This window comes from Perna viridis, chromosome 10, assembly GCF_037379345.1.
Source record: "Perna viridis isolate PV_CMFRI_1.1 ecotype Kerala chromosome 10, ASM3737934v1, whole genome shotgun sequence".
In the NCBI taxonomy this organism is placed as follows: domain Eukaryota; kingdom Metazoa; phylum Mollusca; class Bivalvia; order Mytilida; family Mytilidae; genus Perna; species Perna viridis.
This window is the reverse complement of record NC_142454.1, coordinates 289,469-433,647: the sequence shown is the minus strand read 5'-3', so window position 1 is coordinate 433,647 and position 144,179 is coordinate 289,469. Positions and strand designations below refer to the sequence as shown.

The following is a 144,179-nucleotide window of genomic DNA, read 5'->3' as shown; positions in this document are numbered from 1 at the left end:
GCTTTGTAACCTATTTCGGCCAGTCTACACAGCTGATATGAGTCTATCCCACAATGTGTAAAAGTTCAAGTGCTAAGATTAAAATCATTTCAAGTGTTGTTATGCTAAATACTATTGATAAAAGTTTAATTTTTGTACATAAGAGCAAATTTCATGAAAGTTTTACTGCCATTGTAAACCTTACACCTTATTCATAAATACAAAATTTTGTTAACTTGGAGTTAATACATGTAATAATCTACTTTCAGAATACAATGGTCAAAGGTCAACCACCAACCCCATGACCAAGGTGACCCAAAAATTACTCATAGAAAAAAGTTTCCAACAGAACATTAATAAGTTTTCAGCAATTAGAAATTAAATATAACTACAATATACAAATGTGAAATTTGTTTTGACTGTCAAACACAGTGCTATTCATTAAGCTGTGTCTTCAGGCCTTATTCATTAATGATGTAATGTTTCTAGCATACAACAAAGTTTCTAAACTAAATGATGGGTGTAAATGTATTACACAGATCTCATGCAACTCACCCTCTAAAATAACGATATAAGAAACTAGGAAAAACAGAAATAATTGATGAAATCCTACAACCTATAACTACAATTAAATGTTTTTCCTATATTAACAGTATTAATATAGGACCAATTATTATGTCTGGAAGTATTAAAATTCTATAAGTTTGAGCTCCAATGACCAGCTGCACTGCATGTATGTTTAAATCTCATTTCTTACAAAACCTTGCCAAATTAAGATTATGAAGCTTATAATATAGAACACAGTAAAGGCTTTACCAAAATCAATTCATTCATTTATCAACAGAACAATTAGGTTATGGATATAATCTTAGTTCTTGATTTTATTTTGCTCATTGAATTCTGCATTATGACCTACATACCTTGAGTCACTGGAGCCCAGTATATGCTGAACTTGCATCATGGAGTCCACTGCATTTTGGTCCACCTGGGTCATGGTATTAGTGGCAGCTTGACCTTCCACCCTTGTATTCTGATCACTCGGCTGTAAGCAGAAAGATTTACTAGATGATCTTGAAAGCCTGAATCATTCCCTAGTAACATCAGATATACTTTAATATGCAGATCAAAAGCAGCAATTCTTTAATGGAAATATTGTTCAATTTTTGCCTTAAAAAGATTGAATTGAAAGTTCTACTTATCTATATTGTTCAATACAGAAGCGAAAAAAATAAAATATTTATTTTGCCTTTATTTGGCAGGAAACTTACAGGAAGTTGTTACGCAAGTTAAACCCATAACCTTTCTGCAGGTAATCATTTCATCAATCAAAGATCCCAAAACCTTTCTGCAGGTAATCATTTCATCAAAGATCTTCTCCTTATATTACAGTCACTATATTATTGTCACTTTTGCCTTTGAAAACAAGAAGTTGTCATACTACTTCAACCCAAAAGAGACTTTTGTACAGCTCTTTGAAAAGGTCACTTTTTCTTTCTGAATCTCTTATTGTTTTTGAGATAAGTTAATAAATGTACCCCATATACAAAAATATCATTGCCAGACAGTCACATGTTTTATCCATGATCAGCGTAACTGAAATTTTTTTTCAATAAATTCCTCAAGACTACATGTGACTGTATTTATTTCACTCAGTGATGTCTGAGACAAAGATTTTAAAAGAAAAAAGAATACAATGACAATAGAGACACAGCAATGGCAGCAGCCTCTATGAACCCTTGAGTAGTTTAAGGTCCCTGACATGTGTAGCAATGATGGGTTTTCTTACCTTATCTGTTTTCCATTTCTCCCTAGCTGTGACAGGAGCAGTTTTAGGCCTACTACCAGCATGTGTAGCTCCAACAGGTCGTCTGCCTCTTGCCATTCTCTTTACAAATGTATGCTCTCCAAACTGCTTATTCTTCCATCTAAATAGAAAGATCAATTTATGTTAAAACTTATTATAAAAGCTCAGATCACAAAAACAGAAAACAAAATTTACCAATAATTATACTAGCAACCAAAACAATATCACATATTTCTGCATTTTAATCATAATTCATTTAGTTTGTGCATTTCGGTCTCAGTATTGTATTAATAATCCCATAGACTTCTATAGTGAAGTGCATACTTTCAGGATTTAAAAAAAAATATGCAAATTGATTCAATAAAACTTTCACCAATGTAGCCTTTCTAAAGACATGTGAAAAAATAATTTCCCACAAAAAAAAACAACCTTTTCAGTGAAACATTTTTATGTTATAATGTTAGATTTTCTTAACCAAAAGTTTGTCATATTATAGTGTTATGTTTGCTCTATTTTATAAGTCATTGTCCTTATTTTTTGACAGAACATTAGTTTTAAAGAGGCAAAAAGAAAATGCACAATATTTTATACCCTCCATGCTTTGACGTACACCCACTCAGGGATATGCAATGTGATACTGGTACCTTTAAGGCTCTTACAGTAAAATGTATATTTTTCAAAAGTCAGATTTGTTCAAGTCTGACTTGTGCTAGTTTCAAACAGTATCTGTCATCCTTATAAAACACAAATATAAATTAAGAAGTGGACAAGGCATATCGTAACTGTGCTTTGAGAAGTATAGAGAATCTTACTGGTGTAACAAAATCAGTCAGAATAGAATCAGGAGAAATACATGTAGACGGTGAATTGATGTGAAGAAGTATGAATTCTTAAAATGTGACTGAAAGCCCTTCAGAAGGCAAAAATGAAGCTCTCATAAGCCATGGTGGATATTATACCTCTATATGTAAGCACTTTGTTAAAATAAGAAATAACATTAATTCAACATAGATAAGCACAATTAAGCAGAATAAAACAAGGTTTAATTTCTGTGTTATATTATTAACCAGACCATGGTGAGTTAAAATACTTTATCTTACCTGTAGGTGTAGTAGCTAACTACACAAATTATCGAAAACATACTTAAAAAAATAAGTACAGTGAGTACAATGAATTATAAATCAAACACAAAAAAAAAAACATGTACAATTCTCTAATATAGCACATGTATGTTTAATTAATTTTCTCAAGATGGTCAGCTATACCAGAAACTATTTACTTCGATCGGACAGAATCTGGAGCAATTTTTCCTCTCCAATCAATTGCCTGAGCCATTCTACTACTGGGCATGGACCGGGCAGACCTGGGGTTAACCGACTCCTCTCCTATTAAAATATCTTGTGAAATGTAAGGATTTGACAGGGATCTAGATAGGTTGCCATGGTTACCACTGTAAATATAAACATGTTATGCTATAATGTATAATTCATAAACCTGAAAAGGAAGGTAAACTGAAATGATTAATCTCCTGAACAGTAAAGAGTTACAGTATTTTGGTGTGTATAATGTGCCTATTTTTACAAAGAAATAATTTCCAGAGCATGGGGGTGTGTATTATGCATCAATATATAAGATTTGGCCAAGAAATAACAGATTTTTATAAGAGAAAGGAGACTGTGTAAATTTAAACAAACAAACAGGTCAAATGTTACTGAAAGAAAGTTTATTAATCATCAATTACATCTTTAAGTATTGAATTTTAAATGATATTGTCTTCAAATCAAGTTTTAGCGTCTTAATAACAAGTTTCAGACATAGGCTGTAAAATATTTCTTTCTTGTATAACACAGTTAGAAATTAAAATGAAACAACTAAAAACCAAAAAGTAACAAAGTCCTTTTTTTGTCAAACCCTCCTTATTGAAGGCTTTTGCAGCTGAAAATGTGTCAATTTTATCATGCTTTGAAATTAAAATAATTCAATTTATGTAGCTACCGATCTTTACATGATGTTTAAGTGTGAATAGAAGTTTTTTCCTTCACATTTATGTAGGAAATACTTGACCAAGGTAAATAAATTAACCAATCAAGTGCAAAATATCGATCTTTTGCCATACAAAATTCTACTGCAATCTATGTAAAGAAAAAAAAACCTTTTTCACACGTTTTGACCTTCAAAATTGCACTGCACAGAAATACATAAATGCGCATTATACACAATAAAATACGGTATCTCCACCTTTTTAATGCCAGTCATCCTAACAATATTTAAAGAATTACATGTATTTGCTATCAAGCCAAACATTTTGGATTTCATTTTATTTCAACCACAAAGCTGTACAGTAAATCTTTCTCAACATTACAAATATTTATTTCACCCAATTTTTCTGAAATATTAATCTTGATAAAAACCATGTGACTGAAAACATAATGATCAGCTATGCATTTACTCTCAGTGACTTCATAAAGATAACATGGAAAATAAACTGCAGACTACAAAATGTCCCCAGGTTGTGTTGATTTATATATCTAACTCAGTTTAGTAAGCCAGGCATAAAATTAATGACAGGAAGGTTAAATCAGAAGTTAGAAGTCTACAGTATTGGAGAAGTGAATGCAAGGCTATATTCTGTGCTTAGAAATAGAATTTGCATCCTTTTCAATATTATCAATGAAAAGCTATAAGCTCAAGATAAATCTGTAAACAGGAAAAGCTGAATTAAAGGCATACACTGGGGTATTCGTTCTCATTACTGGGCTCTGGCTTCTGACTCCAGTGGCAGTCGCTGGTCTGGATAATGGCTTCATAGAAACACCATGACTTGCTGGCTGACGAAATCCTGCTATAGGCTGAGGAGCAAGCTGAAATAAATAACTTTGATGTAATACACAGAATCTTACTATAGGCTAGAAAGTATACGAATAACTGTGATGCAATAACTCTGAAAAAGGCTGCAGCTATGAAGCATTCAACGTTTCATATTGAGTTACATGTATAACATTGAATTTTCATATGGTGAACATTTGTTTCTTAGGTATTTACAGTTTAACTTTCTAATTTTGAAAATTGGAATGACATGTAGTCAGATAATGGCTTCCATATTATCTTGCCTTTCCTAAATACATTTTAAATCATCTTATTTAATAGCTTACCCTTTCTTTGAAGTAGAGCATATCTCCTGAAACAGCATCAATCATGTTGACAACAGCATCTAATTTGACATCTGAACTCATGTTATCTTTTTCTTCTGACTTCTCATCACTACAAATTACAAATGTGTACATATGTGTACATAAAGCCACTTCAAAGAAATACATATAACTAAGATACAGGCGTGAAGCACCTGGTACAGCAGGTACAGCCAGTGCTGTTCCAATAATATTCCTGTCAATTTTGATTAATTATGGGTATTTTACAACTGCCCTCAAAACCCCCTGGCAAAGTGTCATTCTCAACATATCAATCCAGATTTGGATGTTACACCTCTGAGATATAGAATTAAAAAAGGAATGCTGTGACCACACACAATATGCACTTGATTGTAAGTAACCAATAATTGTAGATGAATACACTTCCATAACATTAAAGGTTTTCTGTTTTCACTTGAATCAAGTAACTACATAGGACATAGAACTATATCTTACTTTTCTAACAAGTTCTTTCCTAATGGTTGTATCTTAGCAGATTTACTGGTACTCTCTGACCTTGCTGAAGTAGGTGGAGCCTGTTTGGGAGGGTTTGGCTTGGCAACCACAGGATGATGATATTTAGGGGGTTTAGGGGGATAATATTCATCCGCCATCTGATAGAACTCCTCCAATGGACGATTTAAAAGCCTGTTTTCTGTGTCAACTTGGATAGGTGACTGCATTACTGTAAACAATTGTACATTGTATCATTATTTAATAGGGTTTAGTTTTAGTAGGGTTGGCTATGTACATAAAGTTCGTACTTTGATCTGGAAAAAATCAATATTAGATTCAGTGATCATTAGGCTTGAAAATTTGAAAATAAAACTGGAAAATTACAGTGATATAAACAAAGAATAAATTTGTTATAAATTAGAGGTGAAGCAAAGTTATATAAGGAGAAGGGAGAAATAAGTACACTGAGTTAAAGATTCATCTGACTATAGAACTAAACTACTTTATAAACTACCATACCACAGGAATCGTCATAGCCTTTTTTTAAGTACACTACATGTATATTTTTCTATCAATATCGTGATAAAATTCTTAAATTTTCAGTTGAACAAAACAATCTAGGAATAGTTAAAATTATTTCATTCAATCAAGTTTTAAATAATTGCAGGAGTTATCTCCCTTAAGATATTGGCTACCATATTAATATTGAAATAGTACAATAACTATTTGTATTTGTGCTATACAATATATATAGTGATGCTATCTACATGCTGAATGAGTTCAGCCACTAGCCTTAATCCTATACGTGTATATTCAGTAAAAACTGATATGAGTTAGATCAAATTCAGCTGAAATATACTTAGACGTGCAGGAAAAACGCTGAAATCTGTTCTCTGGTCCAATGTCTAGAAATGTTTCCATGCAGACTTTATATGTATCCATCAAACTGTGTCACAGACATCGTTATAAATTTTAAAGAAGGGAAATAATTCTGGGACTGTTTTTTAAAAACTTCTCTTGACGCTTATAACTGTACAGTTTTTAATATTGCTTAATATTTTAAACTGAAAAAATTGATCCAAAAAATCTTGTTGCCACAAAATGTCATAAGTCAAGAAGTATTCTGAACTGAGGTCTGATAAAGAAGAATAAAAAATTTTACAGTTTAAATACAAAGTGATGGAAATTGTCAAATGAGAAAGATTAGAACAAGTACTGAACAGGTGGTGCTGTAGTGAACTCATGAAAAAAACATGAAGAAAATGTTTCTTTGGAAGAAAAAAGTTCCCAATACCACAATCAATATCCATGTCCATCTGACAGGGAAGTGCAACTTGAAAGCCTGTGAAAGCTGTGTGCATATCCAGCTAGCATGTCTAATTTGGTGCACCAAAAAATTCCTCAACCTATGTAAAAACCATGTAAACACATCTATATCCAAAATATTTGTGTACTATATATATATATATCGTGAATATGAAAAATATTGTTGTTGAATACCCATAGGATGTGACTCTGTAGCAAAATAGGCGAGAATGCCTGATGTGTCCTTCTCAGGCGCTTCTCCACTGCCATGTGACGAGTACCTCACGTCTAACGCTGTTCCGCTGCGACCAACAAAATTGAGTTTCCCTTTGTTGACAAATAAAGCATGCATTATTAGAGTGAAGAAGTGTTAAAGGGAAACAAATCAGGTCTAACATAAAGATACTGACTTAAATGAACAATTCAAATAAAGATTCTACAGCTGAGGAAAACAGAGCTACGGTAATATAGTAACTAGTATAATTCAATAGTACTAGTTCTAAACAGTTTCTACTTGCAAAAGGTCTGTAACTTAAATCTTAGTGTTGATATAAATGTAGAATATGATACTGGAACTCAGTGTTATCATAATTAATTCATTGTTCCTCAGACATTTTTAAATTTTAAATTTAAAAAAAATTTAAATTTTAAGTCAAAGCCTAAAAAAAATTTGGTACTTGAATGAACAAAAATATGAGAACTATTTTGAAAAACTTTATATCTTTATGTCTAGTTTCTAAGGTTGTTTCGATTAGCATGTACATTTGTTTGCACATTAATTTGACACAATTCCTTGAACGCTAAAATAAATTTACAGGTAAACTGTCAGTAGATCTAAGGGATGAAATACATTATCAGGTCTTCTTCAAAATTTTTAATTACTGGACCTCGTTATTGAGCTTTAACACACTTTTAAGAGTTTGTTACAGTGACTAAATTAACTAATTATGGCAATCCATAAAACTGTTTATTACTGCAACCTAGTTGATAGTAATATAGTGTGGTAATGTGTTATAATATTTTAGTGAGTCGTGGTAGTGTGCTGTGTCTAATCTAACAATGTTACAATTTGCAGATTAGATAACATATATTATGTTTGCATTTGAAAAAGACATAGAAAAATAACTTATAAGCTTAACTTCTGACTTTGTTTAATAGTTGATTTCATCTTTTAATTTTGATTTGTAAAACTTTTTTTAATGAATAGAAGATCTGGCAGAAATTGATGTCTGGATTATTTTTAATCATGACTTTTAAGGTTGTGTCTGAAGAACAATTCATGTTTACTTTTTTTAAAACATATGACAATAAATGTAGAAGTAAATTTAATTTGTTCAATCCAAACAAAAACAAAACAGTAATTATCACTTAAGATCTAAACCTTATCTGTGTGTTATTGTTACAGACCTTCTAGATATATAATTCATAAGCAAGAAATGTCACACTGTTACAATGTATACATCCCCGTATTATAATTGTAGTTTATATCTTGAACACATTTCGTAGTAATAATTAAACTGACTTGATTTTTCAGAAGCATATCACACAAATTGTTTACCTCCAGCTTTTCAAATCACTCTCCAGATTTTTCTTTATTAATTTTCTGCACTAACATTTCTCTTTTTTTTAAATCAGACTTGACAAAAAGCATCTTTTTTCACTTAAAGCAACAACTTTTTGTTGCCAAAATGCCACAATCAATAAAGCTCTGTATAATTTACTGTTTTTTTTTCTCTAACAATTATTTCCACTTGACAGAGTTATCTCCCATTACCTAGTATATCTTGACCATAGGAGAAATCTTTGTTAAAGTTTTTCCACTGGTTAAGACTTTCTGCCCTGGTGTTAGATAAAGGCCTTCCAGCAACAGGTGTTGTCATGTGACTCCTCATTTGTGCACCTATAAATCATGTGATATGAGAAACCATCACCATGTGATAATCATGTGATTATAAGTAGATAAGTGATGATGTTTATTGACATTGTCTAATGTTAATTTCTTTAATTATAGTAACGAAATTGTAAATGCTTTGTAAAAATATGTTTGTTTCATTAAAAAAAAAAAAAAAGGTTCTATTAGCAAGCTGTAGTCTTCAATAAAGTGAACTTTGAAAACCCTTCAATGAAATATAAATTTTAACCAAAAAAAAAATTGACATTTGCACAACTGCATGGTGAATTTGACCACTGACCAACAATTGCCAATCCCTATATAAATACCAAAACCATACAATGAGCATTAATAATATTCTACATACTAGGATATCTACTGGGTCTGAGTGGAGTATACACATCCTGTCTGGAGTTAAGGTACTCCTCCTCTGCTCGGCGGGCTTCAGCTGCAGCCAGAGTGGCATGAGGGTTGACCAAACTGGCAATTGGGTGGATCATCTTCTTTGGTAAGGCAATGGAGATATTAGAGGACTGAAATATAACAGATATTGTTTTTCAGCTAAAATACTTTTTGGAAATAATGGCTGTCTTGAAAATTGTAACAGCGCTGAAATGAGCTTAAAAAGCTTTCCAGATTGAACAAAGAATGCACAAAAACATTTAAGCCAGGCGATTTTACAGAATTCATTAGAATGTTCAAGAATTCAGAAGTCTCTTTTTGCTCTTCAACTTGACTTAAAAAAGTTTACCTGGTCAGATAAAACTTGTTCCCTATGGAGGCTGGCAGAGGGGGTCCTCCCTCTAGACAACTTTCTCCTTGATTCTGGCATGTCTGAATCTTCACCTCCAATTGTTACTGCTACCTCAAAATCAGGATCATCTTCATCCTCAGCATCATCAACTTTATGACTGTAATCTATCAAACTGTCAATATAATCAGGACTAACAGCACTGCCATCTATGTCCTCTCTTGGTGATCCAGGAGGTGTACCTCCACTGTCTTCAAGGGAACCAGGTTTCTTTATCTGTAAAAAGGGGGAAAACAGGACTTATCCTTAAAAACTTACAATCAGTTTATGACTTTTTTCATTTATCTTGCTTCATCATGCTCCCACAAATCAAATGAAATGTGTGAATTTTACCAAAAGGAAACACCATGGACAGATACAAGATCCATTAAGAACAAACATACAATAAAATGGTTGTATTATATCAATTGCTTTACTTTCTTATAGGTATATAGAAATTAATGTGGTAAATGATTACCTAGCAACATTCAAATAAAAAAATAACATGAATTCTGTATTGAATTGAATCATCTGGCTTAATTTCATTATTGCTCTATAATAAACAATAAGATAAACTTACTAGATGTTGACTCCAACATACATGTATAATTATCCTTAAATTACATTGGTAAACAGGAGAATATCATGGAGAATTGTCCATAACATTCCAATATATCCCACTTCATTATAACAAAAAATTGTTCATATTTACATTACAACTGGTTCTATTTAAACTCAATGCTTAGTAAACATCCTAAGTAAACTGAAATCCTTGTATAGTACTTTAGTGTAGATGTCCAACTTGTAATAAATTGCCTGGTGCAAGTCCAAATTAGGAATAAATTATCCCCATAACATTCAGGAATGAAATCATAGACGTTACAATCTAATAAATTGAAGATTACGATAAAATGAAAAAGAAATAACTGTTATCTTAGTCTGTACAGGTAAATTAAGGTAATTCATCAGTAAAAACAATAAAACACCTGGACAAGATAATCAGGTGCTAAAGTCTTATCTTTTCATAGGTAATAATTAGATTTTACCTGAAAGTTTTCATATTGCCTTAAAAACTCTCTTCATGAAACTTTTTTCAATTTAGTTGAGCACACTTAATGATTTAGTATGAACAAAATAAAATACCTTTGCAATTGTTTAATTTTATTCAAACAAAAGAATAAAATGACAAAAGTACATGTATCAATTACAATGAGTGATCAATAGATACCACCGATTTCTATAATTACCCTGGTCACAGTTCATTGATTATTAGTAATTAAATATCAGGTCATTCTCAATAAGATTACAATACAAACATAAACATTGATAACTAGTTTGAAAGTTTTTTGGTGTGACAGGAAAATATTCAGTTGTTTTATTATGCTGTATCTCTGTTACCAAATAAATGACATTGAGATGGAAGCTGTAGTCTAAATAAAGGAAACCATGAACATTTTGGAGGATAAAAATTATAGAGAAAATTTAAGCTGAAATACCCTTATGCCCCAAAACCAAATGCTTACACAAAGACATAACAATGCTATAACCTGGACACAACTCACAATTTTGACCTTAAGGTCAAAGTTCAAGGTAAAAAGTCATCAGCCATCTTGAAATGATGTACCCTCTTGTCTGATATCAAATCCTACACCAAAAAACAACATAATTAATACCTAGACATGAATCTGTATTGCTAAATTATTAATTTGACCTTGAGGTCAAAGTTCATCAACCATATTACATGACATATTGTCTTGAGCTGATCTACCTTCATGTCAAATATTAAAAGCCTGCACAAAAAGACAACAGACTTACAGCCAGGACACAAATCTGTATTGCAAAATCATTAATCTGACCTTGAGATCAAAGTTCAAGGTAAAAGTTCATCTAACATACTACAGGACACACCATCTAGAGCTAATCAACTCTCATGTCAAATATTGAAAGCCTACACCAAAAGACAACAAAATAACAGCAGGAAAACGATTTGTTATGGAAGAAAGGAAAAACTGACAGAGTGATTAATATAGGGTGATATGGAAGAAGGAAAGGACTGACAGAGTGATAAGTATAGGGCGATATGGAAGGAGGGAAGGACTGACAGAGTGATTACTATGGGGCCATATGGAAGGAGGGAAGGACTGACAGAATGATTACTACAGGGCATTATGGAAGAAGGGAAGGACTGACAGAGTGATTACTATGGGGCCATATGGAAGGAGGGAAGGACTGACAGAGTGATTACTACAGGGCATTATGGAAGAAGAGAAGGACTGACAGAGTGATTACTATAGAGCCATATGGAAGGAGGGAAGGACTGACAGAGTGATTACTATAGGGAGATATGGAAGGAGAGAAGGACTGACAGTGATAAGTATAGGGCGATATAGAAGGAGAGAAGGACTGACAGAGTGGTTACTATGGGGCCATGTGGAAGGACTGACAAAGTGATTACTATAGGGCATTATGGAAGGAGGGAAGGACTGACAGAGTGATTACTATGGAGCCATATGGAATGAGGGAAGGACTGACAGAGCGATTACTATAGAGCCATATGGAAGGAGGGAAGGACTGACAAAAAGATTACTACATGTATAGGACGATTTGTAAGAAGGGAAGGACTGACAGAGTGATTACTATGGGGCCATAAGGAAGGAGGGAAGGACTGACAGAGTGATTACTTCAGGGCATTATGGAAGAAGGGAAGGACTGACAGAGTGATTACTATAGAGCCATATGGAAGGAGGGAAGGACTGACAGAGTGATTACTATAGGGCATTATGGAAGGAGGGAAGGACTGACAGAGTGATTACTATAGAGCCATATGGAAGGAGGGAAGGACTGACAGAGTGATTACTATAGGGCATTATGGAAGGAGGGAAGGACTGACAGAGTGATTACTATAGAGCCATATGGAATGAGGGAAGGACTGACAGAGCGATTACTATAGAGCCATATGGAAGGAGGGAAGGACTGACAAAAAGATTACTATAGGACGATTTGTAAGAAGGGAAGGACTGACAGAGTGATTACTATGGGGCCATATGGAAGGAGGGAAGGACTGACAGCGTGATTACTACAGGGCATTATGGAAGGAGAGAAGGACTGACAGAGCGATTACTATAGAGCCATATGGAAGGAGGGAAGGACTGACAGTGATAAGTATAGGGCGATATAGAAGGAGAGAAGGACTGACAGTGTGGTTACTATGGGGCCATGTGGAAGGAGGGAAGGACTGACAAAGTGATTACTATAGGGCATTATGGAAGGAGGGAAGGACTGACAGAGTGATTACTATAGAGCCATATGGAAGGAGGGAAGGATTGACAAAAAGATTACTATAGGGCGATTTGTAAGGAGGGAAGCACTGACAGAGTGATTACTTCAGGGCATTATGGAAGAAGGGAAGGACTGACAGAGTGATTACTATAGAGCCATATGGAAGGAGGGAAGGACTGACAGAGTGATTACTATAGGGCATTATGGAAGGAGGGAAGGACTGACAGAGTGATTACTATAGAGCCATATGGAAGGAGGGAAGGACTGACAGAGTGATTACTATAGGGCATTATGGAAGGAGGGAAGGACTGACAGAGTGATTACTATAGAGCCATATGGAATGAGGGAAGGACTGACAGAGCGATTACTATAGAGCCATATGGAAGGAGGGAAGGACTGACAAAAAGATTACTATAGGACGATTTGTAAGAAGGGAAGGACTGACAGAGTGATTACTATGGGGCCATATGGAAGGAGGGAAGGACTGACAGCGTGATTACTACAGGGCATTATGGAAGGAGAGAAGGACTGACAGAGCGATTACTATAGAGCCATATGGAAGGAGGGAAGGACTGACAGTGATAAGTATAGGGCGATATAGAAGGAGAGAAGGACTGACAGTGTGGTTACTATGGGGCCATGTGGAAGGAGGGAAGGACTGACAAAGTGATTACTATAGGGCATTATGGAAGGAGGGAAGGACTGACAGAGTGATTACTATAGAGCCATATGGAAGGAGGGAAGGATTGACAAAAAGATTACTATAGGGCGATTTGTAAGGAGGGAAGCACTGACAGAGTAATTACTATAGGGCAATATAGAAGGAGAGAAGAACTGACAGTGATTCAGTATAGGGAGATATGGAAGGAGAGAAGGACTGACAGTGATAAGTATAGGGCGATATGGATGGAGAGAAGGACTGACAGAGTGATTACTATGAGGCCATATGGAAGGAGGGAAGGACTGACAGAGTGATTACTATTGGGCATTATAGAAGGAGAGAAGGACTGACAGAGTGGTTACCATAGAGCCATATGGAAGGAGGGAAGGACTGACAAAAAGATTACTATAGGGCGATATGTAAGGAGGGAAGGACTGACAGAGTAATTAGTATAAGGAGGTATGGAAAGAGAAAAGGACTGACAGAGTGGTTACTATACAGCCATATCGAAGGAGGGAAGGACTGACTGAGTGATTAGTATTTGGAGATGTGGAAAGAGAAAAGAACTGAAAAAGTGATTACTATAGGGCCATATGGAAGGAGGGAAGGACTGACAGAGTGATTACTATAGGGCCATATGGAAGGAGTGAAGGACTGACAGTGATAAGTATAGGACGATATAGAAGGAGAGAAGGACTGACAGAGTGATTACTATAGAGCCATATGGAAGGAGGGAAGGACTGACAGAGTGATTACTATAGGGCATTATGGAAGGAGTGAAGGACTGACAGAGTGATTACTATAGGGCCATATGGAAGGAGTGAAGGACTGACAGAGTGATTACTATAGGGCCATATGGAAGGAGGGAAGGATTGACAGTGATTACTATAGGGCATTATGGAAGGAGGGAAGGACTGACAGAGTGATTACTATAGGGCATTATAGAAGAAGGGAAGGACTGACAGAGTGATTACCATAGAGCCATATGGAAGGAGGGAAGGACTGACAAATTGATTACTATAGGGCAATATGTAAGGAGGGAAGGACTGACAGAGTAATTAGTATAAGGAGGTATGGAAAGAGAAAAGGACCGACAGAGTGATTACTATAGGGCATTATGGAAGGAGGGAAGGACTGACAGAGTGATAACTATAGGGTGTCCGACAAATAGTGGCAGCGCCCTAATAAACTATTTGGGAACTCTATGTTTTAGAACATATAACTAACAAGTATTAATTTTCAATAAAAACTTGCCTGACTTAGCATTTAATAAGTATGTTAGCTCACATATATAATGTGTAGGTCAAGATAATTAGAAGTTTGCTAATTTGGTAGAATTGAAATTTAGGTTGCACAGAATCTTTTGGAAATAATTTTTATATGTAACTAGATATTGGTTGAGATGGCAAACATCTCTGTGGGCAAAGTTCAGATTAATCAGCTATAGTATGAGACATTTCACGTGGAGGTGTTTAATTCACATCAAAATATCAAAAGCCTATCACATAAGACAAAAAAGTTACAGCCAAGACAAGAAATTACCATGTAAAAATCAGTAATTCAACCTCAAGGTCAAAGGACATCATAAATGGTAGGAGACAATATGTATTGAGATAATCTATCCATATGCCAAATATCAAAAGACTACCTCATGAGACAAAAAAGTTACAGACCAAACAAGAAATTGCCATGAAAAATCAATAATTTAACCTCAAGATCAAAGTTCAAGGCCGAATGTCATCATCAATTATGCATGACAATTCATCTGGAGGTGATCTATCCACTTCCACAATATCAAAATCCCATTTCATAAGAGAAAAAAAAAGTTACCGGCCGGAAAATAAATTACCATCAGAAAATCAATAATTGAATCTCAAGGTCACAGGTCATCATCCAAGATATAATCTATCCACAGGCAAAATATCAAAAGCCTATCTCATAAGACAAAAAAAAATACAGGCCGGACAAGAAATTACCATTTATCAGTAATTTAACCTAAAGGCTGAAGGTCATCATCGATGGCATGCGACACTTTGTCTTGATGTGATCTAGCCTCATGCCAAATATCAAAAGCCCATCTCAAAAGACAAGAGTTACAGTTGGGACAAGATTTCGTAATGGATGGATGGACAAAACAATTACATAGGGTGACTGCCACTTTTTGTGGCAGGGCCCTAATAATTCTGTAAAATAATTGTTATACAAGTATGTTTGATACTATTTTGAGAGGAAATATTCAAAGTAAGGTTGATGTGGTTGTTAATTACTTCTTCATGTAAACAATTTGCCTAGTCCTAAGCTGGACACTGTGATTGAAGTTTTATTTGTATGTAATTTGACCTATTTTAGATGGGATGTTGACAGACTCATCAATTTAAATATGGTGGTAATACACCTAATACCTAAAAAACCAAGTAGGACATAAAAAGTGACCTAACACCAATATGATAGCAAAAAAAATATCCGTCACTCAAGCATGAAAAATGATCTTGCACGTTTTCTTTTCCTGTTACCAGCACACCCGTTATGAGCAATCTGAACACTTTATTGGAAGCCAACTTAATCAGGCTGGCCTGTTGGAACTGAATTATTTGACAGGCGAAAGCGAGATGGTGCCCATGGTTTTTATATACTTTTCACTTGTAAGCCAGTGGTGCCGATAAACCCTTAGCCCAGTAACATGATCGGGTGATACAAAAAGAGTTCGCCTACATATTACTCATGCATGTGTCATCATAGGATTCGTGAACTTTGAACTGGTTTTCCATACTTTGATGAGATCAGTACCAGTTTGATTACTGGTTTACAAATTCTTACACGTCCCTTGCTTTAAATTATTTTTTCCAAGGAACAGATCAAAACCGGAAAGTGTCTTAACCCTTAGATAACCCTTCTAAAGGGCAACATCTCTTATAAGGAGTCATATGGCAGCCTTGCCGTAACATGAGATCATGTCATCAATTGAAAGTCCCTAACTAATCATAATTTTGTCCACTACATCATATGTATATGTTTCAGGTATCAGTCATCCTTCATTAAAGATATTAAAGATAGGAAGATGTTGATTCATTTATGACTAATACTCATGCTCATACTTCCTTTCCCTCATTATACAGTAAAAGTACTTTAATTCATGGATACTAATTTTTGCGGATCAGGGAAGAATTCATGGATTTTAAGATTTCAGTATACACATCAATGGAAATCTACTATTTGTTTAGAACTAAATTTTGTGGTTTTCTATACTCACGAAACCATGGAAATTGGTACCCCACAAAAAATAGTACTTTCACAGCATTTGAATTAATTTCTTTGGAGTTTGCATTATCTACCGGAAACCTCTTTTCAAAGCATGCACAACAAAAAGTTTATTTTGAAACATTCATAGATACAATGTCAACTATAAAGTTTGGCGTTTAAGATATATGTGATGCTAGAGCTGTTCCTGTATACCTAACCTTTACCACATAATACCCTGTTCCTGTAAACCGAACACCAACCAAATGATGCCCCGCTCCAGTATGCCTGACCCTAACCAAATGATACCCTGTTCCTGTATGCCCAACTCTTCCCAAATAATGCCCTGTCCCAGTATGCCGGACCCTTACCAAATGATGCCCTGTTCCTGTATGCCCAACCCTTCCCAAATGATGCCCTGTCCCAGTATGCCTGACCCTTACCAAATGTTGCCCTGTTCCTGTATACCCAACCCTTCTCAAATGATGCCCTGTCCCAGTATGCCTGACCCTTACCAAATGATGCCCTGTTCCTGTATGCCCAACCCTCACCAAATGATGCCCTGTTCCTGAGTGCCCAACCCTTACCAAATGATGCCCTGTTCCAGCATTCCTGACCCTTACCAATTGATGCCCTGTTCCTGTATGCCCAACCCTTACCAAATGGTGCCCTGTTCTGTAAACCGAACACAAACCAAATGATGCTCTTTTCCTGTATACCTAACACCAACCACTTAATGCCCTGTTCCTGTAAGTCTCACCCTAACCCAATACCCTGTTCCAGTGTACCCATGTATGCCTTACCCAAACCAAATGGTGCCCTGTTTCTGTATACCTTTCCCCAATCAAATAATGCCCAAATCCTGTATACCTTACCATAACCAAATATTGCATTGCTTCAAGTGAACTGAAGTGAAAATCATTCATGACAAAAAATCAAAGACATTTCAAAATCTTATTTCATTTCCCTTTTTCTTACCTCGACATGCTGGTGTCCAGTTACATGAGAGCCAGTATGGAAATCACTCATCCTTGAAGGAGGTCCTGGAAGATCATTCAAGAAATTTTGTAGTGAGGCCATCTTGTTGTTGCCTTCAGAGTAATAATTAGTTGACAAATAATCATTTACATAATCCTGGTTTGAGGGCAAGAGGTCAAGGTCAAATGCTGTTTTGAATGGAGATTCTGTACGTGCTGATGGAGTTTCACAGAAAATTCTATTTTTAGAACCATCAGCAGAGGCCAGACGAACTGTTGGTTGTTCTGGTTGAGTTTGCTGTTTAATGGTTGGATTATTACTTGAATTTTTGATCCGCTTGGCTGATGCTGTCTTTGAATGGGAAGTTGCTGGTGTGGAGGTTTTAGTTGATGCTGAATCCTTTTTTTGGCGACCAAATCTCTGTTGAAAAAAAAAATGGAAAGCTAAAATAAATTTTCCCAAAAAGCAAAAGATTTTTTTGGTTATTTCTGTAAATTGTAATAAATACAAATGTGAATATGATGACTACAATATGATTTAAATTTCATTTTATTCTGATTGATTACCTTTGTGAGATATTTCAGTGTTGTATAATGGTACTATATATCTTTCATTGTACTTCACAGATGATATAAGTAATATATAACAATTACCTTGACTTTAACATAAATGTCACACAAACTAGAATAAACTGTTATCACATAGATATGTCTAGCCTATCCATGGACACTGTTAATAAAAAAATTAGTGACATTGTTACTAATCTGAAGACAATTAATCATATCCATACGTCCACTTGATACCATCAAAGTGGACAGATTCCTCAGGTATAGCTTTTTGTTTGCATCTATGAAACTGTCACAAAGTGATGTTTCAGTAACGCATAATTTCGAAGTCAATAGACTGTGACTGTGGGGGCACATGCATCAAAGAGATATGAAACTTTGATGTAATGATACTAATGCAACTACATACCAAATACAATTAACCTAGTACAAGTGATTCATGTTTAAATAACCTTATTAAAATACAGAACAATAAAATCTGTATTAGAAATTTCAATATCAACTGATAGTGACTGTGGGGGGATATGCACAAAACAAATACACAATTATGATATAGTGATGCTAAAGCAACTGTATACCAAACATGATTGACCTTGCACAAGGGTTTCATATTAAACTGACCTAATCAGAAAACTTAACATAAAATAAGGTTTGAAATTTTCAAGTCAATAGACCATGACTGCAGCTGCAAATACACAATATGGATATGGAATTGTGATACAGTGATGCTAATGCAACTGCATATCAAATATGATTGACCTAGTACAAATTATTCATGTTCAACTGACCATATCAGAAAACTTCTGTACAAAATATTATGAAATGCTGGTCTTAAAATCCATCTTTTTGTAAAATCTACCAAATAATCACAAAACAAAAGGGTGTCTACAAATAACAATAACAACACTGTCATACCATTATACAAGTGCATACTTTTTCATTCATATAAAAATTAAATATTTCAAGAAACATCATCTATATTGATCAGTATCTTGAAAAATAAGATTTTTTTTATTTGCATGATTAGTATTTTTGTATTTTGCTCCCATCTTAACCAAACAAAATGACTGATTAATAAATTATGGTTCAATGCCTTATGGCAGATATTTCATGAGTTTCAGAAATAAAATGATTGACCAATCGAATAGACTCTGTTTTGTACTAGTCCAATATGCTGACCCTGATCTCACAGAAGCAACAGCCTACAGGTAAGCATGCCTCCCCACACGGACACTTTATTCAGATACAGAACCAACTAGTTATCCCTCTATCCCTTTATATACTGCATGCTTGGAGAAGCAGCCACATGCACACAAAGCAAGCAAGTTATACTGAGACCCAACAAAACAAAAGAAAAAAAAGAGAAGAACAAATAAAAAACAAAACATTACTTTGAACATTCTGCAGTACCTCACAAGAACTGGTGGACTACTATTACTTTCACACATGTGTTATTCAATGTTTGCATTTAAAGTTTACCGAGTTTAAAGGTACCTAAGATTTATCAATAATATTGGAAAATTAAGGTTTGGGATGTCATTTTGATTAATTCAACTGAATGTTATCAATTTTATTTTTTTCATAAATTCTCTCATATTGATTCCAACCACATTTACAGATTTAATCTTTATCCTTCTGTCAACAAAGTTTTTTTATTGTAGACATTCATGTTTAGTATGGTCAAGGGGAGATAATAGAACTACTCTGCACATAAGTTATGTTGAGACATGACTTTGACAACTATTAATTCCTGGACACACCAACCCAACATGAAGCATGGTCTGATATTTATCAATGTATATTGATAATAAAAGTACTTCAAGGTTATGTTTAAGCACAAAAAAATTCTATGTACATGTATTCATTTTTTCATCATTCCTTTCCATTTAAGTTAAAAATATACCCTAGCTGGTGTTCAATAGATTTGATCCTAGTAAATCTATGAAAAAACTTTCATTCAACATTCAACAGTATTTTATTTATTGCCTTTAAAAATTATCTCTAGATGTTTTGACAGATTGTTGACTATTTATTTGAAACAAATAAAAAAACTTTCAAGAAATCAGAATAACAACTAAACAATTCAACATTAAGTTCTAAAAATCACTAGAATTCCAGGATATTGGAGTATCAGAACTAATAATATGTCTGTTAGAAGTGTACCATTGAATGTGATAATGCTACACAAATACTTACTTGTCTGGTGTGGAGTATATACCTTTTATAAGTGTACCAGTCATTGTGGCATTGGTATACTACTACTTACTTGTCTGGTGTGGAGAATATGTCTGTGAGAAGTGTACCAGTGAATGTGGTATTGACATACTACTACTTACTGATCTGGTGTGGAGAATATGTCTGTTAGAAGTGTACCAGTGAATGTGGCATTGATATACTACTACTTGCTGGTCTGGTGTGGAAAATATACCTGTTAGAAGTGTACCAGTCATTGTGGCATTGGTATACTACTACTTACTGGTCTGGTGTGGAGAATATGTCTGTTAGAAGTGTACCAGTGAATGTGGCATTGCTACACTACTACTTACTGGTCTGGTGTGGAGGATATGTCTGTTAGAAGTGTACCAGTGAATGTGGCATTGCTACACTACTACTTACTGGTCTGGTGTGGAGAATATGTCTGTTAGAAGTGTACCAGTGAATGTGGCATTCATATACTACTACTTACTGGTCTGGTGTGGAGAATATGTCTGTTAGAAGTGTACCAGTCATTGTGGCATTCATATACTACTACTTACTGGTCTGGTGTGGAGAATATGTCTATTAGAAGTGTACCAGTGAATGTGGCATTGCTATACTACTACTTACTGGTCTAGTGTGGAGAATATGTCTGTTAGAAGTGTACCAGTCATTGTGGCAATGGTATACTACTACTTACTGGTGAGGTGTGGAGAATATACCTTTTAGAAAAATACCAGTGAATGTGGAAATGCAATGCTACTACTTACTGGTCTAGTGTGGAGAATGTGTCTGTTAGAAGTGTACCAGTGATGAACCTTAATCAAGGAATCTTTCTGTTTCACTGATGATGTACTGAAACGCAAATTCAACACTCAAATCCTACATTATTTAGACAATGTAAATGTTTATTATTAGAAAATAGGGTTTGCTTTTGTTTAGAATTTCTGTCAAGTACGAGAGAATAGCATTGTCCCAGCAGATCATTACTATGTCTCCCTGTAGCATTGAGACAGAGGACAATAAAACATATTATTATATAGAAAGCAGTGATTTACCTAATGTTTCCAGTGTAAAAATTTTTAATAATTCACAGATGAAATAAATTTGGTACTTTTTCCCGCAAAAACGTCACAACACAAAAAACATTACGCTGTTAACGAAATTTAAATTCATTTTGAAAATAGCAACAAATAATGGAGAAAATCTATATAATAAATAGGATAATGAACTGGTTATCGTGAATAACTAAAATATCATCACAAGAACACATTATGATGCATGGAACAAGTTCCACAAACTCGTTTAATCTAGGCGTCCTTTGGCACCCGTGATCATATTTTGGTTATTCACTCATTCCAATTAATTATCCTATTAGTCTTTAATATATCAGTGAAAAAATATAAATTCTAAGGTTGATTCTTTAAAACATTTTGCTCTGATCGATTCCATAAAACATTATATATACACCGAACAAGGAGATAACTTACTGTTTAACTTCACACATCATTTTGATCAGTATATGGAAGAATCTGGTATCCTGTTCAGCTTGTACCCTGTAAAACAGATGTATCATACACATGGATTTGTTCATCACTGTCATGTTAAGAATTCAGCATACCAATTTTAATGATTAAAACACAGAAAACCCACAAGAAAATAATATGAAATATTGAATTTCTTTTGTCTGTTGAATTACAGCATGTACATTGAAATGTAATCTTTCACATGACTGAGTCAACATGCAGGTTTCAAAGTTCTTAGATCTACACAACACATGTCTTCATACCTTTCACAACATTAATTATTACATTATCTGAACCACTAGTAAGAAATGGTCACCTCTCCCCCTTTTAAGACATAATACATTTATAAATTACTGTAAAGCTAAATTTTATGAAAATGAAACCAAAATCAGATTAATATATATATATCCGTGATCTCTACTTACATGATATCTTTAGCCATTCCAGTGAGATGAGCCAATCTCAAATCTCGATGATGACTCTCTATAGCAGAATACATATCCTTAAATTCTCTTATCTGCATCAACTGAAAAACAAGAATATTTCTAATGGCTAAAAATAGACTTCCCTGGAAAGGTTAACTAATAATGGATGGTGCAGATAAGTATAGTATATTCCTCATAAACAGCTGATTAGTTCATTTCTACAGTGAAATAGCTTAACTTCTGCCAAGAATTATTATTTTTATGTCTGTAGATAAATAGTTATACTGTTTCTCTAAACATAATTTGAGCCACTCATTTTTGGACAATATTTATAGTATCAGTTCTTCAAGATTATGTCAAATTACAGTTTTCTGAATTGAAGTCTGAAAAAAGAAAAAGTAGGACAGTCCTTAAAATCTTATCTGGAAAAAAAAGTGATAGATGAAAGACCATCTGATATGAGGATTAACCCATCATCATAATTTCTAATGCATTAAAGTTTGTTTAGACTTAGTATGTTCTCATACATATACAATCAAAGTATGTGGTTTTATATAAAAACATGTCTGCAGATTGACAGATGGAATTGAAAATAAACCCACAGATCAGTATCTATACTTTCCTTTAAAGCTATTTTGTGTTGCGCTTAAAAAAATGCATGCACACAATATAATGGCATACTAAGGTCATGCAGTGTACAGAGGATTTATTGACTTTTCATATTTTAGTTGTTTGCCACTAACACCCAAAAGATATATTGTGGCATTGGTCTGTGTTGACAGAGAAAGTCAATAACATACTATTGACAGATAACAAATGGTCGACTGAGCTGTATGGTTATTGATAATTCTAACACTCATATTGAGAGAGTACTACAATGAAAAGTTCATAGTTAAGTTTAACCCAATTCTACTCAAATGTCTATTGTTCCAAAAATAGATTATAATCTAGAGGAGCTAGCTTTTCATTTTGTATTAAATCCATTAAAAATTTACCAATAACGTGCTTAACCTAGGTACTTATTTAATCATTTATAATATGCTGAATAGTTCCCTTTTCAATAGAGATTTTCTAGAATTGAATGGATCCTTTTTTCATCAGAACTACATAGAATCATGAAAACTTCCTCTAATAATCAGCTTGACTCCTAACTTTCTTTACAATTTGATTAGGTTTTTCAATAGAAAGAACAATGCCCAAATTCTCAGATACGTCCTTTTTATTTCAAACTTTTAAGCATGAATATAATGTTTTTAACTGCACACACATGTATCTGTGATGCCGACAGTACTAACAGGCACAAGATGTCAATATAACAAGAATAGGTATGGGGTATATGTCAAGGCGACAATAACCCCACTGGGATGAAAATTTCAACCCAAGGCCACCGGTTGGTCTTCAATGAACAACAAGGAAATCTTCATACCACAGGACAGGCTGCAGCTAGCCCAAAAATGTCATTATACACTAGTACAATGAAAGAGTTGCCCCTATATACTCAAGTAACATAAAAATAAACTAAAGGTGAAAATGAAACAAGACATATAGAGGCCAGAAATTCCTGACTTGAGACATGCACAAAAAATGTGGTGGGGTTAAAGTACTTTGGCCTGATTACAACCCTCCCCCTTCAAAATCTGGCTACTGTGGATAAATATTACACTATTGTACACACCTAAAAATCAGTTCAAAAAGGTCTGTGTCCCTAGTTACAACAGAAATAAAGAAACTGAATATAAATTACACAAATGTACAAACTAAGGACTACTTGCAGTTAACTGACATGCCAGGTCCAGACCAGTTTAAACCAACAAAAAGCTATGTCCCTATCATATGTTAAGTCAATCCCAATTCTTCCCATGGGGGGTTGAGAATCACAGTACATCATAAGGACACAATCCATGTCATGCCAATAACTGCTTTAAAATATAGTGTTTTAATTTAAATTAAAGACCCTATGAGGGAATAATATGATTCCAAAGGATCGAGAGACAGTTCCCCTTCCTGGTACAGTTCTCCCAATCTCCTTGTTGTACTTATGATTCCAAAGGATCAAGAGACAGTTCCCCTTCCCAGTACAGTTCTCCCAATCTCCTTGCTGTAGTTATGATTCCAAATGATTGAGAGACAGTTTCCCTTACAGGTACAGTTCTCCCAGATTAGGTAAGAGTTTGAGTAAATACTCTTTTTTAAGAAGGTTACAATAAGATCTACTAAATCTATATTACAATGGACCATGGCATATTCTAGTACTGGCTCACATTAGTATCCTTAAAGGCATTCAATCCAAACTGAATGAAGATTCTTTAAATACTATATTTTGATATGCCTGATTGCAGATTTCAATTTAAAACCTATGTTTGTTAATAAAATTATACTGGGTTTTATTATATAAACGTTTACATAACCAGTATTGTATTGAGGAGGGTTAGAATGGCTCCAATAATTTCATTACTTACATTTTATTTACATTAAATCTACCTATTCATGTCTGATTTTAATGTAAAATCTGAATTGAGGTTTTCATAACTAAAAACATGCATTTACAAGTAATATAAATATCTGAAGAGGAAAGTGTTAAAAAATTTAATTAGTTAGCAACCTATTTTCTTTATTTCTACTCATAAACCATTAATCTGTACACACACTGAGGTTTCTGTATTTATTTTTGTGTCCCTGCTTCTAACACGAATATAGTGAAGATTAAATCACTATAAACATGACAAATAAACAAAAAAACACCCTTATACAGTAACTACCTGATAGCAAAATGTCTTTTCAATCTCAATTTTATTTTTATAATTCATTTAATAGAAAGATAAGCTCATAAGAAAAATTCTTGAGATTAAAACATGAAAAGCGAAGTAGGAGGACTATTTTATAATTGTGTCTATGGTATCTTACCCTTGATTTCTTCAGGTCTTTCAGTCCATTCTCCAGAGCCCCAAGTTGGGACTGTATAATCAATGTGCCCATGATTCCTTACTTTGTATCTATGTAACCTGAAAAATAAAACTGAATTGTAGTATAAAGTAAATATGTTCACTTCTGATCTAAAGTTTGATGTTCTCAATAGACAATACTGACTCTATAACTTCCCTGGTGGTCGAATGTTGGACACAAACATAGGCTTAGTTTTTTTTTCAATATTTACTGTTTTTCTTTGTTCTAAAAGTATAAAAACTGGAAGCTATTATGCCAATTAAAGCTTAGCAACATATAATAAAAGTACATTGTATATACATGTATGTATAACATGGCAGCAAGTAGGGCAGATACATCACTAATGTATAAATAGAAAAACATTTCCTTACATGTAGTTTTAAGTTTATATGACTATTAAAATTGTCTTAAACAAATACATAAAGATTATATAATGGTGTTTTAATGTTATTACTGTTTATCATATAAAAACATGCATAAAAACAATTTAAACAAAACACTTCAACTTTCTTGTACAAGGATTTGGGAAAAGCATAAAAATTCCATTTAAGTACATGTATATGAATTTCAGTACAGGTATAACTACTGTGACTTATTCAGTTCTGGTAAAACTACTAAGATCAAAATTCCATTATAAGCAATGGAGCAGTCCTGGTTGTGATTCACACCTGGCTAAAATCTGATACAAAAATAGAAATTTTAGTATGCAAAACTTCTGATCTTGAACTTGATTACTTAATTAACATAATATAAACTCTGTAAAATAAATCATACTTGATAAGACAAAATGTATCATTATCGTCTTGTTTCAAATCATATCACAATTCATTTGAATCGTGTATATGTTATAAAATATCTGTGAGGGAGGGGACTTAGATATAGTCAAAATTTTTCTGCACCCCTACTCTTTTTTAATTGAATACTGATTTTACAATATGAGTATTTATACATTTTTATATCAGTGCATGTAGTATAAGTTGTAAAGAAATTAAATTTCAGATTTTGCACTTTCAGTATGAATAGAAATATCATTATTTTATTCATAATTGATAAAATAATTTCTCATGAGAGGCTTTAGTCCGGGGGGGTTTTGTCTGGGGGGGGGGGGCTTTTGTCTGAGGGTTTTTTTGTCCAAGGGCTTTTGTCCTGATCCCATACTGATGTTTGCTACATTGGGAGGTAACAGAACAATCTGAAAATGCCACACCTACCTAGTTCTATATGGATTTATTTTCCTGAATGCTGATATATTCAATACAAAAATATACTTCATTGAAGGTTTGATCATTTTACATGATAATTCTTTGTTGACAATTTAAACCATGCACATGTGAAATCCTTAGTGAAGAGAGTTTGGGTGGAACTTAATACTTCCAAAATGTAGCAGTAGCAGACAGGTAACCTTAATTTGCCAAAAAATTATGAAAACTTCTAGTAGATAAAATTTCTTTGTCTTTAACTAGCGGCTCTAAAGAACCTGAATTGTTCACCTGATTCAATAAGTAAAATTGTATTTTTGTAAAAACGACCATGTTTTTTGTTGGATAAAAATACCTTAAGCTCATAACTAAGGAACAATCATATCAATTTTCATTAAATTCTGTCCAGTAGTTTATGAGAAGAACATTTATCAAAGCTCATAACATTAAGAATAGCAAAAGGATATCAAAGAAAGACAATAACTCCAACACAGCTAAACATATTTACATGAAATTTGACAACAGATAGATTTCATTATGCTGAACACTTTTACTCTGTCAGAATATGGCTAAACCTAAAGTGTTTGGTTATATATGCGAAAAACTTCTGTCTGACCCCTACATGTACATGTATGTTCTATTTTTTGCTGTGGTGTCCAAGTTCTTGACAGATCACAAATCCCTGTATCAGTTCTATGCAGTACACCCTGAGGAACATTCATATCAAGTTGATTGGTTCTAATTGGTCTTGTAGTGTCTGAGGAGAAGATTTTTTTTTAAAAATAATATTAGAAATAGCAAAACATCGTAAAAGGGCAATAACTCTACATGTAACATGGTTAAACAAGTTTACATGAAAATTTGACCACTAACAGATCTTATAATGCTTAAGGTTTATTCCCTGTCAGAATTTTGCTAGACCTAATGGTTTGGAGATAATGATATATGTTGACAGATAAAAAATTCCCACATCAGTTCTATGAAGAATACCCTAAAGAAAATTCATACCAAGTTTGGTACTCATTGGTCAAGCAGTTTCAGAGAAGGTCAGCTTTGAAAGTAAAAGCATTAAAAAACAGCGTAAAAACATAAAAAAAGGCAATAACTCCAACATAGCTTAACAGATTTACACAAAAATTTGGCCACAAATAGATCTCATTATGTAAAAACTTTGACCCCATGTCAGAATTTTGCTAAACCTAACCATTTTGGAGATACATGTACATGTACATGTATATGCAAAAAACACCTGTCTGACCCTTATGTTCTATTTTTAGTAATGCTGTCCATGTTTTTAGACAGATCACAAATTCCCACATCAATTATATGCAGGTTACTCTAAGGAACATTCAACCAAGTTTGGTTCTAATTGGTCAAGCAGAGTTTTGAAAATTGTTAACGATAACCACGAACGCCAAGTGATGGCAATAGCTCACATGGCCCTATCATTCTGTTCAAAAGTTGCAAGCTCTGCCCAAACTCTTTTCACACAAGATTTCTGATATACAGTTCAAAATATATATTTTTTGTATGGTTGCAGGGTCAGAAATATGAGTTATGGAAGTGATATGACCTCCTTGTAGCTCTGTCTGGACAGGTCACAGGAGCTACAGAAGGTGAGTTCGCCAATCTCATTAGTGATGTCATATTCACTAATCTGCATATCATTAAGTGTCAAATTGGTTGGCAAATAAACAACTAAATAAGCAATTAACAATTTCATGATTAGAATCCCAATTTTCAAAACTTTATAGCTTTGTTATTTTACATCCAATTTTGGTTCTGTGAAATGTTTCATTTACATAAAAGAATTCATATTTTATATGTGAATTTATAACTGTTTTGCTAGAAGAATAAATTTGAAACGATATTTATATGTAAACCTCTATTTTCATATAAAATTGGTTTTATAATTTTATGCTCATATAGTCTTATTACTGAATATTTATTTAAAATTCCATGGATAAAGAGTTTTATTGGCAGTTTAGGGAACATAAAGAATTTTTCAATTATCTTAAAAAACGACAAAGTTATGATGATTTAAAGTTGATGCCCCATGCCACTCAATGGATTTTTTGCCAACTAAAACCAAATCACAGGTAAGTGATGGCATCACGAAGAACTCTCCTATATGATTGCTATCTAAAGAACGGTTAAATTAGACGGAATCTATAACGCTTTCGAGACGTTTCAGCCATAAACCAGTTCGGCCTTGGTTGTTTTGGCCATACTAAATATATTCAATATACCAGGTAACCATAGTCATGACAATGTCAGGTAATTAACTAGACCTAATTAACTTAATACCTTCACCAAAGAGACTTGTACCGTGAATGATTGTCATTTTTCCGTATATCATTTTAGTGCATTCCAATAATCACATCAATATAAGCGTGTGCTTAGCTTGTGTTAAGAAGACCATGATAACCAACATTCTGTTTTAAAAACCGACCAATTACTACTTCAAAGCAGGTAATTTGTGTTCATCAATGGCAATTTAAAACAGTTTATATTAATTTAACAAATAAATTAATTGCAGTTTATCTGCCAATTAAGGTTATGCGTATCGCCTTCCAATATTAATTGAATTTGATTAATAACAAATAAAACCTAATTTATTTTAATATTTTCATTTCTTTAAATAAAAATGTAGTTATAAATATCAGTTGAGACATATTATATCTTTGAAAAAAACAAGTTGTTATCAAATTAAATAAAGAAGAAAAACTATGGTCGAAATGACTTTTATTATATGGCCGAACTGGTACATGGCCAAAACAACCAATGCCGAACTTGCTCCATGCCGAAACGTCTTGTTTCCTCTATAACTCTCTCTTCTCCCCCCTAAAAAAACCAATATAGCATGAACGTACTTAATGACAAGAGTAATAGAAACTCCAATTTTCCGACATTTTATTTTGAAATAGCATGTACTGATGTAGAGGTTATACAGCTCTATAAGTTGAAATGCTTTGACAGGTAGCACTGACTTACCCAAGGAAATGCTGGAACATGTGCCCCCTTTTTTTTACATACAAAGCTTACATCGAATTGTCACAACAGAAATAAAGGTTCTAGGCATTTCCGTGTGCACTATAACTTTAAAACTTCATTAAGACTTGTTCTTGTTCCATCAAAGCACGTATTCCATCTTCAAAATCATCTTATCTTCCACATGTACATTCAAGCGTAACTTGACAACAGGAAAGCTTCGTCACGTGGTTTCATCGGAAGTCAATAAAATTGGATTAGATCCCCTTTCCCGCAAATGGTGGTGTAGTTGAAAAAGAAATTAATATGACAACCTAAATTGGAAATTAGGAATTAAAGAAACAAATACAAAAACAAAAACAAAAAGGCAAAACCAAACAAAAACAACAAGACAAAACCGGTCCGCCTTTTTTACTCAAATACACTCAAATATACTCAAATACACTCAACTCAATATGGAAAGGCCTTGAAACGCTTTTAAAACGGCAGTTAAAATAGATGCTCTGGACAAATTAATCATAAATATCACAATTTAGGCTTTGATCTCGCAAAATTGTAACAAATGAACAAAGATAATGACGGAGATGACACGAATTTCCGTACCGTATTTCAATTAAAGATTAAGATTGTTTCGGTGTAATGTTAAGTCCCTGTTTCGGTTTACAAGTGGTGTTAACCATAAATAGTCAGAGCAGTTATCTCTAATGATAAAATGAAAATTCATTCCAATTGATTAATGACCTGTGTTTGGATCTCCTTTCTGACCTTTATTGCTTGCATTAAAATAAACTTATATGTTGTTTTCTTCATACATGTAAGACGAAGTTATTTGTAGAACAAGTGAAACAGGACACGAGTCCGTTTATATGGAAGCGTATATTAGTCACGAGTTGCCGAGTTGTTGTGTTATCAAGTAAACATGAACAAGTAGGAAAGATGCATTAAATTTCAACTTGTCGACATAAATTTGTTCACTTTGTTTACTTATTTTCTTTACTTTCCTATTTGTAAAATGTGAACATGACAACATTTTTGAACTAGTCTACATGTCGCAAGTATACTTGTGCTGTTGCATTTGTACAAACAACGAAGAAGTAAACTTAATGATGTTTACTTGTTCAGTTATTAAGTGGACATTTCGCCTTTTTTTAAGTTGACTTGTTGGGTGAAACAGGCCAAATCAACTTGTATAAAGTGCTCTTGTTCAGTTGAAATGAGAAGCGTATGGAACAAGTCGACTTGCATTTGTTGACTTGTCTGGTTAATTTCTTTTCTTTCCGACCTTTTCAAGTGCATTAGTCTTTATATCAAAATTATGATCGTGAGAAATTTGAAAATTAAATACTCATTCCCACGCTAGAATTTTTTGGAGAATGATGGAGGAAAAAGTGGAGCTGGATTTAACTATCGATGTAAGAAATTTTACTAATTATTTAACCATTATAAAAAAGAGAATATATGTGATAAGTATCAAGGAGGCCATAATCAATCTAAGTAAAAAACGGAGAAAACTGATGAATCGAGAGTTCTCCTTTAGGCCTTCAACTAAGGTGGAACTCTACTCCTCATGACGAGCTCTAAAAAGGAAATTAAAAAAAAAACGTGTATATTTAAAACTAAATACTATAATTACTAGTATATCTTGTCTCAATGTTATTACTAGGAACATTATTCCAGGTTATTACAATTACATACAAAATACAAATAAATACACACGTTTAAAGACAAACAAGCGACCGTGACTCCTCACTTGGGACAGGCACATGAGACATGCGGTGAGGTTAAACATGATTTCCTAGATCCAAACCCTCCCCCACATCGTGGCCAAAGGCAAAATCAAAGCAAACAAATGTGGGAAAATACACACTGAAAATATTGCATCGAAAAAGCGAATCGAGAAAGGCATTTTTCTCTGCAGGAGGTAAACGATCTTTATTGTAAAACCATCAATAAACAGACGAAAAACTGCAAAATGCCTCATGAAAAATGACCAAATAAGAAAAACAATCGTCAGTACTTTTTATGATGTCACAGGCGCGCGCTTCAATAGCACGTGACGCTAAACGTTGAATCAGGACCGATGGCGATAAAGATGGAGACGGACAACAGGGTGAAGCATTTAATATGAAATAGGCATTGCCCCCCCCCCAAAAAAAAAAAAAAAAAAAAAAACGAGCACAGCTCAGTTGTAACGTCACTGAAAAAAAGTTCTGAGGTCATTTGTCGGACTGCCCTTACTGAAAAAAAATCAGCCTCCTCTGAATGTTTGCTGCACATCTGCATAAATATATTTTCTGCCAATAACTTGGGATAATACAAAAATTCAAAAATTGTGTAAATGATACGTAAAAGACTCTGGATTTTGAAGGCAAATCAGCTAAATTATGAATTGCAAAATCGGATGAACAATGAAGTCCTAGGCTATACTAGGGGTGAAACCTAAATATTAAGATATCCCAGATCCGGCATTTTTCAAGAATAATAGGAAATAGGACACTATACTACATATTTAGGGTTTAGTTTGTGACCCTATATCTGGTACTTTAGGGATACAGTCGACATAGCCCCTAGATAGGTGCGCTTTTTCACTTTAATCTAGGGCCACAGCGGCGGGTTCAAAGGGGGGCAAAGAGGGCATATGCCCCCCCCTTTTGAATGAAAAAATTAATATTTAAAGCACAAAAACGTCATTTTTTGGCATCAAATAGTCCTAATTTTTTTCAGGCTCACTCCGCTCAGCAATATACAGTATATTTTCCTTCATTACACACCCTCTTTCGAAAATCCTAGAACCGCCCCTGGGCCATACATAGATTTACATACAGTGACTATGGTCATGTTGAAGACTGTATGGGAATCTCGGTTTGTGACATAATTGTTGGGGGTTTGGTGTCTGATTGACATTTACTCCATATTTCCTCATTTTTGCTATCACCTATCAAGATCACAAAAATAAAAACAGCAATTGTTATGAAATTTTCAGTGAATAAAAAAGTATCATGTATGTTTCTTCTGAGCAAATGTATTTTTCACGACCAAGTTAGATTTTTTTTTCATGAGAAACAAAAACTTTTGTAAGTAGAAACCAAAAAATAGCTACTAAAAATGGCAAAAATGCATTGATTTTTTTCTCTAAATGAAAAATAAGTTTACAGAAATTATTATTTATTTCAAAGTCTGTTTTAATAAAAAAAAAAAAAATTGATAATTTGCCTTATTCTTCAGAATTACTTATATTGTAATTTTGTTACAAAATATTGTAATTTTTTTTTCAAAAATTTGCATCAAAAGCCATTAATAAACTGTTGCAGATTTTATTTTTCCCCTTATTTTCCTTCATTAAAGCTTAGCAACATATAATAAAAGTACATTGTATATACATGTATGTATAACATGGCAGCAAGTAGGGCAGATACATCACTAATGTATAAATAGAAAAACATTTCCTTACATGTAGTTTTAAGTTTATATGACTATTAAAATTGTCTTAAACAAATACATAAAGATTATATAATGGTGTTTTAATGTTATTACTGTTTATCATATAAAAACATGCATAAAAACAATTTAAACAAAACACTTCAACTTTCTTGTACAAGGATTTGGGAAAAGCATAAAAATTCCATTTAAGTACATGTATATGAATTTCAGTACAGGTATAACTACTGTGACTTATTCAGTTCTGGTAAAACTACTAAGATCAAAATTCCATTATAAGCAATGGAGCAGTCCTGGTTGTGATTCACACCTGGCTAAAATCTGATACAAAAATAGAAATTTTAGTATGCAAAACTTCTGATCTTGAACTTGATTACTTAATTAACATAATATAAACTCTGTAAAATAAATCATACTTGATAAGACAAAATGTATCATTATCGTCTTGTTTCAAATCATATCACAATTCATTTGAATCGTGTATATGTTATAAAATATCTGTGAGGGAGGGGACTTAGATATAGTCAAAATTTTTCTGCACCCCTACTCTTTTTTAATTGAATACTGATTTTACAATATGAGTATTTATACATTTTTATATCAGTGCATGTAGTATAAGTTGTAAAGAAATTAAATTTCAGATTTTGCACTTTCAGTATGAATAGAAATATCATTATTTTATTCATAATTGATAAAATAATTTCTCATGAGAGGCTTTAGTCCGGGGGGGGGGGGGGGGTTTGTCGGGGGGGGGGGCTTTTGTCTGAGGGTTTTTTTGTCCAAGGGCTTTTGTCCTGATCCCATACTGATGTTTGCTACATTGGGAGGTAACAGAACAATCTGAAAATGCCACACCTACCTAGTTCTATATGGATTTATTTTCCTGAATGCTGATATATTCAATACAAAAATATACTTCATTGAAGGTTTGATCATTTTACATGATAATTCTTTGTTGACAATTTAAACCATGCACATGTGAAATCCTTAGTGAAGAGAGTTTGGGTGGAACTTAATACTTCCAAAATGTAGCAGTAGCAGACAGGTAACCTTAATTTGCCAAAAAATTATGAAAACTTCTAGTAGATAAAATTTCTTTGTCTTTAACTAGCGGCTCTAAAGAACCTGAATTGTTCACCTGATTCAATAAGTAAAATTGTATTTTTGTAAAAACGACCATGTTTTTTGTTGGATAAAAATACCTTAAGCTCATAACTAAGGAACAATCATATCAATTTTCATTAAATTCTGTCCAGTAGTTTATGAGAAGAACATTTATCAAAGCTCATAACATTAAGAATAGCAAAAGGATATCAAAGAAAGACAATAACTCCAACACAGCTAAACATATTTACATGAAATTTGACAACAGATAGATTTCATTATGCTGAACACTTTTACTCTGTCAGAATATGGCTAAACCTAAAGTGTTTGGTTATATATGCGAAAAACTTCTGTCTGACCCCTACATGTACATGTATGTTCTATTTTTTGCTGTGGTGTCCAAGTTCTTGACAGATCACAAATCCCTGTATCAGTTCTATGCAGTACACCCTGAGGAACATTCATATCAAGTTGATTGGTTCTAATTGGTCTTGTAGTGTCTGAGGAGAAGATTTTTTTTTAAAAATAATATTAGAAATAGCAAAACATCGTAAAAGGGCAATAACTCTACATGTAACATGGTTAAACAAGTTTACATGAAAATTTGACCACTAACAGATCTTATAATGCTTAAGGTTTATTCCCTGTCAGAATTTTGCTAGACCTAATGGTTTGGAGATAATGATATATGTTGACAGATAAAAAATTCCCACATCAGTTCTATGAAGAATACCCTAAAGAAAATTCATACCAAGTTTGGTACTCATTGGTCAAGCAGTTTCAGAGAAGGTCAGCTTTGAAAGTAAAAGCATTAAAAAACAGCGTAAAAACATAAAAAAAGGCAATAACTCCAACATAGCTTAACAGATTTACACAAAAATTTGGCCACAAATAGATCTCATTATGTAAAAACTTTGACCCCATGTCAGAATTTTGCTAAACCTAACCATTTTGGAGATACATGTACATGTACATGTATATGCAAAAAACACCTGTCTGACCCTTATGTTCTATTTTTAGTAATGCTGTCCATGTTTTTAGACAGATCACAAATTCCCACATCAATTATATGCAGGTTACTCTAAGGAACATTCAACCAAGTTTGGTTCTAATTGGTCAAGCAGAGTTTTGAAAATTGTTAACGATAACCACGAACGCCAAGTGATGGCAATAGCTCACATGGCCCTATCATTCTGTTCAAAAGTTGCAAGCTCTGCCCAAACTCTTTTCACACAAGATTTCTGATATACAGTTCAAAATATATATTTTTTGTATGGTTGCAGGGTCAGAAATATGAGTTATGGAAGTGATATGACCTCCTTGTAGCTCTGTCTGGACAGGTCACAGGAGCTACAGAAGGTGAGTTCGCCAATCTCATTAGTGATGTCATATTCACTAATCTGCATATCATTAAGTGTCAAATTGGTTGGCAAATAAACAACTAAATAAGCAATTAACAATTTCATGATTAGAATCCCAATTTTCAAAACTTTATAGCTTTGTTATTTTACATCCAATTTTGGTTCTGTGAAATGTTTCATTTACATAAAAGAATTCATATTTTATATGTGAATTTATAACTGTTTTGCTAGAAGAATAAATTTGAAACGATATTTATATGTAAACCTCTATTTTCATATAAAATTGGTTTTATAATTTTATGCTCATATAGTCTTATTACTGAATATTTATTTAAAATTCCATGGATAAAGAGTTTTATTGGCAGTTTAGGGAACATAAAGAATTTTTCAATTATCTTAAAAAACGACAAAGTTATGATGATTTAAAGTTGATGCCCCATGCCACTCAATGGATTTTTTGCCAACTAAAACCAAATCACAGGTAAGTGATGGCATCACGAAGAACTCTCCTATATGATTGCTATCTAAAGAACGGTTAAATTAGACGGAATCTATAACGCTTTCGAGACGTTTCAGCCATAAACCAGTTCGGCCTTGGTTGTTTTGGCCATACTAAATATATTCAATATACCAGGTAACCATAGTCATGACAATGTCAGGTAATTAACTAGACCTAATTAACTTAATACCTTCACCAAAGAGACTTGTACCGTGAATGATTGTCATTTTTCCGTATATCATTTTAGTGCATTCCAATAATCACATCAATATAAGCGTGTGCTTAGCTTGTGTTAAGAAGACCATGATAACCAACATTCTGTTTTAAAAACCGACCAATTACTACTTCAAAGCAGGTAATTTGTGTTCATCAATGGCAATTTAAAACAGTTTATATTAATTTAACAAATAAATTAATTGCAGTTTATCTGCCAATTAAGGTTATGCGTATCGCCTTCCAATATTAATTGAATTTGATTAATAACAAATAAAACCTAATTTATTTTAATATTTTCATTTCTTTAAATAAAAATGTAGTTATAAATATCAGTTGAGACATATTATATCTTTGAAAAAAACAAGTTGTTATCAAATTAAATAAAGAAGAAAAACTATGGTCGAAATGACTTTTATTATATGGCCGAACTGGTACATGGCCAAAACAACCAATGCCGAACTTGCTCCATGCCGAAACGTCTTGTTTCCTCTATAACTCTCTCTTCTCCCCCCTAAAAAAACCAATATAGCATGAACGTACTTAATGACAAGAGTAATAGAAACTCCAATTTTCCGACATTTTATTTTGAAATAGCATGTACTGATGTAGAGGTTATACAGCTCTATAAGTTGAAATGCTTTGACAGGTAGCACTGACTTACCCAAGGAAATGCTGGAACATGTGCCCCCTTTTTTTTACATACAAAGCTTACATCGAATTGTCACAACAGAAATAAAGGTTCTAGGCATTTCCGTGTGCACTATAACTTTAAAACTTCATTAAGACTTGTTCTTGTTCCATCAAAGCACGTATTCCATCTTCAAAATCATCTTATCTTCCACATGTACATTCAAGCGTAACTTGACAACAGGAAAGCTTCGTCACGTGGTTTCATCGGAAGTCAATAAAATTGGATTAGATCCCCTTTCCCGCAAATGGTGGTGTAGTTGAAAAAGAAATTAATATGACAACCTAAATTGGAAATTAGGAATTAAAGAAACAAATACAAAAACAAAAACAAAAAGGCAAAACCAAACAAAAACAACAAGACAAAACCGGTCCGCCTTTTTTACTCAAATACACTCAAATATACTCAAATACACTCAACTCAATATGGAAAGGCCTTGAAACGCTTTTAAAACGGCAGTTAAAATAGATGCTCTGGACAAATTAATCATAAATATCACAATTTAGGCTTTGATCTCGCAAAATTGTAACAAATGAACAAAGATAATGACGGAGATGACACGAATTTCCGTACCGTATTTCAATTAAAGATTAAGATTGTTTCGGTGTAATGTTAAGTCCCTGTTTCGGTTTACAAGTGGTGTTAACTGTAAAATGAATGCCAGTTATTTTTATTGTTTTTGTTTTTGTTTAAAGAAAAGGGTAGTAAAAACCATAAATAGTCAGAGCAGTTATCTCTAATGATAAAATGAAAATTCATTCCAATTGATTAATGACCTGTGTTTGGATCTCCTTTCTGACCTTTATTGCTTGCATTAAAATAAACTTATATGTTGTTTTCTTCATACATGTAAGACGAAGTTATTTGTAGAACAAGTGAAACAGGACACGAGTCCGTTTATATGGAAGCGTATATTAGTCACGAGTTGCCGAGTTGTTGTGTTATCAAGTAAACATGAACAAGTAGGAAAGATGCATTAAATTTCAACTTGTCGACATAAATTTGTTCACTTTGTTTACTTATTTTCTTTACTTTCCTATTTGTAAAATGTGAACATGACAACATTTTTGAACTAGTCTACATGTCGCAAGTATACTTGTGCTGTTGCATTTGTACAAACAACGAAGAAGTAAACTTAATGATGTTTACTTGTTCAGTTATTAAGTGGACATTTCGCCTTTTTTTAAGTTGACTTGTTGGGTGAAACAGGCCAAATCAACTTGTATAAAGTGCTCTTGTTCAGTTGAAATGAGAAGCGTATGGAACAAGTCGACTTGCATTTGTTGACTTGTCTGGTTAATTTCTTTTCTTTCCGACCTTTTCAAGTGCATTAGTCTTTATATCAAAATTATGATCGTGAGAAATTTGAAAATTAAATACTCATTCCCACGCTAGAATTTTTTGGAGAATGATGGAGGAAAAAATGGAGCTGGATTTAACTATCGATGTAAGAAATTTTACTAATTATTTAACCATTATAAAAAAGAGAATATATGTGGTAAGTATCAAGGAGGCCATAATCAATCTAAGTAAAAAACGGAGAAAACTGATGAATCGAGAGTTCTCCTTTAGGCCTTCAACTAAGGTGGAACTCTACTCCTCATGACGAGCTCTAAAAAGGAAATTAAAAAAAAACGTGTATACTTAAAACTAAATACTATAATTACTAGTATATCTTGTCTCAATGTTATTACTAGGAACAGTATTCCAGGTTATTACAATTACATACAAAATACAAATAAATACACACGTTTAAAGACAAACAAGCGACCGTGACTCCTCACTTGGGACAGGCACATGAGACATGCGGTGAGGTTAAACATGATTTCCTAGATCCAAACCCTCCCCCACATCGTGGCCAAAGGCAAAATCAAAGCAAACAAATGTGGGAAAATACACACTGAAAATATTGCATCGAAAAAGCGAATCGAGAAAGGCATTTTTCTCTGCAGGAGGTAAACGATCTTTATTGTAAAACCATCAATAAACAGACGAAAAACTGCAAAATGCCTCATGAAAAATGACCAAATAAGAAAAACAATCGTCAGTACTTTTTATGATGTCACAGGCGCGCGCTTCAATAGCACGTGACGCTAAACGTTGAATCAGGACCGATGGCGATAAAGATGGAGACGGACAACAGGGTGAAGCATTTAATATGAAATAGGCATTGCCCCCCCCCCAAAAAAAAAAAAAAAAAAAAAACGAGCACAGCTCAGTTGTAACGTCACTGAAAAAAAGTTCTGAGGTCATTTGTCGGACTGCCCTTACTGAAAAAAAATCAGCCTCCTCTGAATGTTTGCTGCACATCTGCATAAATATATTTTCTGCCAATAACTTGGGATAATACAAAAATTCAAAAATTGTGTAAATGATACGTAAAAGACTCTGGATTTTGAAGGCAAATCAGCTAAATTATGAATTGCAAAATCGGATGAACAATGAAGTCCTAGGCTATACTAGGGGTGAAACCTAAATATTAAGATATCCCAGATCCGGCATTTTTCAAGAATAATAGGAAATAGGACACTATACTACATATTTAGGGTTTAGTTTGTGACCCTATATCTGGTACTTTAGGGATACAGTCGACATAGCCCCTAGATAGGTGCGCTTTTTCACTTTAATCTAGGGCCACAGCGGCGGGTTCAAAGGGGGGCAAAGAGGGCATATGCCCCCCCTTTTGAATGAAAAAATTAATATTTAAAGCACAAAAACGTCATTTTTTGGCATCAAATAGTCCTAATTTTTTTCAGGCTCACTCCGCTCAGCAATATACAGTATATTTTCCTTCATTACACACCCTCTTTCGAAAATCCTAGAACCGCCCCTGGGCCATACATAGATTTACATACAGTGACTATGGTCATGTTGAAGACTGTATGGGAATCTCGGTTTGTGACATAATTGTTGGGGGTTTGGTGTCTGATTGACATTTACTCCATATTTCCTCATTTTTGCTATCACCTATCAAGATCACAAAAATAAAAACAGCAATTGTTATGAAATTTTCAGTGAATAAAAAAGTATCATGTATGTTTCTTCTGAGCAAATGTATTTTTCACGACCAAGTTAGATTTTTTTTTCATGAGAAACAAAAACTTTTGTAAGTAGAAACCAAAAAATAGCTACTAAAAATGGCAAAAATGCATTGATTTTTTTCTCTAAATGAAAAATAAGTTTACAGAAATTATTATTTATTTCAAAGTCTGTTTTAATAAAAAAAAAATTGATAATTTGCCTTATTCTTCAGAATTACTTATATTGTAATTTTGTTACAAAATATTGTAATTTTTTTTTCAAAAATTTGCATCAAAAGCCATTAATAAACTGTTGCAGATTTTATTTTTCCCCTTATTTTCCTTCATGGTAGATTTGTAAACTTGAATGTGAAAATATAGAGTTAGACCTAGAGCAAAAGTTTCACATGCACTAATGATAGCTTATTTAGAGCTATTGTAAAAGTCAAAGGTCAAAATTGTCAGATTTCCGGTTGAAAATAAGTTACACTTTTTGATTACTGAAATTCAGTTTCAAGTATTCAAATAGGTGAGCAATTCAGCTCCTTGCAGCCTCTTAGTTACATTGTTTTTTAATCTCTTTTATAGGATGAAAAGAAGCCCATAAAAATTTGTCATCAGAAAAGGGAAATTAGAAAGGGGCTGGTCGTTAAGAATTTTGAAGAGCTGATAAACATGTGCAAGTTGATATACTAAGTAGTTGTGTTTTATTATTTTTGTTTGGTTAAGAATTATCTGTGGTTTGCTAATTTCATATGTGGCAAAACTTGTAAAGCCATTTGCCCTTGAATGGAAGAAAAAATTCAAGATGTTCTATTGAGATTTGTAACATTACAAATCTATAGTTGTGCACTCACCATGATTCGATGATGTGGGTTTTACAGACTTGCCTACCCATATGATTTTGGCATAAGGCTCACGAGTTGTAAGGCTATCTTATTCCCTTACGATAGTTGTAAAATTCCTTACAAATCAGCAGATTTGTGGATTTTTAAAATATTTTTGGTTCTTGTCTGTAATTTCATGGGGGCTCTATATATTATAGGTGGTTTTGGCATTTCTGGTATTAAAAAAATATGAAGTAAAAACGAACTTTCCATGTATTCTTGTATGTCAAAATTTTGATAATAAAACCAAAGTCGATATAGAATGTTAACATTATGTGGTTATATCATTTGCCTTTCACAATGAACATTTGTGGTTTCTGTGCTTAAAATTGCATTTGTGACAAATCAAAGGGCATTACTTTTTTTTTTTAATCTCAACTTACTATTTTTTTATAGGTACCTTACTATCTCCTTAACAAAAAGGGGAAGGCTTCCTCTATCTGTGGACACATAGGTTTTCTTCTACAGAAAACCACTTGAAATTTGGTCATAAATCTGCAAAATTCACTGGGAATGAGATGTCAGACTGAGGTGTACATACAATATTTTGGAAAACTTATGATTGTTATGAAAACAAGTTACACATTTTAGTTACTTTATGAAGTACATGTCAACATCTGATCGCACAATTAATTTTTTTCTCTCAGTATATTGCCAAATGTAGGCATTAAAGCCCCTACTCCTTTAGTGCAAAAGTTTTGGATAAGGATATATGCTGATGTGATCCTGGTATATACGTTTATTATGAATACTAGCTGACCTTTTGGTTTTTTCTTTTTCATATGTTCACAGGTTGTGACAAATTTGGATACCAAAGGGTCCTGTGTATCGTATTGGAAGAAGACGGAACAGAAATAGAGGAAGACTACTTCCGAACACTCTCTGATAACTGCAAGCTAATGGCTTTGCAAGTTGGGGAGAGGTGGACTAGTGCTTCTGATGCCAGTAGTGGCACTAACAGTGGTGAAGGTAAGTTAAAAGCTGTTAGTTAAACTAGAAATTTTGTCTGTAAGCCATGGATGTCCCTCCCGTAATTCATTAATGAAAGTAAGAAAATTATCTTTTCGGGAGCTCAGTCAGGTCGAAATTATAAGATTTCTGATTTAAGAATTATCTCTCTTCGAATAATGATCGAAATTCACTTTGAACCATTCAAACAGATGAGTGAAAAAAAGGAAATAATGTGTTACTGACTGTCAAGTTCCTGACTTTGTACAGGCTCTTTGGCTCCTTGGAGCCTCTAGTTTTAGGAGCAGTTATACTATTTTGAACTATCATTCATTTCATACTTTATTTAGTATTTTAGACTTTTTCTTGCCATACATTTTAGGGGATGACCATTCGATTCTGAGGGCGCTGGCAGTTTATGATGGGTCAGACTATTTATTTTTAACTTTTTGCAGGCCAGAAATATTTCATTCATCAAACTTCCGGACATATTATTTACCTTATGCTATAGCAATGTTGAATCTGGAGGGACGCTAAATTATTTATTTATTTTCTTGGGGGATCAGGCCAGATTATTTAAAAAAAACTGCCAGGATCCCCCCTCCCTCAGAATCAAATGGTCGTCCCCTTAGTGTCTAAATTCCTAAGACGATATATTCATGTTGATTACTAATTTGTCCCAAAAGCAACAAAAATTCTGCTATATGTTTAGTATATTTTAGGAAGCAGAGTTTACATGTTCTTAGATATTTTTTTTCTTGACAGGTATACCATCTCGTGTAATGGCAATGATTGAAAAATATAAGGGCAAAAAAAATGGTGGTGAAGAGGTAAGAGAAATAAGAACATGCAAATGAAATTCAAACAATTGTAATACAGTGTATTTTTCTTTACTTGCATAGTTTTCATACTTGCGATTTAAAGCTCTTTGATTTTGTGGCAGTCTCTCAGAATTGAACCCCTAAAAATGATCCCCGCAGGTTAACAAGCAGTACATTTATTGATACAGAACATTTGGCTCAAATGTTGTGTATTGCATGCCTAATATGAATGTACCTTATCTGTCATTGATCACATCTGGACAAATCAATCAGAGACTGTCCACCTTGAGTATCCATTATGGTTGTATAGTTGCATGAATTACTCCACATAGACATAGAACTTTTATTTATATTACAAACAACATAAATTCTTTCACTGCAAGGCTGAAGATTTTAGTGATTCATGTTTATTGCTGTTGATGTTTTAAATAAGCCCAAAGACACAATTTCTTTACATATTGTCACTGAATTAAGGTAGATAAAAATCTTCTTGATTTGACACTAAAAAATGGCAAAACTTCTTGAATTTGAATGCATTTTTGATTGCTTTGACCTTGAATTCATTTCCATTGTTCAAAGACTGCTAATTTTACCTCTAGTTTTTGTGAGTAGTTCAGTTTCTCTCAGAAAGTGAAAAAATCACGATGTACATGTATGGTTAATTGACCCCTTAGGATGTGCCCAGTCTGACAAGTCACTAAACCTTGACCTTGTTTTCATGGATGACTTGGATATTTTTGCTACCAGTTTTTGTCTCACCTGCGAAACAAAAGCGAGACATACACCTGTACCTGTAGGTATTGTTTTACCAGTGGCGCCGATGGCACTGTTAATGTTGCCATTAAGTTTTATGCTCAAGTCCATATCTCGTGAAGTATAAGTGATAGGCTTTCAATATTTGGTACATGACTTTCCCAGGGTCTTTTCCATGATCTGGTTGGAATTACAAATATTGGTGTGTTACTGGTCCCCTTCCAATGATGAGCAAACCCTGCCAGGGTTTTGGTACAAAACAGTTGAACCTGCACCCCTATTCTTTTTATGCCTCCATGAATTTAGTCAGGGCATATTAATTTAACCCTCTCCGTTCGTTCGTTTTGCCGTCCATTCATCCGAATACATATGCATACATGGTTGTCTGCTGAACTCCTGACATACAGCTTTAGTTTAGAGATACAACTGTAATATTTTGTAGGATGGTTATTATACCCTCGCAAACGATGTTTAGTGGGTATATAGGTTTCATCATGTCTATCCATAATAGATTGTCCACAACTCCTCCTAAACGACATGCAGGATTTTGATAAAACTTGGTGGATTGTTAGAATACATAAATGGAGATGTGCATGTGGTCAGGAATTTCATTTTGGACAATTTATATGGATGTTTGGACTTGATTGTTTTTTACAAATATATGGGTCATTGAGTTGTCCGCAACTCCTCCTAAACGATCTGAGGGGTTTTGATAAAACTTTGTCAATTGTTAGATTACATAAAGGAGATGTGCATATGGTGAAGAATTTAATTTTCAACAATTTATATCTACGATATGGTGTTTGGACTTAGTTGTTTTTTCACCAATATCATGAATATATGGGTCAATGCGTAGTCCGCAACTCCAATTAAATAATTTGAAGGATTTTGATAAAACTTCATAGATTGTTAAATTACATAATGGAGATGCGCATGTGGTGAGGAATTTTATTACTGACAATTTATGTGGAAGATATGGATGTTTGAACTTAGTCATTTTTTGGCAATATATGGGGTCATTGGCATTGTCCGCAACTTCTTCTAAACCACTCGCAGGATTTTGATAAAATTGAATGGGTTGCTAGATTACATAATGGAGATGTGACTGTGATGAGAAATTTCTTTTTGGACAATTTAGATTACATATTGCATATTGGCAGGAGTTTAATTTCACACAATTTCTATACAATATATTAACTTTTCAACATTTTTTGGAAATTGTCCATAATTGCTATTAATAAGATCAACAGTCTAATTTAAAACTCCTTGTGGTAGCAGTTATTAGGAATCATTTTCTCCTTTGTCATCATGTTGGGCATATATTCAGGCAGAACACCAGTTTCTAGTACACATTATGGAGGTGTGCCTTGGATTAAGATTTTTCTCCAAAATTCTCAAAATTACAGGTAGTTGGACATACAAGTTGCATTAAGGGAACATGGTTCGTCTGTTGAACTCCTCATACAGCTTTAGAAATACTGCTTTAATATTTTGTATGGTGCTTAGGTATGACTAGCACCTTGGTTGAAAAAAATAATTTGATGACCAGTTTTGGCAATCAAATAAAAAGAAATATTCCGACAATTTTCTTGCATTGTTTGTAGCGGAAAAAAATTATCTGGCTCAAGGTAAAATCCCAGCCCCCCACACCCGCACCCCCCACCCAGAATATCAAATGGTCTGTGCCTTATATACATTGTTGAGGTGTGCATGTGTAACAAAAAATAAGTTCCCTCATGATATATGTTCCTCCAGAACTTATGTCACAGTAAATTTGTTCTTTTGAAACATTTTACATGGGAAAAAGGTTCTAGGAACTAATTACACTGGTAAATTAGTTCCACTTGCATAAAATTAGTTCCACGCTAGTGGAACAAATTTTACAATGAAATTAGTTTCTGGAACTTTTTTAATCATGTAAAATGTTTAAAATGGAACAAATTTACTGTGACATAAGTTCTGGAGGAACATGCATGTATTTCTGATTTCTGAATATTCTTACAAGACAAGGCAATCCACTTTTCAATGAAAAAATTAGCATATTCCACGAATTTTATATCAGTTTGAAAGTGTACTTTTAAATTCACATCATATATGTGTTTAAATAATGTATAAATATTTAGATTAGCAGTTGATATCTTTAGAGACATAAAAAACAAGATCATGAAATAGTTTAAATTTTTAATATACAACTCATTTTTTTCTTTTGTAACAACAGGTCTCTGCATCATTTGCCCACTAATTTTGTCCTTTTCAATATAAAGAGTAATCAAGGGAACCAAGATTATAGCGGTAATCAAAAGAATGTAATCCAGGGACAAAGACCAGACATGGAAAACAGACATTCACAACAAAGAACATAAAGTAACTAAAATCATACATACAAAGTAACAAAAGTAAATGAGCAACTCGGACTCCACTAAAAACTGGGAGCATGGACCAGGTGCACCAGTAGGGTAAGCATCCTCTGCTTTTCTAGAAACACCCGCCGAATTGCTCATAGAAAGTCAAGTCCGGTGTAGACAAACGAGGAAAGGAAAACTATGACCCGTTGAATACATCAGTTTTCATGGTGCTGATGGATACACCATAACGATCCACGAGTTCATGATGACGACCATAAAACTTCTGTAGTGATGACTTCAATCTTGTAGCAACATTACCCTGTTCCAGAAGCCTATTTGTTAGAGTTCTAGCGCGATACAAAAAGTCTGCGTAGTTTCGGCAAGCTCTGGCCTAACGCACGAGTTGTGATATGAACACTCCATACGCAGGAGACGGTACATTGGTAGAATGGTCCTCTTACAAATTTATATATCCTGGGCCCTGATTGGCATCCAATATAGCTGCTGTTACTAAAAATAGAAAAAGGGGGGTGGTAATAAAAAAAATCCTCTCCTCTGAAATCGTCTGAATATAGCTGAAATACTGCTGCTCAGACGTTAAACCCCAACAAAGAAACTGAAATCGCAGAGCCAATTTCAAACAAACTTTGGTAGATTATGATCCTCTTTCAGAATTGTATCCGATGACCCTGGCTGCTAACCAAGATGGCTGCCACAGCCGAACAACTCTGTGGGAAATCATTTAAAAATCTTATTGTCTGGAACCTCTTGCTCAGTTGCAACCAAAGTTTGATAGAATGGTCCTTGGGTGATCCTCTTTCAGAATTATATCAATTAACCCAGCTCGCAAACCAAGATGGCTGCCACTACGGAACTTAGTTTAACATAGGACCCTTTGGAAATTTATATAAAAAGCTTCGTGTCTAGAACCACTTTCTCAGTTGTAACCAAATATTAAGGGAATTTTCACTGGTTGGGTCTCTTCCAGAATGGTAACTGATAAGATGGTGGCCAAAGCCATACTTAGTTTTACATAGGATTGTAATCAAACCAAACTTTTGTTGAATGATCACTTGGTCCCTGCAAAAATGTGCCAGATGGCCCTGCCTTAAAGCCTAGAAAGTTGCCATTGCCAAACTTAGTTTAACACCATACACTTTTGGAAATTTATTCCAAAATATTGCTTATTCAATGCAAAACTTTGATCGATTGTTGAAATGCCAGCTTTGTTTTGGGAACTGTTAACTGTTAACCAGATGAAAATTACGGGCTCCACAGGGAGCCTACAGTTTAATACTTGAAGACTATCTGGAATGGGAAGTAGGCATTGTTAAAAAGATTTCTTCCTGGTTATGCTAAGCTATATTTAGACTATATAGCCAAGTACCGGTCCTTATATGTATTTAACATTACATGACATTCTCGGATTGTTAGAATTTGTGTTAAATTATCTGTTAGGTTGAAATTGAGACTTGCAAGTTTTCCAGGCGTGTTTCATACAGACATTACCGATTAATCGATATTCATTTATTCCAATACGATTAGTTAATCATTCTTTTTTTTAAAATCTCAAGTATCTGTTATTTCATTATTTTTGCTGCTTTTATTTATATATAGAAATGGACAAGGCTTTGAAAAATCTTCTTAAATAAAGATATTAGAAGTGTTACCATAAATTCTATATCTTAACTGGTATTGAGTCTAATGTTTCATGTTTACTGAATTTAAATATTGTAATTTCATCATTTCAGGAACCTTCTATTGAAAGTCAATCAAGTTCTGATAGTAAACAAAGTGATTTTTTACCCAAATTATCATCACCTGCTCCAAGAGCTGCTACACAGACTGATACTCCAAAATACAGGCCAGAATCTAAACAATGGATCAATCTAGGGACACCAACAACATTCATCAATACTGATTCCTTGCATCAGCTTATAGTACAGACCCCTCTTGTAATGTAAGCAGTCTATAGGCAAAGTGAGGACTCATAATAGAAATCTAGATGGACTTATAAGGCCTGCAAGATCAGAATTTTGTCTTTCCATAAAATAAAGTTACCTCGCAATAACATGAGTTGTCTTTTCTAATAGAAGGTTTCTTGAAATTAGCGGTAGGTAAAAAAAAAATCACTTAAATTTCATTTTTAGCTCACCTGACAGAAAGTCTAGGGTCAAGATCGGAAGTTGGGTATATCATGGCTATTATCAATTATGGAGAGTAAAAAGAACCATTAAGGTTGTGATAGTGGGTAAAAAAAAATTGTGAGTGAAAATTCTTCCACACCTTCCATGGGATTGAAATAAAACTTGTCACACTTAATTATCATGATGTGAAGATGTGCATCTTATTTTTGTATTTTTTTCAACAATCCACAAATTTGTCCAAGAGTTATGGTCCTTTATGACTTAGAAAATTCAGTTTAATATAGGGTATATGGTTTGCAAGTGCAAATTCTTCCACATCTTACATTCACAATTTATTCTCACAGTTACGGCCCTTAATGACTTAGAAAACTAAGTTCAGTATACAGTATATAGAGTATATGGCTTTCGAGCTTGAATTCTTCGACACCATACATTAGATTAAGATAAAACTTGACACATTTAATTATCATGACGATGAAGTTGTGCATATCATTCATTTTTTGTGCATGAATAGAACTATCAAGCAGTAAAAAAAGGGGGGGAGACATATGTTTAAGTTTACTAAAAAAAAACAACCAACCCCTAGTTTTTCATTGAACTAATTTTCAAAAGCATTCATGACAGTATTTAGATGTGCATATCACTGGGATACTTATTTGAGGGTGTGACCCAATCTGACTGCAAGCTTCAAGTTTTCTCTGGCTAATAATCATGCTCACAGTTGATATCCCTATAATTTAGTATTGTCCTCTGTAAAGTTATCAACTAGACAAGTGCATTCATGGTAAACAATTTTCGTGTGATTTAACTTTTTGTAAGCTCACCTATACTGATAAATTATATTTCAGGTACACCATCCCAGCACACCTGGAACCTTTTTAAACAGCCCTTGTACAAGTGGAATAAACAATCCAATCTCAACTGGTATGAACAACCCTGGAACAAGTGGAACACGCAACCTCATCATAACTGATATGAACAACCCTGAAATTAGTGGAACAAGCAACCTTATCACAACTGGTCTGAACAACACTGGAACAAGTGGAACAAGCAACCTGATCACAACTGGTATGAACAACCCTGGAACAAGTGGAATAAACAACCCAATCTCAACTGGTATGAACAATAGTGGAACAAACAACCTCATCATAACTGATATGAACAACCCTGAAATCAGTGGAACAAGCAACCTTATCACAACTGGTATGAACAACCCTGAAATCAATGGAACAAGCAACCTTATCACAACTGGTATGACAACCCTGGAACAAGTGGAATGACCAACCAGAACTCAAGTGGTAATAATCTATGTTCAGTCTGTTATGACAGGGAAATCAATGCTCTACTGGAATTTACATTTAAAGAATTCTGTGTATTAATGTACTTTTACTTTTAGCTCACTTGTTTAATTGACATTGAGTTAATGGTCAGTAACCACTGATTATGCATGTGTAGTTTTGGATTTTAGCTATGTTTTATTTCATAAGTGATCAGTGGAGGTCATTAATTTTGATGGCTTGGAAAATGTTACTATTGATTTTATTATATTTTATGCAATAATCTTTTTAAGACAGTTTATTGTTTTATCACTTTGTCCATTGTGTAGTAACTTAAGAAAGTCTTATTCAATTTGTATTCAAGTTTACATAGTTGTTGCTTTGAATTTTTGTTGCCCCCAAGTGATCAAAAAAGTTTTTGTCTACATAATATTATGCCATATCCTTTATTTTAAATAAAGGAGTGGTGTTCACATGTTGTCTCATCCAATTGCTGAAAATTTCAAACAGTTAAATTTTTTTTGATAGTCTTTTTATGTAGGGGTTGTTTGAACTTGCATGACATTTATTACTTCTTTTTAGGGTATCTTTTGCATTTGCCAGCGGAAGTGTTAGTGCATATAATGAAACATATTCCAGTGGATGAATTATTGACTGTTTTCTCAAGCGTTCACTCGTCCTTCTGTAAGATAATCCTGTGCTTATATAGGGTGGTGGAATTTGAAGACTGCTATGACATTGATGAAACCGTTCTTAAACTTATCTTGACAAGTGTGAGATGGATCAAATGTATGCAGTTGTTTTTTCAGAATGTCATTATTCCAATAAATAAGTTTAATTGGATGATCTCAAGATTATCAGATGCAACAATATTGAATACCTTACATTTGGCAGAAACTCCTTTAAGTGATTTATCATTTTTATCAAAAATGTCAAATAAAAGTAAAAACACATTAGATTTGTCAAGTACTGGTATTGACAATAACCAGATTCAAAACATCAAATTCTTAGAAAATCTCAAGTACTTGCATATATCATTTACTCTTGTATCACCAAATGTCATTGTTCAAGTTATACAAACGAGAGTTTTTATGCCCGTAAGATTTTATTTAAATTGAAGCACATCAAGGTAATGATGATATATTGTGCAAACTTAAGATATGTGCACGCCTCTATTGAACCTTCTGATAAATATATTGTAGAGAAATATATGGACACTCAGTGGCAAAAGGTCAAGTTTACAATTTTCTAAACACTGTAATGGCAAGGGCTGTTTTAGCAAAACATACATTGCAAAGGTACTTGAAAATTTAGGTAACCAACCAAAAAGGCAAATCTAGATTCTTAATAGCAAATTAAAGTTCCTCCCCCCTGTCCCATATATGTTTTGCTGAAACAACCATAAGACTTTGTATTCGTTTAATAAAGATATTATTTTCAATTTGAAATAGCTTATGTCTTGCCCTACAGTTTATGATTAGGACAATTTGTTCTGATAGGGCACAGTAATCATATGGAATTTTAGCTTATTCACAAGGAAGTTAAATTCCCTTATTCCTTTTGGGCTTGATAGTTTTCCAAAATAAATGGTTTCCAAACAGCTCAGAGTTCAAATAAATTTGGGTAAGTAGTTATATGTCTGATGGATAGAAGCTGATTTGTGTAAGGCCATCCTTTCAAAGGTCAAGGTCACATGACATATAGTAACAATCTGGTACCATAACATTATCTCAAATGATCTAAATGTTGGGGAACTATTGCTATCACATTGCATCCATTGTCTGCCTGTATGTAATTTTTTGCTCCGTTCACGAATGTGGAGGGGTATATAGTGTTACCCTTTTCTGTCCGTATGTACATCTGAACTATCAAGTTAAGTTTTGCATTGGAGTCTATTTCTTTGGAAATATGCATAGTGTATCAATGAAACTTCATCAGCAGATATGTCATGGATAGTACTAAGCAGTCATACAATAATTGGGTCATTATGACCTACATTTTATGTTGGAAGGACTGTGGCTAAGTTTTGCGTTAAACTTCATTTCTTTAGAACTAAGCATAGAAACTTTATCAGTAGATGTGTCTTGGATAGTACTGAGCAGTCATAAAATAATTAGGTCATCATGACCTACATTTTACACTTTAACCACTCTGCTTAAGTTTCGGGTTTATGTGTATTTTATGGCGGGGCATCCGTGTCTTACAGACACAATTTCTAATTTTAGCTCACCTGGACCAAAGATCCATGTGAGCTATTGTCATCACTTGGCGTCCGTTCGTAAACTTTTTAAATAATCTTCTCAAAAAGTACAAGGCCAATCATTACCAAACTTTACCACAATCATCCTTTTCAAAATTGTGTCGATTATTTTTGCCAATGAAAAAACATGGCCGCCAGGGCTAAAATACAAAATTGACTTGTATCTCAAAAACCATTAAAGATAGAGAAAATCTGACAAGGACAATGATCAGGATGATGAGATCTACCTTTGGTCTATTATGATCAAAGCCGTCAGACGATGTCTTATAGGAGTTATTGCCCTTAATAGATGATTTTTCACAAATTTTTGGGGTTTTTTGCTATTATTTAAGAAACTATAATAGAAAGAAAGAAACTTTAAATTGCTAAAATGTTCACCAATATTAGATCTACAAAAAAGTCAATATGGCCAAAATCGTCTGATGATGTCATATAGGAGTTATTGCCCTTTATTGACAAGTTTTCACAATTTTTTCCATTTGTTTGGCTATTATTTCAAAAACTATAATATTTAGAAAGAAACTTTAAATTGCAAAATGTTTAACAATATTAGATCTAAAAAAAGATAATAAGACCGAAATGGTCCAATGATGTCTAGGAGTTGTTGTCCTTTAATAACCATTTTTCACAAATTTTACTGTTTTTTTTTTTTGGCAACTGTTGCAGATAGAAAGAAACTCTTCTTTTCAGAAACCACCAGGCCAATTGAATTGATTTGTTGCATGCGTGTTCACTGGAAGGTCCTCTACAAAAGTATGTTTTTTTTATGTCGATCGGAAATTGAAGATGGCCGCCATCAATGGATATAGTTTTAACATAGGTCCCTATGAAAAAATGTTTAAGGTCTTCTGGGCAGAAACCACGCGGCAAATTCAAGTTGGCCACTATCAGTAGACATAGTTCTAACTAGGACCCTATGGGGAAAATATTGAGATTTTTGTTCCTCAGAAACTAGGTGTGTTAGTAAGCCAATTTGATACTTAGGTAGTCATGATGACTTTCAAAGTGAACCAATCTGCTTCCAAGATGGCCATCATTAGTTTTCAATTCATCATGCAGAGATATCTAAATAGGCCTGTTTATGTCAGGTGATCGATACATGCTCACCTGAGCCTCTAGTGTAATTTTGCATTCATACATCATCGTCATTTATGTCTCCTGCGAAACGTGACTGCGGACATAGAAATAACGGGCGTCCGTCCATGTTCCAATCAATCCCACACTCTCATTTCTACAATTCTCAACAGATTCCTATGAAATTTATACCAAAGGTTACTACCACTAAAACCTTGTACAATTTCGAAAATCAGCGATATTTAATAATTTGTGTGGGAGTCGTGACCCTTTGACCATCAAAACTAGGTCAGTTGGGGGACACTGAAAACCATTTTTTTTTTATCTGTATAGATAATAAGTAGAGGCTCAGGTGAGCCTGTACCGCTCACCTGACTTAAATAAGCCCTTTTAGAAATGTCTGCATAATGAATTATCCACTGATTATGGCCATCTTGGGTGCAGGTCAGGTCACAGCGCTCTAAAAGTCATCATGACCGTCCATGATTTAAATTGGTTAACTGGTTTCAGAGGAGAAAATTTTATTAAGCTCCGGTCGTATTGTCTCGAATAATAGTTCGACAGGTCCAAAATCTTATGCCAGTGTCGCTAAACGCTCTTTGCAGTACTGAAACGCAAACTATGTATACCTGGCCTTTGGATGCAGATAAACTATCTAGGTTTTCTGTTCTAGTTGTCCCTTCCGGAAAACTGATTACAAACCGTAAGCAAAATTCTTCACAATCTTCTAAAAGATTAGTCTTCCAAAAAAAAAACCCAAAGTGATAAAAACAATAAAGAGCTACGGTGGGCGCAACATGATACAACCGTAGTGGTCGAACAAGTGAAGGTTGAGAAAGCATGGACACAATGATATTCTGGATACAATAATGTGTTGGACATAGTAACATGCCTGACACAGTGATGTACTGGTCACTTTAAAGTACTTGATTAAATAACCACTTACGAAATATCCTTTAATACACAATTTTAGTCTTTATGTTCTGAATCCACAAGAAATAGCACAAACCTGATGGTAATAATTAAAATGGAAATTTCAAAAGGAATCCATAGAAACAAACCCCATCAAAATCGGACCAGAAACAAAAAAGTTAGATTTTTGGGCGTTGACCCCACTTTGGCGCCTTATAGCTCAAAAATGGTAAATAATACAAAAAAACTGCTGCAATCAAACAGATGCAGAATTTCATAAGGAACAATCTGGAAAAAAACCAACAAAATCGGATGAAAAATTTAACAAATATGAGTAATTAAAGATTGACCATTTTGGCCCCTTATAGCTCGGATCGAAACCATAAAACCTATTTCAAATCCGATTAAAATTGGATGTAGGGAATTTGATAAGGAATCCATAGAAACAAACCCCGTCAAAATCGGACCAGAAACAAAATAGTAACATTTTTTGGGCGTGGCCCTACTTTGACCTCTTATACAGATAGTTCGAAAACGGTAAAAGGTGTGTAAAATCTGTTGTTATTCAGATGCAGAGTTTTATACGAAACATTTTGGGAAAAAAATCCTATCAAAATTGGAACAAATAATATATTCTCTACATCAAATTTAATGGAAAACACTAATTTGGCTCCTTTTTCAGAAACGGAAAAGGCCAGAAACTCCAAAAACAATCCCAAGCTGTATTTCATGATTCTCAACCTTATGTTAACCATGTGTCTACAGATGGACGACGACAAAGACGACTACGGACATTGTGATACCATTATACGACCGCAAATTTTTGCGGTCGTAAAAAAAATAGTACCAACACATCTGGCGGCGAGGATGCAATAAGCTGTCCCGCGTGGGAGCTCCTAATAAAAGCTCGACTGTTACCCCTCAGAACAACAAGCAGGAAGTGGGAAACAGGGACCCTAGTGGATCAGAGTCGAAGTCGGTAGTGAAACCACCGAGCACCACCCGACCTACCAATGGGGTCGACAGAGGACCCAGTCCAACAAAAACAGTGAGATGGAATTAGTTAGTCCATTACATTTTCGTCGTCCAAAATCACAATCACCGGTTACTGGACCAAGAAGTGCTAAAAAGCTCATTCCTTTACCTTCTACATGAAAACGCACGCTATGAACAAAATTATACAATGGAATTGCTGAGATTTTAACATTAATTTTCTAGAGATAACTCTTTTAATTCAATCATTCCTTCCTATCGCATTTTTTCTTCAAGAAACTCATTTGAGGGAGTCCGACAACATGTCACTAAAAGGTTACAATATTTACAGTACATATGCTAAAGAAGACGAGCGGACTGCCGGTGGAGCCACCATTCTGGTAAAAGACGACGTGCTTCACAGTGCTGTCGACCTGGACACCAATCTGCAGGAAGTTGCCGTTCTTCTATCACTTGATCAAACAATAACACTATGATCAATTTACATTCCTCCAAACACATCGATTCAGACCTCAGATTTGAAAAAAAAATTACAGACCAGTTACGAACACCCTTTATGTTATTGGGAGATTTCAACGCTCATAATCCAATGTGGGGCAGTAAATCTCTCCATGACAAAGGTAAAAAACATAGAAGACTTTTTTTCTTCAATTCAAGAGCGACTTCCTTGTTGGAAATTAGAAAAGCTGACTCGCCTTCTTTTCAATCTCCTTGCACAGAAGAACTGTCACCCTTAAGGTTTTCTGCACAAGAAAATCCATTTACATTTTAATGAATATCTCATAGACATAGCTGTAAGAGCCATTCCTAAAACTTCGGCAAACCCAAGGCGTCCAAATAAACCAAAGTATACTGATGACTGTGATAAGGCTATTGCCGCTCGGAACAAGGCACACCGGCGCTTTGATAAACATCCTACCTCTGAACACTTTTTCGAGGTTTTCGAGCCAAAGCGCGCAGGACATGCAAACAGGCAACACGCACTTCTTTGAAAAGATTTGTGTCAAACATCAAATCCCCCACTCCAATGAACAAGGTTTGGAATTTCATTCAAAAATAAAAGGCAGAAACACCAAAACTTCCGTAAAACATCTTAAACACGGCAATACAACCAAAAATAAAAGGCCAAAACTTCCGTAAAACATCTTAAACACGGCAATACAACCCTTTCATTAGAAGATGAAATCGCTAACAAATTAGCAGAAACATTCGCTAAGCATTCATCTTCTAACAATTATACTAAGGAATTCCATCGACCAAAAATTTAAAAAGAAAACCGAAAAAAAAACTAACATGAACATGAAGTAAAATGAAATATTTTTTCATTCCTGGATTTTTTTTTTATTAAATAGTCACCTCTGTCCTGACTTTATTTATCACTGGATTAGGTCCAGGGTTTTGGAAATTTATATATATACATGAAAATTGCTAGAAGCATTTTTTGAGTTGACGGACAACATTACCATAATACGTCCTGTCTAAAAGATGGGTGTATACAAATGCACTAAGGGGTCCAACTGCAATTTCTGTCAAATAACTAAAAAATAGGGAATACCAATGTCGTGTAAATATTGTGAATTTTGATACGCTGTACACGTGTTTCAAGGAGTATCCAAACATTAAAGAAAAATATTCATATTCAAACATACTGAAATAAGTAGCTAAATACAGCGGAAAAAAATATATCTGCCATGTATAAACAAAAAATGAAGCCTACTCCATAATTTCGAGGGTTTAGAATTTAAATAAATATTGCAAAGGGGTAGGTGTCATAAGCACTGATTTAAGGCCCGTATTTCAGCTAAAAATATTAAATTGTAAATGCAATGTGTTTTATAGTTATAAATTATCAAAAAAGATCTGTATAAAAGAGATTTATCAGTAACTTGAGGTTAATGTAATGCAGGCGTTCCTTCCAGTCTTCTTTGTGGTCTTATTCGGTGAGTATTCCAAATATCCATAAACGTCTGTAATTGAGATTGTATGAGGGGAAGAAAACAAAAACGGACACTTTCTATATGGAGTGGGTTGCTAGGAGAAAAAGCCACCAGCATCACGCATATCCTTCAATGTATTTTTCCAGAAATTGGTAACACTTTCTGAAAGATTTCTCCACAATCGTTCAATTCTTTGGTTTGCAGTAGATCTTCCAAATAAAAAGCTTCGAAATCCAGACATGTCATCGTGATGATTAAATCTCAACGCTATCTGTAGATCTCTAATCAAAGAGTAATCAAGGGAACCAAGGTTATAGCGGTAATCAAAAGAATGTAATCCAGGGACAAAGACCAGACATGGAAAACAGACATACACAACAAAGAACGTAAAGTAACTAAAATCATACATACAAAGTAACAAAAGTAAATGAGCAACTCGGATTCCACTAAAAACTGGGAGCATGGACCAGGTGCACCGGTAGGGTAAGCGTCCTCTGCTTTTTTAGAAACACCCGCCGAGTTGCTCATAAAAAGTCAAGTCCGGGGTAGACAAACGAGGAAAGGAAAACTATGACGCGTTGAATAAATCAGTTTTCATGGTGCTGATGGATACACCATAACGATCCACGAGTTCATGATGACGACCATAAAACTTCTGTAGTGATGACTTCAATCTTGTAGCAACATAACCCTGTTCCAGAAGCCTATTTGTTAGAGTACAAAAAGTCTGCGTAGTTTCGGCAAGCTCTGGCATAACGAATGAGTTGTGATATGAACACTCCATACACAGGAGCCGATGGGATGTTGCCACGGATGAAAGAAAAGTTGACAATTCTGAATGAAAAGTCATCACGTTTGTCGTAAAGTTTGGTCAATAGTTTTCCTTTACCATCGATTTCTAAGTGTAGGTCTAGATATGGGGCTGACTTCACAGTGTCTGTAGTATCCTTTATCTCAAATTCTTTTGGGTAGATGCGATGTATCAAATCCCCGAAATTAGGATTGTTTAAAGATAACGCGTCATCTATATAGCGGAAACTGAGATTGAAGGATCTAGCTAAACAATATTCTTTCTTTATGATCAGATCAGCTATAAAGTCAGCCTCATAAGAGTGAAGGAATAGGTCACCTAGTAAAGGGGTACAATTTGTTCCCATTGGAATGCCGACCGTTTGTTGAAAAACACGTCCACCACACTGGACAAATATGTTGTCGATTAAAAATTCCAGCATTTTGTAAACATCTTCCTCTGTATATTTGGAAGATGATTTGGAATTATTTCTTACAAAGTATGAGGAATCTCTACCAAGAACTATATATTTGTATCTAGGTGTACCATCTTTTTGGAAAAAACAACGATGTATAATGTTTTTAAGTCAGGATTTTAACTGAGTATGGGGAATAGAAGTACACAGTGTTGAAAAATCATAGGTTTTAATGCTATTATATTCAGATAATAGTCTTGAACTGATTGTCTCCAAAAGATCTTTCGAATTTTTCAGGATCCACATTGAATTAATACCACTACGGGAGTAACAAGTGTTGTGGTAGGACTGTAGACCCTCTTTGACAGTTGTGAGTATAGAAGTTAAAAGTTTTGAAAGAGGTTTGGTGGTACATTTTGCAGATCCAGCTATGAAACGTTGTTTGTATGGATTCTTGTGAAGTTTAGGAATCCAGTACATAGACGGTAAATCACAATCATCGTCCTTGGTAGACAGACCAAAAGAGGATAGTACAGATTTATAGTTTTCCACAATCTCTTCTTTGGAAAGAGTGGTAGCAGTGTAGGTCTTATCACTGCTATTATTTTCTACGTCTACTTCTGATAATAAGCACTGGATATAAAACGTTTTGCAGACAAAAACAATACATTCTCGGTACCATGATCGGAACGTATTGCACGCGGCAAACACCTCCTTTCTTTGATAAAATCTAAAAAATACTTTGCAATATACCTTGGATTGTTATTAGAAGGGCCAGCGTGTAGCCATAATATTTTGCGGGAAAATCCATCAATAGCACAATGAACTGCAATTCCAAACGGTTTTAATTTGTCATAACCATCTATGTGTACAAGAAATTTTGGTCCTCTGTTGAAGTAAGTCCTCCTGTGTAATAGATGTCTTGTTCTTAAATCAACACCTTCTCCATCTATCATTCGCGGTTTCCTGACTGACAGAGAGGTGGTGGCGTGTATTCAAAGGTCTCCATAAAAACCTATATCCAAGATTTATATGACCTTCTCTCCGGACTTCATATATTTTCTGAGCGACTAATACGAGATCGCTGCGGTTTTGTCGTCGTCTCAATCCGTTTCGTCGTTTAATTCTCTCAACCGTTGAAGCGCTTGCTGATATACCATGACGGATCATTAAGAAACCACAGATTTCCGAGGTCGTGAACAAATTGCTAGAATAGTAACTAACTAGTTCTTCATGAAGCATGATAGCATATGAGTTTCTGGATCACTGTTCTAAAATAAAGGTTGTTTAATCAAATGCAACACTACGTGTCTACGAAGTTCAAGATAAGTAGAATTAGTTTTGAAGAGTTGTTGCCCAAAAAATGTACCAACTTTTCGGTTCATGGCTAACGTTGAAACTATAGCAGACAGCTGATTAATGTAAATTATGAACATGAAAAGCATGACGAGCTCCACTAACAAATTAAGGTAGAAATATATTTGAACTAATATTAACCTTTAAAACTTCAGTATTTTTTCGTTATTGGTTTTTATCTTGAAAACAGCTGATCAATGTTAACTATAAGACAGATGAGCATAAAGCGCTCAACCAAGATTGAAAGATAACAATCTAATATTTTTGAACGAGTTGTGGTCCTGGAAATGTTCTGAATTTCCCGGGCTTTTTTTGATTTTATCTTGGAAATAAAAAAGAAAGCTGATTAATGAAATGAACTCTACTTTCCTACTAAGTTAAAGAAAAAAAATTTTCTGTAGGAGTTATGACCCCTGAAATATTGTTTGGTATACATACTTCATTTTCTCTTTAATTAAGGGCATGGTTTCCCAGGCCGTGATTTTGTTACTTTTTAAGTTTCCCTTCCTTGAAATTAGAAAAGTTTATCAGTACTTTTTGGCTTAATTGGGAAAAACTACATAAACGTTCAGTTTTCCTTTATAAACAAAGGCCCCCCTATACGATTTAGGTAAAACGTTGTGCCGATAATTTTAGGTAATTCTGAATGATTTTGAAATAATTTTGCTACCTAGGAAAAATGCATGTATTCAGGGGTAAACAGTAGGTAACAAAATCACTGCCAGGTGTGCGATCCCGGCTTTCAAACACAACATGGAAAAGATAAGTCAAATATTTAATAGTCATCAACCTGTTTCATTTTTTGACTGAACGTTAACAGACAACAACTGCAACCATATGATCACTATTTATTTATAAATTAAAACTCCAGAAGGACCAACCAATTATTTTACACATTACATTGGAGATATTTTTGTCATACTAATCATATTTGGGGAAATTAAAAGTAAATTTCTTAATACTCTGTATAGCTAGCTATCCAGATCGCAAACCAAATTTGCTAAAATCAACAAAAACTGCGATTTCAGGAGTATTTTTTCAAGATGGGTTACCAAGGTTTTTTTTTGGTTTTTTTTAATCACACTTGTATCATATATGGTCATGTTTGATGTAACATGCATGACAAAAACAAAAAACTGCAGCAAATGATAAAAAAAAGTTGTAACTATGAGAAAGATCGTTAATTGTTTTTCCGGTATAATCGATCCCATTGAGCTAAAGAGCCTAAACAGTCAGCGTAAACCAAAGTGGGTCAGACCACTATTTATAGTTCATTTAATATTGCGAATTATTTGAGTCCGACGCACGAAATCTTGATTGCGCCACATGAAATATGGTATGGCAGGAGTCAAAACCCGGAGGTCGAAATAAAAATGAATGAAGAAAAACATAAGTATTCATAATGAACGGGGTACAATCTATGATAAATTAAGCATAGATACATTAAAAGAAATCCATCCCCTTAGACTGCCATGCTTCTAGCTGAAATAATCACGTGGTGTGTGTAGGAACATTTTCCGAGCGATATCAACTTGAAAAAGTTGGAGAGAAAAGAAATTAACCAAACAAGTCAACAAATGCAAGTCGACTTGTTCCATACGCTTCTCATTTCAACTGAAGAAGAGCACTTCAGACAAGTTGATTTGGCCTGTTCCAACGCAACAAGTCAACTTAAAAAAAGGCGAAATGTCCACTTAATAACTGAACAAGTAAACATCATTAAGTTTACTTCTTCGTTGTTTGTACAAATGCAACAACACAAGTATACTTGCGACATGCAGACTTATTCAAAGATGTTGTCATGTTCACATTGTACAAATAGGAAAGTACGGAAGCGTATAGGTATCATTTTTTTGTTGTTATAAAAGTCGACATTTCGTATCAAAATTATGGCAAAATACCAATTATACCTCGATATAAAAATAAGTTGTCAATAAAACAATCGTTTAATATAAAATGTTGATTTTTAAATATCGGCAAAAATTATCAACAATAAGATATTGACTTACATATATCAATATAATTTTAACATACGACAAGAAAACTTGAAAATGACGAATTATACCACAGGATGTTGATATATTTAAATCGTTTAATTGAAATTTATAACAACAAAAAATGATACCTATACGCTTCCGTAGGAAAGTAAAGAAAATAAGTAAACAAGTGAACAAATTTATGTCGACAAGTTGAAATTTAATGCAACTTTCCTACTTGATTATGTTTACTTGATAACAAAACAACTCGGCAACCCGTGACTAATATACGATTCCATACATATATCAGGATTTGTTATGATAATTAGCACACAAGGTCGTTGTATTAGTATAAAGTTGTCATAATTTATCGTGAAAATATTTTATGTCGAAGGCACATGTTGTCTTCGGTTCCCTTAAAGTCGATAATTCATGTAATTATATCGAACGGTCGACATAATTATCTTAACTATTTCGAAAAATTATCGTGAATTTTTGAGATGACATTGTCATTTATGTCGACAAAATATCCCAATTATCACGACTTTTCGAGATAATTTTTCGCGACCTTTATTTATCACGATGACAGAAATAGACTTCCATAGAAAAGTAATAGGAGTCTGAAGTTTACAAAAAATGTTGGATTATCTGGTCGAAATGTTCTGTGTCGAATTTTGAGGAGAGGTGTTTCACCAGATAATCGGAATACCATGGAAACACATTGAGTACCACTCTTATACAGTCAATCTGTTCAATATCCGTATACAGCCAGGTTTTCACAAGGGCTACTGCAGAGAAAAAAAAAAGAAAAATACATTGCCCAGTCCTTCAATTCAATTTCCGTTATATAGATGGTGAATTTATCTCTAGTTTCAATGATTACTTGCATTAAGGAAACAACCGATAAACCTTCATCTGCTTTATACTTGGACCGTAACTTATGCTTATAGCAGATAAAAGACATTTGATATCAAAACATTATTACAAACGTAACAATTTGTACTTTCCAATTTTAAACTTCCCCTTTCTAAGTTATACCAGCATCCGCAGCAGATGGAGCATCCATTTGACAGATGATCAAATTCAATGTAGTCATGTTTTACTGTCGAGCCTGTAATCTGTATACGAACTTTCTTTGGAGAACGGACACTGTCAAATAAGCTACTTAGTCAGTCTTTGTTGATATTATCACTACAGAACATCATTTAATCTGAATTATCTTTCTATTCTGATGCTTTTATATTTGTTGTCGATATTTAATAGTCAAAAATGTAAGATGCAAAATTGAAAGGGAGCTTGAGTCAATAGAAATAAAAAACCTGAGGTCCATGAAAATTGGTGGTAGTGATTCTGAGTTATTGCCTGGTGAAGTGTGAATGACGGACCAAAACAAAAAAAGACAACCAAATACAAGAGGCTCCCAGGAGCCCGAAACGTTCACCAGGTTATATTTGTGTATTTCAGTCAATAACTCTAACAAGGAGTTGCCTGACCATTTTGACTCGACGAAGACTTCGGTAGGACTGATTATAAGGATCATTTCATCAACTTAAAGTTTCTTTCAATCTATTATAGTTTTCAAGATATTGGCTTAAAAGTACAAAAAAACATAATTGTTTTGCCTTTCAATGGCAATAACTCTAGCAATCAGTTGTCCGACAACTAATATCCCTTGCAGACTATTATATAGGCCTTATAATAATGATCATTGAAAGAATTTGGCAGTTTTGGAGAAGTATGAAAAAAACTTCTGACCCCTTTGTTCTATTTTTAGTAACTACGGCAATTTTTTTCTACAGATCAAAAATCCCCACATCAGTTCTATGCAGAATATCCCAAAGAACATTCACACCAAATCTGGTTCAAATTGGTCAAGTAATGTCAGAAGAGAAGATTTTTGAAAGACAATAACATTAAAAAGAGCAAAAAGAAGGCAATAACAGCAACATGGCTTAACAGATTAAAAGGAAAATTCAACCACAGACAGATCTCATCATGCTAAACACTTTTTTTTGGTCAAAATTTGGTTAAACCTAATGATTATGGAGATATATGTATTATCTTCTGTGTGACCCCTATGTTCTATTTTCAGTAACAGCAGCCATGTTTTTTCAATGGATAAAAAATCCCCACATCATTTCTATGCTGGATACCCCAAGGAACATTCATATCAAGTTCTGATTGGTCAAGTGTGTGAGAGGAGAAGAGTTTTGAAAAATTTATTAACCACGATGGACGAAGACGACAGATGCCAAGTGATGACAATAGCTTACATTGCCTTTGGTCAGGTAAGCTAATAAATGCATAATTTGTTCCACCTGTGTAAAAAATGTTTATCCCCATTCTATATAATACTTCCACTTAATTCATACAGCCACTGACTTCTGATGGAACAATAATTGTCTATGAATTCTTTAATGCAAGGTTTGTTACTGATAATTTATTAATCATGATAATAATACAATAAATAAAAACTTTTACAAATAACATATCACAGTTTATATCAATGTTATCTATCCTCCAGTCAATGCTAGTATACTTTACATGATAACACACTATCATCACCAGTCTGAGAATCCTTCTGAGTTGTTACTGAAAAATTAAATATAGTCATTTTAGTAATGTATACTGAAAATTCCAAAATCATGTAACCGCATTACTGATGTGAGAAGAACATCTAGACTACCTTTAAGGTATTGCAATGTCTATATTCTGTTGTAAATATTATTTGTTACCATGATTAATATGCTCCATCAGATGAAATCTTATAAAAAGAGCAGATGTACTGCTTGCCTGTAATGTGTAAATTATTGATATTTTATATTATTACTTTAGATATAATACTTTTAAAACACACTGAATATTTCCTAATAGTCTTTATGATAATGTGCATCATTGTATGTTATAATCTTATTTTATGTTAATATTTATAGTCCATTTTAAAAGCTGTTAAACATAGCTTATGTTTGTATATGTTTTAAATAAAGTTTTTGACTTTAACTTATGACATCACATCCTGTGACCTTGAACAATCAATTGAGTTATATATTTTTTCATCAAAACAATGGTGTAACAAGTTTGGGCAAAATTTGAATGAAGGATGTTGATTCTGGAGTGTCCACAAGGATCCATGCTACTGAATGATAGGCTGATGGATTGATCTATATAGACTGCATCCCCCATGGAGCTTTGTAGCTTGTTGTCTTCCATTGTGTTACAAAGGACTACTGCAGGGGGTACTTACTATTCTCTACAGTCTAGAAACAACTATAAAATCATCACAACTTAAAATATATACAAGCAATCCTGAAACCTATACCATACAAAGAGTAAATATTTTCACACGACTTTCACATGAATCGAGCAAATAAATTTTGAGACAGACTTACTTTGAAATTTACCTGTCAGAATAGAACCTTAATTGAATTTCAAGTTTTCACATCTTAATCATGTGAAGTGAACTTCACATGAAAATCAAACGAATTTCAAGTTCAGTTCATATAAATATTTGCCTGTGTACAGTGTGTGGATTGTTCAACCTTGTGTCTTGTCTTTGACATCTGGTTTATGTCTGCAGAGATTTATGTAGACCAGATTTCATACAGAAATGTCAGGAAGCACAGCTAATCACATACTCATAGAATCATACATCACTTGGGTTGGAAAGAAAGAATCAGTTTGAATACAATCAAACACACAACTAGACATCTGGAAAACAATACTTAAAAAAAAACCAACAACACAGGGGATAACCCATGGAAAAAGTAACTAAAAAGGGAAGTCCTTGGTTTAGGGATTTGTAAAGGAACATGATCTATACAGCAAAACATACATGGGTAGATACATGACACAGTAAAAATATATATCATCAAAATTATACTGTAAATTCAGAAGTAATTGTTAATGAGATAATGGAAGTCATACAAGTTTAGAAGACTATGTAATAATTAAAAAACATCAAACTTATGAAATTTTAAGATTCAGATTTTATGATTATGAATTATTGGTATGTTGTATAGGCTCACCTACATCTTAATAGGAATTTACAGTACAAACAAACCAAGGAGGGTATTATGTTAATTCTACTGAGTTAATGGGTTGGTCAGTAGCACAACAAACACAGCAAATCAGCTGGTAGTAACATAAAACTGACATTACCTGGTCAGACTGAACATGGTGAAGAAATGAAATGATGATCAAACATTAATATGATGATTACTTAGATAAAATGCTTCTCTATAGGTCAGCAATGCTGTGGTCTTTGAAGCCATGAGATGACAACCGTGTATGGGTAACAAAATGATTCAATGGTTTGTAAATAATGTTATTATTTTATGGGAGTTATTGTTGTAAATTTTTTTTCCGTCAGATAATCTAACTGAAAATAAAATTTAGAACACCAACATCAAATCCCCTGTGACTCTCCATAGAGGAAAATTCTTTTAGTGTGAGGTTTGATTTATCAATCTTTGTAATCAATTGTTGGATAGATCTGTTGGGAATCTTTACTTTTTTCTCTTTGATTTTGTTCATAGATATTTTTCTGTCTCTTGTCATCAGATTTTGTTAAGAGTTTTAAATGGAAACGACGTTACACACTAACAGTGTACGGTCACATTACTAGATCTTTTGCTGACAAATGTTGTCCATAAAATCATGTACATTAAAATAATTAAAAATATAATAAATAAATTACCAATAAACAGAATAACAGTTACTTTGAATTTAAAAAATCACCCTTATGCATTCGTCAAAGGTACTCTACATTTAATTTATCATGACAGAGTTCATGATCATGGCTTTTAATATATCAAGTTTCATTTGGTTAATGAAATAAATGTATTATACATTACAGAGCTTCATAATAACTATTTATTTCCCATTTGATCCATGGCCTGAAAATGTTCTACGGATGTCTCAAGCAATTTGTAGCCAAAGTTTCTTTGATCTTTTAAAACAGCCCTTTATTTACTCAGGAGTAAATCTAAACATTGACAAAATAACATTCAAATAATTTACGTGAGGAGCTGTATTATAAGTGAACTTCTAGATGATAGACAGATAGATGAATAGACCAACAACAGATGAATATGGTATAACTACACAAAGTTTGCTTGAGGATAGAAATGATTTCTTAAGTCACCTCATTCCCCAGTGAAAAACATTCAAGACATTAACAAGAAGAATAAGCCAACCCTTGTGACATGATTTTTATGAAAATAATGTGAAACAACATGACTGTTCTTTGTTAAAGAGAGTTTTGATGGTATAAAGCTGATGATATCCACACAGGTTACCTGTGACACCACATAGCATAACCAGTTTCTTTCATACTATGGATCATACTATAATATAACATACATAACTGCCTTTCTCTTACTGTTGAAAGCCATTGCCTTGAATACTTTTTTTTTTTTTATAAAATAACCGGAAATTTTCTTTGTATTCTGATTAATAATAGATCCATCTTTTGGACATGGCTTATTAAAAAAAGTTCATAACAGACAAATGCTCCAAATTGTTTTGGCCAAAATAACCTGTGTCATCTATAATTCTAATTTGCAATCCCAAACACCATGCACTATCATGCTACTGGTCTAATAAAAATCACAACAAAGTAAAATCATTAATCCTTAAATTGAGAAATAAAAAGAAGCCATTTGTATTTCAAATGTACACTACAACCATGCTGTTAATAGTGCTCCACCATTCCAATGTATACTGAACAACCATGCAGTTAATAGTGTACTACCATTCCCATATGTACATTGTACAACCATGCAGTTAATAGTGTACTACCATTCCCATGTACATTATACGACCATGCAGTTAATAGCATACTACCATTCCCATGTACATTGTACAACCATGCAGTTAATAGTGTACTACCATTCCCATATGTACATTGTACAACCATGCAGTTATTAGTGTACTACCATTCCCATATGTACATTGTACAACCATGCAGTTAATAGCATACTACCATTCCCATGTACATTGTACAACCATGCAGTTAATAGAGTACTACCATTCCCAAGTACATTGTACAACCATGCAGTTAATAGCGTACTACCATTCCAATGTACATTGTATAACCATGCAGTTAATAGTGTACTACCGTTCCCATATGTACATCTTTTGTACATTGTAAATACATGTAGATGTACAAACGTACCTATTAATATCCTCAGCCACTGACAAGTCCTCTGTTTGTTCTGAATGAGTGTCCTGTAAATATAAGTGTTATAGACTTATGATTGATAGGCTGTTACATTTAGTGCACCATGAAATAAAATATACACTCACATATCACCTAATTTAAGTAAGTTTTTATCCTGCCACTTAATGCACACAGAAATGTATTCAGCTAGTTAGTCTCCATGAAAACTGTTTTTGCTCTTTAAGCAGAAGTTTAAACCCTCTTGAAAATCTCCAGCACTTCTAAATTTGAATCTTCCCTCTAAATTAATTTATTTTCACCATCTCTCAAGTTGCATGGTGCAGTTCATTTCAATAGCAATAAAATGCATGACATCTTTCTTTTCTATAGATATTATATATGACCTTTTTTGAACACAGGTATCAATTTCAAGGTAACTGTAAGACATACTTGGCTTAACCTTTGACCTTTAGACCATACATCTACTGTCTTTTTGGCCACCTGAAAAAAAAAGAGAAATATAAGGTCAAGACAAGTTGAGTAAATGTTTACTGTAATTAAAATTAAATGTTCACTTTACAGTTTTTATGTACATCTTTTTATTCTTATCAATACAGATTTGAATACACTCAGTAATTATTTTCCGATAAATACATAAGAAGATAAAAACTGTTTCAAATAAAAGAACTACTATATGATGTTAAATGCAGGGTATCATTTAATAGGTCTACTGCAACCTATAAACTATTAATTGTAAAATCTGAAGGACTTTTTATGGACAGTAAAATACACATGTATAACTTAATTGCCCAAATTAAGACCTTACAAGGTGTAGACATAGTAAAAAAGTATCATTTATATTAATAATAAACATTGATTTGGTTGTGACTTGCATAAAGATGTCATTTTGGTGAAACATATAGTGATTTCTTATTAAACCAAAACACTAATGCCTGATGCTGACTTTTTAGTCAGACTTTAAGATGCATAGTTTACTCCACACTTAACATGTGTATCAAATTTCATTTTAATTTAACTCCATCTTTATACCAACTAGAAAACCTGTGAGCATAAAGCACATACCCACCACTTCAACAGGACTTAAAGTTAGATTTGAAAGGAAGACAAAATCATATTCCTTCATGCACATCTACATATGATGCTTAAAGTGACAAACTTCCTATTAATTTTATTAAAATCCCTGGAGTGGCTTAGGATTAATTGCATTTATGAGACATAAACATGTAAAATCTTAAAAGTTGGGTTATCTCCATGAATCAGAAATGAATTATGGTATATTCATTCATGTACATGTACATCTACTAATAAACCCAGCCTTCCTTTAAAATATCATGAAAATCCATTGCATGGTTTAGGAGAAGTATGAGGACAGACAGACAGAAAGTCTTTACACCCCATACTTTGTTTGCAGGTTGTTTAATGAACCTTCAATGCAAACCTGAGACATGATCGATGAACTGATACCCACAGACAGAGAACTACATACCTCAACATTACAGCCAATGCAAACCTGAGACATGATCGATGAACTGATACCCACAGACAGAGAACTACATACCTCAACATTACAGCCAATGCAAACCTGTGACATGATCGATGAACTGATACCCACAGACAGACAACTACATACCTCAACATTACAGCCAATGCAAACCTGTGACATGATCGATGAACTGATACCCACAGACAGACAACTACATACCTCAACATTACAGCCAATGCAAACCTGTGACATGATCGATGAACTGATACCCACAGACAGACAACTACATACCTCAACATTACAGCCAATGCAAACCTGTGACATGATCGATGAACTGATACCCACAGACAGACAACTACATACCTCAACATTACAGCCAATGCAAACCTGTGACATGATCGATGAACTCATACCCACAGACAGACAACTACATACCTCAACATTACAGCCAATGCAAACCTGAGACATGATCGATTAACTGATACCCACAGACAGAGAACTACATACCTCAACATTACAGCCAATGCAAACCTGAGACATGGTAGATGAACTGATACCTACAGACAACAGAAAACTACATACCTTAACATTAAAGCCAATGCAAACCTGAGACATGATCGATGAATTGATACCCACAGAGAGAGAGCTACATACCTCAACATTACAGCCAATGCAAACCTGAGACATGATCGGTGAACTGATACCTACAGACAACAAAAAACTACATACCTTAACATTACAGCCAATGCAAACCTGAGACATGCTCGATGAACTGATACACACAGACAGAGAGCTACATACCTCAACATTACAGCCTATGCAAACCTGAGACATGATCGATGAACTGATATCCACAGACAGACAACTACATACCTCATCATTAAAGCAAATGCAAACCTGAGACATGATCGATGAACTGATACCCACAGGGAGCTACATACCTCAACATTAAAGCCAATGCAAACCTGAGACATGATCGATGAACTGATACCCACAGGGAGCTACATACCTCAACATTACAGCCAATGCAAACCTGAAACATGATGGATGAACTGATACCCACAGACAGAGAACTACATACCTCAACATTAAAGCCAATGAAAAACCTGAGACATGATCGATGAACTGATACCCACAGACAGAGAACTACATACCTCAACATTACAGCCAATACAAACATACATTTAAAATAGATGACATGACTCTAGCCTGATGATAGTGGACAAATCTGATTCATATAACCATACTGAACATGAATTATGAAATGAAACCAGTGTCCTGGCTAGAGCAAAATGGAGGGGCGCCGCACCCTGCCCCTATCAAGCCTGCGCCCCTCAGTGCCCTATCAGCGTATCTGAATGTCCCATTAAGATCACACACTTTCTATTTACCCCAAGCCAATTAGGAAGTGTCACCTTTACGATATCCCTTAGTAATTAACCCCGATGTAAATCTCAGGTAATTATCGGTGATTAGCGGTTTATCACCTTTGATGATTATGAGGATGTACCAAGCCGACTGGAGGGCTAAAACTACTGGTGAACGATGTCAAAGCCAAGAAAATTATATAAAATAACAGCCACCAGTTGTATGATCTGATTCAATGTATTGTTTACAATGCCTACACAGAACCCTCTTCCCTGCGCCCCTCTATTTACAAATCCTAGCTAGAACACAGGAAACCCTAGCCTTATACTTCTCGCAAAAGATAAAACCACTAAAACAGCATTTAATATGACTCAGACATGATTTATAAGTAGGAATTTTATTTTTTTTTTTGGGGGGGGGGGTTAGGAAGTAGGAGAGTAAGGTCTAGAAAAACAGTTTTCTGTCTGTTCAGACAAAAATCTGTATTTTTTTATATTGAAATTTCAGATTAAAAAGTATGAATTCCTATTTAAGTAAGAAAAAATCATGTCTGATGACTATAGACCTAATGGTATGACATATAAGCACGGTACTACACCTCAGTATGATGTACAATACTGGCACTACACCTCAGTATGGCATACAAGCATGGTACTACACCTCAGTATGATGTACAATAATGGTACTACACCTCAGTATGACATACAATACTGGTACTACACCTCAGCATGACGTACAATAATGGTACTACACCTCAGTATGATGTACAATAATGGTACTACACCTCAGTATGACATACAAGCATGATAATACATTGCAACACTAATACTTACATTCTTCTTCTGTTTGAGAGAAATACAAAAATGTACATAACAATACCTTTCTGTTAAGCCATTTCAACAAATCTGAACTTATTCTATTAACTGATATTCAATCACTGGATCAGTACTCAGCATATTTTATTTCCTGTTTAAGTTTTCAAATCTTCTGTGAGAAAAAGTGTTCTCCACTATAGACATTTTAATTTATCCTAACAGATAATTGTGTTGAATTGTAACATCATCAAAACAAGTTAGTATGCTTTATGGAAGCTAAAGCACTTGACTTCTAAACATTACCTATACTCGGCGTCACATAAATAACATACTGTTAAAATTTGAATAAAAATATTTTCTACGACTTTATTGACACCTACTGTCGTTTAAATTGTCTTAAATGACTTGCTCATTCGTTTAGCCAAACGGCTTCTCCCTTAACATTGAATCGTTAAATTCAGGTCAGATTTTAATTCTCGGTGCCAATATTTACATTGTAAAAAGTCGGCCATGTTTATAGTGATTGGGTTGCTAGGAGATGTTGTTTACGTTTAAATGGTTTGTCCAAAAACCGAAGAACCCAGAATGCATTTCGGCGTTATTTCGGATATCTCGGATTTATTTTACGCGAACAACATACAATACCGAGAAGTTGATCAAGCAGACGATTGTCACCGGAGTTCGACGGGAACTTACGAACTTCGTTTGTAAACAAATCGTCCCGTAGAACCAACATGGCGGATATTAGTATGGGATTTTCCCGTAAGGATTTGTTACGCATGATTTAAGCTAATAAGCGACTTGTTTAGGGAGAAGCCGTTTGGCTGAATGAATGAGCAAGTCATTTAAGACAATTTAAACGACAGTAGGTGTCAATAAAGTCGTAGAAAATATTTTTATTCAAATTTTAACAGTATGTTATTTATGTGACGCCGAGTATAGATAAGGTACATACGAAAGTCATTAGACACTGCATTTTATATTGAACTAAAATTCTACATTCTCATAAGTAAAATTTTCATTTTTTTTTAAATACTAAGTCAACCACCTTCTTTAAATTGGAAAATGTAATTATTTTGAGTGTAGCAATGTAGTTTACAGCTCATACAGTGTAAGATACTATATTATAAAATACATCCTCATTCTCAAACCACTTGATGTTGACTTTTTCATTCCAGTTTTATATGTCAAATATATCTACTGACATGTTTGGCCTATGAACTATGACCTACCTCTTTCTCTTTATCTTTCTGTTGTTGAATCATTTCCATGTATTGTTTCATGACAGGATCAATATTATCTTCTGTGTCAGTCTTTTTCTCCTCCTGAGCATGGGCACCATCCGTCTCATCAATGTCTCCACCCTGGAAACAAACAAATATTTCATACTGTGGTTTCATGTTCATTTTATTGGGACCAATATTCTTGGGTCTTGTTGAAAGTGTGTAACCACAAAAATGATAACCCAACAAGCAACAATATTCATGGATATATTTTTGGTTAAGGTGAGGTAAAAATATGTAAATTATTGTATACAATCTGATTCCTACTGCCTAAAGTTTTCTAGTCTTGCTCTTGTTTGTAAGATATGTACAGCCTTAAGTCTCTCTAGTTCTTCACATTCTCTTTAAGATACTTACAGCTTCAAGTCTCTCTAACTCTTGCTGTTCTTTTTCCCAAGCTTCTTGTTTTTGCCTTCTCCTTTCTTCTTCTCTTCGATCTTTCTCTGCTTGCCATCGTTTTTCCTCCTCTTCTTCCTTTCTCTTTCTATCTGCTGCATCTTCTTCTTCTAAAATTAAGTTTCAAAATGATGAACAAGAGGCTCTCAAAGACCCTGAATCGCTCAACTGGCAAACCATGCTCTATTAACTAAGTAAATGAATCATGCTTTGTTACCATGTTTGACAAAAAAATTGCCGAAAAAGAGCAAATATTGATGAATGCTGTAAGTTCAACTGAGTACCTAAGCACTCACTGTAAAATATTGGAAATGCCATCCTCTGGAAAAATTTAAGCAGGGTTCCCCCTATGCCCTGTTATCCCACCGGATCTGCATAACCCACTATACATTCGCTGAAAAAGAACATAAAATGAAGATAAATCATGGCTATGCAACATTTTCATCATCACCATTCAACTCAGAAGGCCATGTTTACTATAAAGCAAGCATAAAAATAAGCAGGAAAATGGCAGCAATTTTGAAAACTCTCGCAAGAACAAATTTTCCTCAACACCATTCAACTTACAATAGAAACCAAAAACAATTGCAATCCAAGCAACTGGTGAAAAAGACCGCCTAAAAATGTTCCAATACTGCCAGTCAAGTCAGAATATTATATATATCTTTCATCTTCATCATTCCGTAGAGGAAAAACCAGTGACCAATGGGTCAAGTAGTTTCAGAGGAGAAGATTTTTGAAAAAAGCTGAGGACAACAGACGATGACAGATGCAAAGTGATGACAATAGCTCACACGGCCTTATAGGCCAGATGAGCTAAAAGTACAACTAACAGAAGACAAAACTTATAAAACACATACAAATACCCGACACTGTAATTTATTCTGTCATTAAGTGAGAGTCCTACTACAAACTGAAGGTTACAAGGCTCTAAAATTCCCATTTCAATCACATGTAGCAAATGATTACTCAAAGAAATTTACATTTGTAAGCTTGGGATGTCGATTTCTGTTGTCAGGAAGTTGATATACACATGTACACCAAACTTTTTGGTGAAAAACATAGAATTTCTTAAATTCTTGACTGGGCAAGACCATATTTTTTCAAATTTTGGTATTTCATCCACATCTCTGCATTCTATCAAAGCATTTAACATGAACTTCCACTTTGTATACAGTTATCTTACCTTCTTTAGATTTCCAATCATCATCAAGAGAGGGTTTCCCAAGGGGAGGTAACTTGCTACCTAGTGGAGGTAAATTATTACTGGTTCCCACTGGAGGTACTGTACTAGTATCTTTAGATTTCCATTCATCCTCCAGGGAGGGGGTTTTCCAGGCAGTGTCCAAGGATATAGGGGCAAGAATTCCACCAGGGGGCCCAGATGGTGTCTTAAACAAGTCTCGCTTTTCTAAAATAAACACATACGAAAAATATAAGAAGTAAATGAAGAGATCTTGTACCCATTTTCACATTAAATTGCTCTTCTTTCTAAATATATTGAAAACACTATATTTAAAGGGTACAAGTAAGTTAAGGGCAAGCCTTAAAAACATGTTTTAACTAGAAAATGAAATTTGTAAATAATGTCACGCTAAAAATATCCAACTTTTTTATGTTTAAAATGCTTTTATACATAATAAATTTCATAATTTCATCAAACAGTAAGTTTGGGACAAGCAAAACCTAAAAATAAGGAATGTAATATCACTCAACATTTCAAAGGTGTAAATCAAATATGAAATTACTTTGTCAAGTAGAAGCTGTGAAAAAAGCATGGCAAAACTGTCTATTGACAAACAGACACTAGGAATAAACCATGGATAGATGGTAATTGTAATTTATATAGACCCCCCTCCTCATAGGAGTCATAAATATTATGAGCCTGTTTATATTTCTATATACTGAATATCAACCCGAGACTCCTGTATCACCCCATGGGTCATTGGCTCTTGTGGTTATATATGTCGAGGGTTGATACAGCATGTGATACAAATTTTGACGTCATGCTCATTATATCATATATTTTAATCATACTTAAAGTATGGTCTGTGAAGGGGTGCGATATAAGATATGCAATACAGGTATAGGGGTGTGATATAGGTCTAGAGGTGTGATATAGAGTAGACGATATAGGGTTTAAACAAACACTTATAATGCATATACAAAAAAGTTGTATTTAAATCTAAATATATGAGATAAAGTGATTTCTTTTTCTTCTCTAATCATTATAAATTATGGAACACAAAAGAATTGATGTTTACCTAAGTCGAGACCAGATGTAGCAATACTGGTGTCAGACCCAGGGACTACCACTATACTGGGGGAACCAGGTCGAGCCTCTAGATCTGCTACAGTTATTGGTCGTGGTCTCTCCACTCTTTCTTCTCCATTCCTGTAAAGAGAAGGTAATTTTAACCATTTGGTATTTCAGATATCTACTTGGGCTAAGGTCTCGAAGATTGTTGAGATAAAACTTTCTCATATTTCTTCAAGTGTATAAATTTAGTATGAAATTGCTTCCCCTTTTTTTGTTTATGACTGATTTTTTCCCCTTTATATTTATAAATCATAAATTTTCAATCTATTTATAAAACTATTTATAAAACAACTGAGATTGGCAGGATGTATGAAACTTTATCAAACACAACTATACACAAATAATTCTTTCTTAATATTTCTGTAACTCAGTTAATTTTTTTATTTTTTCCTTCAAAATGTCAACTTAATTTCACTACTTACAATCTATCTAATGTGTATCCAATAATGATTGAACTTTATTGCGATTTTTAATTTTTCACATGTTTTTCTTGCCCAAGGAGTAATAAAAACAAATGGGTTGTGAAAATTAATTAACAGTATATCTTCAAATTATACAAACTTTTTGTACCATGCTAGACTTTTTACAATCAGGCTTCTAGAGCAAGGTTATGTAGCTACAAGATTGAAGTCATCACTACATAAATTTCATGGTTTTCACACCACAAAAACCGATTTGTTCACTTTGTCATAGTTTTTCTCTTTTTGTCTAAGGTGTAATCAAGGGAACCAAGGTTATAGTTGTAATCAAAAGAATGTAGTCCAGGGACAAAGACCAGACATGGAAAACAGACATACACAACAAAGAACATAAAGTAACTAAAATCATACATACAAAGTAACAAAAGCAAATGAGCAACCTGAACAAATCAGTTTTCATGGTGCAGATGAATACACCATAACGATCCACCTGGACATAACATTTAATGAGCAACCTGGCAGGTGTTTGTACAAAAACAGGGGATGCTTAGCAGGGGTACGGAAATGGTAAAAAATGCGTCATTGACCGACAAATTTTGCAAATGACTGTCAATCATTTTCCAGTAACTGACATAAAAAATTGTTAACCCTTATAAATTACAGTCTGTGCAGTTTTATTAGTGTATAAACATCCTGTCTACCTGTCTCCTAATTGTTTATTGGAAATTAATTGACAGGTGTGTGTCAATTTTAGCTGATGTGCAGTCACCTGAGACTGTAATTTAATTGTAACTGATTAGTTGCTTGCATAATTGAATTAATGATACATGTGCAGCCCCATTGCATATACGAGTTAATTAAAATGACACAGAGAATTTTCATACATTTATCACTTGATTTATCAAGAAAAAGATTGACAAGTCCATCATTTTCCCCTGATCTTCCTGAGGTAATGAAAGCACATGGTACCGAAACTACAAATCAGTCTTAGTTTGTAATTTTTAATTTATCGATTTAATATTTTTACCACAGAAGTCAACAGACCATTTAAATCAATATACAAAATATATTTGTGATTTTCTTTTACAAATAATCAACATTTTTTGTTCATCACTCAGAAGTTTTCAACTGTTCACCGATGTGATGAAAAAGTCTGAGAGATACGATGTTAGAACGTCCACGTGTGGTCAAAACTAAATTCGTTCACTCGTTCTGATATTTTGTAAAAGACGGAGTATTTGATGAAACAACACAAATTCCAATATTTATATTAAAATAACTACATAAAAAGGTTTTTTGTTCAAGTTTCTTTTCGATCTGAGTATGTAAAAGATTGACATAAACGTCTGCTTAAGTTTGATAAAATGACCGGCATGGGCTGTCAAAATTTCCAGACCCTTGATGCTTACCCTACCATTGCACCTGGTCAATGCTTCCAGTTTTTGATGGAGTCAGGGTTGCTCATTTACTTTTATACCTTTGTGCATGGTAATATGGTTATTTCATGTTCTTTGTTGTGTTTATTTTGTTGTTATTCCTGGATTATGCTCTCTTTGATTTCTGTTCCAATCTTAGTTCCTTTGGTTTCCCTCTCAAAGACAGAATATTTTTGGAATCACCTCGGTAATTAATCAGAAATACCAATGATATGTAGTTTATAACTAACCTTTCATCGTCAGACATGTTGGACATATCGAATCGTGGTGGTGGTTCCTTCCTCGATAAAGACTGTTCTGTCAGCTCCCTTAAACTATCTGTTGACAAATCAAAACGTTTTAATGCACAGTGAAAGGAACCGTTTTCAGCAGTTCATTGTAGGATATACATAGATAGTCAGTTTGCAGGATAGGAGTTACCTAAACTATTACGGTGGGGCAAGGACTGGTATACTTTATAGTTATGAGCCTGTGGAAAGTTTCAGTGAGATAGTAGGATGGGAGTCGCCTAAACTACTAGGGTGGGGCAAGGACTGGTATACTTTATGGTTAAAAACCTGTGGAAAGTTTCAGTCAGTTAGCAGGATGGGAGTCACCTAAACTATTAGGGTAGGGGCAAGAACTGGTATACTTCATGGTTACGAGCCTGTGGAAAGTTCAAGTCAGTTAGAAATCCTGCTATTTTTAATCTAAGATACTCACCATTCAGATGTGAAGACTGTCTACCCTGATATGGTGTAGATGACATTGGACGGTGAATAGGACTAGCCACAGGGGAAGCAATTCTCTTCTGACTTCCTGCTACAATAGAAGGTCAAAATAAACAGCATTCCTACAGCACATGAATGGCTGTCTCCAATTTTTGTAGTTAACTGCCCAATTACTCTTTAACCAACAAACAATTAATTCTACATGGGACCTCCACAAAAACAGTGTTCATAAATTCATTAAAATCCATCAAGTGTTTTTGATTTATTGTATCACATTTGGGCACAAATAGGTAAAAAAATAAATGAAATAAGCCGGAATAACATATTTTCAAGACCTAAGACTATCCATGAGGTCTGTTATCAATACACTACATGTATGTTGGAGAAATTGCAAGGATTTTAATACATATAAATCTTGGGGTGTGACATATTTATATTTACCCTCCTGCTCTGACACAAGCCTGTCATGTGACCTTGCCTTGTCGTCTGCTGCAGCAATATTAGTCAAGTTGTAATGGAAATCTCTGTAGGCTTTGTCTAAATTCTGAAAAATATCAAATGACAATGTAAAGTATACTGATATCATTCAGGAACATTTTACCTTTCTTCATTGAAACTTTATAAACACTAGTGCAATACCTTACCTTAAAGTATGATTTCTTTTAAATACCATGTAGATAGAGATTCAAGGTCTATTTATTGTTAATTATTAGTAGACTAAATGCACTGATTGCACCATTTAACTGACCCTTCACTAGGAATGTTGTATAATATCATTTTAGGCTTTGCCTATGAGGGATGCAGTATTTGTCATCAATAATAACTTTAATGCACTGCCATGCCGTTATAGGTGATGTATTAATCTGTAGGAAAATACAAGACTTCCTACAACACACAATCTATACCTGCATTAATAGTTTAAACAATTACTTCAGATTTTAATATATCATTTTCTGACAGAATAATTTATAGTCATGTTTCATCCTCCCTACATGTATAGGCAATAAAATACATTATGAACATTGTTCAGGATATATAAGATAGTCTAACAAACATGACTCAATTCTCATTTGAACGAATCTCTAAACTGATCCTTTCTCAGCACTATAGAGAGACATTTGAGAAAGAAAGTGAAGGCAAACTTGATGTATATGCTAAAATTAAAAACAATTTTGGGCTAGAGAAATACTTATCTCAAGTACATTTTGAGCAAAGGAGAAAAATTACAAAGCAGCGCATCTCATCTCATAGACTAGAGATAGAATCAGGGCATTATCATGGTATTCCTAGACAAAATAGATTATGTCGCAGGTGCAGCTCAGGAGAAGTAGACAATGAAGTACATTTTCTTTTTTCATGCTCATCAAATAAAAAAGAGAGAGATATACTATATGAGTTAATAATATCTACATGTCCACATTTTATTAACCTCAGTGATGAAAACAAATTGATATGGATCTTAAATTGTGAAAACTCTATTATTTTATCTGGTTTAAGTGATCTTGTTATATCAAGTGGTGTTTAAATTATAATTTTTCTTTTTTCCTTTTGTATATGCTATTTATTATTATTATTTTTATCTATCATTAATATCTTTCCATATCTTTTTCTGCTTATATTGTAATATGTAATGTAAGAATTTTGGGTAATTAAAAGCCCAGTATATGCAAATTTGATCCTTAATTTTCATACTTGAAACCTAGAGCACCATCCCTTGGTGTCCTTTGTCTTAAAGCAACTCAAAAGACTTGCTTCTCTGCACTGGGCACAAGGAGGCTTCTAGTGAGAATTATGTCCACTGCGTTTATTTACTTATTTATTTATTTATTTATTTATTTATTTATTTTTTTTAATGCATTATTATCACTATTGCAAATAGATATGCCCTTAAGTGAATATACATTTACATTCTTTATTCATATAATAATTTGATGATCATAATTATAATCTTCATTATCATAATCCAATTTTGTAAATGAAACTGAGATGTGCCAGTATGATAACTAAACACTATGTGCTGATTACTACGATGTATTACTCATAATGCAAGTAAAAGCTAAAAAAATGTGACAATTATTTAGTTTGTAAATTAACTGTTGATATTATATGTTATTATAATATGTTCAATCAAAACTGTTGTATGTAAAAAAAAATTGTATTGTAATCATGCCCTTTATGGGCCCTTTATTGGTGAATAAACAGTTCTTCTTCTTCTTCTATAGGGCATTCTAAAAGGTTTGCAGGCAAAACCTTAGGTTAAACAAATATGCATAAAGTACTTATTGTCTGCATGATTCGTTAAAGGAGCTATACTAAACTATACTGTATCTGTTGAATTATAGCCCTAGAATGGAAATGTTACATAGCTTGTATCTATTATGATAATATTTAGTTAAATGTTGGTATAATTACTTGTGCTTCCCTATCTAAGTTTTTTAGTCTATATTTAACTTCAGCAACCACATCTGCAGAAACAGTAGAAGACCTATCATCTTCAGAAAAAGCTGGATAAAGTTTCCTCCCCTGTTTTGTAGATGGCAGGTCAAACTCAGCTTCAATATCTGCAATCATATCATCTTCTCCATAATTAGATCTGGGTTGATGTTTAGAACTAGAAAATCCACTGTATTCCACTCTAGGCTGATGTTGTGGACTGATTGGTTTACTGCTGAACTGGCTACCTGGTAATCTTTGGAAATCATCATCAATATCATCATCAGTCTCTGACCTGGGATGGGGAATGGCATGGGATCCTCTAAATACTCCAGGGGCACTAAAAATATAACAGGAGCACCATTAACAATCTATAAATTAAGACTTGTAACATCTTATTTACTATACTAAAATTCATATCAGTAATCACTTTCACTTTTATCAACAGTTAAAAATAACACACAAACAAAGAATCAAATATCATCCATATTTAATTATGAACATTACCAACATCGAAAAAAAATTGTAATGGTCAAAATTATGCCAAAGATGTTTTTCAAAAGTTGTGAGCAGTTAGAATGGATACTTTTTTGGACTTTGTATAATGGCAATATATTACTAACTTTGATGCATTGCTCTACATTCATTACCCCACCTAATGTTCTGACAAGTATAGATGACCCGAGACTTACTCTTGATCTGCTGGCTTTCTATACACCTCATTGGTCAGGGCTAAAATAAAACAAGAAACATTTCAAAATCCACAAAATATTAAACCTGGCAAGGTGGATGTGTAGTATTACCTATTTGTACGAAATATTCAACTCATATCCAAGCAGTTTACTTCCATTTTCTTACAATACCTTTGATGTAGAAGCCACATCAATAATGTTTAAGTACCTCGTGCTACTGGGTGAAGGCTGGAAGTAATAATGATCTCCATCATGTTTAAGTATCTGGTGCTACTGGGTTAAGGCTGGAACTAACAATGATCTCCATCATGTTTTCTAATATAATTTCTGCATTCTTATTATTCCAAAAAAAGATGTTGACCAGTTCTTTTAAACTGGTTCTTTGAAATAAGAACATGGTTAGTATGATATTCCATGAGAACCTCAATACTAATTCAAGTCAAAAAGTGAATATTTCTATGTTTACCTTGATGTGTAACAGTTAACTGTGACCTCAGATCTACTAGTTCCCTGTTCATTTCTTTAATTGTACCAGTCTGCTCCTCAAATCGTCGTACCAGATCTCTGTTTCTATCCATCTATAAATAGATACCAAATATAGAAGTCTATGTCATAATGAAGTTTTAAATGTTTAACCATTAACTGAATCCAGAAAATGAAAACAGAATGTTGTTTCTGTCTGTTGTTGACACTGGATAAATATAGATAAAATTAAGTGTTATAGTAATATGAACTTGAACAGTTTAAGAAATGTTGACAATTAAAGATAACTGATAGCTTCTCATTTCAACATATTGATTCCAAACCTGGCAATTCATTTTATTTGTTAGGTAGTAATTTTGTGCTTTTTGTGGGTTATTGAATGAACCATGAAATTAAGATTCCAACATACAATAAATTTTCCTTGGACGAATATTTCTCTGAGTTTCATCTCAGTATTGTTCAAGTGACACATGGGAATAGGATATTTCAAGTCAACAACTGTCACTCTTAATTGTTTTACTTCACTGACTATCAATTATTTTTTTGTCCAATATAGCCTTGGGGCTACCTGAGTTATGTAATATCAGTAAATCATCAGATTGACTTATGGAATTCTCTGCATTTCTCATCTTTCCACTGATAATAGTCTGTTTACCATACATTCCAGGATTACACCACTGTCATACAACTAGCAATGGCGCCATAGGATTTCAATGGCAAGAATTTTTACACCTAATCCCGGAAATAAAAATGGGAGTCTCGATTCCCTGAAGCATGTACCATTCTTACTGCATTTGTAATTATTGTAACTTATTTATGAAGGAATGCTTATAAAAAATTAATTTTAAATCTTAGGCAAAAATAGATTTTCTTCAGTCATAATTTACTGGAAATGCTGACCAATCTTTAAAGAACTAGAGTGAAATTTTATATGCAATAATCAAATATCAATGAATTATAAAATTTACTTTCTGATCTACGTGAGTATTGAGTAATAGTACATTCCTACAGTATTGTACTTATTTTACCTCTTCCTGAAGTCTGTTTTCTAGATGTGTTTTTTGACTTCCAGCAATGACCAGCTCTGATCGTAAATTCTCTTTAGCCTTCTCTAAATCTCTCTGTAACATTAGTGTTTCTGGGGATGGTCTTCTCAACTCTCTTAATAGCTCTTCTTGTCCTGTTACGATTTAAAGAGAACAAAATCATTTATTGAAGTAGGATCACAAGCATTAAGTTTGAGCTCTTAAAAGAGTGGATAACTCATAACCAATTATATATTGTACTAAATATTACTTCAGTTGTGACGTGCAAGCTATCAATGCTTATGTTTTGTTGTTATGGTTGTCAAAATCATGTGAAATTACCAACTGGTTAATAGTTAGAATTTTCTATTGGTTAATTGAAAGATTTTGTTAACAAGGCAATTACAACCAGAAAATTTATTTACCATATTGTTTTCTGTTTGGTTTGACATATAAAAAACATGTATAAGTTGATTTAACTATAAACTAGTATATATGTATGAAAATACTTGCACCTCAACATTGTGTAATGGTAAATAATCCAGTAGAATCATAGCAACTATTGCATTTGTAACGAGTTCAGATCACAATGATGAAAATATTTGTGTCCTTGTTGAGTTCACAAAGTTGTTCATTGACCACTGTGTTGCTTTTTCCAGGGTTTGCAAAAATTCTGATGAGTGTTTCAACATTAGATGATTTAGCATATTGCTTGTCATGCCTGTGTATGCTAGTTCAAAATCACATAGTTTGCGTTTTATTTGTTTAATATTTCAGACAACCAAGCCGTAAAATCAATTTTTAATTAGATGTTTTGAGAACTATTAAAAAACTTTTAATATTGTAATAAGCCTCTGGTCAAATAACCTTTGCACATATTAATTAGATAACGGCGCTTGGATATTTCTATGATCTGTTAAAAATAACAGCAAAATAAAATCTAAAAATTCAAAACATGTACGGTTAACTGAGGAACGTTTTTGGAATATGATATTTGGTACATCCGACAGATAACCAGTTAACCGTTTCCAACCCTACTTTTTATGCATACTTACATAATATATATGACCAAACATGACTTCGGGGTGAAAGGTTATTGAAAATTATTTGGCGTAGCACATGGTAGAAAGAAAGAAACAAATTTTTTGATCCAGTTTTAAAATAAAACACTACCGCCCAACCTTCATTAACAAATTGTTTTGATTTATAAATTTCATCCATGCAGATTAATGTATTTTTGTACTTACTTCCTCTTTCTCTTTCATTCATATTAAGCAGTTCTGACAATCTCCTGCAAAGAGGTAATTGTTAATTTTTTGCCTTTCAAGGAGTAGTCCTACAATTTTGACTCAAAAATTGAATTAGGAAGGACAAATCATAATGGTCATTTAATCAAACGAAAGTTTCAATCTATCTATTACAGGTTTTAAGATATTGGCTGAAAACTGATAAAAACATCATTTTTTTCACATTTCAAGGGCAATAACTCTAACAAGGAATTGTCTGACATTTTTTATCCAATGAAGACTTTTGTAGGCCTTATCATAAGGATCATTTCAGCATAAAAAATTTCTTTCTATCATAGTTTTCAAGATATTGGCTAAAAACTGTAAAAAAAACTCATTTTTTGCCTTTCAAGGGCAAGAACTCTAACAAGAAGTCTTAGACATCTTTGATTCAATGCAGACATTTGCAGGCCTTATCATTATGATCATTTTGGCAATTAAAAGAATTTGGCACAAAACTTTTGTATATTGTCAAAATATAAGCCAACTTTGCAAACATGAAGTTGTCGTCACATAAGTCTAAAAAATAAAACCCAAGATATTGCATGCTTATATGAAGCTGATGTCAAAGTATAAAGCGACTGTTACAAGTACTTGCAGAGAACGTACAGACTGACAGACAAGGATCATATAGTATACTTTCCTCCTCATACAATTATTGAGGAATTATTATAGAAAACACACTTACGTTCTGAGAGCCTCTAGTTCATTCTTCATCACAACATTCTGTTCTTTCATTACTTTATAATCAGACATCTGAATATATATGGTTAATATGAAATAATAATAAATACAAAAACAACTTGTATGATTTAAAGTCATCTATAAATGATATCTCCAAACATATAAACTAAAGTGCAAAGCTTGGCATTCATTCAACTTTTACCTTGAAATTAAAAATGTCCTAGTCTTACCTTAACCATCATTCTGACCATAATCGTCATTGTTAAGCAAAAGTATGCACAAAAGTTTTGATGTTGATAATTGTGTGTTCACAACACTGGTAGAAAATGTATAGACATTATTCTACATTGGTGAGGGGATAAAAACTTCCCATTTAAAACTTCTGAGTCAATTCCTTTTCTTGGCCACAATAAGACAAATGTATTTGAAATTAATTCTTTTACAAACATAAAACTTTCCTAAGATATAATACACACATCTCTGATTTTAGCATTGAGAATTTCATTCTGTCTGCTGGCTGATATATCTCTATGTCTTTCTTCATGTAACTGGGTCTGAAAACAGAACAAAATATTAACATAAAACAGTTTTGAGTTTACATGTCTACTTTTTCAATGAAGTTTTTTTTGGATGAAAAGGGTATTTTTTAATAAGATATTCACAAAGTTTACAGCATTGTTTTAATGTCCTTATCATTGTTTGTATACATTGTAAGTGGAAGGAACAAATTTGAACAGAACGCAAAGTTTCTCCAAGGACAGTAGTATAATATACACAAGGGTAAAATTCTTTGTTTTATGTATTGCTTTGCAGCTAGTTATTTCCCTCGACAATAGGAAGCATCAGAATATGCTTGGAATCCTGATGCAATTTGTAACGAACAATTTGCAAATAAATGAAATATTACTGTTAAAAAGTTATACACAAGGGCAGTCAACACTTCATGAACATGATATTTTAAAATTAGAAATACACAAAAAACACTAGATTTTTTAATTTTAAATCATCAGATTAATTCTAAAACCAAGATAATTAAATTATAAGTTACAAATTATGGCAAATTCAAAAAGGCACCATTTATGCCAGAACTACAACAGTATCTGGTTGTCATAAAATCTCTGATTTTTATTCTTGATCAATAAAAAAAAGTCTTGGCAAATATTTTCAAAAATATATCTTTACACATTGTTTCATACTTGCTGGTGTAGACATTGTACATTCATAATAATGAAATCAAAAGAATTATAGTAAAATGAGTTAGAAAAAGTATACACATGCAGTGTTTGATTTATAGACCTATCAAGTGATACTAAGTTAAAAAAATCCTTAGTACAAATCAACTCCCTGGTACAATCCTCTAAATCATCCGACTCAATAGTACAATCCTCTAATCCATCAACTCCCTAGTACAATCCTCTAAATCATCCGACTCCCTAGTACAGTCTTCTTAATCATAGACTCCCTAGTACAAACCTCTAAAATACAGACTCTCTTGTATAAACCTCTAAACCAATGACTCCATAGTACAAACCTCTAATTGACTCCCTAGTACAAACCTCTACACCAGTGACACCCTGGTAAAAACATATAAACCATCGACTCCCTAGTACAAACATCTAAATCACTGACTTCCTTGTTCAAACATCTAAACCATCGACTTCCTAGTATCAACCTTTAATCATTGACTCCCTAGTACAATCCTCTAAATCATTGACTCCCTAGTACAATCCTCTAAATCATTGACTTCCTAGTAAAAACCTCTTAACCATTAACTCCATAGTACAATCCTCTAAATCATTGACTCCCTAGTAAAAACCTCTTAACCATTAACTCCATAGTACAAACCTCTAAATCAATGACTCCCTAGTAAAAACCTCTTAACCATTAACTCCATAGTACAAACCTCTAAATCATTGACTCCCTAGTACAATCCTCTAAATCATTGACTCCCTAGTAAAAACCTCTTAACCATTAACTCCATAGTACAAACCTCTAAATCATTGACTCCCTAGTACAAACCTCTAAATCATTGACTCCCTAGTAAAAACCTCTTAACCATTAACTCCATAGTACAAACCTCTAAATCATTGACTCCCTAGTACAAACATCTAAACCAATGACTCCCTAGTACAAACATCTAAACCACTCACTCCATAGTACAAACTTCTAAATTGTTGACTTCCTAGTACAAACATCTAAACCATTGACTCCCTAGTACAAACCTCTAAATCATTGACTCTGATAGTTTTATCTTTCAACTGATCTTTTATTTCTTGTAACATGTCCTTTTCATCTCCAACTCTTCTTTCTTCATCTGTAATAAGACATTTCTTTATGAATTTTATTCGAAAATAAAAAAAAGAAAATGAAAGTGTCTAAACAAAAATCAATCTCCTGAAGTAACTAAATTTAACTATCATGTGCATGAATTACATGCCATAGATCACAAGAAGATATATCACTCAAATGACACATTCTGTTGTCACTCCATACATATTTATCAGGACAATTAGTAATATCAAACTGAAAATCTTTGGCATGATTTGCCTGGGTATTGAACCTATGCCCCCCACTCAAGAAAAGTGCATTAAACCAACACCATATCTTGCTAACCTTTGACCCTTGTTTCTCTTAGTTCTAAGTTCTGGGCTCTCTCCATGTATTTAGCTTGTTCTTCTACTTTGAATCTGTAATATACAGGTTTCATACATAATTAAACCTGATATGAAAATAAAGGATGATTTTATTCAATGATTATCATAGTTCTATATATATAAGGTAATGTTACCATCTGTGATTGTCATAGCTCTATATATATAAGGTCATGTTACCCTCTGTGATTGTCATAGTTCTATATATATAAGGTAATGTTACCCTCTGTGAAATTAAAATTAAAGATTACATTCATATACTTCTTTTATTTGGGTCTGTAAGTCCACACTAAAGCTCCAATTATGTAAGTATTTCAGCAAATTATGGACATTTGTTTGTTTGTATCTGTTACAAAATCTATCACACAGTTAAAACACAGATTAATTATAAGATTTTGGAGTATATCAAAAACAAGGAAATAAGGATAAAACATACTTGGTCATTTCGTTCTGAAGTCGCTGTTCATATTCTATCTCTAATTTTTTCACTTGTTGTTCACGATGTCGTACAGCCTCTTCCTTAGCCTTAACTCTGTCATCATTCAGTTTAGATTCTCTGTAAAATAATTTGTACTTGATGTTTAACCATGAATGAGACCATTCTGTGTTATCAACTGAAGTAGTCTACATGCTAAGATTTTACTGATTATTGTTCATATAGATTTCACATCAACATTACATTCATATTCATTTTTACTTTAAGTAAAGCAATCATTTTATGATGCTGAGAAAACATATTTCAAGTTTCCCATTTAACTTACAATTCACTTGAAATTATTGTTGAAAATAATACAAATGGATAAATATTGCTAAGGAACTTCTTTGGAATATACTCTCATGTTCATATACTGTGAAAGTATTATTGTTCATGGGGTCTAAATTTTCATGATTTTGGTGGATTTGGTAAACCACAAAATTTATTTCCAATGAAAAGGAAATTTCAAATTCATTTGTAAGATGGAATTCTCAAATCAACATATTCAAGAATCAACTAACATTTTTTCTCTGAACAACAAAAATTGGTTCCCATGAATAAAAGTTCTTTCACTGTTTGTTGCTTGGCTTTTGGTGGATGACTGACTCATTGGCAATCCCACATCTCCTATTGTCATATTTCACAGTAGAAAATAATAAATATAATCTTTAAAAACTATAAGAATATGTACAAAATTTGTTATTAGTAAAGACCTGTCACTAAATGTTATTAAACTACAGAAGGCAGAAAACTTTAAAATAAGACATACATGATTAAATTTGTGCTATTTATACAGGTCCTTCAATAAGATATAAAATACCTTCGATTCATTTCATCCTCCCTTTTGATTTCAGCCTCACGTTTCCGTAAGATTTCTATCTCATCCAGTAATGACTGCCTCTGTGTGTAGATCTCTCTGTCATGCATCTGTTTACATACATGATAAACTTTTTATTGCATAAAATTATGTTTTGGATTTACATGTAAATCCCTATTCAAATCTGGGTCTGATTACAAGCAATCTGGTGGGTAAATTTTCAGTAGAAAAATTTAGTCGAAATTTTCCATTTGAGATTTCTTATGAATATGATATTTTTTTATTAGTTATCTCCCTTTCACTACAATGTTAATGGTTGTCTTGTTTCACTTCAGAGAAAATACTTTCTGTACAATAAAGGTAAAATTTATTTTAATGTATCCCTACATGTGATAAAACTGGGATGAGTTGGACAATGGATTACCGTTTGTTCAGCTTGTATTCTCTCCATAGTATTTCTTTCCTTCAGTAAAACAGCATCCATCTTAGTTTGGTATTGTCTTTCCAACTGTTCAAATAAATCATGTACTGTTCAATTTGACAGAAACACTATGAAAAGTTCTATTCAATAAGGATATAACATTACCAATCATAATATGAATTTTAACAGCTTAGAAATGCCTTAAATCAGTCAAAATGTCTATTGACGAAGGACAATACGAAGAAAGTTTTTAACATGATAATTCAAACATCCAACATTGTGAAGGAGATTTGCAAGTCACTTCATCTCACTAAATTGGACTAAAAATAACATCTTCAAACTTAAGAGCTATATATTAAAATATGTGTGCAGTTAAGGAGTACACACAATTACAAGACACAAAGTGTTGTATTTGTACCTCTCGTCGGAGCTGTTCTAATTCTCTTCTTGAACTTTCTTTTTCTTCCATTTTAATCCTTGCAATCTCATTATCTTTCATTCTAGCAAGCTAAAGTTACAGAACCACTATATCATAAACAATAATAAAGTAGATGGCATATAAAATGTCATAAAATTTGCTAAATCTATTACACTAATTATAATAATTAAGAAATTCAAATGTAGTTGTATCTAATAAATAATAAACTTTTGTTGGTATTTGGGATTTGATCTTTAAAGAACACACATGTATGAGGAACAAATGTAATTTGGAGGTGCCTCAGATGTTTAATGGGAATTAATTCTCATGTTTTGACATGACAGTAACTTGTAGGTGGATGATGACTTTTGACCACCTTTACTTCTTGTTTATAATTGGGCACATTTAATTCTTACCTCCAGTTTTAGATCTTGTCTGTATCGTTCCTCTAACTGTTTCTGAAAGGACATAAGACGATCTTCTACTGCAGTGACACTTGTTCTAAAATTCTCATCTCTCTTTGAAGAATAAAACTGATCTACTCCATTTAATCTTTCATCTGTAATACATTATCCACAGACTACGTAAGATAGGACCTTTATCAACTTTTTAAAATTAAATTTCCTCAAATATAGTTTATAGGTCAATCTTTAATAAACTAACCTCATTAAAATTTAGACATTTAATATGCTTAATTTACAATGCATTATCAAGGAAAGCGCCTTAAAAAAAAAACAAAACAAAACAAAACAAAAAAACATTTTCACTGAAAAGAGTCTACCAGTGAAATCTCTGATGTTCTGTTAATTAATAGAGTATTCAATATTTCATAATCTGCAATGAAGAAAATCATTAAAATAATGGACTTTTAAATTAGATTTTGAACAATACTCAAATAAAGGTCTAAAAAAATATATAGCTTAAATAACCTATTTTGGTTCATATATCTAAAATGTAAAGATGCATGGGTCATTTGAAAAAAAAATCATTTTTTTTCCATTGGTGTTTTAATCAATGAAAGTCAGACTACCCACTTCCCTGTTCTCCCTTAGTTGAGGTAAGAATAATACTTCAAATATGCTTACCATCCAAATGGATTCAAATGGCTCAATTCATTATCTATATTTTTAGTTCCTTGTTTAAGTGTCCATTTCTTTGATTTAAATGGTTTTATAAATCAAGTGTAAATAAAAATTATACTTTTTAAAATAATTCTGTGATTTCTTATTCTGGTATTGTATTTTGTGTACTTCAATTCTGTCATATCTTATTCCAGTATTGTATTTTGTGTCAAAAATTACTGTGGTTAATGATGATTGTGTACTTGCACCATTTAAAGTCAGTCAGTGAAAGTAACACTCATTCAACTCCAGTGAAAACTTACCAAGAAAAGACATTGGTGATACTCTGACATCTGTCAGGAAAGTCACAACTAACTGATAACATGTGAAATACAGTGGTGATACTATGAAATCTGTCAGGAAAGTCACAACTAACTGGTAACGTAAAAACTTACCAAGAGAAGAAACTGGTGATACTCTCACATCAGTCTGGACTCCTGTTTCATGTACAGCATTAGAATGAAGGGCAGATAACTCACATAAAAGCTGCCATAAAAATCCTACAAAATTATTCAAATAATTCAAATACAATGTGTTTTTGCAAAATTAGCAAAGCAAGAGTACATTTGTATATAAAATAGTTATAAGTGAAAAGAGTGATGTTATAAACAACAGATATGAGATAAACTAAACATTTTCTAAATGAATATTTAAGTAAAGCTTGATAGTTCTGAAAATCTGAATTTAAATCTGTTTGGTTCTAAAGGTCACAAATCTATAATGAAGAAATTCCTAGTTACATATACAATATAGGTACATTGTCGAAAATTATTGAAGATATGTAATGAGGCGATGGAACAGGTAGGAAATACGAGGCTCTGCCAAGCTATTTCCCCCGTTCCAAGCCGAATACACATATCTTCAATAATTTTCGACAATGTACCTATATTGTTTTTATCCTGTTATATTAATAGTTTTGTGCATGTGTACATTTTTAAAATAAAATTTTAAAATGATATCCCCTGAGGAGCCCCGATCCTTAAACCGGAAGAAAAAAATTAATACACATGGTACATGGCACATGACTCAGTAAACATTGAGATTTAATCCGCACCATATAATCCGTCAAAGCTGTCTGAAGAAAATAAGTAATGTATCAAAATTTATTTAATTCTAAGAGACAAATAAGTAAAATGAACAATAAATACAAATATTTTAAAAGATGTGAAGTCGATTTTAAGATCATTAAGGTTTTGAACTTCGCAAGGAAGGTGGAAGCTGACTTGTCTTGTTTCTGTTTGGTATATGGCAGTAGATTTCAGGGGTGAAATTTATACACTAATTTCTTTGGGATTTGAAATATTTGTTTGAGATTTTTGAAGAAGAGGAGGCAGTTGTATGGGCAGATCTATAATGTAGTGTTCCTTATTCATTATTTTGGGTTTTAGGCAGAAATAAATCCAAGAGCATTACAGTTTCCTGGTCATTTGTCTCTTCAAGAGTTTTATCATATTGTAATGCTTCAATTTCTTAAAGTGGGGACCAGTTTATGTTAAATTGTGACGGACACTCTGGCTCCGAGTCCAACATGACTGAAATGACAGAGGAAGTCGTCTGCAAACTGATAATGAATCAAATCTGAACTAGATTTGGGATTTGCCATATATATGGCGGTGAAAAAAATACAAACAAAACCATTATTTGGTTTACATAAAATCTTTTATTTCCTTCAGGTAAAAAAGTGAAAACGAAACAAAACAGCGAAAAAAAAAGATTAACCAGATACGCAATTGCAATTTGTTTATATCGTTTCTATGGTGGCGGCCATGATTAATTTATGCATACCAGAAAAAAGTAGTTCCGCCGATCATGTGAGCGGGAGGAGCCAGAAAGTCGATAACCTGCTAATGTACGAATACAGCAAAAAAATAACTGTATACCTTTATTCGTTTAACAAATAACCTCATTGCAGGATAAATGTTTTATTTTTTTATTATAATAATCACATGAATATAGCTTATCTATATTGTACCTTTCTTCATTTGATCCCTTTTGCCTGAAACCTGAATTAAAAATAAGAAGATCAATTAATTATGTGAAATTATGATAAAATATTGAAGGACAATTTACTGGAACAGATCAAATATTTTTTGACATAGTGCATATATATTTCTCTATGCTATGGCTATTTTATGTACTTCTTGGACGGTTAGATATTTACGTTATCACATCATGGATAATTTGCTATGATCTATGAAAATTTAATTTTGAAAATATCAAATCACTTTATATAATTTCAACACCATAACAAACAGAACAATGATATCATATACATGTACTGCTGACTATGGTTTTGTGTGTAATTTTTTGCAATATTTAAGCTTAGTCTATAAAGTGATTACCATTTTCTTATATAGTCTTGATGATGGGCTAATCCCAAGTAACTGTAGAATGTCTTCTGTGGCAAAGATCTATAAAAAGAAGATATGGAGTTCACAACAATATTTAATACCAATGGTGCAATAGTTTTTGTCAGATAACATTTTTTCTTTTCACTTTGAAAGTACATCACAGATGAGTCCAATCAAACGAAATGCTAAACCACCAGATGTTTGGAATATATGTCAGACCAATCAAGAATTTTTCAATCCCCTTTAAAAAAAGTTACAATTTGTTTCAGCCAGACATTTCAATTCAATTGTTAAAAAAATACAGGACAAAAGGAATTCAGTCTAATAGATCATGCAGTCTAGGCACATTTCGACAATCAGAAAGATTTTCAATCATGTTCATGTAACCTTGTTTATTCTTAAACGTCTCAAAAATTTCACAAATAAAGAACAATAACTGATCATTCAAAAGTCTAAATGACCTTTAACCTTACTTACCTTGTCCTTGGCAGTCCGGCTCTCAGGTAGAAATACACTGAAAGAATAATCATACTGGCAACTGCGAAGATGATCAGCAACTAAACTATTAGCTGCTCTGTGAAGTAATGATTCTTCTTCTGGTAGCTTCAGATCTCTCACTGACAGATGTCCTTGGTATGACTGCTGAAGTTCCTCTACTATCCTATTTCGCAATTGGCTCTATAACATTAAAAAACATGATATAATACATGTATTTCATGGTGTAGTCTCAAATCGGTTGATTCACCTGCTAGATGTGATTTATCAACTGAGATTTTCAGTAACCAGTTATCTGTCAAAATCACTGCTCACTCTTCATATTAACTTTTCCTTCTTACACATGTAGCTATAGTAGATCATAAGCTGGGACATCATTTCTATTCTACTGATCAACATTTCCACTTCAAAAGGGATTTAAAGTTGTTCTTCAATGGAGTCGTGAAAAAAAAAATATGCCAAACTGTAATTAGTTTTTAGCATAGGATATAGATGTAGAATAATCAGTCAGTTACCACTAACCAACAATAATGATTACAATGGTTAATTGGTCGGTTACCACTAACCAACAATAACGATTACAATGGATAATCGGTCGGTTACCACTAACCAATAATAATGATTACAATGGATAATATGTCGGTTACCACTAACCAACAATAACGACTGCAATGGATAATTGGTCGGTTACCACTAACCAACAATAACGATTACAATGGATAATCGGTCGGTTACCACTAACCAATAATAAAAGATAATCTATTGATAATTCTAACCAACTGAACAACACTAATTATATTATTTACATGCCATCAAAATGTGAATCTTTGATAATATTCAGCAGGGCATCATAGAGAGAAGTATAGTGAAAAGAAACAATGAAATAGCATCAAGAAGATTTTTTTCTATCAAAGGTGGAACAAAATTAAGTGGTAAAAGAAAATTAAATATATAGACAATATGCATCCTATTGCCTTCAGTCCTTCATGTTAGGAATAACAGTCAACCTTTACAATAAATGAACATCGTAAACAATTGAAATTGTAAAGATATGAAAGCTGTGTACCCTAGAGTCAGAGCAAATCATACCTTCTGAATTTATTTATAGTTTATTGGCCTTTCTATTTCTTTATAATCAATTAAACTTGTCAAAACCCATTAAACCTTCAAAAAATAGCCTATCATTATTACAGATATATCTATTTTTTAAATTATATTCCAGTGAATCTTTCATCTTCTCAATGTATAACTTAAAACCTTTTGCTTGTTTAAATATTTTTGTTAATTTTCATACTTTTCATGCTGATAGTTGTATTTTTAACATTTTCTTGTCACTTATGTAACATACATGTACATGTATGCTTCCATTCTAAACTGATTTTTTTATATAATTATAACTTGTCTTTTTTCCAAAGGAATCTTTTATTTTTTTTTCATTATAACATCATGTACAGGTGAGCTTAAACATTCTCAACAATTTCTTGTTCAAAGTATTTTACTTGATTTTCATTTTTATTTCATGTACCTAGTTTTACTATTTTATCATCTCAAACTCACCTTTTCCTTTCATTCTATTTAATTTTTCTTAAGCATTTATTTTTGTTCTACCTATTTTCATGACCTTATTCACTATATTCATTTTTTGCTTCTACTGAACTTCTTCCAGTTTCTTTTCACTTCTTGTTGCTAATGAATGAGAGGTCTGGTATAGCAGTACACTGCAATAATTTATTTAACACAGGAACATATTAATGTCAACCTTCAGATACTGTTCATAGAAGTTTTTTTTATCTGATAACTACTTATAAATACATAATTGATACCATACACTATTAATGATATTACAGTATCTAAAGGTTGACATTAACATGTTATTTTCAAAATCTGCAAGAATTTGAGCTCTGTATTACCTTTTTTTCTGAACATACGCCTTTTGTCCTGTTTTACCTTTTTCCCACTTTTTAAACCTGTCCAAAGTTAATTTGCAACCATATTTAAAAGTATTTCAACAGAATTTAATCTTACACTGTAATTACAATGTATGCTCAAATGGAACAAATTTTAGCTTAAAGAAGACATAACATAAAAAATATCATTTTATAAACATTTATATTTATTAAACTACAGTATGTTTAGATACGAGAGTAACAAACATTTTCTCATCAGGTTAGCGCTAAATAAAGTTGGAAGGATTTATGTGTGTTCTCACGAAGCGCTAATTAATATGCATAAATGAAAACCAGAAGTAAAGCTCAATTACCATATATGGAAATGCTATGTCATTGGTTCTCAATCTCCATATGGTACATTGAAAATGTATACATGTGCCTGAAAAAATTAATACATCTTTGAAAATAGCTTGTCTATATGATGCAGTGTGGTCCACTGATCTGTGTACATTGTATGGGTGCAATAATCATGTTTAGAAGGCTAAAGTTCTACTTGTTTTCTGTCAACTTTTCATTTTCATTAGGCATACATTAGGCTTGGTGAATAAACAACTATTTTGCACACTATTTTTAGGACTTGAACTGGAGGGCACAACTAAAACAGTGACACTGTGTATCGTTCTTTGCCAATGGGTTATATTAATAAACAAGCCTGGTAGACTTACATGTAGTTATGACCCAGAGATAGCACGGGTAGCTTCTTTTATCTTTATATGGTTCGGTGACCTGTGACACAGGTGTCAATGCAGGGGTATGACTTTGACAATAATTGGAAATTCTTTTGTCTTACAGATTTTGAAATAAAACAAATTACAAGGAGAATTTTACACAATATGCAGTATATAATAGGTGACCATAGGTCAGTTAAAGGGAGCTTTTCTGGTATGAAAGTATTAATTTATAAGTCAGTTAAAATATTTAGTTTTAAGCAAAAAAGATTTAGAACACGAGGACGCTCCATCACGAAACCTTTTTGGGTTATCAAATAAAATTATCAAAAACTAATGAAAATTGAACATGTTCATATTATCCTCTGTACTTGCAGGGACTTTGTATATTACACTTCCTGGTACTGGTACACTTGTCAGGAGTAACGTTCCGTAAAAAAAGGAGTGAAATCAATATTTTATTAAAGATCAAGATCGGAACTGTTTAAATCTTAGAAGATAAATTTAATTTATATTATGTAAAAAGTTCGATCTTACATGACAGAACATAATGAAATATTTCTATATGTAACCTTGGAACTGAATTGGTGTGTGTCACTGTGGATAGTCTAGTCGTCATACATGTAATAGTTAAATATTTCTGACAATGTTTATTGTTTTCTTCTCGAAGTGGTTTATATTGATACTACTGTATGTATATATTTACTGGCAAACCAAAACTTTCAATATTTTCACTTTCAATTGTAGAAATCATGTAACAAATGCAGATGCCCCATGCATTTCAACCACTCCATCTATGAATTGAGAAAAAATGACGTAACACAGTAACGTGACCACATAACTAATTAAAATTCGGATGGCTTGGGTCATTGTTGATTTTGAATCAATTTATGTCCAATTAAATGATAAAAGTGACTACAAGGGATGTTTTGATTGTATATATAAAGTGTAATAAATCAAATAAAACAAAAAATTTAAAAAATAAATTTTTGTGTCATGTCTCATTTAAGAAAATAACTTCCTTGATCAACACATTAAAATTTTCAAAACTAGACACCTTTTTATCAATTTGAATTTTCCTGCCAATTTTACTTGGTTAAAATCACTGGTCCTAAAAAAACTGATGATAGGATGGAGATTTTGACTGACAATTGAATTAAATGGAAAAATGCTTAGCACATTTATTGCTTCCTGGAACATTATTGAAAGACCTTCATTCCCTAAATGCTAATTTATTAATAAACAGCATCCATAAAGGAGTCTCTCAAATCTAAAGTTCATTTGAAAACTAGATCTTACTTCTATTTGTAGAAATACATGTAAAAGAATACTTTTAGATGAATAATTGCCATAAACATATTTACAGATTATTAAGATGCACTGAATGATATAGAAGGAATTACATTTGGACTATATTTTTGTATAGTGTTCAGAAACAGTAGGGAAGTTCCAGGCATGAATCGGCAAAGTACACTCTTTATTTTTGTTATTTTAATAAATCAAAAACCCCCAAAAAGATGTTTCTACATACTTTATAAATAGCCAAAGGTATCAGTTATCTTTCCACTAGTACATGTAGTTACATGTATCAGATAACATTGTAAACAGTAGACAACACATAGGGAAAAGTTTGGAATTTTTTACTTTGAGCTCTTTATACAAATGTAACAAATTAAACATATCTAAACTTTACTTGGATTTCTCATTTGTAAAAACTTAAGAGATCACACAAGTGTGGAGGTGCTTTTTTTGTCTTTTACAACATTGTGCTCCGTCAATCATAGGCATAGTCTAAAAAAAATTCATATTTTATATACTTTTTGAACTCCATTTCAGCAAATGCAGAGGATCTTGTATTGGGAATGTGAGATACAGAAAATGAAATATATGTCCATTTAACATACATGTATACTGTACATGGAGTAAGCAATTATACCACCAAAAAAACCTATTTTTATTGAGATTTTCAGTTAATATCAATGTTTTTTTCTGTTATTCAAGCTACCATTTAAAACACACTATATGTACAGCTTTCTTGTCATCTCCTCCATGGAACTTTTTGGCCATAGTTTTCAATATGTATACAATTAAAGCATAGGTAAATTAACATTTAATTGGTTTCACTATGGAATATATTTATCATTGTCATCTTTTTCTTTTTTTTGTGGGGGGGGAAGGGGTTATTAGAGTTGAAAAGTGTCTTATGTTATACAGAATTGATGACATACAAACGGCAAATCTTTGTAAAGAACGATCTCAACCAGAATGAAAAACAAAGCCTCATAAACAGAGCCTATGTGATTTTACTTTGTCTTCAATGAAAATTTTGGTAATATTGTGATGTTCTAATGTCAAATATGCATTAAATTTATACAGAGAACAAAAACACCGGACTTAGATTTTTGGCAACGGAAATACGTTTAAAAATCCATTATCCATCCTTGTTAGACTTATGAGACACTCATATACAAACAACTCTAAAACCACAATGTAAACATTCTTTACGAATCGATACATCAATAAAACATATATTAATATAAAATAAAATCATGATCTCTTTAAAACAGAGGACAATAATTTAAAAATGTGGACGAAATATACTGTGGCGGAAACAACTTGTATGTACAAATATAGTTTCAGATAGTGTTAATATTGGAACATGTTAGAACATGTCAACTGGAGGGCTAAACTAATTGGTTGTTAAGAAATTGAAGACGTATTGTCAAATTTATATGTATAAAGTGAATCATAATTTAAAGAATATAACTTGTGTTATAACTTTTATTACCTTAATGTTGTCAACGGCGCCTTTATCACGAAGATTGTGATACAACCTGTTTCTTAGTGCTTCAGCTGACAGGTATTCGGGTTTATGTTCTGCCATTCTCAATCTTGTCAATAGATGGACAATTCAAAAAGAGAAGAAGAGGGTTACATCACTACCACATTGATGTCATTTTTGTCTATGATCAGCGCTAATAGTTTTATAATATCGTGTAAAAATCTCTGCACATTTTAAGATATTTACGTTCGAATCAAGCGCTTTGTTTACATTGACGAGAAAATGTAACATAAGTTTTGATTGGTCGAAAATTCAGCTTTGGCTATTGAAACGGTTAAAAGACAACTCGACCCAGAGAAAACTCGGTCTATCCAAACTTCCAAGACAAATCAGTCGATCTTTAAATAATTGTTTACCTTGTTGACCGTGAGAACAAGCAGCTCATATAACTTTTTTCGTACATTCCCTTTTTTAGCAGAACTCTGAAATATTGTAAACTCTTAATTTTTCCATGTTTTCCATTTCCATGTTGTTGACATCATTTTTTTTATATTGGTTTCCACAGACTCTTTAAACCAGTTTGTGTAAAAGGCCAAGATGAAGAAAAACGATCATTTCGTCCACTATTGTTTGTCATCAGAGGTATAGTTGCAATTCATTTCACAAAAACGTAACCAACAAAATTTCCCCGCGGCAAGGGCAAATCAATACCGACTATTTCATATTTCTATACTTCATCTATTGCATTCAATTTTTTCAATTGTAGAAGGCTATTGCAGAACCTCGAGATTGATGACTTCAAGGCTTAACTACCTGACTGTTCTTGCAAAAACTCTCCATTCAAATACGGTCCTTCTGGTCACGTCGTTACGGGAGATTCATCATCGCAAACGAATTTCTACGTAAGGTCCTTCCTCCATAAATTGGAATTATAACTTGTAAGAGTGGTTCAAACGCCGTGAGGTCTTTAATTTTGAAACGAATGAAAGTTTTAAGTAGGTCAATGAGTGCAAAGCCTGCACCAGTTTTCAAAGATCCAGATGTAGCAAAAACATTGTCTATACATGACAAATATGTTGTCGTACCAGCAGAAAATCCCAGAACAACATTGTTTTTGTCTGCAAAACGTTTTACATCCAATGTTTATTATCAGAGGTAGACTTAGAAAATAATATCAGTGATAAGACCTTAATTGCTACAACACTCCAAAGAAGAGATTGTGGAAAACCATAAATATGTTCTATCCTCTTTTGGTCTCTCTAACAAAGACGATTATTGTGATTTACCGTCTATGTACTGATTTCCTAAACTCCACAAGAATCCATACAAACTACAAACAACGTTCATAGCAAAATGTACCACCAAACCTCTTCCAAAATTTTTAACTTCTATTCTCACAACTGTTAAAGAGGGTTTGCAGTTCTACCACAACACTTGTTACTCCCTCAGTGGTATTAATTCAATGTGGATACTAAAAAAATCGAAAGATCTTTTAGAGACAATCATTTCAAGACTATTATCAGAATAAAATAGCATTAAAACCTATGATTTTTCAACACTGTATACTTCTATTCCCCACAGTCAGTTAAAATACCGACTTAAAAACATTATACATTAAAAAAATGGTAGATACAAATATAAAATATATAGTTCTTGATAGAGATTCCTTATACTTTGTAAAAATAATTTCAAATCATTTCCCAAATGTACAGAAGAAAATGTTTTCAAAATGCTGGAATTTTTATCGACAATATATGTGTCCAGTGCGGTGGACGCATTTTTCAACAAACGATCGGCATTCCAATGGGAACAAATTGTGCTCCTGTACTTGCTGACCTATTCCTTCACTCTCATGAGGCTGAATTTATAGCTGATCTGATCCAAAAGAAAGAATATCGTTTGGCTGGATCCTTTAATCTCAGTTTCTGCTATATAGATGACGTATTATCTTTACACAATCCTAATTTCAGGGATTTGATACATCGTATGTAGCCCAAAGAACTTGAGATAAAGGATACTTCAGACACTTTGAAGCCAGCCCAATATCCCTTTAGCACCTGTGTATGGAGTTTTCATATCACAACTCATACGTTATGCCAGAGTTTGCTGAAACTACGCAGACTTCTTGTATCGCGCTAGAATTCTAACAAATAGGTTTCTGGAACAGGGTTATGTTGCTACAAGATTGAAGTCATCACTACACAAGTTTTATGGTCGTCATCTTGAACTCGTGGATCGTTACGGTGTATCCATCTGCGCCATGATTTCAAACTGATTTGTTCAACGTGTTCTAGTTTTTCTTTCCTCTTTCGTCTACCCCGGACTTGACTTTTTATGAGCAACTCGGCGGGTGTTTCTAGAAAAGCAGAGGATCCATGCTCCCAGTTTTTAGTGGAGTCCGAGTTGCTCATTTACTTATGTTCCTTTGTATGTATGATTTTAGTTACTTTATGTTCTTTGTTGTGTATGTCTGTTTTCCATGTCTGGTCTTTGTCCCTGAATTACATTCTTTTGATTACCGCTATAACCTTGGTTCCCTTGATTATTCCTTCAAAATGCTTTATAATTGCCACATATCAGCTGACAGATGGAAAACTACGGGTAATTCAAGAAATCACATAGATCGCGTAAGAAAGGCCTTAAAACTCACCTATTTAAATTCGCTTTTCAGACATTTGGTCACATTAACCACTTCTAACGTTTCCATTACTTTAAATGTTAAAAAAGTAATTTTCAAAGTTTCACTGTGAATTCCCAGGACAACTAACTGACAGCATGGAGGCAAATTACTCACACATGTAAACAATATTCATGCACTTTTGTAGTAAATTACATATATGGTTTTAAAGTACACATTCTCAGCTTTATTTTGACTGCTTTTAATCAGAATACACACAAATAATGCATTTACAATGCATAGGTGTAGGTTCAGTGTGTTTTTGGTACTACACAAGGGTGGGGGTCGGCCATTTGACCCGGAAGTGGTTAGTGAGACCTTTACTTTTTATTTTTATTTTTTAGTTGTCGCCCTTGAATGAACTTTCCTAATCTAAAGATTTTTTATCTAAGTGATTATTTTAATATTTTTATTGCATAAATTTTGAACATTAATATTTAGGTTGTGCAAGCATTTAATTTAAGCTTTTATTTTGCCTTACTTTTTATAGATTAATTCACGCCTTCTGTACTTTTTGTCAAATATAAATCTAATTTCACTGTTTTCAGCCATTTAAAATTTTATTAAAATTTCTCTGCATTTTAAGTTAAGGTAATGTTCAACATGACATGTTGGTAATATTCTGTTCATTTTAAAACATTTTACTTAATTTATTTTTGGACTCAAGTATTGATTTTATTCATTGTGGTTTTTCATTTGATTATTTTTAATGTGTATCCTCTTAATAATTTTATCTATGCAATTGTGCTCAAAATTGTTATATATGCTATTCATTTTTATATATAGATATATTGTGAATGTATTTCATATGTTTTAACATGTAAAGCTCTTAGAGTAATTGTACAATTATATAATGTGCTATACAAATATAGTGTAATAATAATAATAATACAATGTATATGGCAAGCCAAAGTGGACAAAAATCAATATTTTGTAATATTAGAAAATGAATTTTTAATATTACAAAATCATTTTTTTATATTAGAAAAGATTTTTTAATATTAGAAATTCATTTTGTAATATTAAAAATTCATTTTCTAATATTACAAATTCCTGATTTAGTAATATTATAAAATATCACACATTTTGTAATATTACAAATTGAATTTGTAATATTAGAAAATGAACTTGTAATATTAGAAAATGAATATGTAATATTATAAAATGAATTTATAATGTTAGAAAATCATTCACATTTTTAATATTACAAAATGATTTTCTAATACTAAAAAATCACAACTGAATATGACAAATCCATTTCTTATATTAAAAAATCTTGTTTTTTTAATATTAGAAATTCAATTGAATTTTTAATATTAAAAAAGTGTTTTGTGACGTTTGAAATCTAATTTGTAATATTAGAAAATGAATTCATAGTATTAAAAAGTCATTTTCTTAATATTAGAAAACACTTATTTTCTAATTTTGCAAATTCATTTTCTAATATTATAAATTCATTTTTAAATATTAAAAATTCATTTTCTAATACTACAAATGCCTGATTTAGTAATATTATAAAATATCACACACATTGTTATATTACAAATTGAATTTATAATATCAAAAAATGAATTTGTAATATTAGAAAATCAGTCACATTTTTTAATATTACAAAAAAAAATTCTAATATTAAAAAAATTGTCATTGAATACGAAAAATCTATTTTCTAATATTAAAAAATCAATTACTAATATGCAAAAATAGTTTTTTAATATTAGAAATTCAACTGAATTTTTAATATTAAAAAAGTGTTTTGTGATATTTGAAATCTAATTTGTAATATTAGAAAAAGAATTTGTATTATTAAAAAATCATTTTTTTTAATATTAGAAAATGCTCAATTTTGTCCACTTTGGCTTGCTATGATAATAAGTATCAATACAATGATGATTTTTTTAATACGTGTAAAAAGATTCAACCTATTTATGACCCCAACATACTTGGGTCAAATAACGGTGCATTGTGGGTATGTTGGCAAGGCAAATTAATGGCGGATAGAAAAGAAGTTGGAAAGTGGAAAGAATTTCTTTATTAGATTTTCACGTGTAGTAAACATTTTTGTAAAAATACAAGTACCGGATTGTTTTGATAATTCATAGCATTTAACTTTATATGTTTTAAGTGAGTCTTAAAATCATTTTCAAACTATAAATACTTTAGGATATCAACAAGACAGCATATTCATGGGATATTTTACGCTGATAGTAACGTAATATAATATCGGGAATGCATCAGATGGAAACAAAAGCCAGACATGTATAAGGTATGCTGTAATTAATCATATGTTGTTTTTTTTTTTTTATATTATTGACTTCTCAAATTCGTTTAGTATTTTTCTTTCAATATTACTTCATAACCCTATATTTTATTTTCGATTATTCAAAAATAATTGTCTTTTAATAAAAATGGAATATTTTTTTGTCTTACATACAGTAGCAAGAAAAGCCACAAAATAACTAGCACACTAACAAAACAACAACCAAACGAATCAATTACCTCAGTATCTTAACAGAACAAAAATAAACATAATTTTTATTAAAATTAATTTATATGGAGTAGACATAGATTTTGTGTGAATGCAGTATTTCTTTTGACAAGTATGTAATTTTAATATGGGGTAGGCATTGCCTAAATCAGTGAGCAATGTGATCTTTAATATACATGTACCGTCTGTGCGAGACTCGTAAAAAATAATAAAGGACGTTACAAAGAGGGGGGGTCAACCCGGATGAAATTTTTTGTTTCGCAAGTGCAAAAATTTTTTTATGTTTAAGCAGCAAGCAAAATCAATATTTCTATTTGAAAATCCGTCTTGTTAATTAATAGGGGAGTTTTTTTTCAACAAATGAATAACTTGAACAATTTTTTCCCCTAAATTCCAACCCCATACCCCCTTTCCCTTCACTCTCAAAATGGTCAATAACTTTATAGCACTTCGCAATAATTAACATTTTTTATCGCTTAAGGGCATCTGTAGCAACATCCATTTCAATTTTGGCCTGTCAGATCAATCTGTACAGATACCGGAAATATTACAGTTCTCCATGGATGGTGGGAATATTTTACACATATCATGTGATGTAAACAAAATTCAGATGACAGCTGCAAATTCCAATCAAGAAAATGATTGCCTTTCCTATCTTAGAAAAGCTATGCTTCGACTTTGACAATATAATCAGAGTTATATTTTGTTCCAAGGTGGGTTAGGTTCTTGACAACAGCAACAATGGAAGAGCGGAGATACATGTACGTACATCCACATGTTTCCTGAAGTTTTTGAAAAACTTATCATTCACTTCTTTAAATAAGTTAAACAAATTAGAAAAAGACTTGAAATTAAAACTACCAGAAAAGATGAATTTATTTTTAATGAAATGTAATCTTAACCTATATTATTTTATTTGTTTCATTGAAGAAAATGTTGAATTTTCCCTTCTTGGACATGACTCTTTTTTTGTTAGTATATTGGGGAACCTTAAGGGAAATTTAGAAGGTACACTTAATAACCATAGAGCTCACACCATCTCATGGCTCTCCTACTATAAATGATGAATAGATGTACATGTAGGTAAGCCATGATCATCAGAGATTGTTATATATTCCCATTTCTTTGAAATATATGTGTAAACAAATTATATGTGTTTTGAAATATTTATGTTATGAACTGCAATAAATTTATATACATTTTAATCTATTTGAATTCAGGCATTTTGAAACTGTTAGTATATCAAAATAAGGTTAGGGCGAAAGTGTAAAAAAAAGGATGACATATTGTACATGTAGGTACGTTTAATCCCTTTTACTATATTTCAGTTAGATTTTTTAGAAGTTCATGATAAGGTCTTTACTCCATTACATATCAATTCTGAATAATCAATTTTATATCAGTTCTTAATTATAAATTTTTGAGTTCAGCTGTCAACTTGCACACATCTGTTACTCTTTTTGTGGCTTTTGAAGCTAAAACCTTATAGGCTCCCAGAGAAACATGAATTCAAACAACTATAATAATTTTTGTTAGCCCTGTTACTATTAGCTTACAAAATGGTAAAGTTTGTTATGATATACATTTTTTATTGTCCTTACACATTTTCCCATCATCATGGTCTGAAATATGTATGGACTGAAATGGTAAGGAAATGTGGGTCGTTATGGTCTGAAATGTCTTTTGGTCGAATTGTCCGGTATTGATAAGCTGATCACGTCATTTTCTTAAACATTGGGATGACATGTTTTGACCATCCCTATCTTGGAAAAAGCTAAGATTCGATTTGTATTTAATCAACGAAGCTAGCTAATGTTTCCAAGACTGGTATGGTTCCCAATTGCATTTACCAAGTATATGAGATTGAAGGTGCCATGATGCTGTTTTTAAGCTCTGATTTTACATGCACAAACCAGATATTGATGGTTTTTCTGGTCATAAGTATACTGAACCCAGTTGATAATTCAACCATTTATGCTTCCTTCTGGAGCATATTATGTGCTTTGTCTGCAGTTTATTACTTTAATTATAGCACAACAAATTGCAGGGAAAAGTTCAAGAATAGTTTAATTCAAATTTGGCTTTAAGTCTATTTGTGGACATGCCATTCAATAGCTTCAATTTTCCATAGTAATCGTAAATTACAATTTTAATTTGAAGGCACTCATAGTACATTTTCTTTCTGAAACACTCTTAAATTGATAAGAATTTTGGGCATTCTTGATGTCATCAAAATTATTTTTGTAAGGATAGAAATACAAGTGTATGTATATGTTGTATGAAACTGTTGAAGAAAATAATACTGTATTACCTTCTTTAAAAAAAATCTTTATACTTGTATAAGCAATAACAATATTACTTTAGGAATGTTTATAAATTTATGTGCACTTCAGCATTTATCATTTGACCAACTTTTTATTAGTTCACATTCATTTTGTAAGCAGGTGAGTATAACTCTGTATGAGGTAGTTTTACGATAAGGGTAAATTGTTTACAAATCTTACATACTTTTACACTGATTGATTCAGTAAAGTAATGATATCGTAGAATTCGATAACATTCAGTAATTTGCATTTGTATACATTTAGAAATTCTGTTTATTTTTATCAATACTATATGGTCCATTTCTCATTTCATTTAAAAGTATACGATTAAGTTCTAAGTCAACCAACTAAGTGATACCTTGTAAAATACAGTCTGTTCAGATGCTGGTTGATCACATTTAATGATTTATCATATATGACAAAAAAGTACATGTAGTATATATTGTGTATGTTCTTTATGTATTTATGGTATTAATATGACATGTAGTTTTTTATATTTGTATTTTGAAAAAAAAGATCTCATTTTCTTTAATTGGCTTTTTAAATATTTTCCCTATAGGTGGAATGCATTACATGTGCCATTTAATTGAAGTACATGTACATGTATGATAGATGTACAGTGTAGTATATAGTTGACAATATGCCATCATTATATAGAGTACTTCATACATATACTATTGCATATAAAAAACATTGTTGTCTTTTAATGACATCCCTTCCCTGAAGTAATGTTTTTTGGTTAATATCATTAACATTATCGTTATCATCATGCAAGTTCTGTTGTACTCTAGTACCCAATAGTTTTGTCCTCAGAAATAATAATTAATTCAATTGGTTCCAATATCTAATTCACTGAACATAATTGACTTTGTAACTAGTATTATAAAATATTAATTGAATATTTGCATGTATTTGATTGAGGAAATTAATTGATTCAATTAATCATAAAGTTATCTACTGTGAGCCAGAGCTAATTATGAGGTGTGTTTGTATAGGATAAAGTATTGATTCCAACTTTCATTGATTTCCATCAACTTAGGAATTCTTTAACAGCAGCATATTAACAATTAATTCTTCCAGTTACCTTTACAATTATAAGTTCAGATCATATAATGGTTCTTTTTTTATCCAATGTTAAGATTTCTTGTGGAGTGTAGAAGTTTTATTATCACTTTGGCATTTTAAATTGACAAGTTTGTATTGAATTGTTTTGAATTCATAATTATCTCCTCAGCTGCAGTTCTTTGTAGGGAAAGATTACATGTCAAATTCTATAAATAATAAAGGCTTCAGATCAACAAAAGGTAGCAAGCATGCATAGTGAAATTTTCCTAAATCTGGGACATAAATTCAAATGATATGAAATTTTGAATTGGAGATTAGAATGAAGACAAACTTGACAGATAATGATTATACAAAGTATTAGACATGTGACTTGTCATTTTAGGAAGTACATGTTTAACATCAATAACATGTTTTTTTTCTTTTAATAATAGATTGTCATTAAGAACAGAGTTGTTTTTATAAAACATGGAAGAATTGGTACTCAATATACCATGTTTTAAGAGTTGTCCTTTTTTGGAATTTGACACTTTTGATTTAGGAGCATGACATTCCTAAGGGAAGGGGTTTGTTATGCTGAAGTTTATGGCTTAGCAACACTTGGATATATGGGGTGTTGAGTAACATGTCCCTGGCCAATCATATTAGTGTGGGGATCTTAAATTTTTGTTTTTTTTCTGTCTTGACATTTAAAGATCTAGGATAATAGGAGAAAAGAGAGCTTGTATCTTTTATCAGATTGTTGTGCATAATTTTAGAATTGAATTCTTGAAATTTTAAAAGTTAATTCTAAGCAATGATGATCATGACATTTTTATTGAGAGTACATAACTTAATCTACTTAATTTAGAACAATAATGGCTCATTGTTCCTCACCAATTTAAAAATGTACTAAGGTATAGGATGGATTTTATTATTTATTTTCAATTTTTCAAGAAGAAATGCTTCAAGTGTTTCTTTTTTTACCATTCTTTGAAATTGACCACCAGCCTGATAGCCATTGCTGGTAAAAATGCTGGTGGGCTTTTAACCTTGGGCTTGTTGTTAGAAATTTATATGGCAAAGACTGTTTGACTAGAAACCATGGGGAATACAGTAAAGTCAGGGTCAGATAACTCTCAGTTATATCAAATTAAAGAAAAATGTTAATTATTTTTTATACATATATGAATGTATATTCTGATTAACTTGGACTAGCATAGTCCTTCTTTTTAGACTTCAAAGACATTTGTCGCTTGAACAGAATGTAGCTGTACAGATATCAATCTATGGTTATTATAATATCCTACATGTAACTGTTAATTTCTTCTATTTCAGGAGAATGTTGATACTGTGGAAGTATACTGATACATGATATGTGATGAACAAGTACGAAATATTAGGTGTAGTCGGTGAAGGTATGTAGTCATGTCATTAGAACTGTGGGAGTGTATTAGATGTGGTCGGGAAAGTATGTAGTCATGTCATTAGAACTGAGGGAGTGTATTAGATGTGGTCGGGAAAGTATGTAGTCATGTCATTAGAACTGAGGGAGTGTATTAGATGTGGTTGGGGAAAGTATGTAGTCATGTCATTAGAACTGAGGGAGTGTATTAGGTGTGGTCGGGGAAAGTATGTAGTCCTGTCATTAGAACTGAGGGAGTGTATTAGGTGTGGTCGGGGAAATTATGTAGTCCTGTCATTAGAACTGAGGGAGTGTATTAGGTGTGGTCGGGGAAAGTATGTAGTCATGTCATTAGAACTGAGGGAGTGTATTAGGTGTGGTCGGGGAAAGTATGTAGTCATGTCATTAGAACTGAGGGGAGTGTATTAGTTGTGGTTGGGGAAAGTATGTAGTCATGTCATTAGAACTGAGGGGAGTGTACGTAGTCATGTCATTAGAACTGTGGGGAGGGTATGTAGTCATGTCATTAGAACTGTGGGGAGGGTATGTAGTCATGTCATTAGAACTGTGGGGAGGGTATATAGTCATGTCATGAGAACTGAGGGGAGTGTACCTTATCATGTCATTAGAACTGTGGGGAGGGTATGTAGTCATGTCATTAGAACTGTGGGGAGGGTATGTAGTTATGTCATTAGAACTGAGGGGAGGGTATGTAGTCATGTCATGAGAACTGTGGGAAGTGTATGTAGTTATGTCATTAGAAATGTGGGGAGGATATGTAGTCATGTCATTAGAACTGTGGGGAGTGTATGTAGTTATGTCATTAGAACTGAGGGGAGGGTATGTAGTCATGTCATCAGAACTGTGGGGAGGTGTAAAGTTTTAATACCCGTATTGCATGCTAGTCTTTTCATGCAGATCTAGTTCTAAGGAAGCCAAGACATGGTAATAGTGCTCTGATCTAGGGCAAAGTTAAGTTAATAAACTAAGGCATGATAATAGTGCTCTGATCTAGGGCAAAGCTAAGTTGATAAACCAAGGCATGATAATAGTGCTGTAATCATGGGCAAAGCTAAGTTGATAAACCAAGGCATGATAATGGTGCTCTGATCTAGGGCAAAGCTAAGTTGATAAATCAAGACATACAAAACAATGATTATTATATACAAATTTGCCATCAAATTATCTTATATCTACCCAGCATGTAATATTGTGAAAACATCTCTCATGTCAAGTTTTATTCTCAAACTGTTTTAACATTTGAATCATTAAAAGTGAAAATTAGTTTCATTAATTTTGCTTTAATATTCATACCGCTTGACTGGTGTGGAAAAAATGTTCTCATAACTAGTGACTTTTTTGTTCTCAGAGTTCGATTGGCTTAGAAATTGATTGTCTTGGACTCTATCTTGAATTGCCTTGATTGCCATTGTAGTTATATTTCAGTTAAATGAGATAATTTTGGTGTTTTCTTACCTTAAATAAGAATTATGAAGGGACTTGGGAAGATTTGAAGTGAAAAAACCTTTGAAATCAACTGGTTTCTTTTGCTTGGAATATTTGCGTTTGTGTGACGTCAACATGTTTCCTACGAATCGGAATCATAACGTTTCACACGCTTTTCATTTTTGGGTATTTTTGACATTTTTAGGGTATTAGAGAAACAGAATCTACACTCAAAGCTTGTTGATTATGAATTTCTCACATCTCGTGAAATTCCATAATCAACTCATTATCGTTGTAGATTCTATATTTCTCATTTTGCCACTCTGATTATAATGTTTCACAGTAGGTTAGAATATACTCCATAAATAATTTGATGTACAAATGTAAATGTTTTGGAAAGTTAGCTGTAATGTGGCATGATACTAAAATGACTGTATTTATTATTTATTGCAGGGGCTTATGGTGTTGTACTGAAATGTCGCCACAAGGTAAGGATTTATATTTCATAGAAAAAGTTCTTTACTATTATGTTTATACGACCACAGATATACTGGTGTTGAACTGTCCTTGTTGTCTGTAGACACTTGGTTCATAACTGGAATATTTGTAGGTTGTTCTTTATAAAAATTTACAACTTAAAGGAAGGCTGTTATTGATTTTGGGGATTGTTATCCAATGGTTTTTGAAATAGGGGCCAAAAAAGGAGCAGAAAACAAGCATTTCATACAATTTAAATGTATAACTCCAGTAAAAGCATATGGATGTTTAGGATATTGTTCCTCAATATATTATACAGTGGATTCCACTCAATAGCATACCTGTTAATTCCATAGAAAAAGAACAAAAATATTTCCCATGTTATCTGTGTAAAAAATTTCCTCTGATTTTCATAACATAAGACCAAAAAATTTCTCTTACTTGCATAAATATTTGAAAAAAAAATTGACTAAAAAATGTATCGAATTAGGTAAATCAAAATTGCACTGTTAATAAATGTATCTAATTAGGTAAATCAAAATTGCATTGTTAATGAAATACCTCAGTTTCTTAAGAAATTTGTTTTTACAACAATATTTTCTCTGTCTTCTGACTAGACACTGTGGCAGGAATCTAATTAGGTATGAGAAAAGAATATGTCCTGCTTAAACATTGAAAATATTAGGTATTTTCCTTTTAAAATGATTATTTCTGTTTATGGCATATTCCTGTTAATTGCATATTTTTTTCTGACAAATAAGCTATTCGATTAACAGGAATCCATAGTACCACAAAGATACTTGGATAGATTTTGGGGATTTAGATATAAACCGTTTAGAAATGAGGGGCCAAAAGGGGCCAGAAACAAGTATTTTCCTGAAGTCCAGACAATAAGTTGACTATAAGTAAATTGATCTCTTTTACATTGTACCACAAGGTGTCATACCACCAAAAAAGGGTTTGATTTAATTTTTCTGGGGGAGGGATGTTGTGACTCAACCCATATTAAGATTAGGGGCCTAGAAGGGTGTAGACACAAGAATTGCTCTGACTCTTTATGATAATTTGAGGTAAAGGGAATGAATCCCTATGTTTAAGATGTACCACAAAATGCCTTACCCCTAAGGTAGTTGATTTTGGAGGTTGTAACTGGAGCCATTTTGGAATTAATGGCCAATAGAGATCATTTCGGCTCTGGTCAAACTCTTATCCCATCTCAAATGTCTAATATTATCAGTCAAGCTTCAAAGCTGTATCAAGCTTGAAATTCGTGTCCATACTTGCCCCAATTGTTCAGGGTTTTACCTCTGTGGTTGTATCAAGCTGTGCCTTGGAAACATTTTATTATCCCATGGTAGCAAAACAGACTTTTAAGTGTACTATGGTCATCATGGGATTAGAAATTGTGGCCAATTATTGTTTGTTCATGGCTTGACTGTTGGTCACAATGTTTTACAGATTGCTACTGTGCTGACATATATAGGTTTATCATAAACTAAAGACTATATATACTCCATGATATGTACCTATAAAGTCAATTTAGTACGTTCCTTATGATTATGTATTGTGCTTGTCAGAAATTATTTTTGTTTAAAATGCATTATGAGCACTCACTTACATTAAAAAAAATCAAAGAGAGGTGCTATGCAAGTAATAGCTCTGTGATATTTAAGATTTATAGGGATAGTACAGATCTGTTGTTTCTTTATAAAACAAACTTTGAAAAATGATAAAAATATGGTAAAATTATTATAAATTTTAAGGTTCAATGTAATGTTTTCAAGTTTCAGTCATGCTGTAAAGTTTCAACCACACTGCAATTGACTATGATATTTTGGTGAAACACTGCACAATCTCAGCACATATGTCCCATGGCAAAATAACATACGGTATTAGGGTATTTCATTGATGAAGGACACCATAAGTGACTTCAAGGTTGATTTTAGTTGGAATAAACATTTCGGCTTTACTTTTCTAACATGCAGATACATTGTATAAATTATAGTTTTATTATTTATCATATTTTATTGATAGATCAAGGAAATGTAAATACAATAATACTCCCTGTCAGAAACTCTATTGAAATTCTAAGCTTAAATATTGATAAGTTATGTCTATTCATATCTGCTGTGAAAAACTATTTTAAATTGGACTGCGTAAAAAGTATATGGTCTGAAATCTTAGGCTTGTGTTCATTTAAACCTCAATAAAAGGTTTCAAATTCCTTTTTTAAATATCAACGATTTTTACTGTTATGTTTAGATCTGTTTGAGCGTGTTTTCACTACAGTCGAGAATTAGATTGACTGACATTTGATAGCTTAACAAATAAAGATTTTATCGACCTTTAAGAACCTGCCAGATTTTAAATTGGTACTTATTAAGACTATTAACTAGTGTCTTTAATTGAAAGAAAATTGTTTCATGTTTTATTGGTCACATATTTGTTGTTAAAATTGTTTGTAAATTGGGCAGTAATTCACAAGTAAAGATAATCTACTCTTATTAGAAAGAGAATAGTTAGTTTAAGGTGAGACTTTCCTTGTTAAGTACATTGTATGTTATGACCTGATATCATCAGATTTAGATCAGTGGGTCTTATTTTTGGTTGGATTTTGTTTGAGAAACGCCCTGTAATAAAGTTTTCGAAATTAAATTTACGACATAAATTTAAAACTTGTTGAATGATCTCTTCAAAGGCAGGTGTAATATTCTCCTGTAACATATAGTATTAGATGTTTATAAAGAAGTTATACAAGATCACTGTTTATTAAAAAAAATAAGTCATTATTGGTAAAGTATGAAGATTTACTTTGTACTATGGCACTTATTATTAGTCCTTCATTGGGCAATCTAAAAGATAAATGATTTAACTACTGTATGATTATAGTCACCATGACAACTTAGTGGTATCCCTCCCTATAGTGACACCCTAAAATCAGGATAAGTTTTCTATGCAGGAGTTATTTACATTGTCTATTGATAGCAAACATGTTTAAACATTCAGTTTAATCAATATGATATTGTGAAAATTGAATCTTGTCTGACATACCTTTAACAAATTGATACATTTCATTATTTAACTCTTCTTAAAGGGTAAAATTATTAATGGAGACACATTAACATTAAATACTAATCTTGTTGTAACTTTAGTGTCCTTTTAAAGTGGATCTGCTCTGTGTTTATTTATAAGGCAGATTGTAAATTCAACGAAAAGTATGGAAATTTGTTGATGTATAGTACATTGTTGTAAATACTTGTGACAACAAAATCAGATCCCTGTCCCTAAATGAAGGGTTTATATAGCAGCCAGAAATAACTCACAATTAAAAATGTTACAATTCACTGGACCAACATAATTGTTTTACAGTCAAGTTTATGATGAGCTTAAGTTTAATTAGTTATGGACTATCGTTCTTGAACCAACTTGTTCCAATGTTTGTTTCCTGCTCCAATATGTTTGTATATATGTAGTTTTGTCTTTAAACTGTAAGAAACTTATTGTTTTGTCAATAAAGATCTATCCCCATTTTACATTTGAGTTTATCCATTGAAACATACATTAAATTTCTTTTTATTTTCTTTATTGTTAACCTGCTTGATTTTACACTGTATAGTTTACTACTGATGTATTAAACTCCTTCAGATAGTGACCTTTAAATGAAAATTTCTGACAAAAAATTCCTCACTGATTAGCTTTCTGTTGAACATGTGAATGCTTTTTAAATTGCATCTGTAAATGCACATCACACCATAAATATAAAGCATCTATTATACTGGGTACACAATAGATTTATAATAACATGTACAGGTGCAGTATGTGTAAAATTATTACTTAATCACTTGTTTTTCATTTTATATTAAATATGGTTGAAAATATTTTCTGTATATTATGTAATACACAAATTACTGATCAAGTTTCTAAAGTCTGACAATTTAAAGAGTAATCAAGGGAACCAAGGTTATAGCAGTAATCAAAAGAATGGAATTCAGGGACAAAGACCAGACATGGAAAACAGACATACACAACAAAGAACATGAAGTAACTAAAATCACACACACAAAGTAACAAACGCAAATGAGCAACTCGGACTCCACTGGAGCAGGTGCACCGGTAGGGTAAGCGTCCTCTGCTTTTGTAGAAACACCTGCCACGTTGCTCATAAAAAGTCAAGTCCGGGGTAGACAAATGAGGAAAGGAAAACTATGACCAGTTGAATAAATCAGTTTTCATGGTGCAGATGGATACACCATAATGAGCCACGACTTCATGATGACGACCATAAAACTTCTGTAGTGATGACTTCAATCTTGTAGCAACATAACCCTGTTCCAGAAGCCTATTTGTTAGGGTTCTAGTGCGATACAAAAAGTCTGTGTAGTTTTGGCAAGTATTGACGTCAAGGCCTGAACACTTTTTTTTTCTTGATTTTTTGTTGATCACTGGTATTTAATTTAAAATTTAAAATATGCCAATAGGAAAGTAAAGAAAGTATGTAGAAAATTTCGCAGAAACTAGTCTTAGTAAATACATGTATACCCCTTTTTGAAGTGAGTTTATCAGATCCTGCCTCATAAAAAATGCTTGATCAAATTGTTAAATATACATCAACTTCAACCTCAACTCATAAAATGACCATTCATATTGTTTGTTATTCATCAACTTTTACCACAACTTATATATTGACTTATCAAATTGTTTAAAATTTGGCAAATCTTACTTCAACTCATACATTGTACCACAGGCTGATATTGGCTGATATTGACTGTTCATATAATTTGAAATTTTAATTCGAGATGGTTTATGAAACCAGTGCCTGAAATATTTCCTGATAAGTGTTCTGTTAGGACTGAGAAATGGGAAAGCTGATCTGGAAAAACTCAAGATTTTGTTGAATATTAAACTACATTTATTGGTTAACTCCTAAACATTGTCTGAGTAATGTGTTAACCAGGCCTGGGTGTCAAAAGAATAGGCCTGCAGCAGCACTAAGCTTGTTGTAGAAGGTAACTTTATAGTGCTCAGAACCCTGGCAAGGGGCTAGGGCACTCTGCCCACAGAGCAACTGGGTTATGTGCCTTAGGTGTTTGAGTGGAGAACCCAGGCATTACTGCACACTGATGTCATCAGGGAAATATGCAATGTTCCTCGCGTGTTAAAGGACCCTGCAATGGTTTTCGATATGAGTAGGAGGCTAAATTGGTCGCCCCTACCCACTTCTCCCTATTTCCAGTGGCAATCAAAATTTGTCGACCCTATTGTCCTTGTGTTCCATCCCATTTTTCATTTCATCATAATTTCATATTCATTTTATCATCCATTTCATGTTCATCGCCTGGATATAGCTTAAATATTGCTGCTTGGGCTTTAAACACCAATTAATCAATCAATAAAAATCTCAATAAAGTTGAATCAATGAGTCAACATTGCCCTAAATAATAAGAGCCTACAATTACAATTTGTGGAAGTTTGAGTTCTCCATTTCACATCATTTTCTCCCTGACACATTGATGATTAAATTGGGGGATCATTGACCTAGGCGACCATGATGGCAGATGTCTTGCTCTCTGTTAAATATTTACATAATGTTCAGTACCAGATAATTTCCAAATATATTTTACCCAGAACAAAGCTTAAAAAATTGACTGTCCACTCTAGCAAATTAAACTACTTAGACATACTGCATAATTCATGTACATTTAATTTGTCCCTCCGTTGCTGGGGTCCTTACTTAAATCTTGAGGATATGACACCTTTGAAAAATCACTGTATCAGTAGTTCATACTGCCTCTGTGGTCATACCAAGCTTTGCCCAGTGAAGCGTTTAATTTTTATTTCAGGAATCAGGAGAAATGGTAGCTGTCAAGAAGTTCAAAGACAGTGAAGGTAATACATTAAGTGTAGTTCCCTCTCAGTTGTCTGTTTACCTCAACTTCTGTATTTATTATGATTCTTTTAAGCGCATGTAAAAATGTATCTGGCAAATCCTGTGTGTTTCAAGTACATTGTACTTATATACTTCTTTCCAAACAGTATTGGTATTTAAAGAAGATGTAATTGCATGTTCTTTTATAATTTTGTCTCTTTTAAATGAAAGCCCAGTTAGCACAAGTTATTTTTTTGGGGTATTTTTTGTTTAGATGTGTGCCATTTTAACATTAATTCTTTGTCTTAATATGATTTAAGGCTTTGCCTATGATGGACGGAGCTATTATTTAACTATATTAATAATGCACAGTTATGTTGTTATACATGTATTGCTAATGTCTAGACCAACAGTCCTAACAGTGATACATGTGTGCCTGTGTTAAAAGTTTAAACAATTACATTCTAACTTCATACATCACTTCTGACAAACAGATTTTGAGCCATTCATGTTTTGTCCCTATAAAACATTGACTTTATAGTAGTCATAAAGAACTTGTGCTAAATATATGTCAAAAGAATTTCTAAATTGATTTCTTAATTTATATACTGAGATAGGTCACCACCAGGGCATTAAAACAATATCCTTCTTTCCTCAGGGACAAGAAGTATTCAGTTGATTTATATAAAAAAAAGTTCATTATTGACCATAAATATTTATTAGGAATAAATTGGGAAGCCAACTATACAGAATACTGTCTATAGGTTGAAGCCAGTTAGTGAAGCACTAGTGTGGCCTAATGTTAGTTTAATACAGAGATGGTCATTGTCTCAGGTATTATAGGTACATGTATAGACCTTTGGGCTAAAAGGTGTGTCTTCTCATACAAATCATTAAAGTTCATAAATTATCCCGAGTCTATCATTTCCTTAAACCATTACTGAGTACCGGTAGATACATTACTTCTTCAGGCTTCTTTTATAGAAATATCTGGAAAGAAGAAACACATAATCAATATTTGATATCACTCCTTAAACACTTCAAATTCAATTTGATCTTTTTAGATTGTTTGATTTGTGGGTCAAAGGTCATGTACTGTACTATATTAAGACAAAGTTTTTAAGTACTGATTTCAGTGGTACAAAGTGTTCAGGTCATACATCAGTGGTTTAATCCGACTTTCCCACTGGTCTAAGTAGTCTTACATTTCACATGTTAATAATACCTTCTGTTGTAAATCAATGTGTCTTTATGTACCTTCATGGCGGTTGTTTAAACATCTTTATATTTGTATGTATTGTAGGAGACATTGCCCTGTATATGTACACTATATGACTTTTTTTTCCTTACTTGATGTTTTATAACTTAGAAATGATTTAAATGACTTGCTTGTGGGACATACATGGTCTGCTTATAATTGATATATCATCTGTTTCTCCTCTGTTTTCATTATTTCTAATTTTACATTTAATCAATGTATGTTTTGTTTTATTATACTCTGTTCAGCATTCACTTTTTACAATGGCTTCATCCTTAGATTTCCTCTATAAAGTCAGTTTGTTGTTAGAAACCATTTGTTAATAGTTACCTCCCTGTTGAGCTAACAATATCTTTATATGGTAAAGACTTCATTCAGAGTATACAAAGGAGTCAGATTAGTTTTATAGCAAAGGAAATTTACAGCTGTGGAAGTAAAATAACTTAAGATGAGTAACTGATTTGAGAAAAGTTTCCTAATTTTGTTCCAGAGATGCTTACTAAATGAAGACAAAGTCCATTTCATTCTTTTATTGTTGGCTTTAAGCCACTGAAGTTTATTGCTGATGCAGCAAGGTCTTGTCTTAAAGATGATCGTTGCTCATGTTCAGTCATTTTGCTAAGATTTTCATTTTATCAATGTCATAGCATTAATATTTTTTGCCCAGTGAGCCCACTTTTCTTTTCATAATTTTATTTAACACACCTTAAATGTTATTTGAGAAGTTCTTATAAAATTTTTGTTATTTCTTTGGGGTTTTTAAATCAATAAAACCTACGAAGACAAAACCTGTGGAAAATTCAGGGAAATCCTTTTTCTGTCAAAATTTCAAATGCCTTTATCTAAAAAAAATGAGCACACTGACCATCATATTCTTAATACATACTGTTCTAGCATGAAGGACCTTAAAAGGTACCACAACCCTTTGAAATCCTTGTTATTTTTAAACAGAGCAGTGAACATCCTTAATGAACTCCAATTTTAGTAAAAATCCATCATCACAAACTTTTCTCATACCAAATCTGGTTATCAGACTCTCTTGTTTCATACAAAATGTGGCAAGGAAATGTTTTTTTCAAAGCATTTTTCACATTTCACAGTAATTAGCCATTTTCAGCATCTTTTTTGTTCGGAACATTGAACATCTTTTGTAAAATCGGTTTTAAGGATAATTTTGTAACACTTCTACAACACACATTTTGTCTTAAGTATTTGTTCTATTTGTTCTATTTTGGCTGTCTTATATTTGATATTTTGGGCTATTTTGGCTGTCTTATATTTGATATTTTGGGCTAGTTTGGCTGTCTTATATTTGATATTTTAGGCTATTTGGACAGTCTTATTTTTTTAATATTTTGGCTATCTAAATTTTGATATTTTGGGCTGTTGTGGCTTTCTTATCTTTGACAGTACTAACTACTCTGATTTTCTTGAACACCATAAATATATCTGTGTAACAGACTCCTGAATCAGGGGTATGAGGAAATGCATATCAAAAGGTCTTTCTTCAAATTCTTCTTTAGATATCAGTCCTTTATTGAAATATTCTCAGTTTTTTAATGGTTAATGTTATTATTTTTCTAAATTGTTCTTTGTGCTGAAGTGACAGCTGATTTACCAATTATAATGCAATAGCATGCAAAAGATATTTAATCACCACCGGTATATTAATGCTGCAATGGAAGAGGGAGGTTAAGCCCACCATTTTGCTTGAAATGCCTGTACCAAGTCAGGACTTGGTAATTTTGTTGTTACCCTTATTTGATATTTTTGGCTATTTTGGCTGTCTCTTAGTTGACTTTACTCTTATCTCTTTGGTCAACTAAGGAAAGCTGTCAATTTTGGAATTTTGTATTAACCCTTGTCGTGCTGCACATTTCTGAACAAAAGTTTAGATTTTGATATTTTGCAACTTGTATGCAAATTAGTTGCGCAATGGTACTGATGCTGATTGTTATATATAAATTAAAGATGGGTGAGGAGGTGGTAGGAGGGTGGGTGGGCCAACACGTGAAAATGGTTCTGTTCCTCAAAGATGGTCATTATTTGCTACCTGTGGGGTTCAACTGGAACAAATCAGGAACCAAAGCACATTCATCCTACAGCCTGAAGACCATGAAGGCTACTGAAGCCAAATAAAGTGTGTTACAGTCCCGAGTGGGGGGTCAGGAGCCCCCTGAAGGGTCATTTGTGTGGAAAAAAATGAGGATTTTTTTTCCAATTTTTGGCCTCTGTTTGTCCTAAAACCAAAAGTAGTCAGTACAAGGGGTTGTCATCGAAATGGAGGTGACAAAAATCATTCTTATTTAGTTTCCAGGTGAAGTAGAGTACTACAGATTAATTCTGCTCTGGTGAGGGTCAGAGAAATGAACCCTACCCCCCAAAAAAATCTCATTTTTTCGACAGCGGAAACTCGCGACCTCTTGTTTTAGCTTTCAAGTTATTATTTATTAACAAACTCTATATCAGATAGCCTCATTTTAAAGCACAGTCACGCTGCTTGCAGATGGACACAAATTGCGCTTTCCTTAACTCAGATTCACACTGCCAGAACCGATAAAGTGGAACATGGTCCAATCCCGAACAGGTCAGGGTGTAACACCACAAGGGTTAAGATATCCTTGATGTCAATTTGAACTTGCAAAAAACATTAAGTTCAGTTTGTCAGTTAATAGATAAAATTTGAAAAAAAAAATGACATTATAATTTTTTATGATGTATTTCCAGATAATGATGATGTTAAGAGGACAACACAAAGGGAGCTGAATATGTTGAGGACTCTGAAACAGGAGAATATTGTAGAACTCAGGGAGGCTTTCAGGAGGAGGGGAAAATTGTATCTGGTGTTTGAGTATGTAGAAAGGGTAAGTTTTGAAGACTATTTTGGTGACCCAAAGTATCCCTCCAAAAAAACCCAATTTCTACTTAAAAATTATGTCAAAATCATTGTGAAAAAGTTATTCTACATTATCAAATTCTGTTGCCATTACTTGTATTTTCTTCAATAATCTATAGGAGGAAACACTTCTGAAAAAGACATTATCTGATGAGGCAAACTGATCTGTTCGACTGTCTGTTGTAAATTCTCTTGAATGTTAATTGCAAAAGTTTTATTATGGACTAAAACATTATTTTGGACAAGTTAAGTTTTACCTTTTTCTAACAGAACAAATTTTTCATGACACTTTGTGATAGTGCAATGTTTTTTAACCATGTGGACAAATATTGTATGATTGGAAATATGAAACAAATCAGGTTCCTATAAGCATACTGTGTATATCTTAATCATTGTTATTGTGACAGAATATGTTAGAGTTATTAGAAGACATGCCAAATGGAGTGTCTCCAGAGAAAGTCAAGAGTTACACATATCAGCTGTGTAAAGCCATTCAGTGGTGCCATACTCAGGATATTATACACAGAGGTAAGTCCTCAGTTACACATGTCAGCTTTGTAAAGCCATTCAGTGGTGCCATACTCAGGATATTATACACAGAGGTAAGTCCTCAGTTACACATGTCAGCTTTGTAAAGCCATTCAGTGGTGCCATACTCAGGATATTATACACAGAGGTAAGTCCTCAGTTACAGATGTCAGCTTTGTAAAGCCATTCAGTGGTGCCATACTCAGAATATTATACACAGAGGTAAGTCCTCAGTTACAGATGTCAGCTTTGTAAAGCCATTCAGTGGTGCCCTACTCAGGATATTATACACAGAGGTAAGTCCTCAGTTACACATGTCAGCTTTGTAAAGCCATTCAGTGGTGCCCTACTCAGGATATTATACACAGAGGTAAGTCCTGAGTTACACATGTCATATTTGTAAAGCCATTCTATGGTGCCCTATTCAGGATATTATACACAGAGGTAATTCCTGAGTTACAAATGTCAGCTTTGTAAAGCCATTCTATGCTGCCATACTGGGGATATTGTACATAGAAGTGTCCTGAGTTACACATATCAGCTTTTTAAAGCCATTCAATGGTGCCATAACACAAGATATATACAGATATAATTCCTGAGTTACACATGTCAGCTTTGTTAAGGTATTCAGTGGTGCCCTGCTCAGGATATTATACACAGAGGTAAGTCCTGAGTCACACATGTCAGCTTTGTTAAACCACTCAATGGTGCCATGCTCAGGATATTATGCATAGATGTAATTAATGAGTTACACACGTCAGCTTTGTTAAGCTTTTCAGTGGTGGTGTATTCAGGATATTATACACAGAGGTAAGTCCTCAGTTACACATGTCAGCTGTGTAAAGACATTCAGTGGTGCTGTACTCAGGATATTATATATAGAGGTAAGTCCTTAGTTACACATGTCAGCTTTGTAATGACATTCAATGGTGCCGTACTCAGGATATTATACACAAAGGTAAGTCCAGAGTTACACATGTCAGCTATGTAAAATTCTTTTTTTCCTGCTCTATAGCTCTGGTTTCCTTGACATTCTGTTCTATACCAATAACGTCTTACAATGTGATATTTTGTTCCATGGTATTGTGATTGTGCCATTAGACATATAACATGATAATTTAATTCAATTTTCTCTATCAACCAGAGGTTTTTCTGATATTGGTTTTGAATTTTAATGTTATTATACCAGTGACTGATTACCATTCTTCTATATGGTCTATCTGACTGCAGTAATAGGATTGATGTTGGTAATAGAGACTTGATTGTCTTTGAACGGATACAGATAATGTACATGTCGATGGCAGTTACATTGGTATTGTCTTTGATGAAGTCATTATTGTCCTATAATGGTAATTGATACTGGGTATTATGTAATGTCACAGGAAATTGTTCTGCAGATAATTGTGATGTACAGAGGTTGTTCCTGCAGATAACCATGATATATGGAGGCTGTTTGGTAATGTCCTCTGGGTTATATTGTCAGCCATGTTTCTTTGATGTATGGAGGGATTAAAATACTTTACATGTTTATACATCATTTATCACTGGAGGGGTCCCTGGTTAGTCATCGTCTGGGGTAGTCAGGGTATTGTCTAAAATTTTCTGCAATGATTATGTGCAGAAAGTCATTGATTACCTGTCACAGATGAAGTACAATGTATTTAGTTGTAATTTAGCCACCACACATTGAATTGTTGACTGCAACTAAGGGACTAATGATCAGCTGATTCTATGAATTTTCATTTGTTGAACAGTGAACACAGTAAAGCACTTCCTGTCAAGTTTTACAATGTATGGGACATGCATTATTTCACAGACCCTAATTGATTTCAATTGTTGTTAGTTACTTGTTTAACAAACAACTAAATTATTCAGTGCAGTAAAATGGTTTATTTGAGTAGAATTTTCTTTGCTATAATACCATTGCTCTGCTGTTAGGAAATACATTAATCACTCAGTTATTATAGCTATTAGCGGTATTATGTGTAATGATTTAGTGTGTTGTTTTTTTATCATTATTGTGCATTATTATATGAACCTGAACTATAAAAGTTATAATGGTAAATGATTGGATTTGATTTGATCCCTTACAAAGCTTGGGGTCACAGAAAGTACATTGTATGTCAATGTTTGAATTGTATTTAGTAAGGCAATAGATACCCATTTGTTCTGTACAACCTGATAAAACTTCATTGTCTGATGTACATGGCATTATATCTCTAATTATGTCTGGGAGATAGACCTTCACTCACACATCTCATTCCTTTTTACAATAGCACTTTATTATATCATGGACTACTTCACAAGTTCTCAACTCTGTGTTTTTATAGTAATTTCACCTTTATTTAATAATACCTTCCAGAAATTTCTCACGCTTTTAAAGCAGCTCATTTGAAATTCCATTTTCTTATATATATGTGGTTGCATGGGGATAAGGAGATTTTAAAACTCTAGTATAAATAATTAAATATTACAGATTTTTATTCTGAACTTTTACCAAATAAAGCTATTGAAACTTTCGGAGAGTAATTGAAAGTCTAGTATCTGGGATATGGTTGAATTTTAATTGATGATGTATAAGTCAATTGGAGAACTTTGTTTTGACAACTAAGAATTAAAATCACTTTCAGGTTTATATCAGAGTTAAGATACTGTATCAGTTCTTGTATAGTAAAATAAAGCTGATCCTTGGAAACACTTAATACAAGATTAAAGTTGACCAAACACAACAATTAAAGGGTTAATCATTAGAGTCAAATGTCAAACAAAACGGTTTAACACAGCTCCCAGGATTACAATGCAGATCTGGTTATGTACTGCAGCGCACAGGAGGTGTAATTATGTGCCTTATCTACACATCTGGCCATTCAATCTTACATGTAATACAGCTGCCTTTGTGTTTTACATTCTTAGTTCAATAATAAATTTTAAATATTGATTAAAATTTGTAAATAGAAATAAGTTTAAATTGTTTCTTTGAATTGGAGATTAACTTCATGAAAACAGAAATTTAAGCTTTGTTTCTCAGTCAATTTATATCAGGTTCTCTTCTCTAATTAAAATTTTCTTTAGAAAAAAGCTTTAGTTTTTCAACAGTCTTCTGTGATTTATAGTAATCAATATCAGTCCTGAGGCTTAGTATTGGAGATTAAAGATTAGTTTGCACAATGGTCAGTTCTATCACTGTCAGTGTGTATCCTCAGTTATTTACTTGTCAACAGTTATTTGGTCATTGCTATAATTCTCAGGTCTAACTAGACTCAATAAGGACTTACTGTTGTCTCTTCACATGGTAAAATAAGAACTGACTGTTGTCTGGTGAAATAAGAATTGACTGTTGTCTGGTAAAGTAAGAACTGACTGTTGTCTGGTGAAATAAGAACTGACTGTTGTCTGGTTAAATAAAAACTGACTTGTCTGGTAGAATAAGGACTGGTTGTTGTCTGGTAAAATAAGAACTGACTGTTGTCAGGTAAAACAAGGACTCAGGCTGTTGTCTGATAAAATAAGAACTGACTGTTGTTTGGTAAAATAAGAACTGACTGTTATCTTGTAAACTAAATGCTGACTGTTGTCTAGTAAAATGAGGACTGACTGTCGGTAAGTATAAGAACTGACTGTTGATTAGTATAATAAGAACTGACTGTTGATTAGTATAATAAGGACCGACAGTTGATTAGTATAATAATGACTGACTATTGATTAGTATAATAAGAACTGACTGTTGATTGGTATAATAAGGACTTACTGTTGTTTGGTTTACTAAGGACTCATGACTGTTGTTTGGTACAATAAGGACTCATGACTGTTGTTTGGTACAATAAAGACTGACTGTTTTGTTGCTTGGTATAATGAGGACTGACTGTATTGTTGCTTGGTACAGTGAGGACTTGCGTTTTTCTCTTTACATGGTACAATAAAGACTTATGACTGTTGTTTGGAACAATAAGGTCTTTTGACTGTTGTTTGGTGCAATAAGGACTTACTGTTTTGTTTGTACAGTAAGGACTGACTTTTTTTTCTTTACACGGTACAATAAGGACTGACTGTTTTTTTCTTTACATTGTACAATAGGGACTGAGTGATTTATTCTTGATATGGTACAATAGGGACAGTGATTTATTCTTTATATGGTAAAATTTAAACTGACTGTTGTTTAGTACAAGAAGGGGTTACTGTTGTTTTGAACAATAAGGACTTTTGGCTTGTTTGGTACATAAAAACTGACTGTTTTATTCTTGATATGGTAAAATATATACTGACTTTTGTTTAGTACAATAAGGACTGACAATTGTCTTTTGTTTGACTCATCTGATCTATTGCTTCATTTTTATAAAGTCTCTCTTTAATCCTTCTGAGAGCTACTGGAGATAGTATTTTTTTTATCTTTAGTCCCTGATCTATTGTTCTATTAGATAAGCTAGATGATCTGGTGAGTGTTGAAAGTTTAGATACCTTTTTAATCTGTTGTACTGGTATAGAACTTATGATTTCTTCCTTCTTGCATCCCTGATCTATTGTTCTAACAGATAAGATGATCTGGTGAGTGTTAGAAGATTAATTATTTAGATGAGTTGATAATTAACTTTACAATGGGATTTGAATAATGACATTAGAGCTCTCTTTTATTGATGTTTTATTGTTAGTTATATTGATCTATGTGTTTATTGTGATTTATGCCGTAGTTGGTCAACTTCTACATGATAATCAGTCAACCCTGAAACTGGAGATCATTGATTCCACTTAGTTCAACCTACAGTTCTCAGGGAGTGATTTCTTACCAAAAGAATCATTATGTTGAACTGAAGATTGAATTAAAAAAAAAAGACATGTATAAAATGGATAAATTGATGGTTGAAATAGCAGTTATGACATAATACATTAAAACCATTCTCCCCAATAGAATTTCTCTAGTTTAGACAGATGTTTGGGTAGAACAAGTTCAAAATATATTTAAGCTGAAAAGACCTTTCAGAAGTATCTGGTATTGATAGGTTTATTTGGGGTTTGGTTTAGATGAGTTTCACTGTATCTATAAATCATTAATACAAATACATAGAAAACCACAATTAAAGAAAGGTTGAATCATTAATACAAATACATAGAAAACCACAATTAAAGAAAGGTTGAATCATTAATACAAATACATAGAAAACCACAATTAAAGAAAGGTTGAATCATTTTGTTTTGTATACTATATAGTGGGAAATTTTAGCTCAGTTTTTATTTTTGCTTTATTCACGAGATTGGAGGAATCGTGAAAATAAAAACTTACTTAATCTCCTGTAGAAATCTGTAGACGGGAAAATATAACACTGCGTAAATTTAATACTCCTATTCATTAAGTAAGTCAAGAATATTGGCGCTTTCGAAAATTACTGGCAGTAAATGTGGAGATCAGGTTGCTATGACTTATTTAGTTGAAGTAGCCCTGTTTTTATATCTTATGGTACACTATTATTTACTGATGTGTTTTCTTTCAGATATAAAACCAGAGAATCTCCTAATCAGTAAAAATGACACTCTTAAACTTTGTGATTTTGGTAAGTCGTTGTATGATTAATTGACAGAAAATGGATATGATCAATAAAAAATTAGATGTATATATTTTTTTAATGAATAGCTTAAGGAATGTGGTATGTTCCATTATTGGAATGTGGTGTAGAAATTTATGGCAATTATTCACTAATGCTGATCTCAAGGGTGATACATGTATAAATATATGTCACATGCACAGTTGGACTTGAAAGCTTTTAAAATGTTTGCCTCTACAAAAAAATGTTCATAACTATATTACTGAATACCGTTTCTCTGACTTTTGTTGTGAAATATTTAATTCAATTCAATACTAATAAACATTAATTAGCCTGTTATTTTCAGGTTTTGCTAGAAGTATTAATGCTGGACTTGTTGGTGTATATACAGACTATGTTGCCACTCGGTGGTACAGGTCTCCTGAACTCTTACTTGGGTGGGTACATTGTGTGTTTTCTCAATGTCCAAATGGTTAATTGCTTTAAGTTTTCTAATAGAAGGAGGATATACATGTTTATGAGTTATTGGCTCTGTTATATAATGAACATTTAAGCTTACTCACTAAAAATACTTATTGGCATATTTTTTGTGTAAAAAGATAATTTTAACCAGGCAAGACAGATGTACAAGCTGTTACAATATTAACATGCCAAAATGATGTCACAAAGTATTGTTTATATTTATACCTTTCAATAATTTCTCATGAAATTAGGAGGTTTATGTGTGGTTGTTTGCTGCATGGTTCAAGAAACTAAATATTTTGTCAAAAGTTGTTATGATGCAAAAGCTTTAAATGATTATGATATTTGAGTTGTCAAGGCATGTGGCAAAATCTGCTGCAAGGAAAAATGTAATGTGATCAAGTGTATTCCTCTGATTAAGCATAATTTACACATTTTGTCTTAGAAATTTGATGTAAACTTAAGATACAGACCTCTTGAGACATATTCAGATTTTAATTTTCTTTATATAACATTGCAGTTTTATATTTTTGTTTTTTGAGTTACATTTTGAAGATTTGAAAAGACTCATAATTTATCTAATACTACCTGTCTTTATTGTTTATGACATTATAGTTGTATTTTGGCAGAAAATCAATAGTAGATTTTTTTTTTCATAATTGCAAATTTTGTGAAAATGCAAAGTTTTACCATTCATTGAATCACTAGTAGTATTTTCTACACTACATTTTTCATTGTATAAAATTATGTGACTGACTTCAAACATGAAGATATTTGGTCCACTGTCAGGTTGTTATAAAGATATTTAGTCCACTGGTAGATTGTTGGTGGGTCCAAAACCTGAAGATATTTGGTTGACTGGTAGATTGTTTGCTGGTCCATGTTTCATTGCTAGAGTAAAATGATTGTTTATGTTTTACAGTGCTGCTTATGGTAAACCTGTAGATATCTGGTCAATTGGCTGTATCCTTGGTGAGTTAAGTGATGGTCAGCCATTGTTTCCTGGGGAGAGCGAGATAGATCAACTCTATGTTATACAGAAAGTGCTGGGACAATTGCCCCCTGACCAGATGAAAATGTTCTTTACAAACCCAAGGTTTTCTGGTCTTAAGGTACATTTTATTATTATTTTTGGTTTTGTTTCATGTACTTTTGATGTAACTATATTGAGTAGATATGCCATATTTGAATTTTTAGTTTGAATTACTATTACTGATCAATAAGAAGTGGTTATCACAATAGACACATTGTACCAGAGAATCTTATTATTATTGACCATATTAATGCATTGTGTAAAATATGAAAAATAGAGAAAAATACTATTATAGAAAATTAATAAAAGAAGAACTCTGTTTAATAGAAATCTCAAAGTTTCCTAACAAAAATATACCTACATGACATATATAAGAAGAGATTTTGAAGTTGGACAAAATCTTTGATTCAGTACATATACATGTATAATATGAAATTCTTTGTTCCTAGAATTGTGTTATAGATAAGTTTGGTTTTCTTCCAGTTTCCATCTGTTGTAAGACCTCAGACTGTACAGAAAAGATACCAAGGAATACTCAGTGGTGTTTTAATTGACTTTATGGAGGTTTGTTTTGATAGATGTTTGATTTTAGTATTTTGTATTTTTAGTACCACAAAATAAGGCATCTAATCATGGCGTCTGTTGTTAAGGATAACACAGTTTAGAATGTTTTAACATGAACAGTTAAGTTCAAAATTCTTTGCCTAAATATGTTTGTATAAGAATCTGATGAAAATTGTTCACAAGAAACATCAGTTTCAATAATGCATTGTTTTTTTTATTTTTAATCTAGACTTAGAAGTAAAATTCTACCTTGTTTATCAACATGTTTCACACTAAAGGTTAACTTGTATTATCTATTTGCAGAATACACTACGGTTAGACCCAGGTGATAGATTCTGTATTGATGACTGCCTCCAACATCCTGCCTTCAGAACACAACAATTACTCAACAGAAATCAACCTATAGTTGTCAAACGTCTAAATAATAACAGTGCTAAAAAAAGAAAGAGCGAGTTTACAGATCAAGTCAATAGGTAGTAGTTAGGAGTCAGGATTAAGGTCAGGGGTCATAGAATAAGGTACTGGATATGTATGATGTAATGATGACATAATTAATAATGTAAATTTGAAAATTAGAAAATAGACAGTTGTTTTATTAATTCTACAAGATATAATTCTATGATGCTCCATGAATATTATTTGGTTTTAATTGATATAAAAGGTAGCACATTAATCATTATATCAAAGATAGCACATTCAGTTAACAATCTTATAATCTTTATGACAAAGATAGAACATTCAGTTCACAATTTTATAATCATTATGACAAAGAAAGCAGGTAGATTATTTTTAGTCCTTTTAATCTTTTGTTATCATCTGTGGGTCTGGATTTGAGACCGAAAGGCCTCTCTTCGTGTTAGTGATAGTAGTGATTCCAGTACCAAAACATTCAATATTACTGGTCCTTTCATAAAATAAAGTTAAATGGATCAAACTCAAGCTATATACTCATATAGGGTAGAATCAGGATGATGAAGGCTACTTGGTGTGTTCACAATATCATTTGGTTTGACCAATGTCGAAAATACCACATTCAGTTTACAATCTTATGACAAGTCACTGTTAAACCTTGTAATAGTCAGTAGTAATGAATTGATGTTGAACATGTCAGTACAGACCAATGTGATAATAGAGACAGCTCTGTGATAGGGGAAATAACTCTGTATGATATCTTATTGTTGTGAGCAGTATTCAGAACAGTGTGATCTCTGTGGTAGGGGAAATAACTCTGTATATCTTAGAAATGAAATTGTATTATGCTGATTTTTAAAACAATATACAATTTTATTGAAGAAGCTATATATATTGATATGATACAGTATAAATAATGGAATTTGTATTTTATAGTGAAAATTTAAAGAATTTAAACATGACAAGACCAGGAACTGGACCAAAGTCTAAAATAAATGATGATAAAAATAAAAGACAAGAAGAAAATATGGATACAGAGGAGGACTCGTACTCAAATACTCCAGCTCATAGCAAATACATTAAACAGGCTAAAAATGTGTCTAAAAGTAATGCTGATAAGCAAAATGGTGAAGTTAAAGTGAAAATTGACACTGAATCCATGGAAAATACAGAAAAACGCAAAGGTTCAGGAAAGCAGAAAGGGATAAAGTTTGCTAGTCATTCTGAGAATATACCTAATGGTGAGGTGGAACAGGAGAAAGTGTTTTGCATAGAGAAGTCTATTGTTGTTGAGAATGGGGCGTCTTCTCCAGGTCAGGAGAAGAAAGCAATAATTCCTAGAACTCCTAAAGATAAGAAAAAGTTCACCATAGAGTCAAAAGATTCAAAAGCTACATTGGACAAATATGAAACTGAGAAAATGTACCAGACAGACAATAAAGGTCGGACAGAATTTAAATATTTCAATAATGTGTCCTTAGAATCACGGACTGATGTGAGTGAAGATGAGACAATGGAAGAATCACCATCTAGTAAAGATAGTAGTACACCAACCACAGAGGAACTAGATATCTCTGTTGGTAGTAATACTACCGAGTCTAAATACCTCAAGAAAAAGACTTCACCAGAAATAGATTTTAGGATTTATAAACACCCAATAGATCACTCACATCAGCCTCCACACACTCCACGGGAAAATAAGTGTCCTATAAACTCTTATGTATCGACAAATAAATCTACATATACTGTCAATGTACAGGCTCCTCCTAATGATAATGGAGATGCACATCCACAGAAACATGGCAGTCCACAACAGGAGAGAAAAAAGGTCAGTTAATATAATTTGTCATTGTAACTGTAAATTTCATAAATCACATTACAATATTATGTAATAGATGTCAAGAATGACAATTATGTTCATTCAGCAGTCACACTGCAATATTCTATACATCAATGCCATTAATTATGACTTTTTTTTCACTGTGAAATCACTCTGTAATGATTACTTATACAAATTTATATGTTGAGGTTTCATTTTCATAATCACTCACTTGACCATAGGTGAGGAAACAAGGGGAGGGGGATCATAACACTAACAAAAACACCTGAAATTTGCTGATATTGGTTAGTTGTCAGTTATTTTGACAAAACACTTGAAAGTTTTGCAAGACCAAAAACTATTCTGTTTGTCACTAATGGGCACTATGCCTTTAGGATATCATTAAAAGAAAATTTGTACTGAAGTTTTGAATTGACCCTCAAGTCCAGTCCAAGTTATTTAGACAGGATGACTAGACTGACAGATATTTTTATATCCCCACAACAAATAGTCGGGTGCATATTAATTTACCCCTGTCCGTCTGTTTGTCGGGCCGTTTGTCCATCCATCCCTCCGTCTGTCGTGCTGTCCATATTTCTGTCCGTCCATCCTAATTACACATGATCATGGTTTGTCCGGCTTGTACTGTACAGTTTTTGAACTACATCTAAAATATTTTACAGGATATTTCTACACATGATGAAGGTGTGCAGGGCCAAAGGATTTTGATTTTCATGAAATATTATGGAAATTGGTGATAGTTAGACTTAAGTCATTTTACTCAGAAATATATTGATTATGGTTTGTCCGGCTATCTCCTTGTACAGTTTTTGAACTAATATTTTTTGCAGGATGTTTCTACACATAATGATGGTGTGCAGGAAATAGGATCTTAATTTTTGTGGAATATTATGGAACTGGGTCATAGTTGGACTTTTTAATTTTGGCCAGAAATATACCCCAAGCAACAAAGTTAGGGATTTGTTATTGGGGGTATCAACATTTTTCACATGTCCGTCAGTCTGTCCATCAGTCCTCTTTTTCTCATTGCAAGTATTTTTCAGTGCTTAGCCTAACATACCAAATATTTACTGCACCAACCAACAGTACATAACCTTTCTGAATCTGCAGACCATGTCTTCATACAAAAACAAACTTGTTCTTAATTTGGCAAGTCTGGTGAGCTGGGGCATCATTAGTGTCTTGCAAATTAGATTTACTAAAAAAAATCACTTCTAACAAATGATGCGGGTGCTTCTGTGACAAACAGGGCTTTTAGTTATACATTAATTTTTCTTTGTTGCACTTTAATGTGTTTTTCATTGTAGTTTTTAGATAAAGCTATGCAAGAGGAATTACAGAGGATAAAATCTAGTACTCTTGGTCGTAAGAAGGAGAAACCTCATCAGGGATCATTTATACAGACAATCACAGATAGACTATCTGATGCTAAGGTTCTTAGATTAGTGAATCATCATATTTGAATTAGTTGCTATGTATTATGAAGTATTTTGTGCTTGCTAATATAGGATGTTTCCAAAATGCAGCTGTTGCAGTTTAACTGTAGAGTCGTGCTTCATTATTGGTCCCTTTTAAAGTTGTTTATTACAAATGATACATCAGACAAATTGGATGTAGAATTAGTGAAAGCTGATTTTGCATCATGCTATTGAAAATAACCATAGTCAAAATTAAAATCAGTCATTTATAGATCGTTTGTTCCTTGGAAGTGAAATGAATACTAAGTGCAGATGACATTGCCAATATTTCTATAATTACTGTTTGTATTTCATTAGTTACAGAATCAGGATTCACCACTGCCACAATCCAAGTACAGAGAGAGTAGTTTTATTAATTATGGCAATGGTCTACAGGTTAACAAACGTGGCAGGAACCAATACTATGGTAAGATACACTCCTGACCTCTGACCTCTGACTATATGTTTATCTTGTGACCATACCTAGCTGGCTTATTGACTTTTTCTAGTTTATATTTCTAGAACCTCAACCTTGTAAACCATGTTTCATTGACCTCATTATAATAATTCTGTTACCAATTCATATATAATAGACTTAACAATATTAGATATTAATTTTTAAAGCATCTTGCATCTTCTTTGAAAACAATCCTTCTCTTGTTAACTTTGAACTTTTCTATCAGTTAATGAATGTTAAATCCAGGCCAAATAAGTATTATAAGTTTTCTGTCAGTATTTCATTGTTGTCCTGCAGATGACAACTTACAACAGGCTCGTGAAATGCTAATCATGAAAAATGCCCAGACAGTGCGAGGTATACAGAATGGTACCAGACAGGCTCTGCCTGCTGCTTTTACCAGATCTAAAACATTAGGTTGAGTTAAATATGTGGCTTAACATCAGTGTTGGCATGGCTTATTGACTGGTAGTGTGTTAGGGCATAGTTTATTGGTTTACTGTGTGACTTGGCTACACAAATTGAAGCTTATACATTTTGGTGGCCTTTAACTGTTTGCTATTGTGTGAACTCACAAAAATGCTTTGAAATATTGGAAATTTGCAAGTTAGACAACAGTTTTGTGAATTACATTTTAGCTAAGGTAATTTTTCTGTATGTCACTTTTATAACACATTTTTTGGGAGTCAGTTTGAATCTATATTTGCAGAGTGCCAAGGTTAATTGACTATTCAGCAATTTTTTCCCTACTACATAGTTCTTTTTCTTTAGAATATCAAATTTTATTTAAAATCCCTTTTTTATATTCATTTTTTAAATGTTGGAAGCAAAATACTTTTCTTTAAAACATGCCTATGGGGTTTAAAGTAAATAGAGAGCACAGTCAACACTTATATTTCAAGTTGACCTGAGGGGACATTTTCTGTACACAAAGGGAAACACCTCATTATAAGATGGTTGTTTTCTAGGGAGACACCACATTATTAGATGGTTGTCTAGGTATATAACACATTATAGGGTGGTTATTGTCTAGGGAGTCCCCACATTATAAGATGGTTGTTTTCTAGGGAGACACCACATTATTAGATGGTTGTCTAGATATATAACACATTATAGGGTGGTTATTGTCTAGGGAGTCACAACATTATGAGATGGTTAATGTCTACAGAGACACAGCATCATAAAATGGTCATTGTTGAGGGAGACACTACATTTTAAGATTGTTGATGTCTTAGAAAACACCACATTATTAGATGGCTGTTGTCTAGGAAAGCACCACATTAAAAGTTGGTTGTTGACATGAGAGACTCCATATGATTAGATGGTTTTTGTCTAGGGAGACTCCACATTATAAGATGGTTGTTGTCTAGGGAGACTCCACATTATAAGATGGTTGTTGTCTAGGGAGACTCCACATTATAAGATGGTTGTCTTTTTTACGGAGACACCATATTTTAAGATGGTTGTTGTCTTGAGAGACACTATATTATATAAACAGCTGTTGTCTAGGGAGACACCAATCTTTAAGGTGGTTGTTGTCAGGGGAGATTCCACATTATGAGATGGTTGTTGTCAGGGGAGATTCCACATTATGAGATGGTTGTTGTCTTTGGGGGCACCCCATTATAAGATGATTGTTGTCTTGGGAGACACATTATAAGGAGACTTCACATTATAAGATGTTGGTTTTCTAGGGAGACATTTTATTTAATAAAAGTAATTTGAATGTTAGTTTTAAGGGTATTGCTGTTATTGGGTTCATTGTTTATCAATACTTTGTGGTTCCTTTGATTTAATTTCACTATTTCCATGTTCTGGCTGGATGGTTTGTTTGTATCATATCTCCACTACTGAACTTCACTGTTTCCATGTTCTGGTTGGATGGTTTGTTTGTATTATACCCCAACTGAATGAGGGGTTTGATATTTGAATGACCTTTTCCATCTGTCATTTCAACTGCGTGAATTGTTCATCCAATGGATTGATTAATCTTAAATTTGGTATATGACTTAATATAGGTGAGACATATGCTTTAAATAATTTTGGTTGCTGTCTGCAATTTACTTCCTATTTTTTGTGGGGAAAAGTAAGTTCGGTTGTATATCTAGAATAACAATATGTACAACTTTATGTTTAAAATGTTTTTGTTTCTGGATACAATTTTTAATAACTGCTCAATAGAATATTTTTTAACTGTTATAGAATAATCTGGACTTAAAAATACTGGTGATGTTTCTAAATGGAATTAATTGAAATTTCTGTTCAGGGATTAATTTTTGTTTTCCTTTTTAGCTCACCTTGCCAAAGGCCATGTGAGCTATTGCCACCACTTGGCGTCTGTCGTCATCGTTGTCCGCCGTCGTTGTCCATCGTCATTGTCGTTAACAATTATACAAAACTCTTCTCTTCTGAAACTGCTTGACCAATTGAAACCAAACTTGGTATGAATGTTCCTTAGGGTATCCTGCATAGAACTGATGTGGGGATTTTTGATTTGTCGAAAAACATGGCCACCGTTACTAAAACTAAACTAGAACATATATCTCCTAAATCATTAAGTTTAACTGAATTCTTTCAATTGCTGAAATTATCCTTATTGCAAGGCCTGAAAAAGTCTTTAGGGATAAAAGTTGTCAAATGACTCCTTGTAAGAGTTATTGCCCTAGAAAGGTGAAAAATTACCAGGTGAGTGATTCAGGCTCCTGGGAGACTCTTTTTTAAAATTTTATCCTCAGGTCACAAGAGTTATAAAGGAATATTATAATGCTAAATGTATCCAGTACCTTTCTATTATTATGTACTTGTTAACACCCAAGAATAAATTCCTTTTAATGATTTTTTATCTGTCAAATTTGTTCATGCCTGGTATTTTGTAAAATTAGTAAAACTACATGGAGGCAATACTAAATTTTGAGAGCAGTGATCAAACATTAAGGTTACAGTTACTAAAAATAGATTTTTGCAAGACATAGACTCATTGAACACCACCTTTATTAAGATTGTAGCATGTCTATAAAAGTTAATGGTTCAGGGTTCCTATATTTCACTGTTTTTGTTTAGATGGTAGCGTGACTATGCGGGATTACACTTCACCCAGATCTCCGTCACCAGGTACAGTGTGAACAGGAAATGTTTTTGTCACTATAAAAATGACTTCACTTCTCAAATTTATTCTGTTGAAAGATTTTTGTATGTCAATTTTCTTAACGATGCAATATCTGTAAAAAAATAATTTTGAAAGATATTGTTCAGTTTTATGGTATTTTAAAGTTGCTGTAAAGACTGCTTGGTTGATTTGATCTCAGCTATAGATATGATTTCATGCATTATTTGTTATGTTCTTTTAGTTAAAAAAAAATTATACAATAAGCAAGCTTTTTCCTTCAGTTTTGTTGATTTCTTATTAAAGAAACCATTCATTTTTTCAGAGCTAATTAAAACTTTCAGTTACCTCTGCCTGGACACATTTATATTTAATAAGTCTCTTAGGAATTTTGTTTTTGTATATTTTTTCCTTCTTACTTGTGAATAATTTCCGACCAGATATTACACTGAGTGCCTTGTGATTTTCAAGTTGTGAGCAATTTCTATACCAAATATTATACTAAGTATGTAAGCCAAGCAGTCTTGTTATAAACTGAAGTCATTTTAGTGTTAATGCACATCATTTTCTTTCCTCCATTTGTGTGGTTGTTATGGAAACAAAGAAAAGCTGCCTGATAAACTGCTTGTTAGCTTCAAGACTAGAAATATTTTTCTTATTTGGTGTAGGAATTTTAGTGTATAGTTATGAATATTATTCTTTCCTATAGGAATTTCAGATAAAGTTGAGATTTTTCTATTATCTGTAGCCTGGAAGGTGGCATGAAATCAGGAAATTTTTGTATGATTTGTTAATTTAAAGGAGATTTCTTTCATCTTTTTAACTATAAATGGTAGTAGTAATGAATCCAGTGATTTGTATAAAGTAAAATAAGTGATCAAGGTTGATCATTTGCAGGTACCGTAACACTTAGTATTGTGGGTAAATATCTACAGAGAAAACAATTACATATTTAGATCCATCTTTTTGACGTTTCTCTCGTGTATCAAGCACCACTCTATACTTCGTATATTTACACAGAAATATTTAAATTCAGCATGCTTTTGTTTAATCTTAGATTTCAAGTTACACTATCAAAAAGAAATGAAGTCAAGTAATTTTTGTTGTTGAAATTGGATCAAAGTTTGATATGCTTTTTAGAAATGATTATTTCAATTACACCCTTTCCCCTGAACCTTGCTTTAGTAGGTCTTGAAGTGCCAATGCCTCCACTGCTCAGTCTGTTTGCACTTTGCACAAAAATCCCTGTAGTGCAGAATAGAGAATTTTTTTCTCTATATTAGAGGTTCTATGCCATCTTGGCATGTTAACTGACTATGATATAACCAGTGAATTAACTAATGATATTTTTATGTACCTGTATATTATTATCTACACATGATACATCTATTGATTTGATATTGCTTGAATAATTTTTTTCCATTGTGAGCATTTATTGAAAATATTTTTTTTGGCATGTTCCACTTACTTTTGTTCAAAGCATGTAATTATTTTCATTTGTTGCACTATTTGTTAAGATATCCTACAGACATTATGGTAAGTATGAAAAACTTCAATAACAAGATTTATTCACATTTCAGATATTGGTTTCCACCGAGAACAAACAATGGGTACACCTGCAGTGCAAGTTCGTTCTCACACCAAGTACACAAACTTGAATTCTGAAGCTATCACACCTACACCTGGCTATAATAATAAAACATATGGACAGGACAGTTCTTGGTAAGTCACACCTACACCTGGCTATAAAAATAAAACATATGGACAGGACAGTTTTTGGTAAGTCACACCACATCTGGCCATAATAATAAAACATATGGACAAGACAGTTTTTGGTAAGTTACACCTACACCAGGCTATAATAGTAAGACATATGGACAGAACAGGTCTTGGTAAGTCACACCTACACCTGGCTATAGTAGTAAGACATATGGATAGGACAGTTCTTGGTAAGTCACACCTACACCTGGCTATAATAGTAAGACATATGGATAGGACAGTTCTTGGTAAGTTACACCTACACCTGGCTATAGTAGTAAGACATATGGATAGGACAGTTCTTGGTAAGTTACACCTACACCTGGATATAATAGTAAGACATATGGACAGGACAGTTCTTGGTAAGTCACACCTACACCAGGCTATAGTAGTAAGACATATTGACAGGACAGGTCTTGGTAAGTCACACCTACACCTGGCTATAATAATAAAACATATGGGCAGGACAGATCTTGGTAAGTCACACCTACACCTGACCATGATAATTAGACATATGGGCAGGACAGGTCTTGGTAAGTCACACCTACACCTGACCATGATAATTAGACATATGGACAGGACAGTTTTTGGTAAGTCACACCTACACCTGTCTATAATAATAAAACATATGGACAGGACAGTTCTCGGTAAGTCACACCTACACTGGCTATAATGTACATATGGACAGGACAGTTCTCGTTAAGACTTTCACAAGAAAAGTTAGAACCCTTTTAGTTTATTCAGGTCATGTATTTTTAATAGCTGATAATGACTCCTACTCCTTTACCTTCTTTTGTTCAGGAGACATCAATGGTTTAAGTTCACAAACTGATTTGTTTTAAATTTTTGATTTTTTTGTTTACTTGCATGTTTGTATAATTTCTTGAGAGAGGCCTGCAGGATCAGAAATACACAGCCAAAAGTGCCTTATATAATAATCATAAGATTCTCATACTCTTGGCTGTTTATATGACTTTGCTGTTGTTAAGTTTATATTTTGTACAGGAGGCATGCTGATAATTCAGAGTGGAATTCATCAACCATGCAACAGCTTGCCAAAAAGAAGAAGAAAAAGAAATTTTTGCAAGTGAGAATCATGCTGTTTCATTCTTTTTTTTTTAAACCTCTATGACTCTTGTAATTACATTGTTTTATTTTTTTTTAATTAGAAGCTAAGATAATGACATAGTAATTGGTTTTTTCTCTTGTATTTCCGGTTTTTAGGTATAAATTGTTTCTTGTCATGTCACATTTCTTTATATTTTATGAATTTTAAATGCATAATTATACCCCCACTTGCACAGTGAGGGTATATAGTGATAGGGGTGTCTGTCCGTCTATTTTTCTATCTGTTACTTCTTCGAGACTACTAATAGGAATTGAATGATACTTTCAGAAAATCTTTATTGCAGGTTTCCATTGTGCACCTTCTATTTTAGATTTAGACCTGAATCAATGAGGGGGTTTCACATATCAAAACATGGACTTTGTCATTTGTGAATATGGGGACATGGGGGACACATCTCTTATCCTTTACTCCTCCTTCATCACTAAATAGAATTGAATGAAACTTTCACAGAATCATTATTTTGATCCGAATTGTTTTTGGGGTTTCAAATATCAAAACATTGAGAGTGTCATTTGTGAATATGGGGACGTGGTGGAGATCCGTCTCTTATCCTTTACTCCTCCTACACCATTGAATGGAATAGAATGAGACTATTACATATTCCCATTGTGCACCTCCTATTTTGATCCAAATCTATGAGGTTAAAAGGTGCATGTTAATGAATGGGGGAATGGGGGTTTCAATATAGTCAGCATTGCTCTCAGTTTTTATAGTTTATTTTGAGTGGTTTTGGTGCTAATATTTTGTCATTATTTCTTTGATGTCATGAAAAAGTTTTGTGAGTAAGGTAGAAGGACTGTCCAGTGATCATTAATATTTTTTGGCCATGAACACTGGTATTGCACTCACTCACTTCCTTATGTGGTCTTTTCTGAAACGAGGCATGTAATTTTTTTTTTATTGTTCAGATATTAGCTAATGATAACATGGGAAGAATGACCCCCACAAGTCGACTACAGCTTAATCCTTCCAGGGCAACTAGTCGTGTAGATTTTGAGCTAATGGATGAAGAATCTGGAGAGGGACAGATATCAGCGCGAGATCCTTTACAGAACAGAGATTACATGTCGAAAGATATGTATGAAAGTAAATATGGGAAGCAGATTTCATTGAGAAAAAGAACAAAAACTCCTGTAGACAAGGTAAAAAGAATATTGACTTCTTTAGGCAAGGTAAAAAGAACTAAAACACCTGTAGACAAGGTGAAAAGAACATTAACTTCTTTAGGCAAGGTAAAAAGAACTAAAACTCCTGTAGACAAAGTAAAAAGAACATTAACTCCTGTAGGCAAGGTAAAAAAGAACTTCAACTCATGTAAACAAAGTAAAAAGAACATTAACTTCTTTAGGCAAGGTAAAAGAAGTAAAACTCCTGTAGACAAGGTAAAAAGAACATAAACTCCTTTAGGCAAGGTAAAAAGAACTAAAACTCCTGTAGACAAAGTAAAAAGAACATTAACTCCTGTAGACAAGGTAAAAAAGAACTTCAACTCATGTAAACAAGGTAAAAAGAACATTAACTTCTTTAGGCAAGGTAAAAAGAACTAAAACTTAAGAATAGTTATTAATCACTTTAACTTTGAATAAGAACTTCTGAATTGTAAATTAAATGATTGAAAAAAAAGTAATCTTAATTTTATTTTTCTCAGTGAAGATACATTTTAAACAATTCTTCCTTTAATGAAAATGTATAAGGTAGTATGTTTTTTTTTTGTATTTGTAGAACCCTAGACTACAACCATTACAGAAATCATCAGGTGTTCACCTAATTCACCTTAACACTCACCAGTCTACCATGCAGGCTGTGGATCCTATGTGGCATCACCATAACAACAAGTCTGAGTCAGACACCCGACTAACAGGGGCTGGTATGGAGTTACGGGGTGGCTGGTTGTCCCGTCCTGGGTCTGTTCTTGATGATAACCAAGACTACTACTCACCTCGAGAACCTGGCGAACTCAGACCTTTAAAAAGTGGGAAAGGGAAACCTCAATTGGACTATAGAGGGAGAGATAACACTTGATTCTACCAAAGAGATTGGACTTGTATTATACTCCAGTATGGAACACTGTTCTGGATCCGGGGACCTCATTTCTAGTTACTCATCACACAGACTGGTGAACTTACAAGTAACCCAGCCTAAGATGGTTATTCTGTCTTAACTTTATTTATTTGCTATTGGTCAAGATGTTATTTTTATGGTCGTGTGAAATAAATTTACGAAAAGAAAGTTTGTAAAAAGTTGCTTTTCTATACTGTTAGTTATAGAGCAGATGGTTTCCATAGTAACCTTTTATTTCCTTCCTTTTTTCACTTTTCTATTATTTTTACTTCACTTACTCAGGTTGTATTGAATACTCAACACAAAAGCATTATCTTAGAACTGATGTATTGTTATAGCCTGAAACAGGATGAGAATCCAGAATCACTATAGTCTAGCTTAAATCTCTGGGATGTCTTTGTTTAAGTATTGCTTAGAAATGAGCCATAAATTTACCTGTGTCATATGCGAGTCTGCCATGCTCCAAGAGTTAGCAGTGTCAGATAAAGTTTGACCTGTGCAAACACTTGTGAATGTATCTTTTATTAGAGCAAGTTAAACATTACTATAAAAGATTTTTGTCAAAACTGACAAAACTTTGTATACAAACATATTGATATACATGAGATTTTGTGAATGTTTGTTGAAGATTAAGTTTGCCTTGGTTGTACTGTACCTGACATTGTAGAGATATTGTGTTCATTAGTGATGGTTGATGATGATGACTTGTGATAACTATTGTGATCAATTTTATTTATTTTGTAAAATGGCAGTTATTTTGTATGTGTGATTCCAAACTATAGCAATTTCATTTACACATTATAGAAAATATCTTCACCCATTGGAGGCAGTTCAAATCTTCATTATTTTTTACATTTAGTGTTTTATCAGAGTTTTGATATTTTGTCATTTTTCAATATTTTGTACTTTATTTTGTTCACAGAAACATTACAAGAACTGACACTGTTTTTACCTATTTTTTTTATATGCGTTTGGTTTGTCATAGTTGTAATTTCATGATAAATTTCACCATTAAGTACATCTTGGCTAGCTAAAGGTTGGCTCATTAAGATACAATACCATATAAATGATGTAGGAGATTTTTTGGTGTTCAGTTAAATATATTGATTCTTCTCTTGGAAGTTCTAACTGTTACATATAACAACTTTTTAAACTCTTCTTTGATGTTTTGCATTTTACCCTCCTGACATTGTAGTTATAATAGGTTGATATCTTTAGATGCAGTTTTTCACATTCAACCACAAAAGCATTAATGGTAATTCTCAGTATATACCGGTAACTATACAGGTATATACAGAAACTATTAGCAGTATTGTAGGGAGCATACTTGAATAAGATATAATGATAGATGATTGTAATTGATCTGGGTTTCCATTTAATTATAGATGATGATAACTAATGTTGATCTCCATTTATGGATATTTTAATATAAAGCAACAAAAAGTGTAAAATCTTCTAATTGACTATAGAAAACACTGTCTGTCATATAATTGTTGTCTGAAAAGATAAAAAAAGAAATACAAAAGTTAAACTAAAGAAAAAACAGTGAGGATAGCTGTATTTATGTTGAAGTTATTTGGCCATTCTTACCTTTGCTTAAATGTGATTTTTTTTAGCTAAGTATTTCATTTCAGTACTATTCCATGTTAAGACAGCAGTGAGGTATGACACATGCAAGTCTAAGTTCTAAGCATTTAAGTCAAAGTTTGTTTATTTCATATCATGTCAACACTCTTCACACTTGGATTTATAAAAAATAACAGAGAAAAGTATTAGAGCTAAAAGGGAGACAACTGTTAAAGACTTATTTCTAAAGAAGTTAGTGTTGTATATGTATGTTGAGATTTTATTGTATTTATCTTCAGTGCATGGAATAATTAATTCCTCAGTTTCTTGGTCAATTTTTAGTAAATATTTTATAAAAACTAGACAAACACTTTCTTATAATTACTTGTAATTAACATTGTAAAAATGAAAAAGCAGAACATTTTATGATTGGAAAGTGAATAGCAGAATATGGTGCAACATAAAATGGTTCTTAGTATGTTATTTTAAAGTCTTTTTTTTTATTCAACTGATTTTGGAATTCAATCGCTAATTATACATGTAAATGGCCTTATATTTACACTGGTATATTTACATGTACACTTCACTTAAACCTCAGTAAACCAACATATCTTAATATAATATATTTATTCAGTGAGATTTTATTTATTTTTACACATGTGTGTTGATCTTGTATATTTCAGTATTTTATGTACATTGTTTTGCTTGGATACTGTTCAGTTGACACCGTCCATACAATAACATTCTGTGCCATTGTTACTATATCTGAAAAAAAAACTATGTAAAAAATAAACAATATACAAAAGTATAATATTTTGTGTTTTATCACCCCTCTACCACCCAATAAGTTAGAATTTGGGGGAGATGTTATAATTGGACTTTCCAGCTTTAATTTACTAAGCTAGTTTTAGTAGTATGGATTTTACTAAACTAATTCAGTATTCCAGTGTGCTACAAAAATATACAAAAAGTCTTATGTCCAATCCGTTTCTTTTCTTTTATCTCCTCCTTTCTCCACTGATCTCTGTCAGGTCTCCTTTGTCTTTATTCCCCTAATTTGGTATAAATTGATCTTGGAGGACTTTGTCCCTGTGTCAGTCCACAACTTTCTCCTTACAGCTTTATCTGCAACTGCTTATCACAACCGCTTGATATTTTAATATTTTGACACAAGTTTTATTTCGGTTGGAGTTATAAACCATTTTCAGCTGAACTAGCTTCAAACTATATGGTTACAGGGGTGGGAAGCCTGAGGTATGTTTTTGTGAAGTTTTTTCAGTTTTTCTAATTCCACTTGGAGGTCATTGTACCCCATCGATGGAGGTTGGTTGGCAATCTACATTCATGTCCAAGCATTATCATATAACCCCGATAAAATATTCTTACAGATATCACCAAAAGGTCTTCAATATGTGTAAACACACCTACAAGTGAGCCCTGAAAGGCCCCAACAACAAAAATAATAAAAATCCATGATAACAGAACGATGGCACTCCTTCAAAATAAAGGTAAAGGTTGCACTATACAGATGGGATTGAGGTGCACTGTTTCGTACACAAAACCGACCCGGTCTAATTTTGTAAAACTTAAAAATAAAAGGTGAAACTTCGTGGAAATATTGATTGTACCCCATTCCACCACCTGGGGCACACATCCCAGTTGCTCTGTGGGCAGAGCGCCTAGCCCCCGGCTAGGTTTCTGAGCACTAATTGGTCGCCTTTTACGACAAGCTTAGCGCTGCTGCAGGCTAAAAACCACTAATTCCACTTCCCATAGGCTTCTATGCTAATTTCACAATATTCAATGGCTTCTCTGGACTTTACCTTAACTTTAACCTGCAGATGACTATATATCAGCATGATTCTACATATGTCAGCTCACAATCCTCAGAATGGCATGTGGGGTTAGCAGACTTGCAGTGCAGTACTGGTCACCGGAAGTGAAGGGTCTATAAATAGCATGGGAAATCCCAGTGTTTTCACAAGATAGGGTTATATTTAAAAATCATTATGGAGATTAGGCTTCACATCACAAGAAGCAAAATGCACCTATAAAATGTACAGAAATGTTTTTCCTTTCAGAAACTGTTTAAATTTTTTAAATAAGATGAGAACTTTTTTCACAGCACTATGAGGAACAGGGGTAATTTCTGCGTAGGACTATTTTTGCGTACGTTCCAAATGCTCATTGGTTGAATTGGTGGTCTGTAACCTAAAGAGTCACTTTTTGTCTTAGAAAAAATAAATAACTATACAGGTATCTTCCTACACACATACTGAATGCATTTGCAAAGTTTCAGTGGAATGTGACAAGCACTTTTTTAAATATTTGATTTTTAAATATAGGGTAACCAAGTTGTGCGAGCAAAAAAGTGAAAATATTCTACCATACTGAAATGAATTAAATATTTGCAAAGAACTTTTTCTGACTTTTCAAATAAAAAATATCAATCACAACTTGTTTTTTAACAATATTAATGAAGAAATAATTTTAAAAGTAATCATTTTCTGAGAAATTGGTCTATTTTAAAAAATTTATTTCTGACATGCCTCCCCCTTTTTCTTGATCACATGTCAAAAATCCTAAATCTTTAAATTTTCACAAAAGG

The 144,179-nt window shown here is 33.0% G+C and overlaps 4 protein-coding genes and 1 pseudogene across 26 annotated transcripts in view; 2 read left to right on the top strand and 3 right to left on the bottom strand.

The window, feature by feature from the left end:
- The window catches only part of LOC148604043 (uncharacterized), a 62,248-nt gene extending 32,590 nt beyond the window's left edge, over positions 1 to 29,658 (bottom strand). For 3 of the 12 annotated variants that reach the window (XM_088550642.1, XM_088550648.1, XM_088550644.1), the window contains exons 1-17: positions 29,418 to 29,655; positions 25,186 to 25,283; positions 22,282 to 22,382; positions 21,821 to 21,886; positions 21,101 to 21,185; positions 17,569 to 17,988; positions 9,375 to 9,650; positions 8,991 to 9,156; positions 8,507 to 8,632; positions 6,928 to 7,059; positions 5,428 to 5,656; positions 4,936 to 5,044; positions 4,514 to 4,644; positions 3,063 to 3,233; positions 1,766 to 1,904; positions 900 to 1,021; positions 535 to 558 (exon numbers count right to left, since the gene is read on the bottom strand). In XM_088550642.1, the coding sequence (XP_088406768.1) occupies positions 535 to 558; positions 900 to 1,021; positions 1,766 to 1,904; positions 3,063 to 3,233; positions 4,514 to 4,644; positions 4,936 to 5,044; positions 5,428 to 5,656; positions 6,928 to 7,059; positions 8,507 to 8,632; positions 8,991 to 9,156; positions 9,375 to 9,650; positions 17,569 to 17,988; positions 21,101 to 21,185; positions 21,821 to 21,886; positions 22,282 to 22,382; positions 25,186 to 25,257 (2,369 nt within the window). In that variant the 5' untranslated portion in view covers positions 25,258 to 25,283; positions 29,418 to 29,655. Of the gene's footprint in view, positions 1 to 534; positions 559 to 899; positions 1,022 to 1,765; positions 1,905 to 3,062; positions 3,234 to 4,513; positions 4,645 to 4,935; positions 5,045 to 5,427; positions 5,657 to 6,927; positions 7,060 to 8,506; positions 8,633 to 8,990; positions 9,157 to 9,374; positions 9,651 to 9,993; positions 10,278 to 10,459; positions 10,546 to 17,568; positions 17,989 to 21,100; positions 21,186 to 21,820; positions 21,887 to 22,281; positions 22,383 to 25,185; positions 25,284 to 29,417 lie in introns of those variants that run through there. The other 9 variants (XM_088550652.1, XM_088550643.1, XM_088550647.1 and 6 more) reach the window with 9 other exon arrangements.
- Positions 29,659 to 33,731: 4,073 nt separating this feature from the next.
- Positions 33,732 to 50,359, top strand: LOC148604042 (uncharacterized). 5 transcript variants are annotated; one of them, XR_015916092.1, is made up of 6 exons: positions 33,732 to 35,315; positions 41,420 to 41,596; positions 42,341 to 42,405; positions 47,246 to 47,454; positions 48,490 to 48,939; positions 49,501 to 50,359. XR_015916092.1 is itself a non-coding variant. In XM_088550026.1 (5 exons), the coding sequence occupies exons 2-5, from the start codon at positions 41,410 to 41,412 to the stop codon at positions 48,521 to 48,523; spliced, it is 495 nt and encodes a 164-aa protein (XP_088406152.1). In that variant the 5' UTR covers positions 38,794 to 38,864; positions 40,329 to 41,409; the 3' UTR covers positions 48,524 to 50,359. The 5 variants fall into 5 exon arrangements, 1 of the variants encoding a protein (XP_088406152.1); XR_015916091.1 differs by lacking the exon at positions 33,732 to 35,315 and adding an exon at positions 38,790 to 38,864; XR_015916089.1 differs by lacking the exon at positions 33,732 to 35,315 and adding an exon at positions 38,794 to 38,864 and having other exon boundaries at positions 40,329 to 41,596.
- A 5,690-nt stretch (positions 50,360 to 56,049) lies between these two features.
- On the bottom strand, positions 56,050 to 58,488 carry LOC148604041 (uncharacterized; annotated as a pseudogene).
- Positions 58,489 to 63,056: 4,568 nt separating this feature from the next.
- Positions 63,057 to 98,077, bottom strand: LOC148604040 (centriole and centriolar satellite protein OFD1-like). Of its 3 annotated transcripts, none has more exons than XM_088548077.1 (29): positions 97,800 to 98,077; positions 92,377 to 92,577; positions 91,891 to 91,959; positions 91,521 to 91,551; positions 89,944 to 90,048; positions 88,844 to 88,986; positions 88,428 to 88,517; positions 88,013 to 88,096; positions 87,592 to 87,698; positions 86,733 to 86,852; positions 86,259 to 86,332; positions 85,868 to 85,959; positions 84,122 to 84,199; positions 83,650 to 83,717; positions 82,923 to 82,966; positions 81,679 to 81,830; positions 80,634 to 80,745; positions 80,168 to 80,207; positions 79,455 to 79,815; positions 77,484 to 77,586; positions 77,035 to 77,133; positions 76,563 to 76,650; positions 74,422 to 74,552; positions 73,344 to 73,568; positions 72,119 to 72,267; positions 71,711 to 71,842; positions 67,242 to 67,292; positions 66,807 to 66,859; positions 63,057 to 63,223 (listed from the first exon to the last, which is right to left on the bottom strand). In XM_088548077.1, exons 1-29 carry the CDS (start codon positions 97,893 to 97,895, stop codon positions 63,193 to 63,195), a joined length of 3,129 nt encoding a protein of 1,042 aa, XP_088404203.1. In that variant the 5' UTR covers positions 97,896 to 98,077; the 3' UTR covers positions 63,057 to 63,192. The 3 variants fall into 3 exon arrangements, with proteins under 3 accessions (XP_088404203.1, XP_088404201.1, XP_088404202.1); XM_088548075.1 differs by lacking the exon at positions 63,057 to 63,223 and adding an exon at positions 63,230 to 65,976; XM_088548076.1 differs by lacking the exon at positions 63,057 to 63,223 and adding an exon at positions 63,230 to 65,976 and having other exon boundaries at positions 77,035 to 77,130.
- A 4,321-nt stretch (positions 98,078 to 102,398) lies between these two features.
- Positions 102,399 to 142,382, top strand: LOC148604039 (uncharacterized). Of its 6 annotated transcripts, XM_088547460.1 has the most exons (20): positions 102,399 to 102,733; positions 107,659 to 107,738; positions 109,625 to 109,659; positions 115,489 to 115,534; positions 119,500 to 119,636; positions 120,076 to 120,196; positions 125,680 to 125,739; positions 126,077 to 126,167; positions 127,115 to 127,304; positions 127,709 to 127,789; positions 128,093 to 128,262; positions 129,137 to 130,028; positions 131,348 to 131,473; positions 131,816 to 131,924; positions 135,015 to 135,065; positions 135,955 to 135,978; positions 136,638 to 136,779; positions 137,821 to 137,902; positions 138,853 to 139,086; positions 139,667 to 142,382. In XM_088547460.1, the coding sequence occupies exons 2-20, from the start codon at positions 107,702 to 107,704 to the stop codon at positions 139,964 to 139,966; spliced, it is 2,928 nt and encodes a 975-aa protein (XP_088403586.1). In that variant the 5' UTR covers positions 102,399 to 102,733; positions 107,659 to 107,701; the 3' UTR covers positions 139,967 to 142,382. The 6 variants fall into 6 exon arrangements, with proteins under 6 accessions (XP_088403586.1, XP_088403588.1, XP_088403587.1 ...); XM_088547462.1 differs by lacking the exon at positions 135,955 to 135,978; XM_088547461.1 differs by lacking the exons at positions 135,015 to 135,065; positions 135,955 to 135,978 and adding an exon at positions 132,252 to 132,311.
- Positions 142,383 to 144,179: the final 1,797 nt, after the last annotated feature.

Excerpts from the sequence above, each read along its gene's own strand:
- LOC148604042 (XM_088550026.1), top strand. The coding sequence starts at position 41,410 with ATGTTCACAGGTTGTGACAAATTTGGATACCAAAGGGTCCTGTGTATC. Across the intron at positions 41,597-42,340 it reads TGGCACTAACAGTGGTGAAG|GTATACCATCTCGTGTAATG; the intron begins GTAAGTTAAAAG and ends TTTTCTTGACAG. Across the intron at positions 42,406-47,245 it reads AAAAAAATGGTGGTGAAGAG|GAACCTTCTATTGAAAGTCA; the intron begins GTAAGAGAAATA and ends TCATCATTTCAG.
- LOC148604040 (XM_088548075.1), bottom strand. The coding sequence starts at position 97,895 with ATGGCAGAACATAAACCCGAATACCTGTCAGCTGAAGCACTAAGAAAC. Across the intron at positions 88,518-88,843 it reads GACAAGATCTAAAACTGGAG|CTTGCTAGAATGAAAGATAA; the intron begins GTAAGAATTAAA and ends CTGTAACTTTAG. Across the intron at positions 77,134-77,483 it reads GCTTGTGTCAGAGCAGGAGG|CAGGAAGTCAGAAGAGAATT; the intron begins GTAAATATAAAT and ends CTTCTATTGTAG.
- LOC148604039 (XM_088547459.1), top strand. The coding sequence starts at position 107,702 with ATGAACAAGTACGAAATATTAGGTGTAGTCGGTGAAG. Across the intron at positions 126,168-127,114 it reads TCTCCTGAACTCTTACTTGG|TGCTGCTTATGGTAAACCTG; the intron begins GTGGGTACATTG and ends TATGTTTTACAG. Across the intron at positions 127,790-128,092 it reads TTTTAATTGACTTTATGGAG|AATACACTACGGTTAGACCC; the intron begins GTTTGTTTTGAT and ends ATCTATTTGCAG.